The 144,179-nt window shown below is 39.1% G+C and overlaps 1 protein-coding gene across 1 annotated transcript; it reads left to right on the top strand.

Moving 5' to 3' along the window:
* The first annotated feature begins 27,177 nt into the window (after positions 1-27,177).
* Kif20b (kinesin family member 20B) lies at positions 27,178-99,888 on the top strand. Its single transcript, XM_028859106.2, is given in 33 exon segments — positions 27,178-27,251; positions 29,159-29,306; positions 37,408-37,494; positions 37,578-37,694; positions 38,473-38,611; positions 40,152-40,336; positions 47,859-47,895; positions 48,333-48,557; positions 49,280-49,391; positions 50,600-50,671; positions 50,760-50,906; positions 51,944-52,106; positions 52,973-53,257; positions 55,951-56,090; positions 56,270-56,408; positions 57,508-57,685; positions 57,688-57,735; positions 59,039-59,079; positions 61,442-61,583; positions 69,725-70,961; positions 71,482-71,620; positions 72,867-72,986; positions 74,451-74,511; positions 77,620-77,745; positions 79,248-79,375; positions 81,309-81,464; positions 86,502-86,678; positions 89,071-89,181; positions 91,638-91,835; positions 94,468-94,569; positions 95,231-95,381; positions 96,596-96,738; positions 99,637-99,888. Coding segments are annotated over 32 exon segments (5,331 nt in total). The 5' UTR covers positions 27,178-27,251; position 29,159; the 3' UTR covers positions 99,715-99,888.
* The last annotated feature ends 44,291 nt before the right edge of the window (positions 99,889-144,179 follow it).

The raw sequence follows: 144,179 nt of genomic DNA on the forward strand, positions 1-144,179 counted from the left end.
AATTAGCAGTAGTTACAATTATTGATTGAACAAGTATTTATTGGAACCTACTGATGACAGATGTTGGACTGCTAGAAATAATAACTTAAAGAGAACGTGATTCTGACTGTGGTAAGAATGATAAGAATAAAATATATGAGGGCCGGGCAGTGGTGGCTCACGCCTTTAATCCAGCACTTGGGAGGCAGAGGCAGGCGGATCTCTGTGAGTTCGAGGCCAGCCTGGGCTACCAAGTGAGTCCCAGGAAAGGCGCAAAGCTACACAGAGAAACCCTGTCTCGAAAAATAAATATATATATATATGGAAGTAGAAGTAGAATGAGGAGAAATTCACATTCATCTAGAACTGTAGAGTTTGGAGCATTTCCCTTCTTATGAGGAAGGCAAGAGATACTCCTTAAAGGAGGCAATATTTAATACCAAGAGTTAAAATAGTAAGTAAAGGGGCTGGAGAGATGACTCAGGGGTTAAGAGCACTGCCTGCTCTTGCAGAGGTTCTGAGTTCAATTCTCAGCAACCACATGGTGGCTCACAACCATCTATAGTGAGATCTGGTGCCCTCTTCTGGCATGCAGGCATTCCTGCATACAGAACACTGTATATGTGATAAATAAAAAAAAAAAAAAAAAAGAGTGAGTAGATATTTGCCACATATGTGGAAAAAAGGAGGAAAGTTATTCTGGATGGACATCTCTCTCTCTCTCTCTCTCTCTCTCTCTCTCTCTTCTCTCTCTCTCTCTCTCTCTCGCCCCCCCCCCCCGCTTTTCAAATGGAACCACATGAACTATAAACCAAAGGCTGAGGGACCCCCAACTGGATCAGGCCCTCTGAATAGATCTCTGAAGTATTCGAAGGCCACCTGGCCAAACACCCTAATAGTCGTGCTAGAAACCCCATCCAATGACTGAGGGAACCGGATGCAGAGATCCATGGTCAGGCCCCAGGTGGAGCTCCAGGAGTCCAATTGGTGAGAAAGAGGAGGGTTTGTATGAGCGAGAATTGTTGAGACCAAGGTTGGAAAAAGTACAGGGACAAATATACAAACGAAAGGAAACACATGAACTATGAACCAATAGCTGAGGAGCCCCCAACTGGATCAGGCCCTCCGGATAAATAAGACAGCTGATTAGCTTGATCTGCTTGGGAGGCATCCAGACAGTGGGACCGGGTCCTGTCCTCAGTGAATGAACTGGCAATTTGGAACCTGGGGCTTATACAGGGACACTTGGCTCAGCCTGGGAGGAAGGGACTGGACCTGCCTGGACTGAATCTACCAGGTTGAACTCAATCCTCGGGGGAGTCTTTGCCCTGGAGGAGATGGGAATGGGAGGTGGGCTGGGGGAAGAGGTGGGGGGAGCAGGGGGAGGGGGGGAGGACAAGGGAATCCGTTGCTGATATGTAAAATTAAATTTAATAAATAAATTTTAAAAAATGGAAAAAAAAGAAACATCGAAAACACAGTGCAGCAGGGTGGGGAGGATGCTGATGTAACTGAATATAATGTACAGTGTGTTTGTGTTGAGATGAGTATAAATCCTAAACAAGCACTGCAAAGATAATAGAGATTGAACCATGTTTGTTTCTGTGGCAGATGGTGATGGGAGTTATTTCCTGAGGAGAGAATGAGAGTTGTTTCTAAAGCAATGGCCCCTGCAACAAAGGAGGCATGGGTATTGTATTTCAGGAGCCTACACATATAGAATAGTGCAATTGGCTTCAATATAAAAAAGAAAATAGGCATATTTTGGGCCATGCATAGGTCAAACTATGGAGCATATTTAAAAGATTAATAGGTAGATATAAATGCCTATAGGCAAACTTTGGTTGTATCATAGTTTTAGCAGAATATATGTGGTAGTTTGAATGTAATTGACCCCCATAAGCTCACAGGGAGTGGCACTATTAGGAGGTGTGGCTCTGTTGGAGTAGGTGTGGTCCTGTTGGAGGAAGTATGTCATTGTGGAGGTGGACTTTAAGGTCTCATATATATTCAAGCCATGCCCAGTGTTTCAGACCACTTCCTGTTGCCTGCAGAATCAAGACGTAGCTCCTTCTCCATGCTCAGCTCCTTCTTCAGGACCATGTCTGCCTGCGTGTCATCATGTCCCACCATCATGATAATGGACTAAACTCTGACAATGTAAGTCACCCAATTAAATATCTTCCTTATAAGAGCTGCCATGCCATGGTTTCACAGCAATAGAAACCCTAAGACAATATAAAAGAAAGGATACTTCAAAAGATGTTTTTCAGATTTATTATATTTTAAGTGTATGAGTATTTTTCCTGCATATATAATGTGTGTGCCTAGTGCCCACAGAGGTCAGAAGAGAGCATCAGATCCCAGATGGTTGTGAGCCACCCTGTGGGTGCTGGGAAACAAACCTGGATCCTCTGGAAAACAGCCAGTTATCTTAACTGCTGAGTCCACTATCCAGCCCCAGGACATTGCTTTTTTTCAGAGAATGTATCAGTATGTAGCTAAGGCTCACCCTGAACATGTGGCAATTCTCCTGCCTCAGCCTCCAAGTGCTAGGATTATAGGCATGAGCCTCTCACTATGTCTCCTGACACTTTGTGTGCTTGCATGTGTGCATGTATGTACAGTGATATACGTGTATGTGGCAGGCAGAGGTCAAACTCTGGTGTCTTTTCTCAAAGCTGTCCACTTGGCTTAATCTGAGACAGGGTCTCTCATTGGGACCCAAGGTTAGCCAACTAGACTAGGCTGGCTGGCCAACAAGCCCCAGAAATCTGCCTGTTTCTTCCTACACAGCACTTGGATTATAAGTGTATACACCATGTGGACCCTGGAGGTTGAACTCTAATCCTCAAGCTTGTTTGGCAAGCACTTAATTGACTATACTATCACTCTAGTCCTTGCTTTGTTTTGTTTTTGAGGCAGAGTCTCATGTAGTCCAGGCTGGCCTTGAACTCCTTGTTTTCCTGACTAACTTTGAAAATTATTGCTGAGATTACAGGTGTGCTCCACATTTAATTTTATTTGGTGCTGAGGATCAAATCCAGGGTTTTATGAAAGTTGGGCAAGCACTGAGCTACATCCCCAGTCCCCAGTAACATTTCTGAATGTGCATTAATATAGATCTTTCCCTTAAAGTACCTGTCTTTAGAGTTAATAATAAGGCTGCCCACATCTGAATGTCTGTGTGGGTAATTAGATGTGGTTTGATCTCGAAAGGAGAGTTGATTGAAAATCCTTGAAGAAGCATGTTTGAGGCCTGACTCCTATGTGCTATATGACAGATTGATAGATGACCATCATTAACCAGAGTACCAGGTAGTAAATATTTGCAGCCATCTAGGCAAGAGGGCAGTAAAAGAAGAAATTTAGGTGTAGCCCAGGCTTTTGGCTGAGCAGGCCTGAGCAGATGAAGGAATAGGATCAGTTGGAGAGAATGCCATATGGTCTCTAATGTAATCATTACAAATGCCATATAGCACCATAGAAAAACATCCATGATCTTATATTCACTGACAAAGGCAGCCAATCATGTCTGTACCATTTATGACCAGATACCCACCCTGTGTTGTACATAATAAACAGATGAGGTCCTAGGTTGCTGCGTAGTTGGTGTACTCCATCAGCGTGTGCACAGTCCAGCTTGTCTGTGTGTCTGTGTACCTGTGTGTATCTGTCCTTTCTTAATTCCCTCACAGCCTCAGTTAGGTTTTTAGGACCAAAGCATGCTGGGCAAGGCAGGACAGTCTATGGTATTTAGAGAGACCATATCTCAAACCCAAATTAAAACCCTCCACACTAAAAGCACACACTAGCTTCTTTTATTAAATATCTCTCTATCTCTCTTTCTGTCTATCATCTATCTATCTATCTATCTATCTATCTATCTATCTATCTATCTATCTATCTATGTGCGCAGATGCGTGTGTGTGAATGTGTCAGGGCACAAGTGTGGAAGTCAGTGGACAGCCTGTGGAAGTTGGCTCTCTCCTGCCACCATGTGGGTTCAGGTGACTCATCTTGTCAGCCCTAGCTTCTTTTAATATTTCCAGAATCTCAGTGGCTTTATTCAAGAAGACTCTTCTTGTTGTTTTGTGTGGTCAAATGGGGGTTTTGCTAACTGAATCATTTTAGAACTCTTGAGTGTTTCACCTAATGAGTAGATAGATGATGGGTAAAAGAGCATCAAGGCTGGGCAGTGGTGGCGCATGCCTTTAATCCCAGCACTTGGGAGTCATAGCCAGGCAGATCTCTGTGAGTTCGAGGCCAACCTTGTCTACAGAGCAAGATCCAGGACAAGAACCAAAACTACACAGAGAAACTCTGTCTTGAAAAGCCAAAAAATAAAAAATAAAAAAGAGCATCAAGGATGGTATGGAATGTTTTCAGGATTGTATCTGTCTTGGTTACTGTTCTATTGCTATGAAGAGACACTATGACCAAGGCAACTCAATTGGTAGCTTGCTTACAGTATCAGAGGGTAAGTTCATAACTATTCTGGTGGAAAGCATGGCAGTAGGCAGGCAGGTACTTATCTCTGATTCACAAGCAGGAGGCAGAGACAGAGAGACAGAGACAGAGACACAGAGAGAGACTCTGCCTAGTATGGGCTTTTAAAGCCCCAAAGCTCCTCCAACAAGGTCACATGTACTCCATCAAGACCACACCTCCTAATCCTTCCCAAATAGTTCCACTAACTGGGTATCAAATATTCAAACATATGAGCCTATGGAGTCATTATCATTCAAACCATCAGAATATGACAACTGCCCAGGTTTAATTGGCTAGAACTAAACTACCTGGCACTTCATCCTCAGCTAATTGTAGCACAGGTAAGAAATGTTTAACTTAGTACCTTTGAGGAAAAATAAATGAATTTGGAAAGCCCGTGGCCATTCTTTGCCATTTTTTCCTTTCAGTCAATAATTTTCTATTTCCTTCTTCCCATACGTAGAATGCCTTTTCCCACCACGACTCTAAGTAAATTACTCAGACACTGTGTTCAACTAAAACCCCTGGTGATGCTAACATCTAACCAGCTCACGTACAATTCTTTGGCTGAGTGATTTAAAAAGCAGCTTTCTACTTCCTTTGCCTTCCTCATCTCCAAATACACAGCAGTATGGAGAGACAACTTCAATGTCCAACTTGGAAGACGTAAACTGTCACTGACCTAAAGAAGGTAAAAGATTGTTTCCTAGGTCAGAATGCACAGGGGAAGTTATTTTTTCAAAACAATGGCAGTGGGGAGCAGCTGGTGAGATGGCTCAATGGTTAGAAGCACTTGTTATCAAGCCAGACGACCTTACTTTGATCTCTGGGAGACACAAAGTATAATAGAAGAACTGATTTCTGTGAGTTCTGACCTCCATACACATAACATAGCATGAGTCCTCCCACTCCCAAATAAATAAATGTAAAAAAAAAAGTAATGCATATTCCTTACACAAAATAGTAAGTTTCAAGACTACAGTTTTGTTCATCTGTATGTACTTTGAACATATTCTTTCCAATTAACCCTTCTTTCCCCTTTCCCTCTCTCACTATTCTCCCTCTTCTTTCAAAATACTTTTACTTTCTATTAATTTTGAGTGTATGTATTTGTGTGTGTTCTATACGTGAGAGAAAACACATGATAATAGGATGGGGGGTCTGGCTTATTTCACTTCATATGCTGATCTCCAGTTATTTCTACTTTCCTGCCAATGTCATAATTTCATCTTTATGGTGGCATAAAACTCCATTGCATGTCTACGGCACCTGAGAAAACGGTTTCAATCATCTGTCTATACTAAAATTTGATTTTGTTCCCTGGGAATCCTCCTTGTTGTGTATTATCTTACATGGTGATTTTAAAGTTGGCAAATGGGAGTGGGCTTTCTTGGAGGTATATAGATTTTGGAGTCCATTCTCTTCTTGCAGGGATCTAAGAGCTGTTTTATTCCTTTACTAGTTTTTTTTTTTTTTTTTTTTTTTTTTTTTTGGTTTTTTGAGACAGGGTTTCTCTGTGTAGCTTTGTGCCTTTCCTGGAACTCACTTGGTAGCCCAGGCTGGCCTCGAACTCACAGAGATCCGCCTGGCTCTGCCTCCCGAGTGCTGGGATCAAAGGCATGCACCACCACCGCCCGGCTTCCTTTACTAGTTTTTATCCCAGAGTTTTGCTTTCTTTGGAAACACAATTTTCTTCGGAAATGTAAAACTTTGCATTGCTTTCCTCTGCAGTTCCTATGGCCTTATATACTTTCTTGATATACTCTCAGTCCTTGTGTCCTTTATTTTGTTTTATTCATTCTCTCTTGAATGCTGCAGCTTCATGTCCAGCCCTGTGATACAGTGAGGACTGATGGGAAGGCTACATGTCTAGTGTGCTCTTTGCCATAGAATAGTAAATTAACAGGCTTTTGTTGCTACTAGTTTTCTCAATATGATTTCCTATAATTTGAGATCTACAAGTAGTTTAGTTTAAGATTCCTTACATCATTTCTCATTTCCCTTTTTGCAAATTGCCAGTACTTGCTAGCCAGCAGTAGTCAATACACATGGACAGTTTGGCTCCCTGAAGCCGCTTCTCTTGGACCTGACAGATCAGTGAGCATATGGCTTGCCTTCTAAGTTATTATTACAAGGATTTTTGCCAAGTGCTTTGCTATTGCAGATCATAGCTTGCCAACTTTTCTGTCTCTGACATCAATTTTCTCTCTCCCTATAACTGGTAGTCAGTGTCACCTAGTTTACATTTTTGTTTTAGTAGCACTCTATTTCAAGGTCTCATTCCTGGTTTTATTTATGATACAAGTGTTGGTTGCATGAAAATGACTTTCAAATCTCAGTGGCTTAAGACACTAAACACACTATACCCACACTCATTCTGCAGTCCATTTGTAGCTTGGGCCGGCCTTTCAAACTCAGGGAAATCCTTCTGCCTCATCCTCCAGAGTGCTGGGATTACAGGTCTTTGTTGTTACCAGGCTGCAGTTTATTTTATTTTTTTTCTGATTTTACAAATTTTAATCAATAAAATACACATGATAATGAAGAACCCACTTATTTTACAATACTAAATGTGAGAAATGTCATGTAAACATTGTCTGACTATAAGAGAGATAGGTAACAATAACAAGGAAGCCATTTGGACATCGACTTACATATCTATGTGTAGGAATGAAAAAAACATGTAGGTCAAATGTTAACAGTGAGAGTCTAGAAGTCTTTTGGTGATGGATCTTCAAAATGATTTTCCTTTAGACTCCTAATTTTTTTTCATATTAAATATGTCTAAAGTATTTAATAGAAAATTAAACTGAGTAAACAAAATACTGCTGATCTGAAAGTCCTCACTTATGAAACCTTGAATTTTATAATTCTTTATTTTGCCTATTTAGAGGACTCACTCCACATCCACTAGCTCAGCTTCTTAAAAGTTTCAATGTGTTTTTAACAATTGAGGTCAATATAAAAATACTACTATAAACATGAAGTAAGTGGTTTGTTTTTTTTTTTTCCTGTAGCTTAATTCTTTATTTAAGATTGTATTTTTAAGTGATTAAATTCATACTGGTGTTGTAAAAAGATAAATTAATCTAGAACAAAAGAGAAGCATTTGGCCGGGCAGTGGTGGCGCACGCCTTTGATCCCAGCACTCGGGAGGCAGAGCCAGGTGGATCTCTGTGAGTTCAAGGCCAGCCTGGGCTACCAAGTGAGTCCCAGGAAAGGTGCAAAGCTACACAGAGAAACCTGTCTCGGAAAAAAAAAAAAAAAAGAGAGAGAGAGAGAGAAGCGTTTGGCTCTTCGATATAGGATTGAAGAAGGATGGCAAGATTGTTCAATGGATAAAAGCACTTGCTTACAACCCTGATGACCTAACTTCGATCCCTGTAAGCCACAGTGGATGGAGAGAATTCATTACTAACATACGTACACACAGATAACATTTTTTAAACAATTTAAAAAGATTTATTTCATTTCATGTGTACAGATGTTTTGCATGCATATATGTCTGCATATGCACCACATGCATGCCCAGTGCCTGCAGAGTTCAGAAGCTGCTGCCAGATCTCCTGGAGCTGGAGTTACGGATGTCTGTGAGCCACCGTGTGGGTGCTGGGAATTGAACCCAGGTACTCTGCAAGAGCAGGAAGTTCTCTTAACCACTGGGACATCACTTCAACTCCAATAAAAAAATTAAAATGGGATTAAAAGTCTTCTAAGTGGATATATGAAATCATTGCTTGAATGAATATAATTTTTAAATTCATGAAAAATAAATCTACATGAAAGTCACTCCATTTTACATCTTTCTTACACAATATATTGATTTCAATATGAGAAGGAATCCAGATTTGTTCCAGTTAAGTGTTCCTTAATAAAGTTGTCATTCTATTTCTGGCAAGCACAACTTCCCACAAGCTTAAGTCATGTGGACATTTCAAGATAAAAATAATTCAGATTCTGTTATTGGGATACACGGCATCTGCCTAGTGTATCTTGCTGGAAGGGAGACTGGACTGGGTTTGGATTTCAAACCCAGATAAGTCTCTGGATTCACCCACTTGTGATCTCAATCAGCGTGGCCACAGGGTATCTAGTTAGAGTCTGCAGCTGCTGCTCTTCCCAGTCTAGGAGCACCTGCCCTGAAACAATTGGAGCTCCATCTTTATGTGGATTTCTGTTTAGGTTTCAGTGAAGAGTGCTTTCACCTGCTGAAAAAGCTAAGCCATCTTGCCAGCCCTATTTTTAATGTTTGAAAAGATTTTCTCTAATATGAAATTGCCAAAAAATGACAGAAGCTAGTCTTAGTACCTAGGCGAGCCTAAGGTTAAGAGATAGTGTTTTAATAATAATAATAATAATGCTAGTTACTAATTATTTATTGTAAGTTGTAACTGTCTTGTGTGGAGAGATGGCTAAGTGACTAAGAGCACTCATTGATCTTACAGATGACCAGTGTTCAGTTCCAGCGTTCACACGGTGGCACATTCCATGACTCCACTTTTGGGAGATCCAGCATGCTCTTTGACTACTGTGTGTACACAGATATATATGCAGACAAAACACTCATACACATAAAAGAAGGAATTTTTAAAAAATAATCTATTAATTTCTGGAGATATAGCTCAGTGGTTGTGTTTTACCAGCATAGGCAAGATCCTGGGTTCAAACTACACACACACACACACACACACACACACACACACACACAGGAAAGTGAGGGGAAGGAATGGAGGGGCTAGTAGGGCCAGATATACCTGAACTGTAAATAACTCCAGTGATTTCTAAATGAATCTTCAGAGTTCTAAGAGTCCATGAAGGGCTTCAGTAGTGGTAAACGAAGAAGACATAGGGTAGTTCACGATTAAAGAAGGCTGTTGTCTCTTTTGCTCCAGCCCAATCATGTTGCTTTTATTTATTTACTGTTGTTATCCTCTGCTGTGGATATCGTTCTATATAAATAAAACACTGATGGCCAGTGACCAGGCAAGAAGTAGGTGACCAGGCAGGAAGTAGGTGGACAAGGAGAGAGGAGAATTCTGGGAAGCTGAAGGCTGAGGAGAGAGACACTGCAGCCACCACCAGGAGAAGCAGCATGTAAAGACTCTGGTAAGGCACCAGCCACGTGGCAAGGTATAGATTTATAAAAATGGGTTAATTTAAAGATAAAAGAACAGTTAGCAAGAAGCCTGTCACAGCCATACAGTTTATAAGTGATATAAGCATCTGAGTGATTATTTTATAAGTGGATTGTGGGACTGCGGGGCTTGGGGAACCTGGAGGGAAGCCTCAGCACATCCTCTTTGTTTTAAGAGTAGTATTTGTACTAAAAGGTTTTGAAAACTTCTGCAGAACCACAGATTCAGGAGCAGAGGCTGGCAGATCTCTGTAAGTTCAAGGCTAATTGGTCTACATAGTAAGTTCCAGGACCACCAAAACTGCATAGTGAGAACATGCCTCAAACAAAAACCAAACAAAATATAACAATATAAACATAATAATTCCTCTCACAATCCAATCCCTAACACTTACATGAAAAAGATCTCTCTCTCTCTCTCTCTCTCTCTCTCTCTCTCTCTCTCTCTCTCTCTCTCTCTCTCTCACACACACACACACACCACACACACACACACACACCATGGTGATTTATAAGACAGATGGCTCTAAAGGGCTCAGTATTGTGGAAAACAGAAAATGGAACTGGAATGACATTGCAGGAAGGAATCACTTCCCTAAACTCATGTAGATGACAGCATCTGTAAATTGTGAAAGGCTTCAGTCTTGCTCCAAGCTTGGGGAAAACGAATCTTGGGACTGTGAGGCACTCCCAGATCAAACAGTCAAGATGATTCTTGTAACATCATCATCATCATCATCAGCAGCAGCAGCAGCAGCAGGGACAACCAAGCAGTTCTTTCTGTCCTTTCATTGTTCTGTGTAGCAAACAGGAAAACAATTCCAGAACAGTAACACTTGGGCACCAGAAGCAGTGTAGTACCCTAGGAGTGCTGTGTCGCCTAAAGAAGCAAGAGATCCCGTGCCCAAATGTGCCACTGGCTCCATCCACCTAGGAGACCCTCCCCTCTCTCCTGGGTCCATCAGAAGGATGTAGAATGTGACAGAGATGCACACTCACACACAGACAGGAAGCTCAGCAGCTAAGTGAAAGTGCAAACACAAGGACAAAACCGTAACTCACCAAATACTTCCTGAAAATTGGAAGAGTTCTGGAAGAACAGCTTAGCGAAAATAATGAGGAATAAATATTCAAAGAAACAATAGAGCAAAATTTCTCAAAGAAAATGACAGACAGGAACATCAGTGGAAGGGCCTGTGACTGCTACTTAAAATGAGTAGGAAAACAAAATTTAAAACCTCGGCTTACACCTGGGCACTTACTGGCAAAATTTCAAAGTGAAGATAAAAGGAAAAAAACATACTTTTAGAACAAAGGAAAACAAAATCAGATTACTTAACAAAGTACGAAGGCTTTGAAGACAGTGCAATATTTTCAAAATAAAAGCATTAAATGAAGGTAATCCAGATGAGCCAAGATTTGTTAATTCTCACAAATACCTTATAAATGAAGGGAAATGGAATCTTCACAGTTTTAGGACTGTGATAGAAAAGTGTTGCATTAATGAGACCTGTATCCAGGTTAAATGCAGTAGTGACAACATTCAGAACAGTAAGAAAGCAATCCTTTTCTTGAGACTCTGAGAATGGATGGACTAAAATTACCCTTGAGCTGCTAAGGAGGGACCTAGAATAGATCACCTCTTTTTCAGCACGTTGATGAATTTTGTTTCTGCCATTTACAACTGGATCTTATGTAGTCCAGGTTGATCTTGAGGATGACCTTAAACTCCTGATCTTTCTGCCTTCACCCCACTCCCAAGTGATGGGGTCGTGTCTCCATAACCAGCTTTGTTCTTTACATGTGTTTTATTGTATTTATTTAGATATTTGATAGGGGAGGGAAGAGGCTATGAGCTATCATGGTGCACCTGTGGAGGTCAGAGAATAACTTATGGGAGTCACCTCTCTTCTTCTACCAAACTGAGTTCTACAGATCAAGCACAGGTCATCAAGCTTGATGTCAACTGCCTTTACCTGTTGTGCCATCTCCTGACCCCCAGATTATTTTTGAAACTGGATCTCAGTACATAATCCAGACTGGCCTTAAGCATGTTGAAGCATGCTGCTTCTCAGCCTCTCAATTGATAGAGTTGCAGGTATGTGCTGCTATGTTTGTCATGAAAGAGGATCTTTTTTTTTTTGGTTTTTCGAGACAGGGTTTCTCTGTGTAGCTTTGCGCCTTTCCTGAAGCTCACTTGGTAGCGCAGGCTGACCTCGAACTCACAGAGATCCGCCTGGCTCTGCCTCCCGAGTGCTGGGATCAAAGGCGTGCGCCACCACCGCCCGGCATGAATGAGGATCTTAAATAACAAAGAAAGGCAGTGAGTAGACAGGTAAAGAATTTTGCCACAGCTGCCTCAAGGCTTTTTACTTTTCTTTCCTTCTGTATATCTTACTTTCACTGCTTTTTGTGGTGATATTGTGTTCCCCAAAATATTGTGTACCTTAATAAACTTATCTGGGGTCAGAGAACAGAAAAGCCACTAGTTAGGCAGTGATAACACACGCCTTTAATCCCAGAAAGCCTTTAATCCTAGGGAGTGATGGTAGAAAGCAGAAAGGTATATAAGGCGTGAGGACCAGAAACTAGAAGCATTTGGCTGGTTAAGCATGTGGCTGGTTAAGCATGTAGCTGGTTAAGCATGTGGCTGGTTAAGCATGTGGCTGGTTAAGCATTCGGCTGGTTAAACTTTCAGGCTTTGAAGCAGCACAGTTCAGCTGGGATTCATTCTGGATGAGAAGAACTCAGAAGCTTCCAGTCTGAGGAAACAAGACTAGCTGAGAAGTTGACCAGGTGAGGTTAGCTGTAGCTTGTTCTCTGATCTTCCAGTTCACCCCAATACCTGGCTCCGGGTTTGATTTTATCGGTAAGAACTTTTAAGATTCCTGCTACAGCTTCTCATGTTTGACTGGCTGACCATGGCTGGCTGGCTTCTTGCCCAGGGCATCTCACTTGTTCTTTCCTCCTTATTCTTTCATCCCTCATTCTTGTGCCTAGATTTCTCCTCCTATTTATTCTCTCTGCCTGCTAGCCCCCACCTATCCTTTCTCTGCCGAGCTATTGTTTGTTCAGCTCTTTAATAGACCAATCAGATGCCTTAGGCAGGCAAGGTAAAACAGCAACACATCTTTACATAATTAAATACATATCCTTACAGCATTAAACAAATGCAGCATAAAGAAATGTAACACAGGCCGGGCGGTGGTGGCGCACGCCTTTAATCCCAGTACTCGGGAGGCAGAGGCAGGTGGATCTCTGTGAGTTCGAGGCCAGCCTGGGCTACCAAGTGAGTTCCAGGAAAGGCGCAAAGCTACACAGAGAAACCCTGTCTCGAAAAACCAAAAAAAAAAAAAAAAAAAAAAAAAAAGAAATGTAACACATATTTACATAGTTAAAGTAGTATTCTGCTGCTTAAGCAAATGTAACACATGTTTACATAGTTAAAATAATATTCCACAACAGGCTGTATCATAGATGTCATGTTGGGCAGAAAGTAAATGCTGAAAATATTACTTTCCATGGGAAGTTCTGGAGGAAGGTTGAAGGTTGCCTAGTAACAGTAGAATTTTGCAGATTCCTTCCAGTCCAGCCTGTGCACAGTGTTTGTGCTGCTGGCACAAAATGCTTATTGAACCAGTCAGAAAAGATTTTTCTTGTTACTGATACTTTCTTATTTGCATAGCAGTGCAATGGCAAACTGTCCACATCTTTTAAATAATTTTGGATGTGAACTTTGTCCAATCACTGCTAGTTTTATTTTGTGTTTGCCTGCAACATTAGCACACCCAAGAACAGTCAGCTTTTGCATGGCATCTCTGAAATTCACTGGTGCCTTTTCGTTGGCCATAGTTAAGGCTTTCCTAGGAACACAGCACCAATAAACAGCTGTTTTGTTAGCATTATAAATTTGTTCAGGGCTGAGGTTTTCTTTTTTGGTTTTTCGAGACAGGGTTTCTCTGTGTAGCTTTGCGCCTTTCCTGGAGCTCACTTGGTAGCCCAGGCTGGCCTCGAACTCACAGAGATCCACCTGGCTCTGCCTCCCGAGTGCTGGGATTAAAGGCGTGCGCCACCAACGCCCGGCTTAGGGCTGAGGTTTTCATCAGACATTATCTTAGCAAGTTCATCAATGTAATTTTTGACAGATTTCATGATGGGTAGATGCTTTCCTACCACATTTTAAGATATTTGATTCCATGATGCTTTTCTGCAGCCAATCTTCTGAGAATTCACATGCACTTTCAATGTTTAGTTATTCATGGTATACTCTAACTTCTTTCAACAAGCCCATCAGTGGTATATCTTTTTCATCTTTGTTGAATCAATACATGATCCAGATCTTCATTTTGGCTTTATTCAATGTTTTTCTGTTTTTCATTAGTTCTTGGTTATCACTGTCACTGTACAGTTTTAACAACTTGTCTTTCTGTTTCTTTAAGTCACATGTAGTGGTGGTTCCCACACCATACTCGTCAGTAAGATGTCTCACAGTCAAACCAGCATCAAGCTTCTGCAATAATTCTACTTTCTGAGCTATTGATAAAGATACATGCTTCCTCTCTTCTTCTCACCATTAAGAAGACCATGTGATGGATGGATGGATGGATAGAAGAGCTGGGAAATCAGAGGCTTCGTGTTTGCTCACTGTAGGTTTTGTTGTATTGAATTCCCCTCAGGTGCCTGCCTCCTCCTCCTTGGGAAGAGGCTACAAGCAGCGTGGGTTACTAATCCGAGGGATATCAAATGAATCTACTTACACAAAACTCTGGGGTCCATTTACTTTATTCTTCTGAGACAAAATTCTATCTTTCCAGCTTCAATTCTGCTCTCATACTTCTGTTCTCTCTGTTCCTTCTCCTCCTGTCCTCTCATGGTTCTATCTAAGTTCTTTCTATCCCATTCTCATCTGAGTCTTTGTTCCTATCTCTCTCCTCGTTCCTTCCTCTCCTCTCCCTGCAACCCAGGTCCATACACCTACCATCAGCAATACTCTGGCCCTGTCACTTTCTGGTCCAGTGGGGTAAGTCTGCTAGGACTTACCCTCATAGCTTGATGCACCTGTTATGTAAAACCCCTTTGTTCTAAGTAAGTTGCTGTGAGAGAAAGGAGGGGGGGGGGTCTGAGCTTAATATGCACAAGAAGCAAAGGTACCTAATGTCTGCCTGGCCTGGGCAGTATCTCTGTGTGGATATTTACCTACCAGGTGGCCTGAAGAGCTTATTTTGTCTGCCTTTTCTCCTTGGATGCTTTTGTCTGGAGCTGGCCCTGGCTTTGTGCGCTTACTAAAGGAGATAATTGCCCAAGGCAGACTTCTGAATTCTAATGCTAAAGAGAAGAAACAGAAAGCCTGGAAGCAGGAATCCTTGCCTGTGTGTCTGTATCCAAATACCTTAGTTGTACATGCCCAAGGAATGACCAATCTACACTGTTTAGAAGTTCTTAGGAGCTGGACAATGGTGGTGCACACCTTTAATCCCAGCACTCAGGAGGCAGAGGCAGGTTAATCTCTGTGAGTTCAAGGCCAGTTTGGTCTACAAAGTGAGTTCTAGGACAGGCTTCAAAAGCTACACAGAGAAACCTTGTCTTGAAACACACACACACACACACACACACACACACACACACACTAACACAAAAGAAGTTCTTAGGAAAAGAACCAATTGGGAAAGCTGCCATAACACACAAGAAAACATTGCAGGAACCAACTAATATATATATAAAAGCTAATATCACCAAGATTCCTTGAGACTTGGCTTTTTCCTCTGGAAGAACCCTGCTTCTTCCAGGTATTAGCCTTTGCTATAGTCAGCTGAATCCTGCTTCATATTTCTGTGGCCCACAGCATTGTTGCCCAATTGTCCTGCTGCCAAGTGTACTAAATACTTTTGGGTTTTAGACTGTTTTCTACTTCTGCCTTATTTTTCAGTTGCAGAATGGAGAGCAGACCTATATTAAAGATATCTATTTGATGATTGTTCTTACTATATACTGTAGCCAAATTTCTATGCGGTCTTATTAAATAAAAAAAAACCCACAGAGCCAAATATAGGGGTGAAAGCCTTAGAGATCAGGGAAATAGTGAGAGCCACCAACCACCTTACCTCACCAGCTCTGTTGCCTCCAAAATGCAACTACTTCCTGTCTAACCTGTACTTTTATTGCCTTGCTTTTCTGCCCTCTCATTGGCTCTTAGCCCAGCTACCTCATTTCCTTGTTACTGCCTGTCTGTACAGACCTCCAGGTCTCTATGGTTGGTACTGGGATAAAAGGCGTGTGTCACCACACTTGGCTGTTACCTAGTGTGTCCAAGTGATCGGACTAAGGGAATGTGCTACCACTGCCTGACTTTTGTTTACAGCTTGCTATTTTCTCTGATCTCCAGGCAAACTTTATTAACATACAAATAAAATATCACCACAAGTAAAATATCACCACAGTGTACAGTATCATTTGTTAAAGTTAATATCTTTCCTTTCCATTTAGGTAATATGTGATAATTGTTCTTATTGTATATAGTTTTACTACATTAGTGTTAAAACCCTTCCTTTTTATTTAGACAAAAAGGGGAGACTGTTGGAGGAGATATGCTTGTGTTGATTACTCCAAGACCACTAATAGGGTTTATCTTTGACTCAGAGAGTGGAATCCACATTCAGCTGGCCAAGTGGACCACAGTTTCACGGTGGACTCACACAGAGATAGAAGGACACACTTAGGAGGAAAAGACAATCCCAGAGGTTGCACTGTCCTTTTTGATCTGGGAAGTGGAGAGAGGTAAGATCATGTCTCGGTCGCTCTGTGGATCTCTCAGGGTTTGTTTTGTTTTTGTTTTGTTTTTTTAATAGAAAAGATCTCAGTGTGTAGTTCTTGCTGACTTGATATTTGCTACATAGTCCAGACTGGCCTCAAACTCCTGGGAATCCTCCTGCCTCTGCCTCCCAAATACTGAGATTACAGTGTATACTACTATGATGGTCATTCAATCAGTTTTTAACTGCTTCATAAATTGTGCATCCCAAATGTGACTCAGAGTAATTGTTTTCAAGTCTGAAACTGAAATACATTTTAGATATTCAACAACCAGATGCTTCAAGAACTCTCAGAATTCATCTTTTGTAGTCTGGTCCTTATTTCATGCACTACTTATGAATTTCTACTGAAAAGCAACTTTTCTTCCTCATTCCTATTATCTTCATATTTTTTGGATCTTTATCAAATGCTAATATTACTAAAGTCTGAAGACGGTTTATTTGCTCTCAAGTCTTTGGCTACTTTTTCTTTAGGTGCAATGGCAGGATTTGGGTTGGGAGGGTGATAAAAGAGTTAAGTTCATGTTGATGCTTCTAGAAGTGTGAAAAATACAAAAAATAAATACAAAAAATGTGTAAAATGCAGCAAGACTGGAAGAAATCACATCTCTGTGGTGAAGTGTGAACACATGCAGACTTTTTCCACAATGCCTTAGTTCTAAAGCAGCTCTTCACCCTGAACAGAAAGGTACAGGAAAATGGTAGAGATTGTTTTTATGGATTGGTTAATTATTTCAGAGAGTAGCCCTAAACTAATTGTTTATATTGCTCCTATGTTGAACAGCCAGATTTTAGTCCTTGGGATATTACACCACAAGAAGAGGCCAGCCTGGTCTACATAGAAAGTTCCAAGCCAGCCAGCCAGACACTGTGATACCCTATCTGGGGAAAAAAAAAAAAGCCTATAAAGGCCTTATTTGCATATGTCAAAAACTGTATCTTGGGACTGGAGAGATGGCTCAGCGGTTAAGAACACTGACTGCTCTTCCAGAGGTCACAAGTTCAATTCCCAGCACCCACATGGCAGCTAACAACTGTCTGTAACTACAAGATCTGACACCCTCACACAGACATGCATATAGGCAGAACACCAATGCACATAAAATAAAATAAATAAATTTTTTTAAAAAAATGTATCTTTTGAGATATTTACTGAAATTGGTCTGCTTTTGTTTGTTTTGTTTTGAGTCAGGGTCTTACTGTGTAACTCTGGCTATTCTGGAACTCACCATGTAGACCAGGCTAGCCTTGATCCCACAGAAATCCCCCTGCCTTTGCTTCTCAAGTGCTGGGACTAAAGATGAGAACTATTGTGCCTGCTTTTAGTGTGCTTATTCAGCAATTAATTATATTAATTCCGTGGCTTTTCTTAATTAATAATAAGCTACCTGTGACATCTTTTCCTTAGATAACTGAAAAATCAAAAGCATACAATAAAACATTTCTAAATTAAAAGGCATAGACCCCGCTGTCTCCAGAGGAAGCTAGAGTTTACCACCAGGTCTATGATAGTTGGTCAAGGACACTGTGTGGAGTCTATTAGCACCACCTTGTACTGTTTCCAACCCAACCCAACACATGATCTCTGTCAACATTGCCACTTGGATTTTAAGCAGTTTCATTTTGGTAATTTCAAATAGAACTTCCCATTGGTTGATATGGTTTCATGTATTTGCCAGATTATGAGCAGTGAGGGAAGGTCTTGAAATGTCAGTTGTAGATGTAACCACCAGTCTTATTAAATAAGAAACACAGAAGCAATGTAAAAGAGAAAGCCGAGAAGTCAGAGCTCAGAGCTTAAATCTCACCCTTCCTCCTGCGGTGGTCCTAGCTCTCCGAAAGAGACCTATTTCCTGTGTGTATGTCTTTTCATAGTCTTTTGTTCTACCTTCTCATTGGTTGTAAACCCAAACACGTGACTGCCTCGTCACTGTCTGTATGTACAGCCCTCTAGATCTTAAAGGGCTCCAATGCTGGTTGTATCCCTGAACACACAGAGATCTATGGGATTAAAGGCGTGTACCACCACCGCCACGCTCTGTCTATGGCTCTAATAGCTCTGACCCCCGGGCAACTTTATTTATTAACATACAATTAAAATCACATTTCAGTACAATTAGAATACCACCACATTTCCCCTTTTCTATTTTAATAAAAAGAAAAAAAAGCAAAAGGTTATAACTAACAAAAGAAAAACTATATACAAAAGTACAATAACTATATGCAATATATACAAGTAATAAATACCTAAACAATGTCTAGTCCATTTGTATTTGACAAATCAGAGAAAATAATTCCATTATCTATCCTATTTTGGTAAATCCAAAATGTATCTAATTCACTTTATATCCTAATTAATCTTCAACTATAACTAACTAATCTTCAACTCCCTCAGAGATCCAAGAGGGAAATAATGTTAGCTAACAAAAATAAAAACAGGAAGTGCATGTAAGCAACTTCCAAAAAATTTGTGAGTTATATATAAAGGATGACTCCTTTTCCAGATTGTATCTTGTAATTGAATAAATAGTGAAGTTAATTCTGAAGCATCAGGGATAAATTCTGCAGTCTTTTAAATCAATAACTATGAGAGGCCATCCTTTTGGTAACAGAGTAGGCAAAGGCATCCCAGATTGTAGAGAGCCCATTGGCTGAATTACTTTGTTAATTGCTCTAAGGTCTGTTACCATTCTCCATTTACCAGATTTCTTTTTAATAACAAATACAGGAGAATTCCAAGGGCTGGTTGATTCTTCAATATGCTGAGCATTTAACTGTTCTTCTACCAGCTCTTCTAAAGCCTGGAGTTTCTCTGTTGTTAAGGGCCATTGCTGAACCCATACAGGCTTGTCTGTTAACCATTTTAAAGCTAGAGCTGTTGGTGTCTTTGGGAGATCATCAGTTGTTGTGCCCTGTTCTTGTATAATATGGATGGCTGGTGACCACTCATTAGAACAATATCTTCTAATATATCTCTCAGAAACATGTGCTAGTTTATGATTTGTTTGAGATTGGAGGGATGTTGAGTATTCCATTGTTGCAACAAGTCTCGACCCCACAGGTTCATAGCTATGTTAGCCACATCTGGTTTTAATTTTCCTCTCTGTCCTTCTGGACCTATACATTACAGCCATCTTGAACTCTGTTTCACCTGAGATAATGTTCCAATTCCTAACAGTTGAACATTTACCTCCTGAAGAGGCCAAGTTGGATGCCAAAATTCTGGTGCAATTATGGTAATGTCCGCACCTGTGTCTACCAGACCAGACAACAAAACACCATTTATTTTTATCGTTAATATTTGGTCTTTGTTCATTAATAGAAGTTTGCCAAAAATTTTTCTTTATGTTTTCTCCTGAATTTTCTATTCTCTCTGTTTCATCATCCTGACTCAGATTTTTTCCTGGTTCCTCAACTCTGTCCCATGCATTCAAGGCTGCCATTCGACATAAAATTAGGGTTTGGACATCATATAAACATTGTGTTTGTACTGAAGCCTTCTCCAATAAGCTGATCCTGGCAAACTTGTATTCCTTTATCCCTCCATTGTTTTTCTATGTTTTTAGCTTCATCCTTGAACCAAGTTAGAAATTGAAGCCTCTGGCTGGGTTCCAGAACAGCTTGTGCCAGTTCCTGCCAGTCCTGTGGTACAATCCTATTATATGTTGACCAAGAGTTTAACATTTGCTTTACATATGGGGAATGCATGTCATAAGATACTATTGCCTCCTTAAACCTTTTTAAATCCAACATTTCAATTGGAGCCCAAATATTTTGTGTAATCATTTGATCAGGCATCTGCTGTACGGTTACAGGATAAATTACGGGTGACTGTGTGAAAACAGGCTTTCTTTCTGTAACCTTATGACCCAAACTTGAAACAACTTTGCTGTTAATTTCTTCTGTCTGAATTTTTACAGGTTTCCCATGCTGGATTACTTTGCCCAACCTTGGTACGGGGGAGGAGCTTGGTCCTACCTCAACTTGATGTGCCATGCTTTGTTCAAGCCCATGAGAGGCCTGCCCCTTTCTGAATGGAGAGGGAGGAGGAGTAGATGGGGCGGGGGGTGGGGGGTGGGGGTGGGTGAAGTGGTGGGGGGGGTAGATGGGAGTGTTTGGGGAGGGAACCGGAGAAGAGAAGGGAGGGAAAATTGTGGCCAGTACGTAAAATAAATGAAAAAAGTGTTTACCAAATAAAATAAATAAAAAATAATAAAACTGATTCAGTGTCATCTAATAGACACTCCATATTTAAAATTTCTCATATGTTTATGAAGTGTTGTTTAAAATTGCTTTATTTAAAAAGGAGAATTAGTTTTCTTTAAGGCTGTGGCCCTTGGTAGTGCTTACATGGTCCAGTGGGTGGTCACATACTCAAGTAAATAGACAGCACTAATTGATTGCTATGAGTTTAAAAAAGAAAGAAAGAATGAGAACACAATGATGGGTGGGTAGATAATTGGGGTGGGGGAATCTGAGGAAGAGATTCAGGAGGGAGATTAATATGATCAGAATTCAATGAATGCAATTCTCAAAAGAATAAAAAATATTTTTAAAAAAAATCTGTAAACAAATTAGGTCTTCTAAGTTTCACATTGTGTTCTTCCTCCTGATTACAGAACCTTCCACTTGTCCTGTTTTCCTGTTTGACAGTGACAATTCTGAAGGACTGATGAGTGTTACAGAATGCTCCACTTTTATTTATTTATTCTCTCTAGATTATTTCTTTTGAATTGGGCTCATGTCATACATTTTTAGTACAAGTATTTTCACTTGGTTAAGGTATGCTTAATAACTCTTTTCATCTTAAAAATCATCTTCTCCTTTACAATTATGAAATAATATGTAGAATGATTCTTTGAGATAATGTATTGCTCCTCAGCAAACTTTCAGCCAATTTCTTAAAAAAAACAACCCAAAACTTAGCCCATTTCTCCTACTATGTGCGCACAACACAGATCACTTCTGTGATCCTAAAATATGTGGGGATTTTTTTTTTTCTCTCGTTACTATCAGTGGACTTTTCTGAGTTACCTTAAAAAAATTATTTATTTATGTGGAGTGTTTTAACTGCATGTATGCATGTTTGCTATGTGCATGCCTGGTGCCTGAGGAGGCAAGGAGAGGGCACTGGATGCTTTGGAACTGTAATCTTGAACAGTTGTGAGCAGTCATGTGGTTGCAGGGAACTGAACAGGGTCCTCTGTAAAAGCACCCAGTGCTGAGCCATTTTTCTAACCATGGGTCATCCTTTAATTAAATTCCAAATTTCATTCCTAGAGGTAGCATAATATCCTTCAAGTTGCTCTCTCAATCCCACAAGTCTGTCCCAATCTAGCTGCAAGTAGGATCTCCAGACTTCTTAAAGATCAGCTACCACTGGGCTCTTAAAACTCCTTCAGGTTTGACTGATTACTAGTGCTACTCAAAGAATTCAAGGAATGTTGAGAGCTGTGGCTTTAGCAGAGGTCACAAGAACATACAGCGGATGGCAATTGATAGTTCAGGTGTCAACCCATCAGATGAATAATGAGGAACCCTGTCAAGCAAGGCTTATGGGACCACAGACTCTGAAAACCAGTTGCTTCTGTCTGTAATTTTTCTCAAGTGCCACTATGCTTCTTCCCTAAAAACAGCTATGGGTATTTTCCCCACTGCTTTGTGTATTTATCTCGTGAATATATTCTATCTACTGGGCACACATACAGCTGTGGATGGTCATGAAGATGATTTCTGCTTAAGCTGTATAATTTTGATGAATAGAAATAATACTGGGATGTTTTTCATGGCTCAGACTATCATAGTAATATAACAGTGTTCTCAGCTACAAAGGCAGCCTTTTACACATTTGGCTGATTTTAGACCTCAAAACAAATTCAAAATGGACTAGTTGCCCCTGCAAATAAAATGCTCAAGGGCAGATTCCCAGGTGTCTGTTTGTGGAACCAAGGCCAGACACAGAGCAACTTTGGTGCTAGTTCCATGCTTGCTAGGTCTGGCTGGTACAGACCTACTCCCTAAAAAAATTCCTCAGCAGCTTGTCTCACTTGACACTGTGCCCCCGCCTCAGGTTACAACCTGAACTTTGCAGCTGGGCATTGCCATGGTTACTCACTCCCTCAGATGTAACTTTTTTTACTTTCCATGGGATGGATTTAAGGGGAGATAGAACAAAGAGGGAGAAGAAAAAAAAAAAAACTTGAAAGAAAATAAAGCAAATGGTCTGGTCGTTATGTGCCTGAGTCTTATTCCTTTAGATAAATAAGAAATTTTCTTAAGTCCCACTACTCTGAAAAGCATTCTTTTTTTAAAAATTATTTTATTTTATAATTTAATTTAATTTTACTTATCAGCCACGGATTCCCTTGTCCTCCCTCCTCCCGGCCCCCCCCCCCCAGCCCACCCCCATTCCCATCTCCTCCAGAGCAACAACTCCCCTGGGGATTCAGCTCAGCCTGGTAAATTCAGTCCAGGCAGGTCCAGTCCCCTCCTCCCTTCACCCAGGCTGAGCAAAGTGTCCCTGCATAGGTCCCAGGCTCCAAACAGCCAGCTCTTTTCTACAACCCTGGGCAGTCCTGGGAGCTGGTCTCTCAGGCTGCACTAAAAGACATACTAACATTTTCTAACTTATCATAAAGGATATTTCTAAGGATACAAGTAAGCAGCCACATGGATTGAGATCTGGAGGGCTTCCCAAGCTCTTTTGCTTCTGTCCTTATGTAGATACACTACCCTTCTAGAATGTGGATGGGTTTATGTTCACCGTCCTGCATGCTTCCTTATATGGCATTCTAGGTCAGAAGACCCCTACCCTTTTAGGAACTTTCTTTCTTTCTTTCTTTCTTTTGGTTTTTTGAGACAGGGTTTCTCTGTGTAGCTTTGCGCCTTTCCTAGAACTCACTTGGTAGCCCAGGCTGGCCTCGAACTCACAGAGATCCGCCTAGCTCTGCCTCCTGAGTGCTGGGATTAAAGGCGTGCGCCACCACCGCCCGGCTGCCCTTTTAGGAACTTGTGGAGACTTCAGTGCATAGGCATGACTAGTGCATGGATAACTTGTGAAAATACAATTCCACAAAAAGGATATGATCCTGGATAATTGAAAGTTTAAAAAAATGAAACTTAATAAGTAGGATGACTGTATCTTACAAAGTAACATCATTCATATTTTAGGCTTAGTTTGGTAGCTCTATCTATGATGAATAATGTGGAGAAAGACAGGGAGACCAACAAGGGGTCTTGAGACTCTGGGCAAAAAAAGAGAGAAGGGAGGGCTGGAGAGATGACTCAGTGGTTATGAGTCATCTGAGTTCAGTCCCCAGTGTTCACATCGGACAGCTCACAGCCACTTGTAAGTCCAGCTCCAAGGGATGACACCTTTTGGCCTCTGTGGGTACCTGTATTTATGTGCACATACCTACGCATAGACACACATAAATAAAATAAAAGAAACGAAAAAGGGGAAAGGAATATTTATTTCACTTGAAAGTTGGTGGACTGGAGAGATGGCTCAGCAATTAAGGGCACTTGTTGCTCTTGCAGAGGATGCAGGTTTGGTTCTCAGCACCCATGAGGTCTCACAATTATCTGTAACTCCAGTTCCAGAGAGTCTGGGGCCCTCTTTTTGGCCTCCACCGGCACCAGGCATGCATTTGGTGCACATACATACATACATGCAGGCCAACACTCATACACATAAACAAATAAACAAAAATCTTAAAATTAAAAACCACTTCAAGGTGGTCAGTCTTGGTGGCTCATCCCTGTAATCCCAGCAGTGGAGAGGATGAGGCAGGACTGTTGGGATCCAGACTAGTCTGCATTACAGAGTGAGATATTTTCTCAAAAAACAAAACAGAACAACATGCCATGAGGTAGAATTGTTTTGTGCTGGGTGAGTGCTGAGGGAAAGGATATAATGATGACTCCCTGGTTTTCAGTGAAGTCATTTACAAGACTGAAGAAACCAAGGAGGAAAAGGATTAGGATTCCACAGTGAAAAATCCACAGTCTCACACTGATCATGTTATGTAGGAATCGGTCACATTTTATTAAGTGGATAGTAGACTATTTCCATGTAGTTAGATCCCTGATGTGAGGTCTGATAAATATTTCTCTCTCTCTCTCTCTCTCTCTCTCTCTCTCTCTCTCTCTCTCCTTCCTTCTTCCTTCCTTCCTTCCTTCCTTCCTTTCTTTCTCTTTCTTTCCTTCCTTCCTTCCTTTTTCTCCCTCCCTCCCTCCCTCCCTCCCTCCCTCCCTCCCTCCCTCTCTCTTTCTTTCCACTCAGAGAGATCTGCCTGCCTCTGCCTCCCAAGTGCTGGCACTAAAGGCGTGCACCACCACCACCTGGTTAAATACGTTGTTTATAAGAGCTGATGAACTTGTCAAGTAGAAAACTAGACAGGAGAGAAAGTAGTGGGTCTCGGGACTCAATGTTCCTTTAATTTAAAGCTTGAGTAAAAGAGGAGACTATGGCGATTGAGATCAGAAGATAAGGGAGAGTGCTGACCCAGTAGCCCGGGAAAGAATGTTTCAAGTGTAAAACATTTATAGACAGCTGGGAATAAGAATCAAATAAAAGAAGGTTCATTGGATTTTGTGTTCTCCCTGCCTCTTGTGCCTGGTATCATGTTTTCTTTGCTTGAAATGTTTATATCTCTTAACTAGTTAATTCCTAAAGATCCTGATGACACAGATCAAATATTTGCTCTGATTTTCCCATCACAATCTTATAGCTCTAAGACAATTCCCTTTAAACCACTCAGTACAGTTGTAATTTACTTATTTTTTGGCTTGACTGTTGCCACATCAGAATTTGTCCTTAGGAGTCATGGTCTTTGCGCTCACCCATCTCACCTACTGTCTCTGTCACCCTCAACCCCAGCATATTGCAATTTTTCAACAAATGTTTGCTAAACCAATACATAAAGGTGCCACAGGGAAGGCTGGAAATGATTGACAACAAGCAAAAGCAACTGTGAGCTATGGTAGAAAACTTGGACCAAGAGGGTAGGCTCATCTGAAGGAGCAATGGAAATCAGCGAAGTCCATTAAAGACTGACCTTCAGCTGGGCGAACGTACTGGTAAGCTTCTATAATTTCAGCATTGGAAAGAAGCTGAGGTAGAAAGGAGTTTGAGGCCAGTCAGAACTACATAAGACTTTTCGTTTTTTTTAAAAAAAGGACTGGGTGGTGGTGGCAAACACTTTTAATTATAGCATTCGGGAGGCTGAGGCAGGTAGATCTCTGTGAGTTTGAGGCCAGCCTGGTCTACAGGGAGAGTTCCAGGACAGTCAGAGCTGTTACACGGAGAAACCCTGTCTACAAACAAACAAACAAACAAACCCCCCAAAAAAACTCAAAACAAAAAAACAAGAAAAAAAAAAAAAAAAAAAAGCTGGGTGGTGGTGGTGCACGCCTTTAATCCCAGCACTCAGGAGGCAGAGCCAGGCAGATCTCTGTGAGTTCAAGGCCAGCCTGGTCTATAGAGCGAGATCCAGGACATGTACCAAAACTACACAGAGAAACCCTGTCTCAAAAACCAAAAATAAACAAAAGACTTTAATTCCAGCCTGGCAAGGAAAAGTTTCTATCTTGATCTTTCCTCCTTTTATACTTCTTTGTTCATTTTCCCTTCTGGCCTTGTAGCCACTTCTCTATTCCAAACTAGTTCCTCTTAAATTTTATTTTTTGTGAGGGTGGGCAAACTGAATGAGACAGTGAGAAGTCAGTGGGAGATGCAAATATTGTATTAAGGGTGGAAAACACTAAATTTTGTCAAACAAGTGTACCAAAAACGCTTCCAAGCAAGTCAATAGCTGAAAATATGATCAGAGGAAAGCAGGGTCACAAAACTCTTCAGCTAAATTTAAATTTCAGTTTCATTTGCCTTTGTGCCCATTACTTATTTTAGAATGTATAAAATGGGATGATAGCAAGACCTACCTTAAAGGGTTGTTCTCTGGACCAGACAATCCATTCTATAAACTTAGTGCCAGTGGAGGCATAAGGTAAATGCATAAGGTAAATAAATGCTCAGTTTACGTTAGCATTGTTTTTTATTAAAAGTGAAGCCTAGCCCCAGTAGTTAATCCCGGTCATAGGAATGTTTTAGTAAATTAAGTACCTCACTCAGAAAAGGATCACTTTAGAGAAGCAGAGAAACTGCAAAGACCTTGCCTAAGATAAAACTGTCAAAACACAACGCCTCGCGGCGGTAGCTGGTTTATACTTTCAGAGAAGCCAAACGGAAAAAGAAAAAAGATGAAGGAAATACTTCTAAAATGTGTTTTGAGGATAAATCTGTCTCATCCAGGAGGGCCGCTGTCGACAGCAGGTAGGATCACTCAGCGAGGGAAGTGACCGGGTCCCAGGTCGTAAGTCCTTTCTGGCCCAGGAATGACAGGACTCCGCGATGACTAGTCCGCCGTCATTCCTCCCCGCCTGGGAGCTTCGCGGGGCTAAGCGTGGCGGCAGGGGCCTCAGCTCGGAGCCGTCATCTCCTTAGTCTTAAGGACAGACTCTGCGACCTGCGTCTGGAATGACGGGTCACACCTTTGGCGGCTGGGAGAAACCCAGAGAAGAACCCCGAGCCAGGCGCCCGCGAGCCTGCCACTGCCCATTGGTCGTCCAAAGCACCAAGTCCCGCCCCCAGATTTGAATGACTTCTCCACTCCCCCCCACCCCCCACCCCGCTCCGGAACCGCTGGCAAAAGTCCCCGGCGCGCTTGCCCAGTTCCTAGGGCTCTCCGGAAGCCCCGCCCACTCCCAGGGTTCAGTGCGGTGCGGGCCGCCATTGTTTGAATTTGAAAACGGAGAGGCAGGGACCGGCGGTGCTGCAGGTAAGGAACTGACGCTTCTGAGGGTGCGGAGGGTGGCTGCTTGCACATAGCTCCCGAGGCTGCTGCGACCCCGCGGCAGTGTCAGCGTCGACGGGGCTCGTGACGCCCGAGGTCGAGGAGCGGGGCTGCTGGAGGTGGGGCTGAGCCGCACCTTGCAGGTAGTTGAGACACGCAAGACTTGAATCTCTCTGGGCCTTGGTTTCCTGATCTGTTAAAGGAGGTGCAAGCTCGATTGAAGACTTTTGTCACATCTGGCTGCCTGAATCCTGGAGGGGAGCAGTTTCGGCACGTGACTAAGTCTCTTTCTGGGCAGAGGCCAGTGTTTTATGTCACACCACTTTGTGGCTAGAAAATACGCTTATTCTTGTTTTATGTGTATATAAAGAAAGTGGAAGTGGACCAGTTTTAGTTGGCATGTTGGCATGCAGTTTGAGCCTAGTGTACAGTAAACAAATGTAGATGGATGACATTTGTTTACTTAAATTGGGAATCTCCGTGTAAATGTTTTAGGTTGTTAATTTGTTTCTTTGAAAAAACAAAACAAAACAGGAGAGAGGCATCCAGGCGTCCTCTTCCCCTCTGTTATTGTGCATCTGGTAGATTTTTGTTTTGTTTTGTTTTTGTTTTTTGAGATAGGGTTTCTCTGTAGCCTTGGCTGCCCTGGAACTCACTCTGTAGACCAAGCTAGCTTCAGTCTCTCGAGTGTTGGGATTAAAGGCGTGAGGTCACCACTGCCTGTGGCATCTAGTTGATTCTTAAAAATACTTTTTTTTTTTTGGTCAGGTTTGCCTTGTAATGATGCTCAATTTAGATTTCAGATTTAATAGTTCAGTGATGGCTTTATTCCATATTCAGTTTAAGACTTGTGTCTGTCAGTTACTGATTTTTTTCCCTGTAGTTTATTTTGGGGGTGGCTTGCCCTGGCCATTGACTCCAAGAGCTTCAGGTACCAAGAACTGCACTGTTAATTAGGACCCAGTCCTTTCTTTTAAATGTAAAGTTTATATGCATTATTTCACATTTTACTTAAAGTTGCAAGAATCAAATTGAAAGACATTTTGCAGATAGCCGAGTTTCAGTCCTAAGTGTTAAAATTTGATTTGGAACACTCTTCAGAAGATACTAAGTAATGAAAATAATACAAAGTCTCCTTCACCCCATGGTCTCTTTGCAATTTGATTTCTGAGATGAGGCTTTCAGGCGGAGTGAACATTTCATATTCTCTTCATTACATGCATTTGTTCATGGCATGCCTTTGGATGAATCTACCTAAGAATTGGATTATATGAATAGTTGTAGGTAGTGTTCAATATTAGTATATTCAGAATCTGTAAATAGAATTTGGCCTTTTGTCTTTTCACAGGTTGTTGTACTGTAAATGAAGCAGTCTAATGTTTTCTTTCTCTGAAATCCTTTTTTTTTTTTTTTTGGGTGGGAAGTAGTAGGTTAAACTGTAGGTTTTATTTTTTTATATTAATTAATCAGTTAATTTGAGACAGGGCCTCACTCTATGCATCAGGCTGGCTTCACACTCAAAGATCCACCTGCTTTTTCCCTGGAATGGTTAGGGAACTGGACTTACACCATCATGCCCAAACTATTTTTATTTATTTTTTTGTTCTTTGAGAAAAGGTCTTTGGCGTAGCCTATACTGGCCTTGGATCCCCTTTGAAGCTAAGATAACCGGGAACTTCAGATTTCCTGCTCCACTTCTCTAGTTCTGGGATAATAGGCCCATTCCACTATACCCTGTTTATGCCTGGGATGGAACCCAGGGCTTTGTGCATGCTAGCAAGTAGTCTAACTGAACTATATCCAAGTTTCTTGGAGTGTAGACTTCAAATTGTGGGTGGCTTATATGCTGATTTATTACAGTTGTCTAAAGAGGTTACTGCTCTTCTTTGTAGAATGGAATCTCACTTGAATCAAGATGGATTGCCCAGACCATCTTATGTTTTTAGTGCTGACCCAATTGCAAGACCTTCAGAAATAAATTTTGATGGCATTAAGCTTGATCTCTCTCATGAGTTTTCCTTAGTTGCTGCAAACCCTGGGGTAAGTACAATGTAAGAAAAACACTATGCTGGTTACTGTGTTCCAGGGAAAACTTACTCAAGTCACAAACAGTTTCCATAAACTTTCTAGATTTAAAGCAGACTTTTATCCTGGCTTTTCAGTGGAGCCCTAGGCCAAAAGAAATATATAATAGTTCATTTTCAAACAATGGGCCTAAACAACTTAATGTGTGTATCTGTGTCATAACCTGAGAGCCGTCCAAAAAAAATTTTCAGGTTTTATTCTTTGGTAGTTAAGCAAACTGGTAGAATATTCATGTGGCCTGCTTTATTGTGATATTTACTTTATTGAACCTGCAATATCTCCATTGTTGGGGTGCACCATGTAGCGCAGGTTGGTTGAAGAAAGAAGGCATCCCAAGATGAAATTTTAAGGCCTATGTGACAGTAGGAAGGTCTAGCCTCTCTGATGGAGAGGCTAGACCTTGCAAAGGCATATTTATTGATTGTTATGCAAGGTGTTTCCTCATACCAAGGTCCCTAATCTAATCTACATGCCTTACCTGCCTGCTGTAGAATATCTTCCCCTAAAATTCTTTGGGAGCTGATGCTTCTCAGGTTCCTTGTCTAGAGATGCCAGCTGTCACTTCAGACCTGGGAGCTGTTCTAATTTGGTGCTGACAGGTTTGGAGGCAGGATTACCCCTATTCTGTAAATATGTTTCAAGCGATAGTGTTCTAAAAATGTGTGCCTTTGTTTATCACCTTTAGTTTTATAAAGACAGAATGTACCTGGCTAGGTATTTGGCCAGGCTAACTAAATGAAAAGTGTTGTTTTGGGTTTAAAGATATTTTGATGTAAAAATTGGGGGGAGAAACCTGTGTTTGACATACTTGTTTTTAGTGGAGGTTAATGTTGAAGGATGGGAAAAACTTGTTTGTTAATATGGGAAAACATGCTTGTTTTTGATGTAAAAAGATGGCTGGAGCTCTTCCAGGCCAGCCACTCCTGTGAAACTCATCTGGTGGTCAGACACTTCATTTCTTTGAGATGGTGCTTCTTCCCCATCTCAGGACCTGAACCCAGGCGGACCGTGGCAATATAGGCTATCGAGGTTAGGAAAAGGGGGCTCCAGCTACATGGTTATGGGAAGCCATCATCTAGACTATGTAGACTTTCCAATACAGCAGCTCTCAGGATGCTCCTGCCAGTCAGTCCTGAATTCTCCTGGGTAAGCTCTGTGGCCAAGCCTTATAAATGCATCAGTCCCCCAGGGTGTGCTTGGTGAGATCCCTCTTACCTCGTTTATCCTGAAGATTGAACCCAACAGCTTCAGACTAAGGTTGGCTCACTGCTTTTGTCCCCTTACCATAATGCCTGTTGCATAGTGTGTACCACGAAGAAAGGGCTCCTTGACTGAATGGTACTTTATGGTTATCACCATTCTAACTTTTTTTTTGATGGTGTTGGTGATCAAACCCAGGGTCTCAGCTTGACATGGTGACTCACACTTGAAATCTAAGCATGAGGCAAGACAGTTGGGGTGAATTTGAGGCTTAACTAAGCTACATAGAATTCCAGGCCAACCTGGGCTCCAGAGCAAAACTGTGTCTCAAAAAAAAAAAAAAAAAAAAAAAGAATAAAAACCAGTGAACCTGGTGCTAAAGAAATAGTACAGTGCTTAAGAGCACTTGCTGCTCTTGTAGAGGACCCAGATTGGGTCCCAGCACCCACATGGATGCTCACAGCCATCCCTAACTCCAGTTCTCAGGGTATCTGGCCTAGACTGGGAAGGAATGACAGCTTGTAGAGTTGGCATCTACAGACAAGTTGATGAATGTGACAGTGCTGATCTTGTCCCTGCTGATACGCAACTATAGTTATGCCCCTTCATTTGTATTTAGTTTTAAATCAGTGATTTTTTTTTTCCTTTTGTTATCCTTTGATTAGAACTAAATCTGTGAGGCTATTGAAGAGATCATGCTTTACCATAGCTGCTTCCCATCTCATGTTTTTGAATTGACAAGCACTAGCTAGAAGACTGCCAGCCATGTTTAGTTTAGCCTTGGCAGTTCTTTACCAGCAACAGAAATTATCTACTTAATACATGGCAGTTAGAGGCTCAGTGGCTTAAGAAAGGTGCTTGCCACCAAGTATGACCACCTGAGTTTGATCCCTGGGACCCACAAGGTGGGAGGAGAGAACAGACTCACTAAAACTGTCCTCTATCTTCTATATGTAACACCCTGGCACATGTGTACCACACTCACCTGCTACTGTGTAGAGTAAACAAATGTAGATGGATGACCATTTCCTAAATTGGGAATCTTCATGTAGATGTGTTGGATTGTTAATTTGTTTCTTTGAGAAAACAAAACTGGAGGGAGGTGTCCTTTTCCTCTCTGGTATTGTGCACCTGGTAGATCTGTTTTTTTTTTTTTTTTTTTGAGACAGGGTTTCTCTGTGTAGCATTGGCTGCCATGGAACTTACTCTGTAGACAAGGCTGGCCTCAGACTTTCAGGTATAGGGATTAAAGGCATGAGGTACCACTTCTGGGCACATCTGGTTGGTTCTTAAAAATCACATGCCCCCATGACTCTAGTCTTTTATTATGTATCGTTTGCAATACACAATAATACAAGCACCTCTGGTGTGTCTGAGGCTTCCTGTGACTAAAGTCATGGGATGGCTGCAATGCCCCTTCAGCAGAACAATTCTAAAAATCATGGAAAACAATCACTGTTATCCACAAGGATTCTTCAAAGGCAATGTACTTCTAAAAAACAGCTATTCATTTCTGTTTTTTTTTTTTTTTTTTTTGAGACAGGGTTTCTCTGTGTAGTTTTGGTGCCTGTCCTGGATCTTACTCTGTAGACCAGGCTGGCCTCAAACTCACAGAGATCTGCCTGCCTCTGCCTCAAAGGCGTGCGCCACCACTGCCCAGCTAGCTATTCATTTCTAATGTCCACCCCGCTTACAATGACTCTGCTAAATTCCTACAACATCCATTGTCATTCAAATGTTCCAAAATGTTTCCAAAATAAGTAAATAGCTGATATGATCATTGAAAAGCAGGGTCACAGAAATCTTCAGCTGTACCACCGGTAGATCTCTCTGACAGTAGGAAACTTTGAGTTTGTGAAACATGAACAATAAATGTTGAAGTCAGGTAGTGTCAATGCTCCAACTTTTCTGAGTTGTTTAACAGTTCTATGTAATTTATACTTTACCTTTCTAAATGAGTTTTAAAATCAGTTTGTCAGCAGGGTGGTGGTGGTGCACACCTTTAATCCCAGTACTTGGAGGCAGAGGCAGGCAGATCTCTGTGAATTCGAGGCCAGTCTAGTCTACAGAGTGAGTTCCAGGAAAGGTGCAAAGCTACAGAGAAACCCTGTCTTGAAAAACAAACAACCAAAATCAGTTTGTCAATTTCTTCATAAAAGCTTCCTGGAAAAAAATGCTGAATTGAGAATGCATTGAATCTGTGTGTCAGTTTGGGAAACATCATAACAGGATTGAGTCCTGTAGCTGGAGGGCTTCTCTCCAGGTTCCCCAAGCCCCGCAGTCCCACAATCCACTTATAAAATAATCACTCAGACGCTTATATCACTTATAAACTGTATGGCCGTGGCAGGCTTCTTGCTAACTGCTCTTTTATCTTAAATTAACCCATTTCTATAAATCTATAGCTTGCCACGTGGCTGGTGGCTTACCGGCGTCTCTACATGCTCTTCTCCTGGCGGTGGCTGCAGTCTCTCTCCCAGCCTTCCGCTTCCCAGAATTCTCCTCTCTCCTTGTCCCACCTACCTCCTGCCTGGTCATTGGCCATCAGTGTTTTATTTACATAGAGTGATATCCACAGCACTTCCCCTTTCTTCTTTTTTTAAAAAGGAAGGTTTTAACTTTAACATGGTAAAATTACATATAACAAAACAATTACCGAGCAAGAATTATAGTTACAATATTAAAGAAGATGTCCTATCTATCTTATATTTGTGAGTTTAAGGTTTTATAGCTAACTTATCTTTTATCATAACTGAGGAAATTACGACTATCTAGCCTTCAACCACATCAAAGACCTGAGAAGGAACATAATGGTACCTGAGAAATGGTAGACAGATGCAAGCAACTTCGGGAATCTTGCAAGAGTAGACCAAGACAGCTGGCAGCCTGGACAGTCACCTGATGTTTCTCAGCATTGTTGGTGCATTCAAATTGGCTACAGGCCTAGAGTATCTGACAGACCATTTTCAGAAGCAGGATTTCTGAAAGACCATCTTACCCTGTCTTGGCAGAGTACAGTGGTCGCTTTCCTTGTGTCCCGCTTGTCCAGAAAGGAGAGCATTGCATTTGTACTGTCAGCCATCAAGGCAAGGGCAGTTCTTTGCCCAGTAGGCCATTTTGTGCCAAAAGACAAACTTCCAAATGGAAATGTCTTAGAAGCCCAACATTCTCTCGGGATCTATTGGTGCAGCCAGGAGCAATTGTGTCTCACGTCAACAGAATTCTAAGTTATTTAAATGCCATATTCTCCAGGTCTATGAAGTGTTTGAAGATTACCTGTCTATCTGAAATATATCTATGTATACCTAGAAGACTTAACTAACATGGCTACAGATATGATTATCATAGATGACTAATTATTAATCTATTTTTTAATTATCCATTACAATTTTAAATGAGTTATATAAACACAACACCTCAAACAAGAATAGAAATATATACATATATAGAGAGTATAACAAAATTAACTTCAAGTTTGTATCAATGAACCAAAATTATACCAATGTAAAACATTTTAAACATAAACTAAAATCTATACCAATGTAAAACATTTTAAACAAGTTATTCTTTAAAAGTAGGTTCATTAATCTACGTTTTATCTTATCATCTCCATATCCTCCTATATATCATATCCCCTTTTCTTTTTTAGAAAGAGATCACATTTATAATCAACCTGTTTTAAATAAAATATTGGTTTTTCTCTGTCCCACACCAGAGGGCTCTTCTGATTTGGGACACAAGAATCCCTTAACCATTTTTTTTTTTTTTTTTTTAAAGCAATATGTCTGGGTTTAGAGGGGGAGTGAACCAATTCCACCTCTAAAGCCAGCTTGGTATATTTGGGAATTTGGGCGTAGCATCTCTTACTACTTCCTGTTGGAGGGGGGCGCTGTATCTTATGGGGACGCAAAGAAAATTTTAGACCTATGGGGTAGTCCGTGAGGCTGTATTGTGTGAACCAGTTGCCTTGAAACCGATCTGGATGTTGGATCATCTGGATCATCATGGTGTCATCGGAGTCCTTTCAGGGGGTCTTGGCTGGTGAAACCTGATGTATCTTAATCTGGAACAAGTCCATAGCCTCTGGCTTTCTGTGGAAACAAAAGCAGAACCTCTTTTCCAAAGTAACATATCCTTATATCCAAATTTTGAAGTCAAGGTACCTTTAAAATATACATTTTGACATAACTCAACAGCTTTTGTAATCAAATATTTTTCTTTAGTTATGAATATCAAAGAGAACATAATCCAGATTTTCTGTGTGGTAGCCATCTTTATGTGGCTTATGTTTTATATTACTTGAGCCTTGAGCCTATTGCTTTAAACTGCACCATTGTAAGCCTGAAACGGCGCTGTGGCTGCTGGCTCCGCCCATTTTAGCTTCCCAACATGGCAGTGGTACGTTTTCCGCCAGCTCTGGGAGTCATCAAGTCTCAGAAATAGTGGGTCTAAGCTTTTATCAAAGCAGCGTGTAGCCAGAAACCTCTTTTTTTTTTTTTTTTTTTTTAAATACTAGTAAAGACTAAATCTACCACACAGCTTAATGTGCCGCTGGCAGACACCTCATTTCCGCCATACTGCCGGTCAAACGCACCCGCCAGGAACCCGCCAGTGTCCAAACTTGCGTTTTGCCGCATCTAGCTGCCGGTATGAGACAAGAAGCAGGAACCTGGTTTTGGCTCTGTTTAGAATTGGTTATTAAATATTCTCAGGTTTAAGGTGGAAACTCGAGCCGTTGGGCGCCATTTGTAGCTGGAGGGCTTCTCTCCAGGTTCCCCAAGCCCCGCAGTCCCACAATCCACTTATAAAATAATCACTCAGACGCTTATATCACTTATAAACTGTATGGCCGTGGCAGGCTTCTTGCTAACTGCTCTTTTATCTTAAATTAACCCATTTCTATAAATCTATAGCTTGCCACGTGGCTGGTGGCTTACCGGCGTCTCTACATGCTCTTCTCCTGGCGGTGGCTGCAGTCTCTCTCCCAGCCTTCCGCTTCCCAGAATTCTCCTCTCTCCTTGTCCCACCTACCTCCTGCCTGGTCATTGGCCATCAGTGTTTTATTTACATAGAGTGATATCCACAGCAGAGTCCTCCAAATAGTGAGCAAGCTGTGTCTTCATTAGCGCTGGTTCTGTTATTTCTCTCAGCAGTGTTTTGTAGCATCAGTCTATAGGTCTTTTCTCTGACCTATTACTATTTCAGAACTTTTTATGTTCTTGTGAATGGTGTTGCTTTTTAAAATAAATCTAACTGTTCCCATTGCAGATAGAACGATAATTGATTTTGCATATTTGTGTCATGCTACATTGTTGAACTCTAATGGTTTTAGTAACTGTCAGATTTTGTAGATAGATGTTCATGTCTGTGAGAAGGCATCTTCATTCCTAATTTTGATGTGTTTTATTATCTGTCTTTTTACAGATTATACTTGGTAGAACTATTTCTAGTGCAAGTGTTGAATAGAATTGTTAAAAAGAAATCCATTTTATTCATTCTTTCATGATTATTTTTGTAAATGCCTTTTATCAAGTTAATGAATTATGTGAACTTTTTTTTTTTACTTTTTTGTTTTTTATTTAAATAAAATACTTTATTTTAATTAATTTACAAATAGAACATCACAGAGCTGGTTTAAAGAAGCTACTCAAACATCCCAAATTCTACATCTCTGTGTACTTTATAGAGTTAAGATAAGGTTTTTTGGTTTTTGGAGGCAGGGTCTCTCTCTTTGTAGCTTTCCCTCATCCCACCCTCTGGTCTGCATCTCGAGTCCTGGGATTGCAAGTATGCAGTGCAACCCTGAACTTGCTTTGTTGTTTTTGAGACAGGGTGTATCTCTTAGCCTAGGCTGGTCTGGAACTTGTATGTGGCTGAGAATGACCTTGAATTCCTGAACCTTCTAAAATTACAGACCTGAGTTATAACATCTGAATTTCCCCCTTCCTTCCCCTACCTATAGAGATAAAAACTTCCCTATTTATCTGTTTTTTTTTTTTTTTTTTTTAAAATCCAAATTGTCTTGATAAAGTCCATGGACTATATATGCCAGGCAGTCACTCTACCACTGAACTGTATCCCTAAGCTCTTTTAAGTTGCCCAGATCTTCCTGCCTTCAGAGTAACTGGAATTTTAGGTGTGTAACACCATACCTGGACCACCAAGAATTCCTTTTTTTAAGATTTATTCATTTCATGTATATGGGCATTTTGCCTGAATGTATGTATGTACACTATGATTGTCTGGTGCCCTAGGAGGTCATAATGTATCATATCCTGTAACTAGAGATACAGATGGTAGTGAGCTGTCTGATGTGGATACTGGAAATTGATCTCAGGTCCTCTATAAGAGCACTATACACTCATTCCCCCCGCCCCTCTTGATAGGGTTTCTCTGTGTAGTTTTTGGTTCTTGTCCTGGAATCTCGCTCTGTACCAGGCTGGCCTCGAACTCAGAGAAATCCACCTGGCTCTGCCTCCTAAGTGCTGGGATTAAAGGCGTGCGGGACACCCCCCCCCCCTTCGCATTACACACTCTTAATCCCTAAGGATTAAGGAGAGGACCAACACTTGAAAGTTGTCCTCTGAACGTCACATGTTAGCCACAGCATGTTCCTCCCTCCCCAAGCAAAACAAACAAAACAAAAAACCAACAACAAGAAAAATTGTTACTCTGGCTAACTTCAGCTATGTAGCATGGCCTTGGTTGTAGAAACACTAAGAAACAAACTCAATATAGGCTAGTGACTGAATAAAAATTCTGTAGACAGTTATATAATCAACCAACCATATGAAGACAGTTAATCTCTGAAAAGCCATATTCTGTATTTTTTAATTTTAATCTTTTTTTTTTTTAGGCAAACAATTTGGGATCTAAAAATTACCTCCAAGTTTGTCTTCGAATAAGACCATTCACACAGTCAGAAAAAGAACACGAGGCTGAGGTTTGTGTTGAATTTAATTAGATCTTAATGTTTTGTTTTCATTCAGTGAATGCTACTCTTATTATTGTGGGCCTGTTTTCTAGGGCTGTGTACAAGTTCTGGATTCTCAGACTGTTTTGTTGAAAGATCCCCAAAGCATCCTTGGCCAGCTAAGTGAGAAGAGCTCTGGACAGGTAGCACAGAAATTCAGTTTTTCTAAGGTAAGTAAGAAACCTGGGACACAGGGATGTGTGATCTTGCACACATGCCTGCGTGCGTGTATGGTGTGAGGGAGCTGTGTAGTGGATTGAATGAGAGCCTTGCACATGTAAAGCACATACTCTGTCATTAAAGTACACTCCAACTCCCCCTCTGTGCTCTGTTTCAAAGTCATAGCTTCTTTTTTCTTTTTTCTTTTTTTTTAGTAGGGCAAGACTTGACTTGGGCTCAGTTGTTGTATAATTGTGTACAGTGAAGCGATACTTTGTGCTCATAGAACTTCACTCTTTGGTGCTGGTGTGTGTGTGTGTGTGTGTGTGTGTGTGTGTGTGTGTGTGTGTGTATTTCTGAAACTAAGACTGAGGTCTATAAATTTATGATTTGAAGTAAGTCGCTGCATTGACCTTTTTATTCTAATTAAAAATATTTTTTAAAACTCATGAAAAATTGATTGGCTGGGTGTGTGAAATTTCTTAGTCATTTTTTAGTTAGATTTTCCTTATTGGTGTGTGTCTGCCATGGTGTGCATATGGAGGACCTTGCAGGACTCTTCACTCTCCTTTCACCAGGTGCTGCTCAGCGAGTTAACTCAGATACTTTACCCACTGAGCCATCTTGCCAGCCTTGAAGGTTCTGTCCTAAAAATTTATAAATACCTGTCAGTGTACTTTCGGTGGTAGAGATATGATACCTGTTTTGAATAAATATTTAAAAGCAAATGTTTAATAATTTTGGAACATAAATTTTCTTAAAAGTCATATCTTGAAAATACTCTCTTAGGTTTTTGGACCTGAAACTTCACAGAAAGATTTCTTTCTGGGTTGCATTATGCAGCCAGTAAAAGACCTCTTGAAAGGACACAGTCGGCTGATCTTTACATACGGGCTGACCAATTCTGGAAAAACATATACATTTCAAGGTAAATAGTGTTTATTTTGACTAGAAAAGAAAAAGAATCGTTAGTATTCATTCAGTATTTTCATAATTCCATGAAGTTATATTTCCATCATCTAGTCCATATTTTTTATTTTTACTATTTTTTCTATAAAAAAATAAAATCATATCATTTCTTTCTCTTCCATCTCCTTTTATATCACCTCCACTGTTCCTTCTCGAATTCACAACCTCCTTTTCTTTATTATTGTTATATATATGTGAGTAAATACATAAACAACCTGCTGAGTCTGTTAATTATTGCTTGTATATGTCTTTAAGGCTATTAAAAATTAATATTACAAAGTATTGGAGCTGGAGATGTTGGTGTAGTCCTTTAGTCCCAGCATTTAGGAGGTAGAGGCAGAGTGCTCTTTGAGTTCCAGGACAGCCTGGTTTATGTAGTGAATTCCCAGAGCTACATAATGATACCTTATCTCAGAAAACAAAAACAAAATCAAAGTATTAGTTTCATTATGACATGTTTGTACATATATGTCATATTTGTTCTTTTTATTTTCCTTTGTTTCATTCCCACAGTCCACCATGCCTTCCTCTTCTGGTCCCCTTCCTCCTCTTTAAATAGTCTTTCCTTCTGCTTGTTACGTCTGTCTGTCTATCTATCTAACATATATATAAAACACACATATATATTTCATAGCCTGCTCTTTTTGCCTTCTCTTCCCTTAACATTTTTCTTCCCGCTCATAGTTCTTTTCCTACTTTAGTGATATTCTCTCTCTCTCTTACTCAGTTTAAATCTAGATTTTGCATTTGAGAGGGAATACACACACTGATATCCAGGTCTGTTCACTTTGTTGCTGGGCAAGCACTTTACAAATTGTACTACCTCCCCAAACTGTATTATATTCTTTCCTTGTCCTAACTCTCCTCCTCAACTTGATTGCACAGAGAAAACTTCTGTCTAGTTATCTTACCTGGATATCCCCTCAACTTTTTAAAACATGTTATATATATATTGCTGATCTATCTATCTATCTATCTATCTATCTATCTATAGTTTTTTTGAGACAAGGTTTTTCTGTGTATAGTTTTGGAGCCTTTCTTGGAACTCTCTCTGTAGCCCAGGCTGGCCTCAAACTCACAGAGATTTGCCTGCTTCTGTCTCCCAAGTGCTGGGATTAAAGGCTGTGCCTCCACCACCCAGCACTGATATATTTTTAATTTACATATATATATGTAAAATTACTTTATAAATGATAGAGAGGAAAATACCATAAAGAATTAAGATACGCTCTAAAGAATTAAGCATGGAATAAAGAAGTAACTATTTCATTTTGTAATCATGGATGATAGGAAATCATAATATTAGGGCAAGATCTGAATGTAAAATTTCATACTGTTGAATCAGATCATGTTGACAATACAGTAAATACTAAAATGATAGAAAATGGAATAATTCCTTAACTTCTTGGCGTTTTTCCTTTTTTAAACTCTAGCTTATTGGTAGTATAAAAGGAGCTTTGTTAATCCAAAAACATTGCCTTTTTCCTATCCTTTTATAGGCACAGAAGAAAATATTGGCATTCTGCCTAGAACACTGAATGTATTGTTTGATAGTCTTCAGGAAAGATTATATACGAAGATGAACTTCAAACCACATAGATGTAGAGAATACTTACGGTTATCATCTGACCAAGAGAAAGAGGAAGGTGCTAACAAAAGTGCATTATTGCGGCAAATTAAAGAGGTATGCTAGTTTGTTTAGTACATAAAATATCAAAATCATGGAAATTTTTTGAAAACTTTCATGATAATTTTAGCCTGTATTTTAATCTGTTTTTGGTCATGGTGATGTTTTGTTTTTGAAAAAAAAAATTTAAGGCAGCAAATGGCAATACTAAACAGAAATGTAAATAATGCTGGTCCTTTTTGTTATAGGATTAGTATTATACTTTTAAAATATTTATGAAATATTTGAAAATAATAAAAGCAAAATATTTAGAAGAATGTAGGAAACGAAAGTGACTATTTGGACAGTTTCATTTCTTGAGAGGCTCCCTGTTTAGCTGAGTTGACCTCAGCTTTGCAGTTCTCCTGCCTTTGCCTCCTGACTGACTTGGTGCACCGCATACCTGCCTCATGCAGAGAGCTTTCTGTCTCGGAATGGATATGCACAGTCACATGCAGGTACTTCCGCACTTCATTTTCTGATAACTAGTTAGATCCAGGGCCTCCTGTGTGCTAGGTAAGCACTCTTAACATTGAGATACATTCTCACTCCCTCTTTGTTATATGTAGAATACAGTTTTTTCTTTTAAACAGTAGTAATATCTTATTCTTTTTAAAATAACCTAGTTTGGGTTGGGGATTTAGCTCAGTGGTAGAGCAAGGCCTAAAAAACCAAAAACAAAACATAAAATAATCTAGTTTCTCACTAGACATCAAAATACCAATTAATCCAATTAAAAATGGGGTACAGATCTAAACAATTTTTAATGGAAGAATCTCAAATGGCTGAAATACACTTAAAGGAAAAGAATTGTTCAACATTCTCAGTCATCAGGAAATGCAAATCAAAACGACTCTGAGATACCATTTTAGACGTGTCAGAATGACTAATATCAGAAACACTGATGACAGCTTATATTAGAGAGGATGTGGGGGAACACTCCTCCATTGCAGGTGGGAGTACAAACTTGTACAGCTACTTTTGAAATTAATATAGCTGTTTCTCAGGAAACTGAGACTCAATCTACCTCAAGACCCAGTTGTACCAATCTTGGGCATATACCCAAAGGATGCTCAATCATACTCAACTCTGTTCATAGCAGCATTATTAATAATAATCAGGCCGGGCGGTGGTGGTGCACGCCTTTAATCCCAGCACTTGGGAGGCAGAGGCAGGCAGATCTCTTTGAGTTTGAGGCCAGCCTGGTCTACAAAGCGAGTTCCAGGAAAGGTACAAAGCTATACAGAGAAACCCTGTCTCGAAAAACCAAAAATAAATAAATAAATAAATAAATAAATAAATAAATAAATATAAAAATTAAAATCAGAACCTGGAAACAACCTAGATGCCCCTCAGCTGAAGAATGGATAAGGAAAATGTACATTTACGTAATGGAGTATTACTCAATTGTAAACAAACAATGACCTCGTGAAATTTGCAGGCAAATGGATGGAACTAGAAAAAAATCATTCTGAGTGAGGTAAACCAGACCTAGAAAGACAAACATGGTATGTACTCACTCATAAGTGGATATTAGGAGTAAAGTGTCTGCTCACTACCCTTCAGACTCCCCATTCTTCCTCCCAGCATTCTCAGTTTGGCTCTCTCACATAACCTTATCCTGTTCAACTATTGGCCAGTCAGATTTATTAAAACATATATTCACAGTGTCTTACTGAAAAGGAAGGTTTTTAACTTTAACATAGTAAAATTATATAAAACAAAACAGTTACCAAGTAAGAATTACAGTTACTATATCCAGTTCATTTGTATTTGGCAAATTTAGAGAAAATATTATTTGTCTTTGTGACTCTAAAGTTTTATACCTAGCTTATCTTTTATCATAACTAAGGAAAATTTTAACTATGACTCTCTAGTCTTCAACTCTGTCAAAGACCCCAGAAGACAAGGACATCTGGCTGCTTGGACAATCACTCTAGGTTCTTCTGTAACGTCAGGGCATCCAACCTTGGCCTACAGGCCTAGTATATCTACAGATATTCCTTAGAAGCAAAGAATTTTGAAGGACTGTCTTACCTTGTCTTGGCAAAGTTTGGCAGTTGCTTTTTTTGCATACTGCTAGTCCAGTTTGGACAGTATACTGTCAGCAATTGAGGCAAGGGCAGTTTCTTTGCCCAAATGACTAGCTTTTGCCATAAAGAAAATAAACTCCATGTGGAGATTCTTCCCCATTTCCCATCATCTTTTGAAGTAAATTGGTGCTGTCAGCAGCAGATGTGTCTCACTGTCAAGAAAAGCCTTAGGTTATTAAACATTTTAAATGCCATATTCTGTAGGTCTTTGAAGGGTTTGAAGACCATCTATCTATCAAAATACATCTGTGTGTGACCTTGAAAACACATCTAACATGACTATAAGTTTGACTATTATAGATAACTATTTACCTGTATTTCTTAGTTATACTTAATTATACATTATATATTACATTTTTTAATTTTAATTGTTTATTTTTGTATATTGGTGTTTTTCTATGGGTGTCAGGTCCCCTGGAACTGGAATTACAGACATTTGTGAGCTGCTATGTGGGTGCTGGGAATTGAACTCTGGTCTTCTGAAAGAGAAGTCAGTGCTTTTAACCACTGAGCCATCTCTAGACCCTATACAATACATTTTTAAATGAGCTAAAAAGCACAAAAACCAAGCAATGGTAGAAACATACATAGAGTATAACAGAAATAACTCTTAATTTGTATCAGTAAACTAAAATCAATACCAATATAAAATATTTTGAGATTAATAGTTGTTTTTTGGATTAAAGTTGATTCAATAATTACCTTTTTTTTTTTTTTTTTTTTAATGGTTTTTCAAGACAAGGTTTCTCTGTATAGCTTTGGAGCCTGTCCTGGAACTTGCTCTGTAGACCAGGCTGGCCTCAATCTCACAGAGATCCATCTGCCTCTGCTTCCCGAATGCTGAGATTAAAGGTGCGTGCTACCACTGCCCGGCTTGAATTTAACTCTTGTTTATCTTTTTTTCTGACTATGATCGATAACAACTTGTAACCATTTTCCCTTAAATGATAACAAACATCCATAACCAATATTTTGGAAAATGTGGGCATAGTTTTCCAGACTACTTCCTGTTGTCTGTGGTGTTGGTATTTTTGGGGGAACACTGAGAAAATTGGGACAATGAAGTCCTGGCTGAAGTAGGCTGTCATCTCAGCTAGCGTCCTTGAAGTTGTTTTGGATGCAGAGTTTTGAGGAGACTAACAGAGGCAAAAATGTTGGGTGATCTGGGCCGTCAGTTTTCATTGATACTTGGTCCCCTTTTTCTGAAAATACATAAACTTATAAAGGTAACGTACATTACAGGTATGGAATATGAGGTGTGTACAAGTCAGTTAAAGATGATTTCTTTTTTTTTTTAATGTTTGAGCGTGTATAATATATATTATGTGTCTTGTTTTTTTAGGTTTAATTTCTTTTATGTCTTTGGCCAGGATTTCAGGGGGGTCTTCCCTGAACAAACCTGATCATCTTTAACCTGGAATGAATCCACAGCCTCTCATTTCCTGTGGAAATAAAAGCATAACCTCTGTCCCAAAGCAGCATACCTTTTGACTTTGATTTTTAAGTCAAGATAATTGGTTTAATCTATCCGTTTTCATAATCCAGTGGTTTTTAGCAATTATATCTCATTCATTAGCAGTTAAAAAACTTAAAGACAACACAATAACATACAGGATCCAGATTTTCTGTGTATTTCTCAAATTTATGTAGCTCATTGTATGTATTTTTTTTTTTTTTTTTTTTTTTTTTTTTTTTTTTTCGAGACAGGGTTTTCTGTGTAGTTTGCACTTTCTGGAACTCACTTGTAGCCAGGCTGCCTCGAACTCACAGAGATCCGCTGCTCTGCTCTGAGTGCTGGGATTAAAGGCGTGCGCCACCACCGCCCGGCTGTATGTATTTTTTATCTATTGCTTTTTTAAGAGTTTTATTATTTTTAAACTATTTCTTAATCTGTGACTGACTCTATCCCTTTTCTTTTCTCTCCTAGGCCTTTGTACATTTTTAAACACACTGTAACCTGTTTAGAGTTTTTTTTTTCCATCTGAATCTGTCTTTACTGTGTATCTGTAAATGCTTTTTGATCGCATGAGACAAATCTCAAACTGCTATGTCAGCTACTACAGGTGTAGCTTAGCTTAGTGCATGGCAGTAGTTCTTGGTGGCTGGCAGCTGGCTCTTCCACAGGCAGCTGCTGGGAGATGTGACTCGGTACTGCAGCCTGGCATGAGACACACTAGACTAGGAAACCAAATTTGACTGTTTCTGTGCATTTAGAAACTTTATGAAGCTTTCTCAGGCTTTATGTGGATCTATGTGGCCCTGGACGTTGGGCGCCATTTGTGGGAGGACTTTTCTTTCCCTCCCTCCAGTTCCCACATAATAGACATGGAGTCTTAATATTAATTATAAATGCCCAGCCAATAGCTCAGGCTTGTTACCAGCTAACTCTTACATTTTTCCATTAACCCATATTTTTATCTGTTTTTTGCCACGTGGCTTGGTATCTTTTCTCAGTACAGCAGCATGTCCATCTTGATTTTCTCTGAGTCTGCTGCTACTCTTCAGATTCCCTCTTCCCAACATTCTCAATTTGGCTCTCTTACCTAACCTTATTCTGTTAAGCTGTTGGCCAGCCAGCTTCTTTATTAAACCAATCACAGCGACATATATTCACACAGTGTAAAGGAATATTCCACAGTCTTAGTGTTCTAAATTGGTGTCTGTTAGCAGTCAGATTTGTGTACTTAACTTACTTCCTTTAGAAAAATCAGCTTAAAAATACTAATTTCATATTGATGAACTTCAGCAAGGGGATATTCTATTTCAAATATATTTCCTTTGCTTCTCCAAACTGAGTTTAACAGTGAGCACTTTCTTTTCCTTCTGTGGACACAATTTTACTATGTAGCCTTGGCTTGCTCTCAACTCTCAGTCTTCCTGCCTTAGCTTCGTGTTGCTGGAATTACAAGCATGTGCCCTAACACTTGGCTGGAGAGCTATTTACTAGTCTGCAGGTGGTCACTTGAACAATGGTCTCAGCTCAGCCTTAGTTTATGTTTCTTTATAAATAGGTGATTAGGTAATCTTAGGATTTTTCCTGTGAATTTTCAGGTGTTCTTTGCCTTTTGATTTATTCTTTTTATTTTTAAGAACTCATTTGTTAAAATAAGTCATAAGGGAGATTTAGTGTGATGGTAGAATGCTAGCATAGTATATATGAAACAGCTATCAAGCAAAACACAAAAAAGCTAAATGCATTATTAACGGCTTATACAGTTTCCAAACTGCTGTTGACTTTCTTGTGTATTTTTCTTTTCTTTAAACACACACACACACACACACACACACACACACACACACACACACACAATTTTTTTTTATGTGTTTGATGCTTATGTGAGAATGCAGGTGCACAGGTGCCAGGGTAAAGGGGTGGAGGTCAGAGGACAACTTGGGAAAGTTGGGTATATCCTTCTGCTGTTGGTTTTGGGGATCAAAATCAGGTTATCAGGTTTATGTGGTAAGTGCTGTACCTGCTGAGCCATCTTGCTGGCCTTTATTTGTTTTTCAATATTCATTTAGTATGTAAATTTTTATTGATTCAGTGTGATTTAGCAATGTTTCAGATGTTTAGGTCATATGGTATTGCCACTGTGGAGACTGTTATAAATGTTATAACTAAATAGTTCTTGGTAGTGTATAAAGTTATAATAGTCCATTGTAGATGTAACCAACCGTCTTATTAAATAAGAAACACAGAAACAATGTAAAAGAGAAAGCCAAGAGGTCAGAGCTCAGAGCTAAAATCTCACCCTTCTTCCTGCGGTGTCCCCGCTTCCTGAAAGAGAGCTATATCCTGTCTGTCCGTCTTTTTATAGTATTTTGTTCTGCCTTCTCATTGGTTATAAACCCAAACACGTGACTGCCTCGTCACTGTCTGTATGTACAGCCCCCCAGGTCTTAAAGGCATATGTCTCCAATGCTGGCTGTATCCCTGAACACACAGGGATCTATGGGATTAAAGGTGTGTGCCACCACCGCCACACTCTTGCTATGGCTCTAATAGCTCTGACCCTCGGGTAACTTTATTTATTAACATACAATCAAAATCACATTTCAGTACAATTAGAATACCACCATAGTCCATAGTAGTGCATCTAGAAATTTTTTTAAAAGTTAAATATGTGTGTGTATGTTTGTGTATGTGTGCGTGTGTGTGCGTGTGTGTGTGTAATTATGTGTGTGTGTGTGTGTGTGTGTGTGTGTGTCGAGGTTGTAGGAAAACTTAAGTCTCTTTTCTTCATTTTGTGGGTCGTGAGGATCTAGGTTAGGGTCCCAGGCTTAGCAACAAGTGCCTGTACTGTCTGAACCATTTCACTGACCCTGGAGACAGGAAGTTCTAAGAGCCTACTTCTTGATGGGGACTTAGTACAGAGTCTCAAGGTGACCCAGGGCATCACATGGCAGGAGGGGTGTATCCAAGGAACAGAGCCAAACAGGCTTTCTTATAGCACACCAACTTCTGAGATAACCTGTTAATCCACTGATTAATGAGTAGATTAATCCATGAGGTCAGAGCCCTTGTGCTCTGGTCACCCCATTTTCCCCCGCTCTAAATTGTGACAAGAGTTCTCACTACAGCTCTGGCCTGGAACTTGCTGCGTAGACCAGACAGAATTGTCTTGAATTCATAAAGATCTGCCTCTAACTGCCAGTATTGAAATTAAAGGAGTCAGCCATTCTGCCTGGTCTGTCACCCTTTATTAATTCACAATAGGGATTATTTTTCAACATAAACTTTAGTGGGAACATTCAAACCATAATACACACTGACAAATAAAAAAACACAGAGTATGCTATGGAGGGATGATATGTAAGATAAATACCTTATTAGTTTTAAAGAATTTTAAAATGAGTTTATCTTTTGTCTTTCTGGGTTTTATGTTTTCAGATATTTTTACTGTTAAAGATAAAAAAGCTATTGATTTGTTTTAATTATTACTTTCAGAACATTAACGATTTTCTTCCTTAAGACTTTGAGAAGAGTAGTCATGTGATGGGTCTGGTAGCATGTGCTCTAGTTCCAAGATTCTCCAGATCCTGAAGCAGGTGGATATGTTAAGTCCAGGTATTTGGTGCCAGCCTGAAAAACATTGAGATCCTTCGCCTTCATCTTTTTAAAGACTATTTTTTACTTTATGTATGAGTAACCTTTATGCATAGAAGCAGCTTACAATATTAATTAAATGTAGGAAAAATAATTAAGTGAGCATATTTATGTATTTTTGCAGTTATTTCTGGTTGGCAGATATAAAACAAGGTATTTGATACTTTGCCAAACTTCTTATGAGATGCTTTTGTTTAGCTCGGAAGTAAGCTATAAGCAGGAATCACTGAATTAAGTAGTTGAAAGATTATAAATTAGATGGTGGCTTAGTTGAATAAGTAATTAATATCTTAGTTATTTAACAAAACTGTTTTTAAACTTTACTCTTTTTCTTTTCTAGGTTACCATACATAATGACAGTTATGACATTCTTTGTGGTAAGGATTCTTTTCTCACCTATGTTAATTTGCTCATCATGAAATATATTTGAAAGGTTTTAATTTCAAAATCACTACTAGTGTTTTTTGATGATTTAGTTCCTACAAAATTTTACAAGGCTATATGAACTGTGAGTAGCTGTAAAGTTTCATTTAGGTTCTCAATCACAGGTGTATTTTCTCTGACTCTAATATTTAGTTCGAGAATTGTTCTTATTTTTCTTTGTCTTTTGTATTAATTTGTATTTGATTCCTTCTTCAAAAAGAAATAAAATTAAAAGAAACTAAGCTTTGATTACCACAAATAGTTGTTCTTTTGCTCCCTAAAATATTTTAATGTAGATGGTAAAGAGATTAAAGATTCTAGGAGTCGTGTTCTATATTTCATTTCTTTAGTCAAGGTTTTAATTTTATGCTTTTTTTTGTTGTTGTTATAGGAAGCTTAACAAACTCTTTGACTATCCCAGAATTTGAAGAATCCATGAACAATTGTGACCAGTCTAGCCTGAATGTGGATAATATAAAATATTCTGTGTGGGTTTCTTTCTTTGAGATTTACAATGAAAGTATTTACGATTTGCTTGTTCCTGTATCATCTAAGTTCCAAAAGAGAAAGATGCTACGCCTTTCCCAAGATGTAAAGGGCTATTCTTTTATAAAAGGTACGTCAGCAAACATTGCTTTAATTTTATTGTTTTAAAGTTCATTTCTAGATTTTGTGATAGCTATAGGCAACAAAAAGGAAGTTTTTTTTTCTTTTCTTTTTTTAAAATTTATTTATTTATTATGTATACAGTGCACATATCCCTGCAGGCCAGAAGAGGGCACCAGATCTCATTACAGATGGTTGTGAGCCACCATGTGGTTGCTGGGAATTGAACTCAGGACCTTTGGAAGAGCAAGCAGTGCTCTTAATCTCTGAGCCATCTCTCCAGCCCCCTGAAGTTTTTTTTCTTTAAATTAATATTTTTTATCCATTATTAGCATCAAGAAAATGAGTTTGTGCTTTGGAAATATTTTTTGTTATGTTTATATAATTGAGTATAAGGAGGTTCTAGCTTGATACTGTGTTTGCTTGAATGTTAATTATATACTTGGTGATAAAATGCAAGGTGTTCCAATAATTATTATTTTACTTTGTAGTTGGAACTGTAAATTGTTACTAGTCTTCCATGTGAGCTTGCATAACTTAAATACTAAATGTCGTTATAGCCTCTTCTTTACATGTCTTGTGGAGTAAGGAGTAGCTTAGTGGACTCTCTAGGATTTATGACCAATCTAGGAAAGATTTTATATGGTACAGGCAATTACTTTGCAAAGATTATACTGTCGCACAGATGTTAGATTTTTATAAACTAGTGCATATCTTCTTTATTTGTTAAAGATCTGCAGTGGATCCAGGTATCTGATTCTAAAGAAGCATACAGGCTTTTAAAGCTAGGAGTGAAGCATCAGAGTGTTGCCTTTACAAAACTGAACAATGCTTCTAGTAGAAGGTAAGTAGTGAACCCTTGGGTACAATCCCTAAGACAACTGCAGTCTTCTGTGCACATGGAAGTAGCTAATTGAGATGGATGTGACCAGTAGGTTCTCTGAGATGTACTGTGAATTCGTAGGCATGATAGCCTTCTGTACCTAAAAAGTACTAGACAGTTATTTGTCTGGACATTACGTTTCCTAATTTGCAGGATATTTTTGAGGTATTTTTATTCTTCCTTTATGTTAGCATCCTGGATTATTTTCCCAGTTGCTTAAAGTGGTAGTCTTTTCTCTCTGTATGTATATATATATATACTATTTGAAAAATGATTCAGGTCATACTTTCAAAGGGTTAAAGAATGTTTGTGATGAGTGGGATTATATGGGAGGAGGCAAAATAAGCTTTAGCAGGGAGATACTTAAAATACTTTCTCTTGAGGAAAAGCCCTATCTACAGTGAGATGGGCATGAGGGGGTAATATGATCCACAGCAGCCTATGTATAGGCAGAATTATACTTTGCTTTTATATTTTCTAAGAATGTATCTGTACACCACAGCATTCTCACTAATAGTATGATCTCTGCATGGAAATTCTTATTTTCCCCCATAGTCCTGGAGATTGACCCCAGAGTCTCATGTATGCTAGACAGGCACTCTACTACTGACCTACATCCATCTCCAGCCATCTTTTTTTGTTTTGTTTTGTTTTGTTTTTTCGAGACAGGGTTTCTCTGTGTAGCTTTGCACCTTTCCTGGAACTCACTCTGTAGCCCAGGCTGGCCTCGAACTCACAGAGATCCGCCTGCCTCTGCCTCCCGAGTGCTGGGATTAAAGGCGTGCGCCACCACTGCCCGGCTCCAGCCATCTTTTTACTTTTTATTTTTAAACAGGCTAGCCTTGAACTTTAGATCTTTTTGCTTTCTCCTTACGAGTAGCTGCATATTGAGTCTTTATTCACATGCTTTTATTAATAGAAATTGGAGTGCTAAGAGGGGAAGGTTTAAGGGATTTGGGGTTTGGCAAGTGATAAGGTGACGCTAGACAGTTGGGCAAGTGTAGGTGACAGTGGAGTAGGGGGTTGGCATATCTGGCAGCTAGTTGCAAAATGTATCCTTGGTAGAAGATACATTAAATTGTGTAAAGAAGTTCATTTAGTTGCTTGTCTCCTGTAGAATGCATGCATTGAAATGGAATGATAATACTTGATCTTGTTCCTTCTTTTAGTCACAGCATATTCACTATTAGAATATTACAGATAGAAGATTCTGAAATGCCTCGTGTAACTCGAGTTAGTGAGTAAGTTGAATATTCTTTAAATTGTAGTTATTTTGAGATATTTTGAAAAATTTTACAGTAACCTTTTTTTGGTGGGGGGTTGATTTAGATTGTCTTTATGTGATCTTGCTGGTTCAGAACGAAGCATGAAGACACAAAATGAAGGTGAACGATTAAGAGAGGCTGGGAATATCAACACTTCTTTATTGACTCTGGGAAAGTGTATCAATGTTTTGAAGAACAGTGAGAAGTCTAAGTAAGTGTCATTAGTATAAATATCAAAATCTTTAAATTTTTAACTTTGTTTTCTTTAGAAAATACTTTTTGAAAACCTGTCTCTTACACAAAGATTGTAGTGATTATTTTCCATAGCAGATATAAACTGATGCTGTAGAAAGCACGTCTCTGTGATGCTGATTTAGTGTTTCAAACTTCTTGGTGTCTGTGTTTTTTTTTTTTTTAAAGATTTATTTATTTATTATGTATACAGTGTTCTGTCTGCCTGTATACCTGCAGGCCAGAAGAGGGCACCAGATCTCATTACGGATGGTTGTGAGCCCCATGTGGTTCCTGGGAATTGAACTCAGGACCTCTGGAAGAGCAGCCAGTGCTCTTAACCACTGAGCCATCTCTCCAGCCCCGGTGTCTGTGTTTTTGAGACATGGTCTCACATATCCAGGCTAGCCTTGAACTCAGTGTGTACTGAGAATGACCCTGAACATGTGATCCTCCTGCTTCCTCTTCCCAAGTGGGATTACAGATATGCACCTCTTCATGTGATGCTGTAGAGCGAACTCAAGGCCTTGTGTGTATGCTAGGTAACCACTCTGTCAGCTGAGCTACACCCTAGCCCTGTAACTACTTTATTCTTTAGTAATATATTGTGTGCATTCTTGTAGATGTGACAGTCTACTGCATTTGTTATCTTTTTAAGCTGATTAAATGATAGATTAATTAGCCTTCACAACTTTAGTTATTTTATGATATGTGCCATAGAAGTACTATATTATGGGTGATAGAGTTCAGTTAAATGTGATTTTTTTTTTTAAACATTTTGTCTAGTAGATTATTGTATTATTCTTAGCAGTATTTCTTAAAACAGAGAAAGACTATTACAAGGGAAAGTATTCAAACAAATTTTATTAGCAATCCAACTAAAGTATTTGTTCCTTTAGTACTGGTAGTCTGTTTTGGGGCCTGGCACATTCTAGGCAAGAGCTCTAATACTGAGCCATATTCCTAACCTTACATGAAATTTATTTTAACTCGCTGTGTTTTTAAATTTTCCTGTAGGTTTCAACAGCATGTGCCTTTCCGGGAAAGTAAACTGACTCACTATTTCCAAAGTTTTTTCAATGGCAAAGGGAAAATATGTATGATCATCAATATTAGTCAGTGTTGTTCTGCCTATGACGAAACACTTAATGTATTGAAGTTCTCAACCATTGCACAAAAGGTAAATGTATTTGGATTGCTGCTAAACTTATGAACATCTCAGAATATTCACCATTTTTCCTTGAAAGAGCACATGTTTGGGTTTTGTTTTGTTTGCTTTACCTTTTATTTTTTGAGATAGGCTCTCTGTAGTCTAGCCTGGCCTTGCGATTGCAGCATCCCCCTGCCTTTGCTTCTTCAGTGTGAAATTATAAGTTTGTGTTTCTGTGCCTGGGCAACGGTTCTGTGAAATAAGTAATATTTTGTGTCTGCTACTCTAAACCTAGGAGATATTTGAAGATAAAATTGTAATTGTTTAACTAACTAGAATGACATAGAAAAAATTGAATGTTGTTACCAAAAGGAGTAAAATGATATTTAATGCTAAATATTAATTATAAACTTAGATTATAGATTCATGGTAATTTTGGAATGAATTGTTCACTCTGCTATTCATCTGGCTTATGAGTGATGATACAAAGAATGCAAGGAGGCATGTTGATTTGTAGATTGCATGCAAAGTAGACTTTTCTTCCTGGAAAGTTCATTTAGCAATGCTAATTTCTTTTTTTAAATGTCTTTTTGCATAGAAAGAGAGGTCACTGCTTCTGTGATCATTCACGTTCTTACCCCAATATCTGACTCCCAAGTTTTTATTGATAAAGGGTAATTAGATAAACGCTACAATTTGACTAATTTTCAAAGTTGTTTTTGTTAGGTTCGGTGAGGTGGTACCTTTGACCCCAGCACTTGGGTGGCAGAGGCAGGTGGCCTCTGAGTTCCAGGCAGGCTGGAGCTACACAGTGAGAACTTGTCTCAAAAAAATTACTTCCAGTTAAAAAATTCTTGCCTTTCCCTTTGTAAAAGCCACATTGGATATTTTCACAGGTGTATGTTCCAGATACTTTAAGTTCTTCTCAGGAGAAATCTTTTGGGTCCATCAAATCTTCTCAAGATGTATCATTAGACAATAATTTGGATGGTAAAATACTAAATGTAAAAAGAGCCACTGTTTCATGGGAAAATAGTCTAGAAGATGTGGTTGAAAATGAAGATTTGGTTGAGGATTTAGAAAAAACCGAAGAAACACAAAACATGGAAACTGAACTTACTGATGAAGACATAGATAAAACGTTAGAGGAATGCAGAGTCTTCAGCAGTCACAAGAACAAGGTATGCCTTAAAAACTGCTTGGCTTAGTTCTCTGAAGTTAGGCTTCGTCCCTCTCCTCTTTGTATGTGTTCGTGATCGTGTGAGTGTGTGTATGCAGAGGTCAGAGATCATTATCAGATGTGGTGTGGGGGTGGTCAGAGAACGTTGTGGCCTAGATTCTTCACTTCCAGGGATCTCTTGGCTTCTCATTTGGGTGCCTGGGAATTTTAATTCAAAATGAGTATATGATGATATTTTACAAATAAGTATTTTAGTCCCCCCCTCTGATTTGGATTTTGAGATAGGGTCTTGCTATGGTGCCCTGGCTGGCTTAGAGCATGCATGATTGACCACTCTGCCCTTAGAATTGCCATCATCCTCTTGCTTCTGTCTCCCATATGAAGATGTTACAGGTGCACTCAGCCACACACAGTTTTTCTTTCTAAGCTAGTGCTGGCAAATGAATTCAAGGTTTTATATGTGCTCAACATGTAGTTTGTAAGAACAGGGAAAGATTTTCTTTGTGATCACATAACCATTTTGCAGCATTGACTTCCAAAAGAGTACAGGTAACTTGTCTTGTAGAATACCTCTACTCTAGATTTATCTGGATTCTCCTCTTGTTTAAACCTGTGGTAAGTATATCTCACAGGTGAAGTTATGAATTCCCCATTACTTCATTTGAGGAAGTATGTTATATCTGGTTTCTCCATTTTTGAAAATGGCTTGCTTATTTGGTTAAGGCATAGTATCCAGATCTCTTCTTATTCTAAAAATGTATTAATTACTGGGGTCATACCTTTAAACTATGTAAGTGTCTTGTGCCTTAATATCTTTTCATCACATGATTTTAGTATATTCTGCCAGAGTTAGTTTGCAATCTTAAGTATTAGTATTTAAAACATCTACCTTGTACTAGAGGTTCTGTTTCTTTAAAAATGATTTTTATTTTGTGTGTGTGCATGCATGCATGTGTGTTGGTTAGGAAAAGTGGGTATGTGTCACCACATGTGTAAGTCAGAAGACAACTCGTGACAGTCAGCCCTTTTCTTCCAGCATGTGGGTTCTGGAGGATGAACTCAGGCTGTCAGGCTGGTCATCAAGCAAATTTACCTGCTGAGCCATCTCCAGAAGCCATTAAAAAAGAAAAGAAAGCCTAGCATGGTGGTACATTTTGTAATCCCAGTTCTGGGGAGGAGAAGACAGATGGATCTGTGGGTTTGTTGGGTTGCCAGCTTAACCTAGTAAATGAGCCCCAGGCCAATGAAAAGACCATGTATCACAAAGCAGAGTGGATAACATTTTAGCAGAAATGATACCTGTGTTGTCCAGTCATGTTCATATGCACACACATACATATGCACAACATGCTTGTGCTCACATGCAAGTGTATATACATATAAACCCACTTCTCAAAGGTATTACATTTATGCAGAATTCTATGTCTACAATATTTCTCCATCATTAGTTACTATTTGATGTTTGTTCTATGAAAGTAACATAATTGACGCAACCCCTTGAATTGGCTTTTGGTTTTTTATGGTTCCTTACTACTGCCACAAAAATATACAAGGTAATTAGCATTCTTCCAGCCAGAAACCTGGGCTATGGTAAATAATTATTTTCTCACAGTTAGTTCTTGATAGAATTCATTTTCAAACATAAAGCTGAGAAAATCAAGAATCGATTAATTTTGAGAGTTTAATTGTTGTTGAGAACATAAATCTCAAACCTTTAAGAATACCAGGGTGTTTTTTCTTAATGCTGCAACTTATTTTCTTGTGAATTTGTACCTGATATGTTAATAAACAACTGCTATAGATCATATTATCATATATGTTTTCAATCTTTTTCTTTTTACTATACATGTACACATATGTGTATGTATGTGCATGTGTATATATGTGTGTGTGTGTGTGTGTGTGTGTGTGTGTGTGTGTATGTATAGTAAAAAGTCTAAGAAGATAAAATTATTCAATATGTGTCTTAGAAATTTTGGAAAATAGACATTTGTAGCAGTTTCTCTGCTCCGTACCATATTAGGGCTTCAGATTTTGACAACACTCTGTAGAGTATGTGTCATTATGAGTGTGTATGCATGTGTTGTGTGTTTGTAATATGTGTGAGTGTGAGCTTGTGCCATGGTGAGTCATATCCCTTTCCCTAATAGGACACTTTTTCTGTTTTTATATACAGTCTCACTGTATCCTAGTCTGGCCTGGAATTTACAGAGATATGCCTACTGCTCTCTTTTGAGTACTGGGATTAAAGTTATGGATTATTACCATGCCCAGTGGATAGGACACTAACCCAGCTTTTAGCATTTCCTATAGATTGGTCCTTATGTTCCCTGCTTATGAAATGTGGTACTATCGAGCTCATGGAGTTGTGTAGATAAAGTAAAATAAAACGTAACTCTACTATAAACAGTTTTTAGTGGATAATAAATATCCAAATTTTTATAGTACATGGTTAGTTAACTAGACAGAGCTCTCTTTAAGATTTTTTTGTATAGGTTTGTTTCTAAAAGGTGGAGAGGCACACTTGATTTTCCAAGTTAAGGAATCTCTGTAGTCGTGTGATTTTCAGTAAGACTATTAGCATCATTAAAAAGGGCAGGTTTATAACTGACTGAACTATAATAGCTATCGTTAGACAGTCTCTATTTCTCTTGGACTTTACTTTTTCCAATGAAGTATGTGTGCTTATTTTAGAAACTGTTGGATTTAATAGAAGACTTGAAAAAAAGACTAATAAATGAAAAGAAGGAAAAGTTAACATTGGAATTTAAAATCCGAGAAGAAGTTACTCAGGAGTTTACTCAGTATTGGACTCAACGGGAAGCCGATTTTAAGTAAGTTACTTTTTCATGACCCGGTAAGAATTGAGATTTATCTTTTTGTCTGTTTGTTTGTTTTATAGCCATTTCTTAAGTTATATTTTGTGACTTCTGAATGTGATGACTTCTTTAGAAAGATATTACACATGATTATTTAAATTGCTCTCTTAATAGAATTAATTTATGTTTTAAAGGGAGACACTTCTTCAGGAACGAGAGGCATTAGAAGAAAATGCTGAACGTCGCCTGGCAATCTTCAAAGATTTGGTTGGAAAATGTGACACCCAAGATGAACCAACAAATAGAATTTGTGCCATGAAAGTTGAAACTGAAGTATGTTAATGAAAATATTAAAAATAACCAGTGAAGTTTTTGGTACAAGGATTTAATATCCACATCAATTATGAGAAGTTTTAATGTTATGAAATAATAATGTTTAAAATTAAAACAGTACTAGTGGTTTTATTGTAATGAGGCATGTATTATTGGAAATTCATAGATAAATAGGTGGTGTTTTTGGGTTGTATTTCTGAGACAGGTCCTCACTATTTAGTCCAAGCTGGTTTGGAGCTCCAATCTTCCTGCCTTGGCTTCCTGAATTCTGAGATGACAAGTGTGTGCCACCTTGTTAGACACAAACAGTTTAAAAGAGACTTTCGTTTTTGGAAAAGGTTTTTTTTTGGCGTTTGTTTCCATTTCAGTTTTTCTTGAATTGTTGTATTGCTTGTAGGCAGAGGCAGTCATTTTTGTTTGTTGGATTACAGAATACTATTTTCAGAAATGTCTTACAATTTATCAAGAAAAATTAAAAATGTAAAGGAGCCCTTAAAGGGTTACTTACTTAATTATTCTAATCAAAACAGAAAGATTTATTTCTATATAAAAAGGTTTGCCTTTGTTATAAAGGACTGTTGTTTACCTCAAGGAAATTGATTGCTGCTCCCACTGAAGCTGATGAGGCTTTCTGGAGGGTTTGTTTTGGCGTTCTTTGGGTATGTGCCTTGTTTCTGAGCCACTGGATTCAGTGGTCTGGGAGAAAGATCTCCAGGCTCTCACTGTCATCCTGTTGTGTTGTGACATGTGCATGGTTTCTAATGTGGACTTCAGCGTGAGAATGGAGGCTACTTTCTTGGGTCACTGTAAAATGCCACGTAAGAGTCAAGTGTGAGTCAAGGTAGACTTGAACTAGGTAATCAGAATTGTTCTGTAATAACTTACTAAGATTTATGATATATTCCTGAGGAAACAACCTTCATGTTTTATATTTTAGAAATTGAATACTGAAACACAAATTTCGTATAATTGGGAGGGTTTCATGTAATTTAAAGAATATTAAGTTGTGAATTTTTACTGTTTTTAAACTGTTTAAAGTATTACCACATGTAATGAAGTCCACTGTTAATGTTAGACATGTGGTTTTTGCTATTTTTAGGGAGCTCGTAATTATGTAGGAGTTGAAGATATTATTGATTCTCTTCAAGATGATGTCACTGATATTAAGAAACAGGCTGAACTTGCTCATTTATATATTACATCTCTTGCTGATCCCCAGGAAGCTATTGCTTGTTTGCAGCTAAAGTTTAATCAAGTTAAAGCGGAGTTAGCTCAAACTAAGAAGAATTAATTAAAGCCCAGGAAGAGCTAAAAAATGGAGAGAGTGGTGAGTGCATGATTTTACCCTTATTTGGATTTCGTAGACACAGAAAAATTGGAGTATAGAGATGTATGCAACTTTTCTACCTTAGTGACTAGAAAATGTTTTAAGCTATGTAACAAATCTTAACATTTTTACCATTTGTATTGTGGTTTACTACAAAAAAATACATATTTGTGTATGTGTGTGTGTACCAGGCTAGCCTCAAAATCACAGAGATCTGCCCGTCTCTGCTTCCTGAGAGTTGGGATTAAAGGTGTGTGTCACCACATCTGGCCTACAAATATTTTTTTAGGGCTGGCAGATGGGTCAGTAAAGTTGGTGCCTTGTAGTAAGTAAGCATAAAGACCTGAGTTTGATTCCCAGGCCCTGTAGAGACAGGCTTGGTGTGGTGGCATGTGTTTGTAATCCTAGTGCTGGGGATGTGCACAGAGACAGGTCCTTGGGCCTTGTGACTAACCAGCCCAGCTTAACTGACGCAAGTCTCAGATAGAGACTGTGTCAAAAAGAACAAGGTGGACAATAACTATGGATGGACACTTGAGGCTGACTTCTGTCCTCTTCAGGTATACAGGTGTACATGGCCCACATGTGCATGTGGGTGCATGCGTGAGCATACACATGAAATAAAAACAACTAAATAGTTTTTAAACGTTTCTGTGCTTTTAGGTCAGTATATTACAGGAAACTTTTCAAAATGATAACAAACAAACAGAAAACCAACCCAGAACTAAGAGTCTTAACTTTATAAGAAATCTTAAAGATAATTGTAAAGGAGTTAAATTTGTTCTTTTATTTTTTTCATGGAATCTTTACATAGAATAATAGTTGGGGGTGGGATAATGTTTGTTGAATGGTTTAAAATAGTCTTTGGAACCAATATTTCATTTGATCCCCAAAGGGGATCGAACACACACACACACACACACACACACACACACACACACACACACACACACACACACACACACACACACACACACACACACACACACACACGTTTGCAGCATCTATGTTTTAAGAGAGGTGAAGTGCTCTACTCTTTACTGTGTGAAAGAACAGAGGTAAAAAATAGCAAGTCAGTGATGTCTTATGGAGTGGACCAGCTAGGCACTACCTAATTGTATATGACACTACTGTGTTTCTACTGTTTAGCCTATACCCATCAGTTTGCTCAAAGGTTTGAAAGTGGCTGTTCCTGAAACGTGATCTTGTAATTTAATATTAATACTGTCAACATTCTTTTCCTGAATTTAATGTAATTTCATAGCCTATGTTTCATTCAATGCTCTTTTTATTATCTTCACAGAATCAGACTCTTTGGTTCAAGTGCTCAAGACATCAAGTAAGGTAATGTAAGCTTTACTTTTTCTTGGTTCGAATTCAATGAGTAATGAAGGGGCATACATTATGGCTATCTGCTTATTTAAAAAAGATTTTAAATGAAGGTGGTGCAAAGAATGCAGATGTTGGGGCTGGAGAGATAGGCCAGTAGTTCAGAATGAACTATGTTCATTTGCCAGCACCCACATCAGATGGCCCACCACTGCTTTCGGCTCAAGTTCCAGAGGACTCAAAGCCTCTGGAAAATAGTACAATTTTCAAAGGATTAAAGGGTAAATAAATGTATCATCTTCACCTGAACCAATTGAATATGAAATTGTATTTATGAGATGCTAAAAATCCTCAGAGATGCTAAAGATCATAGTATATAACTTCTGAAAGAAAACATCCTTGTATTAAACATATGAACAATAGCAGTACATACATAATAAAAGCAAGTGCTTGAGGAAAAGAAACTAATTTTGTTTAATTTCATGTTTTGTTCCTGTGACTCAGTACCATCCAGCATTATCAATTAGCAACTTAACATATGCTGGAATCATTTCTGAAGAGGAAGCTCAGTTGAGAAAATATCCCCACTAGATTAGTCTGTGAGCAAACCTGTGAGGCATTTCTTTGATTAATGATTAGTGTGGAAGGACCCATCCCATAGCAGGTAATGCCACCCCTTGGCAGGTGGTCCTAGGTTGTATAAGAAATCAGGCTGAGCAAGCTATCAAGGAGCAAGCCAATAAGCAACAGTCCTGTCTTGTGTGTTTGTGTACATACTTGGGTGCACCTGTGTGTGCTAAGGTATAAATACAGAGGTCAGAGGACAACATGCAGCAGGAGTCAGTTCTACCACTCTACCATGGGTCTCAGAGAGCGAACTCAGAATGTTAGGCTTGGTGGCAAGAGCTTGCTGAACTATCTTGCTGGCCCTAAATCTTTTAATTTTTTTTACTTTTTAATTAAAACCTCTTTAAATTATTTTCTATTATAGGAGTGTTAAGACAGGATAGTACCATAACATGTAGAGTAAACTAATAGCCAAGACTGTCTGCTTTCTTTAAAATGGTTTTCTAGGGGACAGAAAAGTTGGCTTAGTGGTAAAGAGTACTTGTTGCTCTCAGAGGGCTTTGGCTTGGTGCCCCACACCCGCACGGCAGCTCACAACCATCCATAACTCCAGTTTCGGGAGATCTGATGCTTTCTGCTGACCTTTGCCAGCATCAGTCACTCATGTGATGTACAGATGTACATGTAGTCAAAACACCTATACATACATACATACACACACACACACACACACACACACACACACACACACATATATGTTTTCAATGATCATAACATGCAAGAATGACATCGCAAGGTGACTGGTCAGACTTCTTTGTATCTTGACAGAAAGGTATATTCAGTGCTTGTCACCATTCCCTGGATTTTCTGAACATGAGGTGTTACTTTATTTTTAAGGATGGAACCAAGAACATCACACATGTTAGGCACACATTCTACCACTGAGGCACACTCCAGGCTGGGTGGCCTTTAATATTTTGATATATGGGCAAGGGTGCCTCACTCTGTATTATACCTTGTAGTTGTCTATTCTTTAAGTATTTAATATGTTACTCTGTTTTTCTGACTTTTGAGCCTGTCCTGAGGGAAATAACCCCTTTTAATAAGGTGGAAGCATAAGGATGAGAAACCCAAACTGATTTCCTTCAGGCAAAAACCACTATCTACCATCTACCAATTACCATGCTAGGTTATTGGCAATAGATTAATAAAAGTATATGTGTGTAATATTCTGTTAATATTTCATTTCAGAGCACACTTTGCTCTTTAGGTTTTGTGTGTTTGTTTTATTTATTTAAAGACAAGGTCTCACTGTGTTGACCAACTGGTCTTGAACTTGTGTACTGGAGCAGTCCTCCCACTTTCCCCTAAGTAGCTGGCAATATGAGCTTTTTCCATTGCATCCGAAGCACATAATATTTTGAGTGTGACTTAAGTGATATTTATTTCTAAGTGCTTTCTGTTGCCAGAGTCCTTAGTTATTTTAGGGTGAAACTTAAACAATTTGCAAAGTGTTTCATCAAGTTTGAGAACAGACCAATGATGAGAATAGACCAATGAGAGGTAATATGAGCCGGGTGGTGGTGGTGCACGCCTTTAATCCCAGCACTCGGGAGGCAGAGGCAGGCGGATCTCTGTGAGTTCGAGGCCAGCCTGGGCTACAGAGTGAGTTCCAGGAAAGGTTCCAAAGCTACACAGAGAAACCCTGTCTCAGAAAAACCACACACACAAAAAAAGAGAGGTAATATGAGTAGTTCTGGTGTTTGTTGTAGCTTTTTCTTTAGAACTGATTTTAATTATTTTGTTTTAGGTTGATACATCTTTAACCAGCAATAAATCAACTTGTAATGAAGCAGTTACAATGCCCAAGAACAACAGAACTCAGACACATTCAGAAAGGAAAAGATTAAATGAAGATGTTCTTCAGCAAGATGAACCACCAGCAAAGAAAGGTATTGGCACTTCTGCTCCCTGCAGGGGGCTTCACAAGCAGGGAATGACCTGACAAGAAAAGGCTTTGGGAAAACCTAGATACCAACCATGATTTAATCTGTTCGTTTTTTACTCTTTTATTCTTTTGGGGGCCCGACACCCAGCTCTCAAATAAATACACAGAATCTTGTTCTTATTTATGAATGCCCAGCTTTAGTTTGGCTTATTTCTAGCCAGCTTTTCTTAAATTATCCTGTCTATATTTTGCCGTTAGGCTTTATCTTTCTCTATTTCTGTATATCTTTCTTTACTTCTTACTCGGTGGCTTGCTGTGTAGCTGGTGGTTGGCCCCTGGAGTCCTCTTCTCCTTTTCTTGATCATCGGTCCCTCCTCCTAGATTTCTTATTTATCCTCTCTGCCTGCCAGCCCTGCCTATCCTTTCTCCTATCTCGCTATTGCCTGTTCAACCTTTATTAGACCAATCAGGTGTTTTAGACAAGCGAATAACACAGCTTGACAAAATTAAACAAATGCAATATAAAAGAATGCACCATATCTTTGCATCGTTAAAACAAATGTTCTACAGCATAAACAAATGTAACACATCTTAAAATAATATTCCACAACACTAATCTATCAGGGAATATGTGTATGTAAAATTGTCTTTTCTTTAATCAATAAAGTTTTAGATACTGAGCTTTTATCATTCTCTGATACTTAATTCTGTCCTGTTAATTAGGTAAAAGACACAGTCATAAAAAGTTTGTGTTGTTTTTTCCAAAAACCTTTACTCGCTCTTCCTCACTTTACTTTTATTTTTGGTTTTTCAAGACAGGGTTTCTCTCTGTAGTTTTGATGCCTGTCCTACATCTCGCTCTGTAGACCATGCTTGCCTTGACCTCACAGAGATCTGCTTGAGTGCTGGAGTGCTGGGATTAAAGGCGTGCACCACCACCACGCAGCTACTTTACATTTTTTTATTCATTTGGACAAAAAGAGGATGCTTGACAGACTTTGAGCCAAATATTACTAACAAAACTGTACTTGAGTTGTATTTTAAAATGCTAGAAGAAAAGTCTGTTGAAAAATATTGTAAATGAAACCTTTTTGTTTTGAAATACTTAAAAATGGTCAAATTTGTTTTAAAAAAAGTGTATGGGGACAAATCCCAAGATTGTAGGGTTGCTAGGTTCTTTAGAGTAAACTGATTCTCTGAGAAATAATTAAGAAAGTATCAATTGCAATTGAAAGTATCAGTTGCAATCAATTGCAAACATAGGAAAAACTTTGAAAATAGGTTCACTGGCTTTTAAGAAAGTGGGATTAGCAGCTGGATATTGTGGTGTGTTGCTGTGATACTAGACCCGGGATGCTCAAGCCTAGGTGTGTGAACTTGAGGCCTTCCTGGGCCACATATTAAGACTGTCAGCAAAACAGCAAAGCTAAACCAAAAAGATACAGAGAGGCTGTACAGCAGGCAATACCAAAATTTTACCTCTTTTAAGTTAGAAAGAGAATGTAAGTTACAAATATTTCTACTTTATTATTATTTTTAAGATTTATTTATTTTTATGTGTATGAATATTCTTCCTGCACATATGCATGTGTCTCACGTGTATGCCTGGTGCCTTTAGTGGTAAGAGGGCAATGGGTCCCCTGAAACTGCAGTTACAGGTGGTCTTGAGTCACCATTTGGGTGCTGGGAACTGAATCTGGCTCTCCCTGTAGAACCATCTACCCAGCCCCAAAAATTACAAACTTAAGATTATATAAATAATGAAAACTGTATCCCATGAGCTTTTAAATTAGACCATGTTAAATGAAATAGATCTTGGTCTAATGTAATGGTATAAGAGCATATTGACCCATATTAGTTACTTACTGCTGTGACAAGTGCCTAACTACACAGTTGCAGCCACCAGAGTTTTGACAGAGATGATAAAAAATATTCATTGGAGAAAAGACAGCTTAATTAACAAATGGTGCTGGGGAAATTGTCTTTGTTCATGCATAGAATGAAGGTAGATCTCTCACTTTGCACAAAAAGCAACTCCAAATGAATAGAAAACCTTAACATCAGACCTGAAATTGAACTCTTTCTTCTGCCTTCCCAGTGGTTGGATTGCAAGAACAAGTTGCCAGGCCTGACTTTTTATGTGAGTGCTCTGGATCAAATTCTGATCCTCATGCTTGCCTGACACAAGCAGTTTGTAGATTGAGTTACCTCTTTAGCTCTGTATCATATTGACTGATACAAGATCTCTCACTGGACCCTGTAGCTCATTGTGTAGGTTCACTTTTTAGTTGGGACTGCCATCCAGCTTTGTTCTGTCAGCCAGCTCCCAAATAACCACATAGAGACTTAATATTATTTATAAATGCTCAGCCAATAGCTTAGGCTTGCTACTAACTAGCTCTTACAACTTAAATTAACCCATTTCTGTTCATTTATGTGCTACCCCTGGTCTCGTGTACCTTATCTATGAACTATGTTGCTTCTTCTGTGTCTAGCTTGAAACTCCTCAGACTGACCTTCTTCTCAACATTCTCTCTGCCCTGAAAATCCTGCCTAGCTATCTGCCAATCAGCTTTTTATTAACAATGAGAGTAGCACATCAGAGGGATTATTCTACAACATCATTGATTATGGTAGACTAACTAGTCAGTGAGACAGATACTCACTTTTCTAAGCCTTCCCGATGCTGTGTTTTCATACGTGTGTCATCAAGCCCAGCTTTTTCCCCTTGGTTCTGGGGATTGATCTTGGACCCTCTTCCTTACATGGCAAACACTTGACCAACTGAGTCTCTCATTTGAGCCTGTTAGATACTAGTCTTAGAGTAAGGGCCAGCAGAGTTATCCTTACCTAGAAATGTAGACAATGAGCCTGCAAACACACCTCGCATTCATATTTAATTAGTTGAACCCTCTGCATTTTTCCAGATTCTATTAGTACCTGCCTTATCATTACTCATGAGTTAGCAGTTTACTCATGAGTTAGTGAAAGGTGAGGCCATATGTCCTAATTTATGGTGTTATGTGACTTCTGAGAATTTTAACCTCCTCCTATTTTTATCTATGAAAAAATTTAATAAGTTGCTCAATTTGTAAATCACTAACATAGTAACTTGTGGTGATGTTTTATTTGTTCTGAAATGTGGTGATACTTTATTTGTATGTTAATAAATAAAGCGTGCCTGGAGATCAAGGGGAAAAAGGCCAGCCATTTTTAAGTAAACATAGAAGTCAGGCTGTGGTAGCACATGCCTTTAATCCAATCATGTGGCAGGCAGGGTCTCTGTGTTTTCAAGGGCACTAGGGAACAGCAAGCTTGGTGATACATACCTTTAATTTCAGTACCAACCATAGAGACCAGGAGGTCTGTACAGACAGGCAGTGACAAGGAAGGAGGTAGCTAGGCTAAGAGCCAATGAGAGGGCAGAACAGCAAGGCAATAAAGGCATGGGTAGACAGAAAGTAACTCACCTTTTGATAGCTGCAGAACTGGAGAGGTAAGGTTGGTGGCTATCACTATTTCCCTGATCGCTAGGGCTTTCACCCCTATATTTGGCTTTATGTTTCTTATTTAATAAGACCGTTTAGAAATTTAGCTACATTTGGCATCCAACTGTGGGGCAGGAATTCATAAAAAAGTCACTTGGCTGTGGCCTTGCGGGCTCCAGTTCGACTGGAGCACTCAGCCAGAGCTTCACTCGGCTGGAGCTGCAAGTGGCCGGACTGCTTGTGGGGATACAAAGCATCTGGCTCAGGCCCCATATGGCTCAGGCCAGAAAATGTGGCTAGCAGGGTCTCTCTCTCTCTCTCTGTCTCTCTCTCTCTCTCTGCATTTCCATTTCAGACTGCCACCACACTAGGTAGCTGCAATTCCCTTGAACTTCTACTGTTCTACACAGACTTGGTAAGTCAATTAGGATATCAGATATCTTGAAGGGAGAAACTAGTTAAAAGGAAAAATTTTTTTCATATTAAAAAATGAAAAAAATATTGGTCTTTGTTTAATAACACATTAGACAGTCTAAAAATAAAACAATTAAATGAGAGGATAATTAATGTTGATGGGATGTATGTAACATTAATTATAAATATTATTTGTTTAATTATCCTTATTTTAGTATTAAAAAATTTGGTCAATTTAAGTGCCAAGATAAAAGCTTTAAAAACCTGTTAAAATAAATTGTAAAAAATTTCAAGTTAGGTGGTGGTGGCATACCCCTTTAATCCCAGCCATCGGGAGGCAGAGCCAGGTGGATCTGTGTGAGTTCGAGGCCAGCGTGGTATACAGGGTGAGATCCAGTACAGGCACCTAAACTACACAGAGAAACCCTGTCTTGAAAAACAAAAACAAAACAAAACAAAAAACAAAACAAAACAAAAAAACAAAAAAAACAAAAAAAAATTCAGATTCTAACAAAAAAATTTAAAGGTAAAATTATTTCAAGATTAAATTATATGGTTTCAGAGAGACAGCCTATTTTCAAACAATCAAACTTAATTTATCTGGTAGCCTTACAAGAACTCCATGCTCAAGGGCGTGTACAAGCTAATTGGACTCCAGTGAAAATATTAGATTTAAGGAGATTTGAGAAAACTATAGTATCATATGACATACATTATCCATTTGTAAAGAAAATGTTAAACTTGTGGTCAACTTGTAATAGGATTATTCCTCAGGACTAAAAATGTTGGTAACAGCTGTCCTAGAATCCAGAGCAGTCTCTTTCTTAAGTCACTTTAATTGTGCTCTGGATTCTAGGACAGCTGTTACCAACATTTTTGTGACTTAAGAAAGAGACTAAGATAATAAAAAAACAATATAGAACTAGATATGTAAAAATTTCCCAGGATCAACTTTTTGGAGAAGGCAAATACTCTGATATACAAAGACAATGTTTATATGATAATCAAACCTTAATTCTATGAAACATGGCAGCCACAAATGCATGGGACAAAATTGGGGGAAAAAATAAGATTAAATCATTCACAAAAGTTATAGGGCCCCAGAAAATCCTTCACGGATTTCTTACAAAGGCTGTGTTCAACAGTAAATAAAATGATACCAAATTCAAAAGCTAGACAGATAATAATTCAATCTTTGGCTTTTAAAAATGCAAATACAACATACAAAAATATAATCAGGCCATTAAAGACAAGACTGGCACCCTTAGAGGATTAGATCAGGGACACAATTAATATTAAGTCTCATGACCAAGATGCTATATGGGTAAAAAAAGTAATTTCAAAAGCTTTGAGAAAAAAATGTCAGATGTTTGGTTGTGACAAACAAGGTCATTTAAAAAGAATGTAACATGGTGTTTCTACAAAAAAAAAAAAAAGTTTATTCAAGGAACAATGACAACAGAATGCTCCTCCCTTCTGGATTATACAAAAAGTATGATTAGGGTAAACATTGGACCAACAAATGTAGATCAACAAGGGACAGACAAGGTAATCCTTTGCCTTTATCCTCAAAAAACTCCCAGAGGGGCCTCATGCAGGCTCCCACAGCAAATTCAGTTCAGACCTTTCCTGTAATCATAAAAAAAAAAAACTTCTCAGAACAATTAAATAACCAAATGCCTATTAAAATAAGCCAGGCTGCTTGGGATGATAAAACAGCTGTAACAGAGCAAACAAAAAATTCAAGAAAAACCATAAAAGAGTTTTTTTGGACAAACTTCTATAAATAAAGACCAAAATTAGAAATTCAAATAAGGGGATGGCTCAGAGGTTAAGAGCAGTGGCTGTTCTTCCAGAGGTCCTGAGTTAAATTCCCAGCAACTACATGATGGCTCACAACCATCTAGAATGAGATCTGGTGCCCTCTTCTGGTGTGCAGACTTACATACAGGCAGAACATTGTATACATAATAAATAAATAAATAAATCTTTAAAAAAATACAAATAAATGATGTTTTCTTGAAAGGTTTAGTAGACACAGATGCAGATGTGACAATAATTGCATCAAAATTTTGACATCCAAATTGGCCTCTTCAGGAAATAAATGTTCAGCTGTTAGGAATTAAAACATTATCTCAAGTGAAACAGAATACATGGTGGCTCAAATGTATAGGTCCAGAAGGACAGAGAGGAAAATTAAAGCCTTATGTGACTAATATAGCTATAAACTTATGGGGCCATGATCTATTACAACAATAAAATGCTCAGATTAACATTCCTATAACCTCAAAAACAAATCACAAACTGACACGTTCCTGAGAAAAATATTAGGTGATATTATTCTAAAGAACAACCACCAGCCATCCAGATAAAACAGGGCACAACAACTGCTGATCTTCCAAAGACACCAATAGCTCTACCTTTAAAATGGTTAACAGACAACCCTCTATGGGTTCAACAATGGCTTTTAACAACAGAAAAACTATAGGCTTTAAAAAAACTGATACAAGAACACTGAATACTCAACATATTAAAGAATCAACCAGCCCTTAAAATTATCTTGTATTTGTTATTTAAAAAAATTTTAGTAAGTTAAAAGTTGTAACAGACCTAAGAACAATAAACAAAATAATTCAGCCAGTGGGCTCTCTACAATCTAAAATTCCTTTGCCTACTTTGTTACCTAAAGGATGTCCTCTTATAGTTTTTGATATAAAAGACTGTTTCTGTTCAATACCCTAGGAAAAAAAAAGAAAAAAAGATTTTCATTCAAGGTGCCTATTTATAATAATTCTCAACCAGTTAAGAGATATCAATGGAGGCTTTTCCCACAGGGAATGTTGAATAGCCCAGCCCTGTGCAAATATTTTGTACAACAGCCTTTGGAAGTAAAATCATTTCTTAAATCTATAATTTATCATTACATGGACAATATTTTACTAGCTAACTCAAATACAGATACATAAAAAGAATTTAAAAAGATAAAAAAAATTTTGCCTTGTTGGGGCTTACAAATTGCTCCTAAAAAGATATAAAAAAGAGATTCTATTAATTATTTTGGATATAAAATAGGTCTACAAAAAATTGGACCCCAAAAGGTACAAATTAAAAGAGATCAGTTAATGACTTAATGACTTTCAAAGGTTATTCAAAAACATTTCCCTTCTACAAACTGTTATTGGGGTAAAAAATGATAAACTAAATAATTTGTTCCAAACCTTATAAGGTGACAAAAACTTAAATAGTACAAAAAAAAATTATCACCTAAAACTAAAAAAAAAAAAAAAGGCAGGCCTTGGTTTAAAAAAAAAAAGTACAAAAAAGACATGTAGATCATGTAAATCCAAAGCTCGATTACACTTTGGTTATCTTATCCTCTAGACATTCTTCTACAGAAATTTTAATACAAAAAAAAGATATATTAAAATCAGTATTTTTACCAAATAAACAGAATAAAAAGTTAAAAACTTACGTATAAAAGATCTAACTTGATTTAAAAAAAAAATTCAAACTTCGTCAATTGACAAAAATTGACCCAACAAAAATTGTCATGCCTTTAACTAAGGAGGACATTGACAAATTATGGACAAAAAGTAAACCTTGATAAAGAGCTTACAATAATTTTTTGGGAAAGATTAACACCAACAAAAAAAAGATTTACCCAAAAGTGATAAAATTAAACTTATAAAGAAAACTGATTAGATTTTGCATCACATTGTACAAAGAACACTCATATCTAGAACTCATACATTTTATACAAATACAAACAACAGCAGCAACAACAAAAACAGGTTAAAAATCAAAACATTTAAGTAAAATGGTTCAAAGCCTTATAATCCGGTTCAAAAATCAAAATTGTATGCTATTCTGTTGATATTAATAGATAATTTGAAACTGTCCTTTAGGAAATAGTTGGTTGCTAGAATGTCACTAATTCCCTCTCCTCTGTCCTGTCTCATAATGTTAGATAAAGGTCTGTGGAATAAAGTTAAGTAATAAATACTAGAAGTGGTAAAGTAATTACTCAGAAGTAACAACCATTATTTTGTTCGACCTCTTGTCAACTCAGACCTGGAGCTACACTTTTTATATAAATAGATTAAGTTCTGCATATTTTCTTTTAAAAGTTCTTTTCAGTTTTTCTTTAGAAGTTTGATGTTTCTAGTGTTGCAAATGCTGGTTTGTATGTAACTGTTGCTTTGTTATGTTTTGCAATAAAAATAGTACCAATGTTCTCTTAAAGGACTTATGCTTGCCAGTCCACCCATCACTGAAGAACAAGAGAAAGGTGAAGAAATGCAGCAATCTATTTCAGAAGGTGGGGAAGGCATTAGAGTTTTACAAGAAAAGAACGAAGAACTAAAAAGGCTTTTAATTATTGGCGAGAATGAACTCAAAAGTGAAAAGGTGGAAAAAGCAGAATTAAATGAACAGCTTGTGAGTTTGCAGCAGCAGCTTTGTGTCGCTGAAGAAAAGAACTTGTCTCTGAGGACAAAGGTGGAGCAAATCCAGGCCAGTTATGACAGTGCAGTTGCTGAGTTACATATGCAGAAAGCTGTGAACCAAGAGCAGGAGGAGAGGATCCTGAAATTGTCACAGGAGTTGGAAACTGCTACAAGAAGCATCACAAGCAATGTTTCACAGATAAAACTAATGCAAACAAAAATAGATGAACTGCGGTCACTTGATTCACCTTCTCATATTTCAAAAATAGATTTACTTAATCTCCAGGATCTGTCACATGGTCCTAAAGGGGATAATTTGCTGAACACATCACTACAGCTTCCAGATAATGACATGTCAAGCAAATGGGTTAAGGAATATCATATTCAAGAGCACAATAGGGAAATTTCCTTCCACTCTGTTATTGAAACCATCTGGGGAGTATGTAAAGAGATTGTGAAGACCTCTTCTGAAAAGTCTCATCAGATTCAGGGCCTGGAAGAGCAAATTGAAAAATTACAGGTGGAAGTAAAAGGCTACAGGGATGAGAACAATGAACTACGAGCAAAGGAGAGTGAGGGTAAGCATCAAGATCACCAACTGAAAGAAAAAGAAAGTCTTATACAGCAACTCAGAGAAGAACTGCAAGAAAAGAGTGTTAGTCTTGGGGTTCAAGTACAGCTTGTGGCCAAAAGAGAGCAAGCTCTTTCAGAGCTTACCCAGGATGTTGCGTGCTATAAGGCAAAAATAAAGGAACTTGAAATGATGGTAGAGACCAAAAAGGATGAGTGTAGGCGCTTAGCTGAATTAGAGCAAGTCATTTTAGAGAAGGAATCTGCCATCTTAAATCTAGAAGCAAGTGTGAAGGAATTTGAAGCAAATCACCAGGATCACATCAAAAACACCAGAGATTTAAATGAAAAGGAAACTAAGTTGGAAGAAGAAATCTCACAGTTGACAAATAACTTGCATAATATGAAACAGTCACTTCAGTTAAAGGAAGAAGAAAGAGAAGCTAGCAGACGAGAAACAGAAAAGTGAGCTAAGTTTTATTTAAACTATCTCAACTATGTAAAATACTTCACATTTTGTGGTTAGTGTGTGTGTGTCTGTTGCATGTGCACATGTTTGCAGAGGTCAAAGAACAACTGTGGAAGATAGTCCCTTCCTGTAACATGTGGGCCCCAGAAATTGAACTGAGGTCATGAGGCTTGGCAATAAGTGCCTCTATTCACTAAGTCATCTTGTAGGTTCCAGGCATTCATTTTTCTACATAATTTTGAACAGTTAGCTGGACATTATTTAATTTGGTAGAATATAGTATATATGATGAGTGAAGCTTCATAAACCTTTAGAAACTAAAGTTGTATGTAAAAAATGATACTCCTAAGAGCCCCTCCACCCCCATGACGCCCTCTGGAGCACTCATTGCTAGTTTACACATTCTATGTTGTGAAAAGATGTAGTTCTGTAACACTTGTTACCATTTCACACAGTGATCCTAAGCAGCTAGTGGTGCCACAACGCAGATATTTTGTGATCCATTTTTCTTTTCAGATTGAAAGAGGAGCTTGCTGCTAACTCTGTTCTTACTCAGAAGCTCCAAGCAGATCTTCAGAGGAAGGAAGAAGATTATGCTGAGCTGAAAGAGAAACTCACTGATGCCAAAAAGCAGATTGAGCAGGTACAGAAGGAGGTAGGTTATATGGAAGCCCTGTGGGCAGTTTGATGTGGTAGAGATTTTTTTCTCTTAGGTTTCAAGTTTAGATGTAGATTTTAGGATTAAACTGAAATCTGTGAACTTGAATTTTTCTTAAAATGATGAACGCCATTAATTTACAAAAGAAAATGCAGCTAACAAATAAACCGAAGGTTAATAATGAAGAAAATATGTGGATATCATGGCTTTTGACATGATCCTCGCCTGCTGCAGATAATAAACCTTTCTCCACTCAAAGGTTTGCGTGCATGTGTGTAAAATATATATGCTTTAGATACAAGAATAGAATCTTTTCTTTAAAAAGCATAAAATTCATGTTTCTCTAAAAAATAATTTTGTTTGTACGTAATATTTAGGGTATACAGAGTGACTTATAACAAATTTTCACTATAAATTAATTTAAATGGAATTTGGCACCTTCAATGTGTTATGGTAATAGACTAACATATTTTCAAAATAGGGAATTTAGTTACCCAGTTCAAAGGTGTAACATACAAAAAGATAATTAGGGAGGGAGAAACCCATTCCATTTCTCCTAGCCATTTTCCTTGAAGGTAGTACATGTATCTAGTTATCTTCTTACCATCTAATTTTCCTTTGCTCTGTATTTTTCCCCCTGTATCTTCTATGGAAATTGAAAATATTTTGCTGGGTATGGTGACATGTACATGCCTTTAATCCCAGCACTTGGGAGACAGAGGCAGGTGGATCTCTGAGTTCAAGGCCAGCCTGGTCTGCAGAGTGAATTCCATGACAGCACAGAGGAACACTGTTTTGAAGAAAAAAAAAAAGGAGAAAGAAACTTGAAAACATCTTAAGAACCTTCTCCCCTCCCCTTCCTTCTCCTCCCTTTTGCTTCCCTCTCCTTTCCTCAGCAGGCAAGCTGCACATCTTGACAGTTAGCTTTAGAGAAGAGAAGAGAGGAAAAAATAATACTACTTGAGTTATGCCTGCAAGGAGGAGGAAGCCACTTGCTGGGTACAAGGGACTCTAAAGAAACAGTAAGTAAGGAAGAGCAAAGTGTTAGGGAAAGCATGCTTAGAATAGAAATAGAAAAAAAAGGTGCTGAACTTTTCCACTTAGTAATGTATTTACCTTTAGCAGTATCTGTACTTTTCTGTTGTGATTAAAGGGCATGTTACCTGAAGATATGGCCATAAATTTTAAACAACAACAAAAAGTTTAAAAATGTTCAATTTGCTTCATGAATTTTGCTTTGTAGGTATCTGTAATGCGTGATGAAGAGAAATTATTGAGGATTAAAATTAATGAGCTGGAGAAAAAGAAAAACCAGTATTCTCAGGAAATAGAGATGAAACAGCGGACCATCCAGCAGCTCAAGGTAGTATTTATGTTGTTAATGGTGCTTGAAGTCCATTCTGCTGGTAGATTTTATTGCCTGATAAAATGTGTGTCTTTATTTTTTACGGTACCAACATTTTGTCTTGTTTTGTTGCTTTGAGATAGGGTGTCACTTTGTACCTAGATAGACCATGACTCATCACAAGTTAATCCATCATCACTTCTCAAGTGTCAGGATTATAGGCACAAGCCACCAGACCCTACTACCATATGATTGTTTGTTTTGTTTAGATTCAGACAGGCTAGCCTGGTCTGTAATGATCCATCCTAAAATAGATTGTAGAGACTGTGATGAGCTGATGGGAGATTGGAGAGTGTAGTCTTGGTGACCTGACAGGTTAAAGTTAGAATTGTAATTGAGCTTTTCCCCTTAAGTCTCCTGATAGTTCTCAGACCTTGCAACTGCTTTTTAGATAGAGGACTTTTATATTTTCTACATTTTGTGTTTCATAATGGGGACCTTAACATTTTTTCCTGTAATTAGTATAGATTATACTTTCATTGTCCCTTGTTTTTTGCATCTTATGATATGTGAGAACACGTTTCTGTAAAATACTCAGTAGGTATAACATATTAAAAGTTATAACAATCATAACTGATATTAAAAGTATAAGATTATTGTCTATATTTTTAATCAAAACAATTTACACTTGTTTATTTGTGTGTGCACGTGTTTATATGACTAAACGTATGGTTGCACATGTGCCATGGCACTTGTATACCCCACTGCATATGTGGAGGTCAGAGGACAGCTTGTGAGACTTTTCTTTCATTCTGTGGGTGTTAGGGCTAGAAGTCAGGCTCCCTGGGCTTGGCAAGCACCCTACTCACTGACCCATCTTACTAGTTTTGTTTATTTATTTATTTATTTTTCTCAGACAGGGCCTCACTATGTCTCACTATATGGCCTTGGCTGGCTGGCCTTGAACTCACAGAGATTAAATACATGTCCCACCACACCTAGGTCTTATTAATACCTACTTGTTCACTGCTCTAGAAGCTATGGTTCCTGGAAGAATGGAGCCAATGAATGAGGTGGACCAAAGTCTCATGCATTAGTCAACTTTATTCAGAGCCTCAGACACATGAGAAAATTCTCATGAGTTCAAGCCACAAGGACAAGCCACATTTGGCAAAACCATGTTTTTTTTTCCCATGGAGATATATAAAGGATAATTTAAACATTTAATTAAATAACAACAGAAGGCAATAATGAGTAATCTGAAGTAAACCCACCTGCAAGGTGCAAAAAAACATTCCAAGAACAATTATGTGTTTTGAAGAAACAGGTCTCAAGATTCTTGTCTTGTTTTCTTGGACTGTTTTCATAAGCACTTGACATTCTCCTCACAGGACTCCATTTCTGGACCGTGTTCCAACACCCACTATTAACTATTAAGTATTGATTTATATGTGCCTTTAATTGTATTCTTTAAATTTTTAGGAGCAGTTAAATAATCACAAAATGGAAGAAGCTGTACAACAGTATGAGAGAGTATGCAAAGGTCAGAACCAAGTTCCTCTTTCTAGAATAAAATTGACTGGTAAATAGTTGCAATAACAGTTAATATTTTTCTTTAAAAATGTAGAAATGATGGTAGCCAAAGATATGTTATCAAAAATAAAAGGCATTAATTTTGCTAAATAACTTTTAAACTTAAAATTGATTATTAGAAAAGCAATAGGTAATATTCATTCAGTGCAACACTGATTTCTTGGTTATGGCCAGTACTTTTTAAAAATATTTTTATTGGTTCTTTGAGAATTTCATACCATATGTTTTGATCGTGTTCACCGTTCTCCCAATTCTCAGATCCACTCCATCCTACCTTTCCTGTTCCTCCCAACTGTAACACAAATTACTAAATGATCTTATTAATAGAAAACACGGAACCAGGTATTGGGGTAAAAGCTGAAACATCAGAGAAAGAGAATAAGCCAGCCTTGTCCTTACCTCTGTGAAATCTTCAGCCTCGAGAGAGATCCTGTTTACTCACACCTTAGATACCTTTCTATGCCCTGCCATCTTACTTACTTCCTAGTGCTGGGATTAAAGGTGTGTGCCATGCCTGGCTCTGTTTCCAGTGTGGCCTTGAACTCACAGAGATATGGATGGATCTCTGCCTCCTGAGTGCTGGGATTAAAGGATTTTGCTACCACTGCCTGACCTCTATGTTTAACTAGGGTATACAATATATCAACACATTTTCTTTTTTTTATTTAAAATAATAAAAGAAGGTTATAACTAATATAAGAAAAACTATATACAATAAGTACAATAACTCTATGTAATATATACAGGCAATACATATATCAATAATGTCTAGTCCATTTGCATTTGACAAATTCAGTGAAAATACTTCATTATCTATCCTATTTTGGTGAGTCCAAAATGTATCTAATTCACTTTCTTTCTTAACTTGTATTACCAATCAAAAACTTATCTTTTGATGTCTTTCAAACATATACATTTTATACCTCTTTAGTGAGTTTCTGTTCAGAATTTGTCAACAAGGAAAACTATAACTATCTAATCTTCAACTCCCTTAGAGACCCGAGAAGGAAATAATATTAAGTGAGTAAGGAAGAAATGCAAACAAGCGACTTCCAAAAAATGTGAGAATTGGTAGAAACAGCTGGCTGCCTGGATATTCCTAACCCAAGGTTCCTCTGCAACATTGGGGCATCCATCTTCAGCCTACAGGCCTAGCATATCTGACAGACTCATCTGTGAAGCAGGATTTTTTAAAGAGCCTTCCTGCCTTGTCTTGGCAAGGATCAGAAGTCCTTTCTTTTGTGTTCTGCTTGTCAATTTTGGACAGCATACTGTCAGCAGTTTAGGCAAGGGCACTTTCTTGCCCAGTGACTAACTTTTGCTACAAAGAAAGTAAACTCCATATGGAGTTCCTTCGGTGCCCATTATCTTCTCTGAAGTAGATTGGTGCTGTTAGGAGCAGACATAACTGATAGTCATTAAAAAAAAAAAAGAAATAAAATCTGTGTTATTAAAACATGGTAAGTGCCATCTTCTATAGATCTCTGAAGTGTTTGAAGATGACCTGTCAATCTAAAATGTATTTCTGTTTAGCCTTAGAAACATACCTAGTATGACTACAAGTTTGATTGCAATGACTATTAACTTGTATTTCTTATATCCTAATTAGTTGGTAATAATAACTTTCAAGGACTAGCAATTTACACTATATTGTTAAATGAACTGTATAGGTACAATACCTTGAACAAGATTAGAAATATGTGTACAGTGTTTTCTAACAAAATCAATCTCAACTTTGTATCAATATACATAATTTGTATATAATATACAAAAATCCAATCCAGTATAACATATTTAAAACTAGTAGTTGCCTTTAAAAGTAGATTCAATAATCTACTTTTTAAATCTTATATCTATATCCCTTCTTTTTTCTTTTCAGACTAGATTCTATAATCTACCCTTTATCCATTATTTCTCTTTTTTTTTTTCCAGAGTAGATTCAATAATCTACCTATCTATATCCTCTTTTTATTCTTCTTTCTTTTTTTTTTTTTCAAGACAGGGTTTCTCTGTGTAGCTTTGGAGCCTGTCCTGGAACTCAACTCTCTCTGTAGACCAGGCTGGCCTTGACCTCTCAGAGATCTGCCTGTCTCTGCCTCTTGAGTGCTGGGATTAAAGGCGTGTGCTACTGCTGCATGACCTCTATGTTTATATAGTGCTAGCTTTGTCTTCTGATCCCTAGGCAAGCTTTATTGGGGTACACAATATATCACCACACCCAACTTTGTGTGTGTCTCTGTCTCTAAGGTCATTTTGTGCTACCATTTTATGTTTGGATGTGTGGCTTTCCACTGCAGCAGGGCCTACTTACCAGGGCCTATACTCACTTACTAGGGGCTGTCCTGACCTTTCCTTTCCCAGCAGTTAACAGTTGCCAATAGCTTGTCAGCCGTGGGTGGGACTCTGTGCCCAGTTTCCCTCTCTGCGCTGGGATTTGGTCTGACTTGGTTTTGTACAGGTCTTTTACATAATGTCACTCGGCTGCTTCTGCAGTGATCCCTGAACTTTCGGGGGGGGGGGGGGTTGGGAGAGGTTCAGTATGCTTCCTGTTCTTACCTTACATTATCTTTGTCCCTTTGTTGAAAAATAAATTAGCTATAAATGTGATAATTTATTTTCTGGTCTTTCATTTCTAATTTTTGATCTATTTGTCTTCATGCTAGCATGTCACTATTATGGAAACATTGTGATGTGTTTTAAGATTGGGAAGTGTGAGTACACCCATTTTTGTTTCATTTGTAAAAATTTTTTGCCTCTTTTAGGTGCTGTGCATTGCCACGTGAATTTTAGGACTAGTCTGTTCACTTCTACATAAAAGACATATGTAATTCTAGTAGTAGTGATTGTATTAAATCTGTTCTAATTGGGAAGATTGCTGTTCAACAAAATCTTTCATTAATGCTGGATATACCTTTGTATTTATTTAGGTCTTAAGTTTCAGTGGTTATTTCCGTATTTTCAGTTATACATTTTCTGAATTTTTTTATTATTAAAATTATGTGAGTTCTTTGTATATTTTGAATTGAACTATTAACAACAGTTTTTCTCACACATTTAGATCTAAGTGTTAAAGAGAAGGTGATTGAAGACATGAGATTGACACTAGAAGAGCAAGAACAAACTCAGGTAGAACAAGACCAAGTGCTTGAGGCCAAGCTAGAGGAAGCTGATTGGCTAGCCAGAGGTAAAGTGAAACTGCATCTCAAAACTTACTTTTTTTGCTTTAATTTTCCTTTTCAAAATGGTATAGAGTTTATAATAATTCATAATTTTTGACTGCCTTGACACTTGTCTTTTCCACTGTGAAGAAAATGATTGTTTTCTGAGTAAAGTTGTGTATCATAAAGAAAGAAGAATGCTCCATGATGGAGCTAGAGAGAAGACTCAGTGATTAAGAGCACTTGTAGCTCTTTCAGGGAATCTAGGTCCAGTTCCCTATACCGACATGGTGGCTTACAACCAACCATCTATATCTTCTAGTCCAGGAGATCCAGTACCTCTTGATCTCAGCAGATACCAGGCATGTACACGGAGCGCATACACACATGTAGACAAAACACTCATCCACATAAAATAAGAAATCTATGAAGAAAAAGCAATTTGATTGATTTGTGTCTGCAAGCATTTAGCATTAATTTGTTCATCTCACTAAGTTCTGATTCCATTGCTGTCAGCATCATCCATTTTTCTAGCATGTAGAGAAAATTACAACACTTACTATTCATTAAACTAATTATAGTCTGGTACAAAAGGAAAGAAATGTATGTACTTATTTTTATGACTTTTTTTAACATGTAATTTTGTACATTTGCTGTGTTAGCCTATTATCTGCATCTGTGAAGTGTGCTTGGTGATGACTTATGGCATGTGGCACATTTGTGATCGCACATTAGTGTTGTGATAATATGAGAGTACTCAGTAAACCCTTGAACTGTGTATTGGAGGATGATGTTCTTTATTTTTTCATAGCCATTTTCATAGACTTTTTTCTTTCTTGAGCACTTCAATAATTGTATCGTGTAATTTCAGATTAAAATACATTTTTACTCAGTACTTGGAACATTTATCTTTGAGCACATGAGAAGTCCCTGTAGTTTCTCTTCACTAGGATTTGGTGAGGGTGGCTGCAGAGATGTCTCAGAGATTAAGAGCAGTTTTTGACCTTGTAGAGGACCGGGGTTTGGTTCGCAGCACCCCTGTGGTGGCTCACAACCATCAGTAACTCTAGGTCCAGGGGATCTGATACCCTCTTCTGACTTCCTTGTGTATATGTGTGATACACATACGTACATTCATATGTACAAACAAACAAACAAAGTGATCTGAAAGAATTTGTTGAGACTCCTTAAAGATCAGCTGTTAGAAAAATTTACACACACACACAAACCTTTGTACATATATACGTATAAACAAACAAATAAGGTAATCTGAAAGAATTTGGTGAGTGCTTAAAGTTCAGCTGCTAGGATAATTTTAGTCCCATTTTGGTGTATATTTTAAGCTCTGCTAATTTTTTTCTTCTCAATCTTTCCTTCCTTCCTTCCTTCCTTCCTTCCTTCCTTCCTTCCTTCCTTCCTTCCTTCCTTCCTTGTTTCCTTGTTTCCTTCCTTTCTTTCCTTATTTATTTATTTATGGCCAGCCAAACATATTGCTGCATGTCATAACATTATTTGTACTTTAAATTAGAATTGGATAAATGGAAAGAAAAGTTCAAAGATCTGGAAGCTAGAAGTAATCAACAGTCAAATAAAGAACCCATGGATGACACAGACGTATTAAGAAAGAAGCTCAGTAATCTTCAGGATGAGCTGCAGGTATCATTTCTCTCTCTCCCTCCTTTCTGTCCATTGGGTTTCTGAGAATAGAACTCAGCATTTTGTATTTTATAGCTAGTTTTGTGGGTGAAATAATGCATAGTGATTAATATAGAGAAGAAACTTTCAACACATTTTGAAAATATCCTGGGGAAAATTCCCAAGACATAATTTATTATGAGCCAATGAAATCACAGTGATTGTGTCCTCAACTTTATGTTTTATATGTGTAATTAACTTTTTTTTGGTGTGTGTGTGTGTGTGTGTGTGTGTGTGTGTGTGTGTGTGTGCGCGCGCGCGCACCACAGCATACGTGGAAGTCAGTGGACAACTTTTAGTTGTTGAGGCAGAATTTCTTTTTTCTGTTGCTAAGCAGCATCTTCAGGCTAGCTGGTTCATTCACTTCTGGTAATTCTTCCATCTCTGCCTCCCATTTTGCTGTAGGAGTGCTGGTGTTGCAGATGGACACCACCATGTATATTTTAAAGCATGGGTTCTAGGTCTAGCTTTGAGCGACAGGCTTTTGCAGCCAGTACGTTTACCTGCTAAGCCCACCTGACCCATGTATATGTAATATTTAAATTACTGCTTTTGTTGTCTTTGTATCTATTTTTCTACTCCATTTTTTACCTAGCAAATATTGCTCTGGAGAAGACAGTCATTGGGAGACTTATTTTGATTATTGGTAACTTTTTCCATGTTTGATTATCGTTTGGAATAGAGTTGTATATCTGAACATTGAAACATTAACATATACTACATAAAGGAAATCTTATTTTATATTTATATACATTCTTGTTCAGGTTTAATGTACTGTATGTAGGGTATATAGAACACAGTATTGGGGGAAATAAATACTTTTTCCATTGGATTTAGCACCTCCTAGAGACTAGCATGAAACTCAATATATATTTGAGGGTGAGCTTGAACTTTCCTCCTGCCTCTCCCCCAAGATGATGAAATTATGGAAGTGTATGTACCCCGTGCCTAGTTCTTCATCTGATTTTTTTTTTTTTTTTTGCTCTGTTTTGTTTTTTATTTTTTGTCTTTGAAATGTTCTCACTATGTAGCCTGGCTGTCCTGGAACTAACTATATAGACCAGGCTGGTCTTGAACTCATAGAGATCATACCTGCCTCTGCCTTCTAAGTGCTGGGATTAAAGGCATGTGTCCTGAGTTATTTATGTGTCCTGAAAATAACAGGAAAAATTACTTTTTCTTTGTAATGACTAATTATAGATTTTAGAGTGTGTCCTTTCCATTTAAAAAATGCACAAGCAGCCAGAACAAATGATCCATTTGTTGTGACAAACAGTAATACATCTGCCATATTAAGATTGTTGTTGTGTTTGCATTTCTCCGAGATATTGTAATCTCCTGTCTTGCAAACTTTATTTCTGATATTGAGTGCTGCTGTTTTGGTTTTAGAGTTTTCTTTGGATTTTCAATGTCTGAAATTAGATGGCTGTGAGTATAAATATCTCTGGAATTCAGTTTGAAAATCACTTATCTCTATTCTCTGACCATTTCTCCTGAATGATTCTTTAATAAATTATACAGGTTTTTTTCTTTTTTTTTTTGACATTCTGTGTTTTATTTTTTTATTTTTGGAGCTATACAATTTCAAGTGACTGTTACAGACCAGGTGTCAGCAACCGCCCCCCCCCCCTTAGGTATAGTTATTGGAGTCACTGTAACACTTGCAGAAATGTCAATTGTTTAGTTTATCTTAAGCTCATTGATGAAGGAACTTCATAGGAAAATATTGTTTATAAGCAATGCAAGCCAGTTAATGTTCTTGTTTAAAATATGAAATAAATTGAGTTTGTCATTATTTAACAAAAAACATTTGTTTGATGTTTTTTGAAAAGGTAAAAATGGTTGGATTGCATGAAAATATTATTGAGACTTACTACTTTTATTATCTGCTCAGGAATCTGAAGAGAAATATAAAGCTGATAGAAAAAGATGGTTAGAGGAAAAGGCAGCCCTTACCACTCAAGCAAAAGAAGCTGAGAATCTACGGAACAAAGAGATGAAAAAATATGCTGAAGACAGGGAGCGCTGTTTAAAGCTACAGAACAAAGTGGTTGGTAGCAGTGGTTCTTCAATATATTTCACCTTTCCCTTTGCTTTGTTAAAGTTATTCCAGTTCTTGTGAGCAGGTTGTCTTTTTGTAAGATAATCCCCCATTTGACCATGACATTCAGTCTTGTGTTTTCTTAGCTTTTCTCACTTCATTTAGACACTTGGAAAATGCCTGATTGTATTTCCATGATCGTTAAGGATATTTAACAATTGTCATATTTACTGCCCATCTGTATTTCATCTTTAGTGAACTGTGTGTTCTCATGAGCCCAAATGGGGTTTGTTTAATGTTTTTGGTGTTTAATATTTTGAGGTTTGTTTTTATTTATTTTTTTTAATATCTAGATAGTAATCCTCTTGTCAGGAGCATGTATAGCTAGCAAAGATTCTATAGGTTCTCTTCACTTCATTATTTCCTTTACCGTGTAGAAGCTTTTGACTTTTTTGTAATCCCTTTTGTCAGTTTTAGAGATTATTTTCTGAGCTAATAGAGAAATGCTTTGCCAATGCTTGTGTCTCAGAGTGTTTTCCTCCAACAGTTTCAGAGCTTCTAGCCTTTTGGCCCACTTTGAATTTATTTTTGTGCAGGGTGAGAGAGATAGGATCTTAGTATTTTTATTCTGCATTTTGCTGTCCAGATTTGCCAGCACCATGTTCTAAAGGGGCTTTGTCCATTGTGTTTTGGTATCTTTGCCAAAAATTAAGGTGTTTGTAGCTGTGTGAGTTTCAGCCCGTGTCTTCTTTTCTGTTCCCTGTGGAAACACATCTGTTGCTATGCTAGTGTCATGCTGGTTTGTTATGGTGGCTTTGAAGTATGACCTGAGATTGTGATGTCTCCAGTATTCCAGTATTGTTCTTTTTGCTTAGGATTGCTTTGGTTATCTGGAATCTTTTGTAGTTCAAAGTGAATTTTTGGATTGATTTTTTTTTCCCTTGTTTGTGAAGATTGTCATTAGAATTTGAAACTGTAGATTATTTTTGGTGATGTGGGCATTTTACTATATTAATCCTGCCAATACTTGAACACAGAAGTCTTTGTGTTCTAGTGTCTTCTTCAGTTTCTTTGGTATTTTAAAATTTTCACTGCAGAGGGCTCTCACTTCTTGCTTTGGTTTATTTTTAGGTATTTTGTTTTTCATTAAAGCCATTGGGAATGGAATTGTTTTTTCTGGTTTCTCTTTTTGGTATGTTTATCATTGGTGTATGCAGAAGCTACTGAATTCTGTTCATTTTGTATGCTGCTACTTTGCTTAAGATGTTGATCAGTCCTAAGATTTTTCTGTATAGTTTCTATATACAGAATCATGTTGTTTGTTAATAGGAATAGTTTGACGTTTTCCTTTCCTATTTTTATCTTATTATCTTGGCTTATTGCACCACAATGTCTAGTTTTATATTGAATAAGAGTGGAAAGGTGGATACCATTGTCTCTTTCTTTGTTGTATCAGAAATGTTTTGCCTTTCCTCCATTTAGTATAGTGTTGGCTATAGGTTAATCATGTGACTTGTTATGTTGAGGTATGAACCTTTTATCCCTGGCTTTTATCATGAAGGGTTGAACTTTGTCAGAAGTTTTTTTTTTTTTTTTTTTTTTTTTTCCTGAATCTGTTGAGATAGTCATGTGATCTCTGAGTTTGTTAGTGTGATTTATTATATTTTTTGATTTTTGTATGATAACCTACTCATATCCCTGGAATTGATCCTATTTGGTAATGGTGAACCATCTTTGATGTGTAGTAGAATTTGGAATATAAAAAATTTACTTAGAATTTCTGCATCTGTGTTCACCAGGAATATTGTGCTATAATTTTGTTTCATGCACTTGTTTCCTGTGAGTGTAATGCTGGCTTTGTAAAATGAGCTTGACAGCATTCTTCTTCTTTCTGTTCTATGGATAGTTTAAGGAGCATTAGTACATACATATGGTCTGTCTGTCTGCCCGTCTCTCTTTCTGGCTTTCTTTATAGGTTTATGAAGGCTAGAGAGATGGCTTAGCAATTAGGGCACATAGTGCTCTTGCCGAGGATGTGAGTTCAAGTCCTAGTATCCACATGGCAGCTCAAAATTCCCTCCTGTAACTCGTTCCAAGGGTATCTGATGCCTCTGATGTCTCCTCATGTACCTGTACACATACATACATGTAATTAAAAAAATATTATTTTTCTTTTATGTGTGTATGTGTGTTTTACTTGCATTTCTATATGTGCTCAAAACAGGTGCCCTAGAATTACAGTCAGTGATAGTAGTGAACCCTAGTGAACCACCATGTCGGTCCTGGGAATGAAATCTGGGTCCTCTGCAAGATCTGCAAGTGTCTTAACTACTGAGCGTCTCTCCAGTCCCTTAATGCAAGTTCTCATTTAAAGGTCTGGTAGAATTCAGTTGTGAGTCCATCTGGGCTTAGGATGTTTTCAGTTGGGAAACTTTTATTATTGCTTAACTCTTATTTCTTATTATGTATTTCTTATGTTTATTTTATCTGAATTGTTTATATTCTCTATTTCATTGATGTCTGTTGTATTGTCTACCTTTTCATCTTAATTTTCTCTTGAATTTGTGTTCTTTCCTCTGTTTTGGTTAGTTAGCTAAGGGTTTGTCAGTCTTGTTTATGTTGTCTACTTAGGTTGGATTTGGCACCCCTTCCCTCCCTCTTTTCTCCTCCTCTTCCTTCCTTCCTTCCTTCCTTCCTTCCTTCCTTCCTTCCTTCCTTCCTTCCTTCCTTCCTTCCTTCCTTCCTTCTACCTTTCTTTCCAACTAGCAAATGACTTCCTTTATTTTTAAATTATATTTTATTTATTTAGTGAATGTGCACTTGCATGCTCTCTGTGTGTGTGTGTGTGTGTGTGTGTGTGTGTGTGTGTGTGTGTACATGCACATATACATATGCCATAGCTCCTGTGTGCAAGTCAGAACATCTTGAGGGTGTCAGCTCCCTATTTCTGTGATGTAGTTTCTGGAGTTTGAACTCAGCTTGGTAGACCTGCTGATTCATCTCATGGCCTTAGTTTTTGAAGACTTCAAGGTGTATCATTGAGTTTGGAGATTTCTCTCATTTATTTGTCTATTTTTGTACTGGTAATTGACCATAGGACCTTACATATGCCATTCTGACTAGGATAAGATAAAGTCTCAAAGTAGTTTAATTTGCATTTCCTCAAGTGCCTGATACTAATTCTAGTCTGAACTGTATGTATTCCTTCCCTGGCTTGCAGATGACAGTTTTACTGCTGAGCTGTCTTTCACAGACTGCAGCAGATCCTGTTCATGCCTCTAGGTGATCTTTTATTAGCCTCCTTGATGATCCTTCACTGGCCAAGTTCCTAATCTCCTCCTACCTTTAGATAAGCCCCTCACTGGTAGTGTTGGTTGATACTGGTCACACTCCCGAGCGGTCTTTGATGGTTGGAGTCCCCTGGACCACTGTCCGTATTCAAGGGCAGATGATAGTTCAGATGGCATTTCTATCTTGCTGAATATTGTGTTTTTCTGATTTGAAGTTTCTTTTTTTTTTCCTTTAAATTTTTATATTTTTATTTATTTATTTATTTATGTTTGATTTAAAGTTTCTTCTGGCTCACGGTATACTTGTAAGCCATGTTCAGTGTATAGAGTGTGTAGCTTTTGACACTTGCTCTGGGTTCCCAGAGTAGTTTAGAGAGGGCCTAGAGTGGCCAAGCTGTGCACTTCACAGGGCTTTTAAAACTGGTTTTTTGTTACTGCTCTGGTGGTGTGCCAAGAGGAAAAAGTTCACCACTGCTTCCTTTCCTTTGCCGATTTCACTGATGTACTTCGTAAGACTTTGACTCCTTTTTCTCTTCTGTGAAGTGCTTGTCACAGAAAGTATAGTGCAAAGTTTTTGAGGTTGTTTTAAGCTGGGACTCTGGCCCTCTGCCTGCATTCCCTCTCATTGGAAGGAAAGACCTTGTAATGGGCTCTGGACCTTGTTCTGTTCTGCAAAGATTTCTCCTTCCTTTACAACTGAAACTAGAAACATTCAGTGTTAACTCACCTCCTAATGGTAACTCACCTGCTTCCATCTGTTTTCAGGTTAATCCTTGGAGGTGCTAGCAGTTTCCATGTTTAAATTTTCTATGTTTTCTTTAATTTGACACAATATTTCACGCTTGTTTGAACCCACTAGAAATGACTGTTAAATATTCATTTTTCTTATAATTAAATGTTTTTTTGTTATTTTCATTTTATGAGTATGGGTGTTCTTCTTGTATGTCTGTGTACTCTGTGTACTCTGTGTACTCTGTGTGTGTGTGTGTGTGTGTGTGTGTGTGTGTGTGTGTGTGTGTGTATGTGTATCTGGTACCTGCAGCGGCCAGAGAATATGTTGGATACCCTGGAACTAGAGTTACCCTGTGAGTGCTGGAAATTGAACCCATGTCCTCTAGAAGAGCACCCAGTGCTCTTAACTGCTGAGCTGTCAGCTCCCTTATATCATTTTTCTATGTTTAGTAACTATGAGATGTATCATTTGTTGTACTGTAATTTTATTCTTTTATTATTTGAATATTGTTGGAAATAATGTTATATAAAATGCTATAGCTATAATTATTTATTGAAAGAAATTACCAATAATCTGGTTCTTTTGAAAGTGGACTAAGGACAAATAAGACATGTGGATATTCATTTATTTTGAGTCAGGGTCTCATGTAGCCTTGGCTAGCCTAGAACTCACTGTATACACCAGGCTAGCCAGGGATTCACAGAGATCCACCTGCTTATGCCTCCTGAGTGTTAGGATTAAAGGTGTGGGCCACCACTCCTGGCATGAGTATTTAATATATAATAAGTGGGTTTTTTGTATTTTATAAGCATTTCATCCACACATGAATGAATAGTATGTTCTGTATTATATTCATCATGTTATATTTAATAAAAATTTAAAAACATTCTTAGATTCATTATAATGATTTATGTTAAATTTTTAAATTAATTTTTTAAGTTAGGAAACAAGGTGATGGGTTCCGTTTTGGCATATTTATACCTGTGTCATTATGCTTCGGTGACTTTGGCGCTTGTTGACTAGGAAACACTAACAGCACAGCTGGCAGAGAAAACTGCTGACCTTCAGAAGTGGAGAGAGGAGCGGGACCAGCTGGTCACCGCTTTAGAGGTGCAGATGAAGGCGCTGCTCTCCAGCATCGAGCACAAGGAGGAGGAAGTCCAGCAACTGAAAAGGGCTGCAGCAGAAAGCGCGGGGCCGGTCAGTGCACTCCCACTTCCTGTACCTTCCTGTTGAGCACAGACTGCTTCCAAATTACTTCCCAACTGCAGTTACTCAGGACATCAGAAAAGAAGCAAAAGCTTGAACATTTTGGATAATTTTCATGGTTTTTGAATTTTCATAGTTTATTATTATAGTCGATTTGTCAATGGCCAAAACGTAACACTTCCTCTTAGTAGCTTGTTCATACTTCCCAGATTAAAGTAATTAGAAAGTCTACAATTTAGGATTATCTTAATCTACTTGGAATTGTAAAAATGTGTTTTAGCTTGAGGTTTTGGTGGCACTTGAATAATTGGATCCACCCTTAATTAAATTTAATTAATTGATTAAAAAAAATTGAGGTGGTCTCATTTTAGCTCTACTTGTCCTGGAACTCATAGAGATATACCTGTCCCTGCTGGGATTAAAGGCATGCACCACCAATGCACCCATTCTAGCCTACTCTTAATTTTAGTATGTGAAGATACAAAATATTTTTAAAGTAAGTATACTGATGGAGAGGCATCATGAGTTGGATTGAAAATCTTAAATGGGGAGCTTATTTTTTGTGGATAGCGACATCCTGGTAAACAGAGTCAGGGCATATTTGAAGCTAGACTTTCTGGAATGAATAATCAGTCTGTCCTTAAAAGTTGACTGCTCTAAGGCTGGGGGATGTGTAGCTCAGTGGTGGAAGGCTTGACTGGTATGTGCAAAATTCTAGATTCAGTCCATAGTAGCACAAACCATACAAATGTGCTGCTCTAGTCAAGCATGGGCACGCATAGCTAGAGTCAGTCCTCGGCATTTTAGAACCTGAGCATTTTAGAAACTGAGGTGGAAGGATTGTAAGAGCAAGGCCAGCCTGGTTATAGAACCAGATTCTGTGCATGCAGTGTGTGTGTTTATGTGTGTCACACATTAGAACACTTACTGCTCTTAGGTAAGAACACCTTCCTATAGAGACTGTATACTTGTATGCTGTATAAATAACAAAGAACAGGAAGTTAGAAAAACTAGGTGTTGACTGCAGTCACTATGATTACAGGATCCTTGTGGGAAATACTGAGCATTTCTAAACTATCTAAAATAGGTAACATGCCAGGTATGGTGAACATGTATTTTCATCCTGGAGCTTGGGGGATAGGGAGAGGGGGGTTTGTGTGAGTTTGAGGCTGGCCTGGTCTACATAGCAAGTTCCAGGCCTGGTGGGGCTGCATAGTGATACTTTGTCTCAAAATAAATGAACTAATCAATAAAATAGGGAATACTGTCTTCTTAGCATTATAAAGTTAGTACAGTTCTTAGCCCAGGGAAAGCCAGTGCTGCAAGCTGCTTCCCCATTATGAATGCAGTAGAGTCTGTGACTTACCAGTGCTAAAGAGGTGACATGGGTACATTTTGGTGATGGCTGTGCTCAGATAAACATTGGAATTTAAGTTAAAACATGTAATATTTCTTTGAGTCACATAAATAAGGTTTGGGAACATGTCCTATCTTAAAGGAAAATAGCATGAAGAGTAGGTTGTAAGAATGATTTAGTTACTATTTTCTCTTTCAATTCTTAAGGCCGTGTTTGCATTACTGAGCAGCCTCTAGGTTTCTTACTTTTTTTGTTTTACATATATTTATTGTGTATGTGTGTGTACGTACATACAAGACCACAGCATGACTGTGGAGGTCAGAGGTTAACCATAGGGAATGGTGGTCATTTGCCCTCTACTATGTAGGTTATGGGATCCAACTCAATGTCAGTCTGCTGTGGCTTGGTGGCATGAGTCTTCACTAGCTAAGCCATCCTGCTAACCCACCTATAGTCTTTCAAGAATTATTTTATCAAAATTGAGATTCGAGTTTTAGCTAAGTTCTGACTCTGCCATTTAACATAGCTAGGTGTGTCACTCTGTTTAGAAAATAGAGGACATGCAGCCATGTCCACACTCACTGCACAGGTCAGAAGATATCCTTGGGGTCTCAGATCTTTCCTTCCATCATGACTTCCAAAGATTGAGTTCAGGCTGTGTGACTTGAGATGCAGTAGTTTTTACCTGCTGAACCACCCTGCCAGTGGTCCTCCTGCCCCAGCCTCCTGAAAGCTGATAATAACCATTCACCACTATGCCCAGCTAAAAGTGATTCTTTCACACTCAGCTAGACAATTATAACAAAATGGCAAGTGGGTTCAGACTTTCAGATCTCATCTGTGTCTGATTCACAAGAATTTGGTAAATTGCCCAGCATTTTCCTAGTCTAAAGATGAAAATGTTGAAGGAATGAAAAGTGGTTTATTAAAGTCTGCATTTCTAATAATTAGTCTGTGCAAGTCGTAATTTTTAAAATTCTATGTTAAGTGTTTATTTTCAGATTACAAATGATTTTCTTATTTCAGGAAAACCAAACCATGAATCTCAAGCCTGAACATAGTGCTTCACTTGATGTTGGTGGAGTTGAAACTGAACCTCAGTCAACAAGTTTTGAAATTTCTAGGGATACAACAGAGGTTGGTATTCAGTAATACAACTAGTCCTTTGCTCTCTTCACATGCTGTTAATCATCAGCACTTGCAAGTGTGATGTAATCGAGTTTTACAGGGCCTTGCTACATAATTAGCTGTGTATACTCAGATATGTGAAGGAAATTTAGAGACTTGAGAAATTAGACCCCCACATTACATTTATCTTAGTTACTTAATTCATTTTGGTTTAGTTTCTTAAAGTCTGTTTTGGGGTGGGTAGTATGCTCGCCACACAGCACACGTGGAGGTCAGAGAACAACTTGGTGAAGTTGATTCTCTTCTGCCACCTTTATATAGGCCATGGTGACCAAGCTCAGATCATCTCACTGGCTTCTACTTCCTCTTTAAAGTGTTATTGATAGTCATAAATAGAATATCCCATAAAAGATAAAATAAAGGTCAATATTTGTTTTTATAGTACTTTCTTTTGAAATTGTATCTATTATAATATGAGCTCACTACATTTGTATTAGATTTAGGTTTTTTTTTTTTTTTTTTTTTTTGGTTTTTTGAGACAGGGTTTCTCTGTGTAGCTTTGTGCCTTTCCTGGATCTCTCTCTCTAGACCAGGCTGGCCTTGAACTCACAAAGATCCGCCTGCCCCTGTCTCTGCCTCTTGAGTGCTGGGATTAAAGGCGTGCGCCGCCGCCGCCGCCGCCGCCGCCGCGCCGCCGCCGCCGCCGCCCCGCCCCGCCGCCGCCACCACCACCACCACCACCACCACCACCACCACCACCACCACCCGGCGGGTTTAGGATTTTGTGTTTAAGACAGAATTCCTCAGATAGGATTACTCAATGCTTAAATATTTTAATTATCTCGAAATTTCTTTTTTAAAACATTTATTGTGGTTACTTAGCATTGGGAAGTTTGCAAAAACACAAAGGGCACAAACATAATGAGGCATGATTGCCATCTTCATGGAGTTAGGAATATTGGAGACAAGTCCCTATTTTAGAGCAATGTTACTCTTGAGGAGAGCCTTAGAAGGAACCCCAAGATACATTGTGTTTTGCCTGGGGTGTTGTAGGGGTGGATTAACGAATATGATATCATGCTGTGCGTACAGGTGAACAGAAACATAGTAAGTAAAGAATAGGAGAGAAAGGCACTTGAATTCTAGGAAAAACAACATGAGCTGTTTTTCTTTTGTATTCTAGTCTTGATTTTAGTGACTAATACAAATAATAGTTTGTCTAACAGTTTAAACTTGATCCATACAGAAAGGTTTTTTTTTTAGATTGTTTTTTATTTTATGTGTATGACTGTTTTGTCTGCACATATATCTGTGTACCATGTGCAGGCCTGGTACCCACAGAGGTTAGAAGATCCCCTGGCATGATAGTTAGAGTTGTGAGGCACCATGTGGGTGCTGGAGATCAAACCCAAGCCCTCTGAAAGAACAAGTGCCCTTAACCGCTGAGCCACCTACCCAGCCCCATACAGAAAGTTTTCATTTTTTTTTTTTTTTAAAAAAACTTGTTTTTGTGGTGGCATTTCTATACAGACATCATTATTCTTTGTTCTTACTCACCCTCTCTTACAACTTTCTTCCCTTCCTCCTGTTCTTTTTCTGGTCATACATGATAGAACGTTACTTTCCCCAAAAATTTGTCTTAAAATCTCTTGGTTCCTGTTCCTATTGACAATTCTAGTAGTTATTGTTTATTTCGTGGTTTTGGAGGAATCAAATTTGGCTTTCTTTTTGGTGTATTTTTACTGTTTGTGTGAAATCTACATCATCAATGAGGCTGAAAGGCCGAGTGACTCATTTTGCATAGTGACCTCTGCCTGTGGCCTAAGCTTCTCACAGAGTAGTGGCTGGATTTGGGTTTGGGCATTTTCAATAGGGAAAGTATCCTGAAAGCTTCCCAAGAGGGAAGGGAGCAGGATGTCAGTGGCAGTGCTTCCTGTGATTGCACTTGAGAACCATGGTGTTCTCCTGTCATCTCTAGTAGCCATGGCAACCATCAAAGGGAAGGAGAGTGAAAGACTCATTTCCTAAAGGGAAAGCGTCACAGAGAAACTGTTGGTAGAGTTAAATCTGTTGTAATTGGGGTGCTTGTTTAAAATACCAAATTCTTCCTTGGAGGTTTCTGACTTGGCACATTTTGTGATGGGGTCCAGTCATCCTTTAAATGTAAAGCTCTTAGGATCATAAAAATCTGGGTCATACTGATCTCTTAAGTTGCCTCCATCCTATTTGTTGGTACTAAGGAGTGAACCTAGGTCCTTGGTCTATACCCTGACCCTATTTTTCCCTATTTTAATACACCATGTATAACCTAGAGAGTGTAGATATGTCAGTCTTCTGTCCTTGCTCAGTCCTTTATCTTTCTCAAGTCATTGTCTTGAACAGCATTTGAGAAAATCAATTCTTTGACATTTATAAATCTATGTTACAAAAATAAATGACTCTTTCTTCCATTTTTATTTTTGTAGGATGGATCTGTAGTTCTCGACTCTTGTGAAGTGTCAACAGAAAATGTACAAAGCACTCGATTTCCAAAACCTGAATTGGAGATTCAGTTTACACCTTTGCAGCCAAACAAAATGGCAGTGAAGCACCCTGGTTGTGCTACCCCGGTCACAATTAAGATTCCCAAGGCACGGAAGAGGAAGAGTAATGAAATGGAGGAGGTATAGTTACCTGATGAATAAACTTAGCAAGTAGATACTGTTATTAGGTTCAGTTGTAGTTTAGTTAAGTCTGCTGCACTGTTCTGTTCAGAAGAACTCATTCTAGAGACCCAGTATCACAACTTAATGGAATGATACAGGAGCTTCATAGTCCTCAGAAAGCTTTGCTTATTGAAGTTCATTCGTTACTTCATTTCATCTGTAGTAGGTCAGATAAAGGTGAATTTTACTAGATACTTATTTTAGTATCCCAGTTTGTACCAAGCTAGCTCCATCACCCCCAGCGGGATGGGGAATGTTTGATAAAGAAATCAGAGAAATTGAAATGGCAAACATGCTTGGTCAGTGTCTTTGTCATTTAACTAAAATCTTAAGTCTCTATGATCATGGGAAGTTTTGGAAAATAAATTCTTTTTCTGTCAGCCGATATTAGGACTTGGACCTTCCATGTAGTGGTAGGTAGAAGCTTTTATCACTTGGTAGTATAGCTTCTTGGTGGTAGGGCTGCCGGACTTTGACTGCACCTGAGCCACATTGATTGGTGAGTCACAGTAGCCTTCTGAACCTTAGTTCTCTCTGAAGTAGTATATTAAAGTTTTTCTCTCTTTCTGTGGGAGGTATGTAATAGTTGATAATATTTGCTTTTAAAATTACTTGTTTTAAGCCTAAAATATTTGGCAAAAGAAAGTTCTCCAACTTCCCTTTACTTCTTTAAAGAGTAGTGTATTTTCAAGCTGGTGGAAGAACAAAAATAGTAGTCACCGTACCTGGCCGTCAGGAATACATTCCCCAAGTGGGCATTAGTGGGCATAGCTTCTCTGCGGTCCATGCAGTGCCTTGAGTCTTAGTGGTTAGATCTTCAAAGTCATTTATTTATTTGTAGGCACATTTTAAATATGCCTAAAATATTTGAATTTCATCATCTTCTAAGCTACATTCATTTTTTTTCCTTGTTATATTTCCCCCCTAGTATTAAGAAGGAAAAGTTGAAATACAATTTATTTTCCTGGTATATTTTTTTCATATGCACCTCAGAAAAGATTTTCTGATTGTTGTAGTTTTATAAAGTTGAAATGTAAAATTTTATCAGATTTTGTCACACCTCCATTGTAATAAAATCAGCCCTTTGGCACTTGTGAAAATCTGTTCAGCAGTGCTATACAGTGCTCTATTCTGTTCCAGTAAATATTCCCAGAAGCTCTTGATTGAGCACTCCAAATGAGCTGGTCCAGCCTTGCCGTCTTTCTTCATTTGCTTGCCATGATTACTCTTTAACTGCCTTAACTTTCCATGCAGTCCGCTTGTGACCCTGGGCCTTCTCTTCTGTAACTTGGATTCTGATGTTTGGCCATGATGTCTCCTATGCTTCTCTACTTGTACTTTGCTCACTTCTTGTATACTTGTATTCTTTTGTTAACCGCTAAGATTATAATTGTTAAATTCAGTAAATGTACCTCACAAAAGGCTTCATCCTCTGTAAGGTTATGTGGAAAAGTGAAAAATAAGATGCTATACACATTTAGGAAAGATGAAATATTGTAAGATTTTTTTTTCTTTTAAAAAAGATCTATTTATTCTCACTTTATGTGGATGGGTGTTTTGCCTGCATGTTTGTGCACCACATGCATTTAGTACCTAGGGAAGCCAGAAGAGGGTATTGGGTCTCCTGGAACTAGAGTTGTAGACGGTTAGAGCTACCATGTGGGTGCTGGGATTTGAACCTGGATCCTTTGCAAAAGTAGCTAGTGTTGTTTGTTTGTTTATTTATGGAGACAGGGGTCTCCACATATCCTTGGCTGTTGGAATTCAATGTGTAGGTCAGGCTGGCCTTGATCTTACAGAGATCGCCTGCCTCTGTCTTCTAAGTGCTAGAATTAAAGGTGCACACCACACTCAGCTATAGAACAATTAGGGCCATTTTTTTTTTTAATTTTTTGTTTGTTTTGCATCCTAGCTACAGTCCTGCCCCCCCCCCCCCGCCCCAATCCACTCCTCTGTTTCTGTTCAGAAAGGAGCAGGCCTCTCATGGGTATCAATAAAGCATGTTCCCTTGTATTTAGGCTGGGCAAAGCAGTCTAGTATGAGGAATAGCTTCCCAAAAGCTAACCAAAGTGTTAGGGACAGTCCCTGATCCCATTGTTCTTAACTGCTGAGATTAACTGGGATTGAACCATTTCTTATTTCCCCATTTTACCTTTGTGATGTTTTATTTTCCTTTTGATGCTGCCAGATTTTAATGATAGATCTTAGGCATATATGTTTTTGGAGATGGGAAATGATTATGTAGGACTGCACTTAGGTAAAGTTCAGATGAAACATGTTCTTGTAGGTTCTCCATTGAGCTCAGGCCATCCCATTGCTAAGTTCACACTTTGACCTATGGTTTCTCAACCTTAGCACAATTGTGTTCCAAGCTGGAGGCCTCATTGTCATGAGGCCTTGTGATTTATAGTTTGGGCTTTTATATCTCTGGCAAAAGCAACCAGATATCTTCAACATTGCTATTGATTTTTGATCTCAAGCTACCTCTGTTTACTAATTAGGATAGTTGTTCTTAGCATTTACAGATATTTTTGAGTCTAAAGAAATTATCATCAAGAAAGTAACCAGTGCTATAATTTATTACTTCTAGGACTTGGTGAAATGTGAAAATAAGAAGAATTCTACACCCAGAAATAATGTGCAGTTTCCTGCTTTGGAACATAGACATTCCTCTGTCAAAAAGGATCAAAAGGTTTGTCCTTGCTCTAGATGACTGTTTCTGTAGTTTACATGATAAAGTGGGAGCTTAGTTGTAAGATTGTAGCTAGAGTTTTTCTGCCTGGCCCACAGTCAGGACAATTCTCTCTTACCTGCCAGTCTTACAGCAGCTCAGACCCAACCAAGTAAGCACACAGAGACTTGTATTGCTTATAAACTGTATGGCCATGGAAGGCTTCTTCTTTTCTAGTTCTTCTATCTTAACTAGATAAGGCTGCCAGTGTCTCTCTCACTCCGCCTTCCTGTTCCCAGAATTCTCTTCTCTGCTTGTCCCGCCTATACTTCCTGCCTGGCTACTGGCCATTCAGCATTTTATTTACACAGAGCGATATCCACAGCATAAGATACCAAATTTTGAGTAGTAGTTTTCTAAAATTTAGTCGTGTCCAATTAAAACTCAATTTATCCTCCATTCCTACACATGTAGTTCATATTTGAATATACCTTTAGCATTTGCCCAGGCATTTCTTCATGTGTTCACTCTTCCTTACACTAGCTGTGAGACTCAGTATGCCTTGTTTAGCCCTGTGATCTTAATACACAAACTTAATTCCAATCTCCTTCAATTAACTGTGGCCATAACTATTTCCATGTAACATTTTTATTATTAGTGACAGAGAGTGTTTGTTTCTTAGGTTTCCTTATGTCCATCATCTAAGAAAACATACTCTTTACGGAGCCAGGCATCTACAGTTAGTGCAAACATAGCCTCTAAAAAAAGAGAGGGAACACTACAGAAATTTGGAGACTTCTTGCACCATTCTCCAACAATTCTTCAATCAAAAGGTTTGTGGAAAAGTTAAATGACTTTTTTAATACATGTAGAGTGCTTTCTATTGCCTAGTTGCATATACATTTAACAGTTTACTAAATCTATTGCCTGGAGTGGGCAGTCTTTGTCTTATCCTAGATAGTATTTAGGATACTGTGGGAAAAATCAGATGAAAAGATGATGTTCCTAGATGTTCACTATGTATTAGAGTAGAAGGGCTCACATTTAAGTAATTATTTAGATAGAGCAGGCTGTTTAATGTAGTAGAGGTAAAATAAAGTTTTTGGATACTATTAGGGGAGAGAGAAAGCCAATCATAATAATGAGGGAACTTTGGGAAACATTTTAGGAAGGAAATAGGATGTGGGCATAGAAATGTGGGATTGTGCTCTTTGACCTGTTGGAGGTAATCACTGTTAGTATTGTGTGTCTTTGCAATGGTTTTGTTTTTGTCTTACGTATCTGTAAATATTAACTATATATATATATATCATACCAACTTGGGGGAGGAAAAGGTTTGTTGACTTAAAATTTCACATCACAGTCCATCATTGAAGGATGTTAGGGCAGGAACTCATGCAGAGACCGTAGAGGAACAGTGACCTATAATGTGGACATGTTCTATAATACGTCTTTGTTAAAATATGTATTCTGTATATCTATATACATACATATGTGTATATTCACTGCAGGGAATAGTCTCAATGCTGGTAGACTATAGAACAGTATAAAATGTACATGTAACTCGAGGTAGGGAGAGCGTGTGAAGAGGTTTTGTGGGATTATCTGAGTGGGAGCAGTGAGATAAACTGAGAGTAGAAGTGGGGGAGATGGGGAAGGAAAAACTGGAGTCAGAGTTGAATCGAAACAGAAAGGGCTTTGTGAAGGTTGACTGCAAGTTGTCAGTGTCTGAGCGGGAGATTTAAAATGTCTAGTTTACTTCTTAGAATCTGTCTACTGTTAACAATTTGTGTGTGCACGCATGCGCGTGTGCACGTATAAAGGGTTGTTTACATTGTTATTGAATATTCATTATGGCATCCTGATATATGCATATCAAAGTAAATACACCACTACATTTCTTTATTCATTTATTTGGTTTACTTTGTGTTTTGGATATTTGAGACACTGTCTTCCCATATAGCACAGGCTAACCTGAAACTCTAAGAATTTCAAACCTTTGCAGTTAGAAAATTAACACAAGAATTAACATTTTTTTACTTTACAGCAAAAAAGATAATTGAAACAATGAGTTCTCCAAAGTTTTCAACTGTAGAAGTAAGTAAAGAAAATGTGTCTCAGCCAAAAAAAGCCAAACGAAAATTATACAGAAATGAAATTTCATCTCCCATCAACATATCTGGCCAAGTGGTAAGCTAATGTTTTAGTCTTCACCAGTTTAAAACTATACATTTTCTTTTTACTTCTGAAATATTTGTAACAATTTGAATTTTATGATTTCAATTTCTTTTTAAAAATCATTTTATTCTTAACATGTATGGGTGTTTTGGTTATAATATATATATGCACCACATGCATGCCTGGCACTGGATCCTGTGAAACTGGAGTTACAGATGTTTGTGAGCTGCCATGTGTGTGCTGGGAATTGAACCCAGGTCCTGTGAAAGAGCAACAAGTGCTTTTCATCTCTGAGCCATCTTTCCAACTGCCAGGAGCCAGCCCCAGCAGTGGGCAGGTTCCGAGAGGATGTAAGGTTTTGGCAAGGGAAGAAGTGAGTCAGACATGGTGGTCAGGAGAATCTTGCTGCCTGACTGACTTGACTAGCAGCCAGAGTGTTTCTTTACACAGAATTCAGTAAGCAAGGATAGATTCATGATGCTCCAAAACATGGATCATATCATTTTTGTTTTTGGTCATGTGTTTCATTTCCTTTTGCATCTATTTTAGTCATTATTGATAAATTATGACAGAGTTATCTTGATAAACAGTTATAACTACTTTGATTCATTAACTCCATAACCTGATTTTTAAAAATCTGGAGGCACATGACAGCCTATTCTCAGGCTAGTAGCTTTTGTGGCTGCAAGGACGCTAGACCAAAACAAAATCCCCAAGCTAGTCCATGCAGATTGCAATGTCCCAAGCAGTGTATTATTAACACTTAATGGCCAGAGTAACCAAGAAAAATCCTCAGGCCAATACTGCTGCAGTTATTATCCAAATTCTGGCATAATACAGTGCTTACATTTTATATCTTTATAGAATTTGTTTATATGTCCAATCCTGGCATTCTGTTGTTCTTTGGTCATATGACATCACAGTGGCTTTGCATGAGCTAACTTTTCTAAGAAAGGGAGATCCCAACATCTCATTCTTTTATCATCATTCTTTGCCCATCAGTATAAGTCTCTGTGTAGGGCAAAGGTAACTTCAGCTAATCTAACTTTGTTGCTCTCTATATATGCCACATGAATGCCTGAGTATATAGTGGGAAGAGGCCTGCAATCTGATCTGTGGCCTACCAAATCTTGTTGACCTTTTAAAGTTTATTTTGGTTATCTTGTTCCTGAGTAAGTACAAGAACAGATGTTTCAAGATTGTCTCACAGCCTCATAAAGAGACCTCTGGCTTCTTTGTGTCACAACCTCCAAGGTATAAGGAAGACCTTCAAGTAGATGATATCTTCCTAAAAGTGGGAGGGGTATTATGCTCAGGACTGTCCTGGGGAAGTTTAGAAGCAGCAATCCTGGGAGAAGGCATAAATGATTCATAAGAAAATTTCCATCAATCCAATATCCCCCAATTGTACAAATATTAAAAGTCCTGGAAGTGTGCAACAGGTGATCAAAGCCAAAAGTGGCACACTGGTCATCACGTGGCTCAGCTTTTCTGGGTCTTTGTCAAGCAGCTGTGCTGGCTTTATGACTTTTGCCATTCCCTTAGACATGGCTGTGCCATCCAGCTCTTAGGATTTTAATTTCTTTTCTTTAGCTCTCTTAAGACAGATGTATACTTTGATCTCAGGTATATATTAGCCTTATAGTAATTTAATATAAATATTATAATAATATACACACACATATCATGCAGTAGCATTTGAAGTTTCAGCAGAGTAATATATTTCTATCAATAGATCTACCACAGTTAATAATTTATTTACTTCTATGAGCTATTCTTCTTTGTGTTATCATTATTATTACAAGAGTTGTATAAATCTCGGTCCATGTACCTATGAGAAATAAAAAAAAATTGGTATTTCACCATTTTTCTCTCACCTTTCCTCTATGAGCCTTCCAGGCCTTTGTTTTCTTCTTATTTAAAATTTATTTTATATGTATGAGTATTTTGTCTGTCTGTCTGTATGGATATGTACCATGTCTGCAGTACCCTTGTATACCAGAAGAGAGCACTGGAACCCCTGGAATTGGAGGGTAGTGAGTCACCATATGGTTGTTAGAAACTGAACCTAAGTCTGCAAGAGCAGCTCCTGTCCTTAACTCTGAGCCTGTTCTCTAGTCCTGTTGGTGCCTTTGAGAAGGATTCTCACTATGCAGTCCGTGATGGCCTCAAACCTGTAGTGTTCCTTCTACCTTGGCCTCCCTGTTGCTGGGCTTATTGGTGTGTGCTCACACGCCTGGCTTCCTCTGGGCCTTTATAAGAAAAGGAGATTGTTATCACTCTGATTCATTGTCCTCATGAGAGCTGTTACAGGAAGTTCTCATTGGCTGAGTGGATGAACATGTAAGTAGAAACATAATTAAAGGATTTCAACAGGAAGTGGCTAAGAAAAATAAGAGATACTGGTTTTTGTAATAGTAGCTAACAAATATGATATCAAAGGCAGCTGGAAAGAATTCGTGTCAGAACATGCTATTTCATGTACTGTTGTATTAGTCACATTTTGCCATCTGATAGTGCACGATTTCTCCTCTTGGCTGAAGAAAGATAGCTACATCTACAGATTGTTTTTGCTGAGTTAGAGCATAGTGATGCTTCCCCATCATGTTAGACCCTCATTGCTGTGAATGGTAATTTCCTAAATTGCTTTGAGGCATTTTGTGTCCAAATATTTTAGTAATTATTTCAAGCTTAGATCTATCTGTCTTGGAGTCAGTAGACTATAGGTTTTAATTCTTGAATTAGGTAATGATGAATGAATCTTTACAAAATCTGTGTTCTTTCACATGTACTTGTTTAGAAGGTGAAAAATGAAATTCTAATGCAATACTACAGTCAGTGATGAAGCAAAAAAGACATCATTCATAAGGATATTATTTTTAACTATATTTGAAAAACTTTTAATTTCAGATTTTAATGGAACAGAAAGTAAAAGAAAGTGATCATCAGATTCTCAAACGACGGCTTCGAACAAGAACAGCCAAATAAATCACTTTGGGAAACTGTTTCAATGTCAATTTTATATTCACAATCATTGTAAATTGTAAGTTTTAAAAGTTAACTGTATATATTATGCATCAAATGCCTCTGTATAGATTGGTGTTTTATATGTAATTGTAACTCAATAAATATATCAACAGTACACTTGTGTACTTTATAAGGCTCTTAAAATTTTCTTTATTGTGTGTGTGCTTGCTTGGCTTGTGTGCTTGCCACAGTAGAGGTCAGAGGTCAACCAGTAGGGATCTAGATAGAAGTTGATTCTCTCCTGCCCTGTGGGTCCTGGGGATTGAGTTCCACTTGGTGGCAGGTAGAATACACACACACACACACACACACACACACACACACACACACACACGTCTAAGATAATCTCTTTAATTAGATGTTTATGTCATGTTAATCTGTGGGGTGAGAAGTCCTCTCCTTACTCCCTGTTCCAGGTACTCTCTTCATGTCTGGCTGTCAGTGAGGGGTTGGAGTAAGAGCAAAGCCATGGCCTAGAACTCTTCAGGGCAGGGCCCCTGCTTATGGTTGTATTTGCATTGCTTCAGGGCCTCAATGAAGCCCTTGTATGGGGATAGGTCTCTCTGAGTGATAGAGCCTGCTTGATGTCATAGGAGCAGGGCCCCATCTGTCGGGTATGATGTGAGGCAGATAGGAGCCTGCTAGACAGCAGACTGGGCAGACTCTGAGGCATACCCTCCCCTCGTGACCAGCAGGTCAGGGTGTACCCCAAAACCGAGTCCTCTACTAGCGTTTGGCTGTGGACTCCAGGCCTAGCAGGGAAATGGGAACTGGAGGAGCCTAGTAAGAAGGAGCGACCATAGCAACCACTCGGTGCCAGAAAGGAATCTGATTATACTTTTTGATTCGGGGAAATAAACATTCTGAAGCAAACAAAAGCAGCATTCCCCTTTAAATTTAAATGCTACTTCTAAGAATGCTGCCACCGGCATTAGGAAGGGTGTCCAAGGCAGAGCCAAAGTAGAGGAGAGATGAACCATCAGTGCTGAGACTAGTTAGTCTCAGATGAGTAACTGAAAATTTGAAATAGCATGAGAAGTGTTTTTAAGTCATTTTTACATTTTCTATTACTGGAAGAGAAATGACGAAGAAGACAACTCATAAATGGAAGTTTTTAAATGCATACTGGCTTTCAGTTTCCGAGTGTTAGTCCCTGATTGTCACAGTTGGGAGCATGGCAGCAGACAGGCATGGCGCTGGAGCAGTAGCTGAGAACTTAAATCCTGATCCACAAGCAGGATGCAGAGATGGGGCCTGGGTTGAAGAGCATATTGTGAGTGCTATTTGATATAAACTTGTAGACTTACATAAATTTAGAATACCAGGACATACAGAGGACAAAAAATTAATAATAATCCTGGGAAAGAGTATTAGACATAATTAGGCAGAGAAGTTTTTTCTTGCAGTAGATGGTAATTGACACAGATCCACAACTGGACAATGTGTGTGAGAAACTTTGGAGCACTCAGCCTTAATGGGATGTCTTTATGAAACCCCTCCCCTCCAGGCTCAAGGACCCATGTGGATGACTCTAAAGAAAGCAGCTTTCAGACACAGCGGGACTGATAGAGACAGACAGCATGCACAGGACCTGCACAGGTTCAAACCAGACAAAACCCCAGCACTGAGAAGGGGAGGTGGACATAAAGTCCCACCCGCAACCAAGAAGCTGTTTGCAATTAATACCTGCTGGGAAATGGAAAATCAATTTCAACCACACCCTACAGAAGGCCCCAGGAACTCCCCCATGAAAAACATGAATTTCATATATTTTTTCTTTGTATGTGTGTGCACTTTTTTTTTTTTATCTTAAGTTATGTTTTTTTTTTTAATTTGGTAGGTAGATAGATGGGGAGGATCTGGGAGGAGTTAGGGAGGGAAAACAGTATGATCAAAATTTATTGTATTAGAAAGTTTTTTAAATGAAAAACTGGTGATATTGTGTTCCCCCAAATATTGTGTACCCTAATAAACTTACCTGGGGTCAGAGAACAGAACAGCCACTAGATATAGAGGCCAGAAAATGGTGGCACACAAGCCTTTAGTCCTAGTATTCCAGAGGCAGAGATTATCTGGATTTCTGAGTTCAAAGCCACACTGGAAACAGCCAGGCATGGTAACAAGAGCCTTTTTTTTTTTTTTTTTTTTTTTTTTGTTTTTTGTTTTTCGAGACAGGGTTTCTCTGTGTAGCTTTGCACCTTTCCTGGGACTCACTTGGTAGCCCAGGCTGCCCTTGAACTCGCAGAGATCCGCCTGGCTCTGCCTCCCGAGTGCTGGGATTAAAGGCGTGCGCCGCCGCCGCCGCCACCACCACCCGGCCTACAAGAAAGAGCCTTTAATCCCAGGAAGTGAGCCTTTAATCCCAGGAAGTGATGGCAGAAAGCAGAAAGGTATACAAGGCGTGAGGACCAGGAACTAGAGCTGGTTAAGCTTTTAGGCTTTTGAGCGACAGTTCAGCTGAGATTCATTCTGGATGAGGACTCAGAGGCTTCCAGTCTGAGGAAACAGAATCAGCTGAGGAAATGGCAAGGTGAGGTGGCTGTGGCTTGTTCTGCTTCTCTGATCTTCCAGCATTCACCCCAATACCTGGCTTCAGGTTTGATTTTATTAATAAGACCCGTTAAGATTCATGCTAAAAAACAAAACAAAACAAACAAACAAACAAACAAAAAATAGAAATAGTAGTTGAGGGTGTTTGTTTCTCAGAAGTATAATACTTTTATGTACAAGGCTCTGTTCTATCCTTAGCAAATATACACACATGGACACAAAGGGAAAAAAAAGAAAATTAGCTACTTTTTTTTTTCTATACGTGTGTTTGGTTGTTTATAACGTGAATTTAAAAATCCACATAAAAAATTTTTATAAGCTGGGCTGTGGTGGTGCATGCCTTTAATCCCACCACTTGGGAGCAGAGACAGGTGGATCTCTGTGAGTTTGAGTCCAGCCTGATCTACAGAGCTAGTACAGGATAGCAAGGACTGTTACACAAAGAAACTGTCTCAAAAAACAAACAAAAATGTGTGTAGATTTTTTTTGCCTGCATACATGTCTGTACCATGTGTGTGCCCTCTGAGGCCAAAAAAGTGGTATCCGATTCTCTGGAACTGGAGACGTGAGACACCATGTGGGTGCCGGGAAAGAGGAGCAAATGCTCTTAACCTCTGCGCCACCTCTACAGCCCTAGCCTTGTATCATTTTTACTGTGTTGTGAGGTACTAATTTTACACGTTTGCTTCACCTGTAGCTAGGATTTGGGGAGTAGGCATGCACAGATGCTTTATTTGCTGAATCGTGTGCTCACATTGTTTAGAAAAGATCCTTGGACTTAAATTAGAGTAGCTTTATATTTCTTATAATGTAAGAATTGGATTTTTTTTTCTTGGAATAGAAAATATCAGAAGTAGGAAATTGTAAGAGAACATCTAGAAGTCCAAACTTGCTTTTTAAAAATTTGGACCTAGAAATAACATTTTCTTCATTTTACAAATGAGAAGATGAAAATCTGTCACATTTCCTTGTGATGTAGCTAATGTGTATTAAGCTAATAGCTATATAAATGCACAGAAGCCTTAAAAATTGTTGCCTACTGGGGCTTTTTAAATGTAAAAATACATTTAAACATCTGAAATCTTAAAGATTTCTTTGTTTTTTTTAGTGTTGCTTAATTAATTGTTTCAACCATGCCAATAAGAAAACATATTTTTGGTGTTTTATTTAGGAGAGATACTATCTTTAGGCATGATTTCCACCAAAATAGTTATATTCAAAGCCTAAATGCTGTTAGCATTAAAGTATGTTCATTCTTCTTTCTAAAAAAAATGGTTGCTGCTCCTTATTCACAGACTCCAGGCTTGCAAATCTGCTTACTTGATAAGGCCTGTTTATGTATCCTAAATGAATACTGCACACTTGTCATTCTTAGAAAAGAGCAGAGTGGCCAGAAAGTCACTCCATGCTTGGAGCTGAAGTTGAACAAGTACTCTTGTGAATTTGAAAACAGAAAGGTAAAATAAATGAGATAAAGAATCTAACACATTTAACAGCCCAAGGAAAAGAACATATTGCATCCCAGATGCTAACTGGAAGGACTTATTTACAATGCATTAATTAGATAAAGGACTTGTAAGTTGTGTCCTTTGATTGAATCCATTCAGAGAAATGCATCATTATGATGCTTGTCATTGGATGCAGTGGTAAGGTTTTATGAGAAGATAATCAAGGTCATTATCATGGAAAGCAATGTCACAGGGAAAAGTAAAGTAAGGAGAGGTAAGATGGAAAATGTCAATGGTTTAGAGCAGTGGTTCTCAACTGTCCTCATGCTGCAACCCTTTAAACCGTTCCTCATGTTGTGGTGACACCCAACCATAAAGTTATTTTTGTTGGTATTTCCTAACTATAATTTTGCTACTGTTATTAATCATAATGTAAATGTCTGTATTTTCCAATGGTCTTAGGTGACTCCTTTGTGCAAGGGTCCTTTGACCTCCAAAGGAGTCAGCCCCACAGGTTGAGAACCACTGGAGGGTGGGAGTTGAAAATGGGGTTGATGGACTTGAAGAAAATAGGAAGATGTGTTCTCTATCCTGATTATTGTATATTCTGTATGCAATTGGAAAGAATTATCAACTTAAATGTATGAATTTACCTTAGAAAGCTGGAAAAAGGTATTGCATTGCAAGTGTGTGCACATGGAGACACACACACACAAACACACACAAGCAGATCATGAGATCAGAACAGCTAAAATTATAACTGACAATATCATGTGAAAGCTTATAGCATTTAGTGTCTTTTAATGCATTCTTTTTCTTCCTCTCCACCTAAGTGTACCCACTCGATTGTAACATTTTGTGAAAAAAAAAAAGGTAGGTATCTTTTTGTTGGAACAGCTAAATTGTAATTAAGTGAAAACTAAGTTTTAAACGTTACTTTTCAATTTTCAGATAGGTTGGAAACATAGTTCCTCTTTAACCCTTTCTCGGTATCCCTTCTTGTAACATCTTGCACTACTGAGGTCCATCTGAGATACCTAAAAGTTCCACATTGGTTAGGATTTCATTAACTTCCACATGCCTTCTTCCTCTGTTTCAGGCTCCCATCCAGGATATCCTGTTGTAACTAGTCATGCTGTTGATTTTGTTGTCTCTGGTTTGTGAGAGTTTCTCAGATTTCTTTATTTCTCCTGATGTGACAGTTTTTTTCCCCCCTGGGTGCTAGGAAGGCCATTTAGATGATGTCTTTCATTTGGGGTTTGGCTTGGGATTATAGACTGTAAGGAACAATGGCAGGCAAACGTTGTAATGTTTTCCTCCCATACATAGCATTACAGGATTATGAGTTATAAGTTGTGCCACCTGGTCAAGGCAATGTTTACAGTGTTTCTCCACTGCCACCGATAACACTTTCCTGCTGTGGGATGTTCTGTATGTCCTGTGGGAGCCTGTTCTCGGCTTCCTCGTGGCTTTACCCAGCAGGTCCGCATAGAGGATGATTAGGACCACGGGCCTGAGTGCAGGTGTCTGAGATGGTCTGCACTTGGTTGAGCTGTGGGATGGTCTGTATGTCAAGTTGCTCTGATTGGTCAATAAATAAAACACTGATTGGTCCTTGGCTAGGCAGGAAGTATAGGCAGGACTAACAGAGGAGAAAAGAAAGAACAGGAAGGCAGAAGGAGTCACTGCCAGCCGCCACCCTGACAAGCAGCATGAAAAGATGCCGGTAAGCCACAAGCTACGTGGCAAGGTATAGATTTGTAGCAATGGATTAATTTAAGATATAAGAACAGTTAGCAAAAAGCCTGCCATGGCCATACAGTTTGTAAGCAATGTAAGTCTCTGTGTTTACTTGGTTGGGTCTGAGCGGCTGTGGGACTGGCGGGTAAGAGAGATTTGTCTTGACTGTGGGCCAGTCAGGAAAACTCTAGCTACACTTTCCCTCTTCTTCTCCTCTATTCTGTGGAAGCAGCCAAAACTCAGCAGTGAGGGAACCAGGTAAAACATGTTTGTAAGTGCATAACTCATTTAGCTCCATACTTTGAGAGGAAATGGTGATTCTATGATTCCACGCAGCTCTTCGTATTTCTTTTTTCTGTTTGAATCTGTGTGTGATGTGATTCACATCAAACACATTTTGAAAAGCATCTTTTGGTGTTTCTGTAAGGTACACTGAATTAGTACAATAGAATTTGAAGCATTTGATTAAAATACTTTATTATATTTTTATGTTTTATTATTTTATGTGTATGGGGGTTTTGCCTGCATGTGTATATGACACACCACGTGCCCCTGGTGCCCAAGGAGGCTAGAAGATGGCATCTGATCCCCTGGCACCAGAATTAAAGACAGTTGTTAAGTCTCTGTGGGGGTTCTGGAAGAGCAGCCAGTGCTCTTAACTACTGAGTCATCTTTCCATCCCCTTCCCTACTTTATTATTTTTATAATGAACATGAATTTATTTGTATGTTGCCCATATAGGTCTTGAACCCCTGGAAGTGTTATGTTTCTGCCTCAGCCTCCTGAATAGCTGCTACCATGTCCAGTTAAAACTCAGCTTAGGCACAACTATTTATTCTACTTGATGAACTGGTTGGTAGGAAGAGATTTTGGAGGCAGTTTAAAGTTCTAAGGATGAGGACTGGTGTGGTGTGGTACATCCCCTTAGTCCCAGCATTGGGAGGTAGGAGGATCTCTGTAGTTGGAGGCCAGCCTGGTCTACATAGGGAATTCCAGATCAGCTAGTGCTAAATAGTGAGACCCTGTTTCGAAATAAATAGCAACAATGAAATTTTATGAATGGTCTCAAAAGAAAGTTACACCTGTTTATGATAGAACATTTAGTAAACACATATCAACCTAGTAAGACAGACATAGGGACACATACCTATAATTATAGCTACTTAGGAGGCTGAAACAGGTGGATTGTGATTTTGAGGCCAGCCTGGACAATATAATGAGACTCTCAAATACTTTTCTTTTTTCTTTTTTCACACATACTAAAATCTCTAGTTTTTCAAAATATACAACTCATTAAAGAAATTTAGATAGCCAGGTAAGTTAAGCTTTCATGAGTGTGAGCTTTCATTGTGGGTTTCTGAATCTGAGGCTAAGCTAGCATAGCTAATTTTGTATGTATAATAAAGTAGTATAACCAATAAATGGGTTGCTTTTGGGTTATAGTTAGCTGAAATTTTATCTTTATTATTATTTTTTGAGACAGTGTCTCTCTACATAGACCTGTCTGTCCTTGAACTCACTATGTAGACCAGGCTGGCCCCCAACTCAGAGATCCACCAGCCTCTGCCTCCTGATGAGATTAAAGGCATGCACCATTATACCTGGCTATGTTTTAATTTTTTAATTCTAAAGCACATTCTGCAGGTTTTGGTCATACTTTCTGTGCATATCAAAAATATAAATCCATGTAAAATACATGCATTTTGTGGCACAGATTCAGCATGATTAAATTCTATGTGGAATTTAAATTCATGTACATAATTTCTGTGCTAGTTTGGCAATGTGATGATTGATGGTTGCTAATCCTGTGAAATGATAGGGTAGATAGGCCAACACCCCAGTAGTATGTGGCTAAAGAATGCAAATTATACACTAAGATGCTCCCTGTGTTGTCACTTCATATATCATTTATTTTAGAATTCTCATCCATTGATCACCATTTATGAAATTATTTGAAAGTGAATAACCATGAAGACACCAAAAAAGTCATTTATGAAATTATTTGACAGTGAATAACTGTGAAGACATAAAAAAAGTCATTGTTGAGGTACAACTTAATCTCATTTTTCCCCATCCCTGTTCCTTTGATTTCCCCTTTCCACTCAACTCTATTCTCCCCCATTCTCATTTCCTCTCCTTTTCTTTTCTTGAGGCAGCATCTCAGTATGTAGCCTAGCCAGTGTAGATTGGAACACACCATCCTCCTGCCTGTCTTGTCTCAGCTTCCCAAAGGATGTAATTATAGACTTGTATCACTATACCTGGCTAGGACAGTTTCTTAAAACTACATGGAAAATTTCAGACAAATTACATGTTGTTAACCGATGATATATAGTAGACTAGGGGATCTATTAGGCCCCCTTCTAGGCCCAGTCATTTACATGCTGTCTGTAGTAGCTGTTGTGTTATACTGGCAGAACTGAGTAGTGATGATAGAAAACCTATGGTCTGCAAGGCTTAAAATATTTACCATCTGGCCCTATGGAGAAAGGTTGCCAGCCCCTGCAATTGACAATCCAGCAGAGATGCCAGTTGCTAAGTGCTGCTTATCCAGGACAGTGCCAAACATCTTGTGTTCATTACCAAGCTGTCTTTCCTGCCATATTTTGACATTGCCTTCTGAATTAAGCAGTATTGACTGTATACTTATATAGCTTGTATACTGTATATTTACTATTTATTTTATTAAACATACGTGTTTGGTACTTATATTTAAGAGTGAATTCTCACAAAGCAAGGGAAAGGTCCCAACAGTATTTTTTAAACTAAAATATTCAACTTTTAATGGCCATTAGTAATACTTGGTAATTTGCAAAACCGTACTTTTCATAAAACATTGTTGAAAAGCTCTGCCCTAGGGCTTTGGTACTCAAGTTGTGGTGATGGACCAACATCAGCATCACCTTGCAGTGTGTGTGTGTGTGTGTGTGTGTGTGTGTATGGCATGTCTGTGAGTGTAGATGTATATGTCCTCTGAGGAGAGCTCTAGGGAGTTGCTTGCAGTTTCTCTCCTTGTAGGATATAGAGCTGAGAGTCAGGTCATCAGGCTTGGGACCTAGTGGCTCTTCTGGGCTGAGCCATCTCAATGACCCATCTTGGAGTTTTCAAGAAATACAGAATTGTGTATCTTCTCTTAGACTACTTGATAAAAATCTGCTTCTTAACTAGATCCTTTAGTGAGTGACAGGTACAGTTTGGAGGTGCATAGTTCAAGGATTAATGCTGCCCTACCTAAGGTGAAAATGCGAAGAATACTGTTTTTTATTATAAATCTCTCTATCATGTTGGTTTAAAAAGTACAATGTACAAAATTACAAAATACAAATTTCTTGCCCCTGCCCAACTCTCCCTCATTCCCTCCTTCCCTTCCTCCCTCCTTCTCCCCTCTCTTCTAAAGATAAATCACTATCTTGACTTCTGACACCATGAACGCCTACAATGGTTTGCATTCACTGTTAGATTTTGTGTAAAACTACATTTGTGAGGTTTACTACTGTTCTGAGGAGCTATACCTTTTGTTGTTCCATTACAGCATTATATCATATGAACTTATAGCATGATTTATCCATCTTACCATGAACAGGCATTTAGGTATCCAGTTTTGATTATTTATAAACAATGCTGTCAAATAAACACTCTTTGCATATCTATAAAAGTTGAAATTGCTAAGTTGTAACATTGCTCAAATTTAAAAAATACCACTAAGTACTTTCCCAGGATGATTGTACCGAATTTCATATTCACCAGTGGAATATAAGTGTTGCAGGATGTTTGATCACACTGTGAACCCCAAGATTGTATTATTTACTAGAAAACCTGTTTCTAGTTTTGGTGTGGCTCAGCTTTAGCACACACCTTTAATCCAAGAGCTTTCTGCTTGACTATTGTAAACAGGACTAAATAAAGTCAACCATAGTTCAAGAGGTGGAGCAAGCAACCAGCTGACAGGAAGTGAACATAGGATTATTAAGAAAAAAATCATAGAGAGTAAGAGGGAGTCAGGAGGATGGATAGAGAGATGAACAGAAAGGAGAAGGGAGGGACATTGAGTTTGGTTTTTGTTGTTAGAGACAGCATGGGAAAAGGGACTTCTAGAACCATTGCTGAGGAGGAAGGTCAGCTGGGTGCTTTCTCTTTCTCTCTGAGCTAGCAGGCTTTGACCCCAGCATCTGGCTCCTGAGTCTTTATTGAAAAAAAAAATTGAATAATTGAGGTTTTTGTTAAAAACAACATATGGGAATGGCATTTGCTCAGCGTGGGTTAGTATTGTCCTTTTGGTTTTATATATTCTGGAAGATGTTTTGAATGTATACATTGTGGTTTTTTTGTTTTTGTTTTTTTTAAAATATTTATTTATTTATTATATATACAGTGTTCTGCCTGCAGGCCAGAAGAGAGCACCAGATCTCATTATAGATGGTTGTGAGCCACCATGTGGTTGCTGGGAATTGAACTCAGAACATTTGGAAGAGCAGCCAGTGCTCTTAACCTCTGAGCCATCTCTCCAGCTCCCTACATTGTGGTTTTGATTTGTAGTGCTTTGATTACTGATACAACTGATGGCATTTAATTTGTGTGTGTGTGTGTGTGTGTGTGTGTGAGAGAGAGAGATATGTGTGTGTGTGAGAGAGGCATGTGTGCCATGGCCCACATGTGGAGGTGAGAGGATGATTTTGTGAAGTCAGTTTTCTCCTTCCATGTTTACATGGTTAGGGTGCCAGGCTTGCCTGGCAAGTGCTCTTACACACTGACCCATCTTGCCAGCCCCATGACAGGCAGCCTTTAGAAACTCTTACTAGCTTAAAAAATTAGTATTTATTGTTATGTGTCTGGATATTTTTCCTGTATGTCTGTCTGTGTTACCACATGTGTGCAGTGCCCATAGGGGCTAGAAGAGATTGTCTGATCCTCTGGGAATAGAGTTACAGACAGTTGTTAATTGTCATCTGTGTGCTGGGAATCAAACCCTGGTCCCTTGGAAGAGAGGTCAGTGCCCTTAACTGCTGAGCCATCTCTCCAGCCCCCTTACTATCTATTTGTATCTCCTGTTCCCTGCATTCTGGATATGAGTTCTCTAGCATTTAGGTATGTTGTAAATACCAATCAGATCTAATTTAATGGTATATGTTGAATTTTTTCAGGTCCTCAGAGGATTCAGAAGTATCTAATAATGCCAGAAGTAAAAACTTTGATACCTTTTTAAAATATAAAATCATATATATGGTTACATATAAACTTTATATCAGTAATGCATATGTCATGATGAAGATAGTCACTATTGATCAAAATTGTTTTGATGATAGTGACTAGTTTGAATGTAGCTTCATTTGAAATGTCTTCTCGAATATAAAAAAGAATAGGATGAATGCTCACACTACATAAACAATATTGGTTTACGTATCTTGGATGTATTTTTATCATCTGTGTGTCTGACACACCAATATAAAATATATCAACTGGCAAAAAGCAGGGTGAGGAAGAAGCAGGTTACATAAACCGAGTATAAGAACTGTTTTATTACTGTGTGTGTATGTGTGTGAGTACACGGGTCAGAGAGACTTCTGAGAGTTGATGCTTTCCCTTCCCTGTGGGATCTGGATATAAAACCCACCTTGTCAGGCCTCTGCAGTAGGATTTTTATTCATTGAGCCATCTTGTTGACCCCAGAAAGCAGGTTTTAATAAACTATAGGATAGAGGGAAAAGCAGGGTCTGAATGGCATGTGTACAACTCCAGGGTTTCATACCCAAGGGAACGTGGGCACTTACAGAAAGAAAGAACACTCACCTTGACAAGAGCCTAAGACGTCTATGGAAAATACTATCAGTTGTTTCTGAGCATGTGAGAAACAAAATCAGATCGAAACTGCTTGTGATTTTTGCTCATGAGATTTTTGCTCATGGGCAAGTCTGTGTATTTGCATCTTTGTGTTGCCCCATCGAAGGGGCAACGGATCAGACTTCTTGTGTTGCTAGCCACAGCTTGATGATTTTAACTCCGTGTATAATGGGGCCTCTAGGAGATTGTGTAAGTTATCTATATTAGACCACTTTCTACCTTGTGGTTATTTCACAGGGGGAGTGGGTACTTAAGAGTTCCTAAATGACTGAGTTTCTTCTATCCCATTGGTGAATCTTAGAGAGAGAGAGAAAGAGAGGGGAAAGAAACAGAAAAAAGAAAGGAAAAGAAGGAATAAAACGATAGACAATCTAGCCATGGGTTCTGTCTTAGCCCTTCTCATTGAGTGGGCCTGGGAGGAGCAAGCTGTTTGTTGTCATTGTAACATTAGCATCATCCACCAGATGGAGACAAAGCACTTTTTGTATTGGAATAGTTTCTACAGCCCTTATTTTCTGACTCGCTATCTGTACCAATTCTAATTTATGTAACATACCAAATAGGGCAAAAATATGGGAAGGTAGGTGAGATTATATCTTCAATATTGTTTCTTTCCATCCAGGGTAATTTTTGTCACTACTGAGGACTATTCCAGGAATTAATTTTTAAAATAGTGTGGCTAAAATAAGTTTTACTCGATTATCTGGACTGGAATCTAGAAACAATCAAGTTTCTTTTTAGCTAATTTTAATAAAATAGAGCATATAAGAATGAAAAATAATATTGTTCATGTATTGTTCAATGGAAAATTTGGAAATATGATCACTTCAAGAATTCTGAAGTTAGCATCCAGCATTAGTACAAGTAAATGACTGCTCCTTACAAATATAAGAAGCATGCAGGGCTAAAAATGTGGGTCAGTTTTGATCTGAAGTACCTGATTGTAATAGGCAATTTCCCGTCTCTCTTGCCTAACTCTAGCATAAATGTAAAAGCCACAAACCCAAGGCCTGCCCCCTTTTGTAAGGAGAGATGGCTAACACTATGTGGGTGAAAAACAAATCATCGTATAAAATGGCAAAGCTTTCACAGCAGAACCTTTTCTACCTTGCCTCCCTGCCCTTCCCTCTTGCCCCATCCTCCTGGGAGCACGAACCTTGGAGGTGCGGTAGGCACCATTGTCCCTGAGGTGACAAGTGTGGGGACAAAGGCCACTGTAACTAAGGATTGCAGAGAGGACAGGCAGGAAGTACAGGGGTCACTTCTTTGTGAGCACTCTGAGCAGTGAGAGACTGTCTAGGTCTGAACTTGTGAAGCAAGAAAGCCACTGTTAATTAGTCTTGTTGTTTGGGGACAAATTAATTCCTAGTCAATCCATCATTGGAGAGTTACTGCTGTGGCATACAGACTGTAAATGTGTTTGTAATGTTGAATTTCTATGCTGGCCTCTCCAGCCAAGCATGCCTCTCAGGGTTTAGATTAAGCTTAGACCTTAGAGGCTGAAGATCCTTGTTTATTGTTGTTGCTATTCCTAAAAAAAGCATGATTTAAATGCCTGATTGTGAATACGAGGCCATCTGCCAAATGCTTCTGCCCTATTGACACTCCTGGGCCAAAGTGTACATTTTGACATTTCACCCTATTATAGGGAGAATTTTTGTTGTTGTTTTAACAGAATTGCACTTGAAAATTCAAGCTGTCCCATTGCTGCACTTGACACAGCCTGGGATTCTTCATGGTGGACAAGTCAAGGCTCACAGATGGCTGCTGTTGTCAAATGCACAGACAATGGAGTAAAACCAGGTGACACAGCAACAGGTAGAGCAGTGTTGACAACCAGAGGGGCTCAGTTCAAAAAAAAGGTTCAGCATGAAAGATCCAACTCGGCCCTGGGGCCAGGGTTCCACCAGTGAGCTATATCCCCAGCCCTTTTAAAATTTTCATTTCGAGACAGGGTCTTGCTAAATCATCTAGGTTGGCTTCAAATTTGAGACCCTCATACCTCAGCTTCCTGAGTACTGGGATTATGGGCATGGGCCCTGGCACACAGACAGATTTTCATACTTTGATTAAGCAGAGTGGTATTTTCTATCCAATGAACAGAATGGTTAGGATAATAGCTGCTCCCTGGTCCGCCTCAGGAGTATTTCACCAAGTTCATGGACTGCTCAGAGAACTGGGGAAAACTAAGTTTCTCAATGGGAGAGGGAGAAAGTTAGCATATGATGTCACCTTGAAAAGCCATGAAGGAAAAGGTGGGATCTCTCTGGAATAAAATATAGAAATGTATCCCCTGGGGCTCTATGAGATGCTAGCCCTACGAGTGACCAAGGGGATGGTGCTGACATACTTAGAGAAGGCCAAAGAAGCTTATGTATTTCATACTTTGCTTTCTGAATGTGGGTATTTCAGGAAGGGAGCTTTGCTTTGTGCATTTCAATGTACAGAAATGTGCTTTGTAAATGGAATTTGTAACAGCTCATTATTGAATGTAAATGGAAGTGAAGAGTATTCCTGGAAAGTAAAGCAGTTTGATGCCCAAGTCAAGGAAGATTGATCAAGGCTTTGACTATCCAATTGGCCCCAAGTGTCAATAACACAAATGTTATGACTCCCTAAGAGATGCATAATCTCATCAGCTCTAAATGGGCATATCTCCTTAGTCTACTAAATTGTCAACATATGCAGGGACTTATGTGTGAAGGAACACTGCAGGTCTGTCTTCTTCAGGAAGAAGTCCTCATTGTACCCTACTGCGTGCTTAGGGTTGTTATGACAATGGCTGTCCGAGATTGGATCAACCTAGGACAGCTTGCTGCAGAATATGATTTATGGGCTGGCCTGTTAAGTTCACTCTAGCATTCAAGGCATGCTCTCTTAGAGTCAGACATGGAAATCATAGGCACAGCAAATTCTAGGAGGCTTTATAGACCCAGCTATTTAGACAATTGAACAAGCACAGTTGTATTTGAGATACATCTAATCATTTTTCATTGCTTATCTGAAACTGAAATTCAACTGGACATTCAGTCAGTGTTTTTAACTGGAAAATGCACATGGGAGTGATGAAAAAAACATACCCCATATTAGGAGCTTTGAACCAGTCTTTCTTTGGACTGCAAGCTCCTGAATAATGGCACAGAGACTTTTTATTAATTATGAAAGCTTGGCCTTAGCTTCTGTCTTAAAACTTAATCGAACCTGTTTATATTAATCTGCATTTTGCCACATGGCTTGTTATCCCTCCTCAGTACCATATGTCTGACTTCCTCCATATCTGACTGGCTAATACCCCGTGCCCCTGATTTTTTTTCCCCAGAGTTCCTGTCTCTCCTTGGAAGTTCTACCCATCCTATCCCGCCTTGCTATTGGCTGTTCAGCTCTTTATTAAACCAATCAGAAGGTGTGCTTAGACCTGTGAGGTTAAACAGACACATTTTCACACAGTGTACAAAAAGATTATCCCAACAGGAGCTGATTGATGTATTGGGAAGATCTTTGGGGAAAATGTCATAAAAGCTGTTTCATCTTTCATCCTGCCTTGTCTCTCTTAGGTACTGTCTCCTTATTTCTGTAATGAAAGCCCAATATGTAAAACAAGCAAGAACTATTCTTCAGACTGAGGAGATTGCTCAGTGGGCAGAGTACTTGTCTCCTAAGCATGAGCATTGGACCTTGGATCCCCAGCACCCAGGAAATGCAGGGTGAGTTGGTGGCCCACCTGGAATTCCAGGGCCTGGGATGTAGAGATGGGATCCTGAAGCAAGCTGGCCAGCTAGACTAGGTGGATTGGTAAGCTCTGGGTTCAAGTAAGAGACCCTATCTCGTTATATAAGGTAGTGATCAAAAGGTACCTGATGTCAACCTCTGGACTCTACATGTGGACCTGCACAAACATGCTTACACATATGAACCTACATGCACATACACCACACACACATACACATGATAATCAGGTTACTCTGATTGACCCTGAGCATATCACTCCCTGCACCAAGACTGAAGACTGTAGCACTGTTTGGAAACAACTACAATTGGTGATTTCTAAAGTTTCTTCTTTGCAAGGTGATCTGTGAGTCAAAATGATAAATCATAAAGTCCGTGGTTAATCACAATGTGTCTTTCCTCTTTTGCATCAGAAAAAGCTTAAAAGAGAAGAAATAAATTATTTGTGATATTTAAGGACAAAATAGAAGTGTTAAGTATCTTCATTTATTTGCTTGACACACATTTTTTTTTTCTGGGATTATTTAAAATTATTTATTTATTTATTTATTTTTAAAATTACACTCATGATATTAATCACATTTGTAGTATTCATATTACATTCGCAGTATTCATTCAATTATATATATTTAATTTTAAATGTCGAATGTCATTTCTTGAAGGGGGTAGGAGGTCTTAATTACAGGCTTACAGCACAATGGGAGGACCCCGGAGGGCAGAAGTTCGCTACCGATATTTTACAATCTTGCATCTAAGCTGTTAACACCCATTTTTCAGGATACACAGACAAGGAACTTCCCTTAAGCATTCAGGAGGGTGGAACCTGGCAGGGAAGACACACATTTTTTGAGTGCTTATTGTAAGTAGAACTACACTACACAATTTGAAGGGGGTTGGTTACTAAGAAACAATTGTACAAACACCTCTAAACTTGGTAGGTGAGTTGTTATGGAATAAACTTTTTGTACACTGTGAAGATGTGTCATTCTGATTGGTTTAATAAAAAACTTACCGGCCAATAGATAGGCATGATTTCCAGGCACAGAGGACCCTGGGAACTTCTTCAAGGTGAAATTGCCAGCCAGGTGGAGAGGAAGCAACACGGGCAGTAAAGATAACTGAGCCAGGTAAAGGAATGTAGATTAAAAGGTATGGGTTCATTTAAGTTATAAGAGCTAGTTAGAAATGACCCTAAGCTATTGGCAAAGATTCATAATTAATAATAAGTCTCTATGTCATTATTGGGGAGCTTACAGTCCCAAAGAAAAAGTCCAATTACAGTGAGCTAACTTTTGTGTGGAGGCAATTACATCTACTATTTGTTTAGATTTACTTTGTATTAGAATTTTACTGCCTACAGCTTACAAATAGTTGTGTGAGCACTGGACCAACTCATAATTTTTGTTCCTTTGCACAAAACCATGTTTTCTTTAAAATTTCTTTTCTAACATTTATCAGCAGATAATTCCTTTGTATTGGTGGAAGTATTATGGCAACTCTACGTAGTTAAAAGGGAGGTTTATTTTGTGGGGTAACTTACAAGAGAAGGGATAGGTTACAGGATCCAGGAGAGGTGAAGTGCAGTCCAGGGGTGTTCTCTGGAGAACTCTGCTCGGTCTACCTCCAGCGTTCAGGATCCAGGAACCAAGAGAGCTGGCACATCTGGATCTCGGGTCTTCAGCGTCCTCTCTCAGCCCTGCCTTGTAGGTGTGACAGTTACTGGAAGCCTCAATGGGGGTCGTACTTCCAGGTCAAATCTGGAGCAGCTACCCACTACACCTTTGCTTATTTTAAATCTGTGTTTTTATGTGGTTGGTTAAAAATGTTGGGTTTGTTTTTCTATAAAAATACCCCACCTTTGCTCAACTTTGGGATGATTAACTCAGTAAATGTTTGTCCCAAGAAGGAATTCTTTGGGGCTGGGAAGATGACTTGGTGGCTAAGAGCACTTTCTGTACAATCACGAGGACCAGAGTTTGGAGCCCAGCACTCAGGTAAAAAGGTAGATATGGTCCTGTGAAGACCTGTAACCCTAGCTATGGGGAGGCATAGATAGTAGGATTGCTGGGCCATGATAGCTTCCAGCATCCCTGAAAAACCACAAACTCAGGTGGAGGGAGAGACACTGCCTCACGGGAATAGGTAGAGAGTGGTAGAAGAGGACACTGGACACCTCCTTTTGGCCTCTGTGAATGCACAGACCCCATCCCTTCCCACCTCACATACACATGCCGGCACTCACTCTGTCAAGCCTTCTTTCAAAAACAGCATTGTTAAGGTCAAACTTCTACCAGTGTGATGTGTTCGTAGGTCTAAAGTCCACATGTCACTTTGGTCATTACTCTTATTTACCCATCAAAATCTTGCCATTTCTTATTCTATGGGATTCTCCTAATTATTCTTCCTTCTCTTCTTCTCTTGGTCTTTCCCTCTTTTGGTCCTTCTTTCCTTCCCTCCTTCCCTCTCTTCCTCATCTTCTCTCTTCTTCCTCCTGCCCTCCCTCCCTCCCTCCCTCCCTCCCTCCCTCCCTCCCTCCCTCCCTCCCTCCCCTACTTACCACTCCAGGCCATCCAAGCATCATCTTACAGCCCCTCCATCGCTATCTTCTTTTATCAAGCCCATTTCCCTCTTCCCTTAATATTTTGAAAGACTCAGCAAAAGTTCCTTTTAGACACCCTGGACTCATGACAAACCTTTTTACAACTTGTCACATTTTCCTTGTGTTTCAGACACTGACAATTCCCAGGTAACCACTTGGGGGGTGGGGTGGGGGGAGCCAACATTGACCACTTACAATGGCCAGTCCTTTTTCATTATTATTATTATTTTTTGGTGGTTGTTGTTATTGTGGCAGTAAGATGGCAGTGTTGGAAGACCAACCTCTCATTTGTCCATAATACAAGGATCATGCCAGGTTTGGTGGCTCATGAATGTATTCCTAGTACTCAGAAGACTAAGGCGGAAAGATTGCCATGAGTTCAAAGTCAGTCTGGGCCACATAGGGTACATATATTGGGTACCAGACCATCCTACTTAACAGAGTAAGACCTTGTCTCAAAAAATGAAAAAGTCAAATAATGATATTAGCACAAATACATCTTGAAAAGGAATTGAGAATTCAGCTAAGAAGTAGAGCCACCCTAGAAAGGAATAGACCAGAAACAGCTGTGGAAAAGAACACTTTATATTACCAACATTAATTACTTTCCCACCTGGCTTAGCTCTGTACTGAGATGACCTCAGCCTGTGACTCTTGTGAGTTATTGGGTGGTCTGGGAGGTGAGAGAGTGCACATGGCAGCATAGCATGCATGCTTTGGTATGCATGGCATGCTTTGGTATGCATGGTATGCATGCTTTGGTATGCATGGTATGTTTTGGTATGCATGGTATGCATACTTTGGTATGCATGATATGCATGTTTTGGTATGCATGGCATGCTTTGGTATGCTTTGCGGCATGAACTTCTATCTTGCCTGAATGCCTGGAGAACCTGCTCCTCTGGGACAGCTAGGAGTAAAGGGAAGAGAAGAGCGAGCCCTGTACAGCTGGTGTCACTGTAGATTGAGAACAACGAGAAAACTAACATTGCTCTTCCACAGGGGACGGAAGAAATTATAAGGTGTTTTGCTGTGCACATTTCAGGGTGTCTGTGTGAACTGGTTTCTGTTTTACCTCATGATAAGCCTGGAATAATCAAGAAAAGAGGTTGCCATTTTGTCCCCTCACAGCCAGACTAGCCTTGCACAACTGAGAAAAGACAGACTTGAGTCCTTTTCTGCAGGAGGATGAGAAGGAGTGGATGTGCCCTGCTCTAGTCACATGGTGGACTTCCTGATGGTTAGTTGCCATCTTATCTCGCTGCATTTAAATGTTTCCCCAGAGCTTGTGTATTGAAGGCCCAGTCCCTAACATAGCCATGATCAGAGACAGATGCCTTTTGGAGATTACTACATCATGATGGCTCAGAACTCGGAACTCGGAACTCACGAGCAGCCTGGTCCATTTATGGGCTGATAACTTAATGGACTGTCAGGAAGTCATGTAGACTTAAGAGTTGCGGCCTTGTAGGATGAAATGGGCTCAAGTGTTGTCCTGGCTCTTGCCCCTTCTCTGCTTGATCCTGCCAGGAGTTGGTCATGCTTTCTCCTCTACTTGCTATCATGATTTCCTACTTCACAGGGCAGGATAATTTATTAAAAAGTTGAAAAAAACCTCTCAAGAAACAAAAGGTTAAAAACTTCCCTAGGCAAAGTTTGAGAAGTTTTTTTTAAAATCATCACTAGACACATCTTACAAAAAATACTAAAGGGATCCCTCCTTTCAGATGACAGTACGTGAGTTGGTGGTAGGAAAACACACAAGGATATGAAAATCACGGACAGAGGTAAGGATGTAGTAATGTGCACAGTATCCTGATACTGCAGTTCTTTAGACTCTACCACTAAAGTCAAAAGACAAAAGTGTTCAAAGTAACCACAGTACTTGAAGTGTACTTTAGTCCATATACACTTAAGAGACACACACGGAACAGTCTGTCCAGTAGAATGCACACTCTTCTCAGGCACACGCAGAATATCCTCCAGAACCTATCATATGTTACATTGTAAAACAAGTTTTAACCAACTTGAGGAAAGTAAAATATTACAGACATCTTTTCCTGTCACAAAAGCAGATACCCAGAACTTAGTAACAGGGAGGAAGTGAAAAATTTGCAAATATATGGAAGTAAGTAATATATGCCTGAATGATTAAAGTTAGAAGAGAAACTTAAAAATTCTAAAGACAAAAATTAATACACAGAAGACCATAATGGATAGTACTGACAGAAATAGTTCTGAGAGGGAATTTTACTAAAATATAAAAAACACCCTAACTTTACAACTCAAGGGAAAAAAGGGCAAAAGGAGTCCAAAACTAACAGAAGGAAGGGAACAGTAAAGTTTAGAGAAGAAAGAAATGAAACAGACCAGAAAAACAATAGAAAAAAATTACAGACCAATATCCTTGAAAAACCACAGAAACAAAAATCTTCAACAAAATACCAGAAACCCTTGTTTTTTTCCTGCTTCTTTCTCCTCTTAGACAAATATAGAAACCAGAACTGGATTGTCATAAAACCTACAGCTGTTACCCTAACCTCCCCCACTTATCTGTTACAAATAAATTCTCTGAGCTAATTTGTCTGACTCGTAGGTCACAAGTCCCACATTCCAGAAGGGATCCTGGGCACCGGGAGGAAGGAATGACACACAGGTCAAAGGGAAGCTGGCAGGCGCCCTTCTGATGCCTCCTTCTGCTGCCCCCTTCCAGTCTATTGCATAAGGTCATGTGTTTCTGTACAACCACATTGCTACATTGGCTGTTTGTTCTTTAAATCAAAGCATAACGGGCTGGAGAGATGGCTCAGCGGTTAAGAGCACTGATTGTTCTTCAGAGTCTGAGTTCAATCCCAGCACCACATGTGCTCACAGCCATCTGTAATAGATCTATGTCTTCTGGACAATCATATGCTGTATACATAATAAATAAATAAATAAATCTTTAAAAAAAAAAAAATCAAAGCATAACAATGGTTTTCTGTGGGTCACTGGGCTTCAGTGTCAAATAATACATTGAATAAAAAATGTATAATGCTTTTCTCTTTTCCACCTGCCTTCCACTATGGGTGTGTTATCTGTGACACTTATGATAGACAATGAACGGCATCATTTCTTTCTACCATCTACATGAGATATGACTAATTCTTGCTTCTGCTCTGGAATCTTTGTGTGCTAGGTGTAGAGAGCTGCAGCTGAGAGAACATGGAAAAGACAAAATGCGACAGCTGTACTCCCTTGTATCTCAGAAGAGACACTTGGAGATGACATTTTAAGCCTGAAATGACAGAGGGACTAGATTGGGTCAAGTTTTCTGGACTGATTCCTATTTAGTTGAGTCATTGCTGAGAACAAATGAGCACACATAAAAGAAACACTGAAATACTCATAAAAATAAGGAGAATTTCATGCTTGCACGCTATTTATGACTGTCTCTAGTCATATCTGCTATTTTATTTTCAGGTGATAAATGAAGCACAGAGAAAGGAAGTGGTTTATTTATTCAAGGACTTAGTGTTACTGAGTGGAAGAGCAGGTTCTGGGGCCCATTTACTCATTCACTCTGCTAGTGCCTTTATGGGACAGACACCAAGGGCACAGTTATTCCCAAACTGAAGTGAGGAAGAGAATGGATACCATGGTGAAATGTAGGGAGGAGAGGAAGTGTGTCTCAGAAAGAGTGTCTTGCAGAATTTGGGCTTGTAGTAGGTACTGTGGCAGCGAGTTCAAAGAAGTTTTCCATTGTTTTTTTAAAAAAATTTTTATTAATAGATTTTCTATTCATTTTATATATCAACCACAGATTCCCCTGTCCTCCCTCCTTTCACCCCTCAGCCTTCTCCACAACCCACCCCTCTTCCCACCTCCTCCAAGGCAAGGTCTCCCATGCTCCTGGAGTACAATCGACGAGAAAGAGGAGGGATTCTATGAGCAAGAGATATCGAAACCATGATTGGAAAAAGTACAGAGACAACTAGCCAAACTAGTAGAAACACACGAACTGTAGACCAATAGTTTTCCATTGTTTTGAGGAGAAAGGCTGGATTGCTTTTGGAAAGTTTGACCCATGTGAGTTAAGAAAGTATGTTTGACATCGTGACTCTAATCTTAATATATCATCACAGAAAACTAGATAAACTACGCTTTCTTTGCTTTTACTCTCCATGTTTCTCAAACCGCAAGAGCCTGAAAAATCTGTTATCTATTTGTGGGTTATATAAAACCCACCACTTAACCTGGGGAGCACTGGCATTATGGAAATAGTGGGCTTGTGTACATACTTTTGTGATGATCATGGTTATAAGCATAATTAACACTTGATGTTCTTGCTTTGCAGGTGCTGTTCAGAGGAAGTGAGACCCTTGGGAGTTCCAATTACTGACTTGTGTGTTTTAGAGAGCCTTTCCTTGCCCACACCACATCAATTAAATCTAAGCTGAGAAAGGTGAAGGGGTCCTGTGGGAAGACAGTATGTGTGGTAAGAACAGTGAATTTCACAGATCAACATGTTGCAGTTAAGGTCTAGTTCTGATGGTTGGATCTCTGCTTTTTACCTTTTGTCTGTATTACCTTGGTTATGCATATCACCCTTTTCTGTATACACCTGTTGGGAAGAGGCTACCTTTTCTCATTTCCCTTTGAAGTTTTTGAAGCTGAAGAGTTTCTCTCCATCTCCCACCAAACCCCCGCAGTCCTGCAGCCCACTTATAAAATAAACACACACTTATATTATTTATACTGTTTGGCCTAATGGCTCAGGCTCCTTGCTAACTATTCTTATATCTTAAATTAACCAATTTCTATAAATCTATACCTTGCCACATGGCTCATGGCTTACCAGTATCTTACATGTTGGTACTCATGGCGGTGGCTGTTAGCGTCTCTCTGACTCAGCCTTCCACTTTTCAGAATTCTCCTCTCTCCTTGTCCGGCCTATACTTCCTGCCTGGCTACTGGCCAATCAGTGTTTTATTTATTAACCAATCAGAGCAACACATTTAACATACAGAACATCCCACAGTAAGTTTTGATAATTTTAGTCTATGAAAGAAATTTAAAATAGCCAGATTAACAGGCAAAAAAATAACAGATTTCATTATGTGCCCAAACATAGGAACCATTCATATTAAACCAGGCTTTAATAGCATTTTGGGTTACACAAAGAAATTAGGGGATTATGACTGTTCACAGGGTAGGTGGCGTCAAGCTGTGGCAGGTTGATGAGAGTTGGAAGGTAAACAAAAGTTGTCCTCCTGTGAAGATCAAGTTTCCTAGGTAACAGTCATTGGGTCAGCTGTGGTCACCTCTGTCTGGACCAGGTGACAGACATTTGGTCAGCTGTGGCTGTCTCTGTCTGGACCAGGCGACAGGTGTGGAATTCTAATCTGTCAGCTGTGGAATAATCTTTGTACACTATAAATATGTATTACTCTCATTGGTTAATAAAGAGTTGAGCTGGCCAGCCCTTAGCTGGGCAGGAAGATATTGGGTGGGAGAGCCAGACTGGGAAGAAGGGCAGAGTCTCAGGAGATGCAAGCAGATGCAGAGGGAGCAGGATGTGTAGAAAACAAGGTAACAATCCATTCCACATGGCAGAGGGTAGATAAGAAATATAGGTTAATTTAAAATGTAAGAGGTAACTAGTAACAAGCCTGAGCTATCAGCCAAGCATTTACAATTAATATTACATAGGTTATTATAATCTGTGTAGGTTATTTGGGAACTGCCAGGCAGGAAAGAAAGGTCTGCCTACATCTGTCTTTTGAAAAAATCTTTCCTAAGTAGATAAGGGGATGACAGATAAGAAAAACCTCTCCCACATTTGCTGTTTAGTAATGGAAATAGATGGAGACTGAGTTTTACAAATTGACAGTATTTAGAGTAGTACATTACTTTCAGAGGTCTGTGTTCCTTGGAACTTTCCTTTTCTACCAGTCTATAGAAAAACATTTTGTCTATTTTGTCCATCTTTGTACTTGTAGCAATGTAGTGCTTGACCTGCAGTAAATGCTCAGTAGAATAAATACTGCTCTGAGTTGAAAGTTAGACTCCTCCTTCTTAAGAAGGAGAAATAGGCAAGATGATGGTGGCAGTGGCTCACACCTTTAATCCCAGCACTTGGGAAGCAGAGGCAGGAGGATTTTTGAGTTCGAGGTCAGCCTGCTCTACAGAGAGTTCCAGGACACCAGGGCTACACAGAAAAACTCTGTCTTGAAAAAACAAGAAAAAAAAAAGAGAGAGAAATAGTTTGTCCCATGTAACAGTGCTAGTTAATGCTAACATTGCTTGTCTAAACTGCTTCATGTTGCCATGGAAACTAGCAGTTCATGTGGGCACCTCTACCTGACACTGCCAGGTACCCAAAGAGAGTTAAAAACCCATTTGCTGGTCTCCAGCTGGTCTTCTTCGTAGTGGCAGAGCTCCTGCTGCAGGAGAAAGGATCCTCCGTGGGAAAGAGCAGCAGGAGTCTGCACTAAGAGCCTTTCTCTCTGGACAAGTAAGGCAGATGGGGGTGGAGCAGCTCCCCTGTTCAGACAATATAGCCCTTCGGTGGCATGCTCAAGGGGAGCCTCTTTGGACAAGGAGGCAAGAGAACAAATCCACTACACTTTTTTAGGGGGTCTTTGTGTTGAGTTCCATTGGTTACTAACACCAATTATGCCAACACTGCTTAATAGAACCTTTGAAATGGGGATTGCTGACTTTGGAAAAATTTGGCCAGTTTCCATATCTGCTACTGATAGAAACAATCAACATCAAAATGAAGACTGAAAGATGTGGAGGTCTTTCATTATTATGCAACTGTTTCTAGGCTTGGGAAGGAACCTTTGCACATGGATTAGCTGAATTGTAGATCTGTGGAATGTGGAATGTTGCAGTTGCGGAGATCCTTAAGACTGTTTGAATCCTAAATGGAATGCCTAGGAGAGCTGCTGTGAAGGGATTCAAATTAATTTGCTCAAGCACAGCCATTAAGGTCTTGTGGCTAAATGTCAGTGGCTGATTAGGGTTAGAAGCCGGTGAGGGTTGTAGAGATCCTGCTCACACTTGCCTAGTACATTATTGTGGTAGGTTTCTGACCAAACTCTGCCACATACTGACAGGTGGTAAGATGGCTCCCAAATAGTCAGATCTTTGGTTTCAAGTCTCTAATCAAACTTGATATAGAAGGTCATGTGGAAAAAAATATGTGATAACCTGGAAGCTAGATTCATCATGCACTATTTCTAAAATATTTATTTTATTCATATTTCACTTGTAATTCTGAAAAATGTAGATGATACTGTATAGTATATTTATTTATATTATTAGTGTGTGTGGGTATGATGTGTGAATGTATTTATGTGTGTGATGCATGTGTCATGGGGCATATGTGGAGGTCAGACGACAACTTTGTGGAATTGGGTCTCTCCTTCCTTTACATGAATTCTGAAAGTCAAACACAGGTCACTAGAGATGGGAGGTCTTTGCCCAGAGTCATCTTTCTGTGCCTATGTAGCATACTAAAACATATGTACACTGTGAAATTGCTGAAGGAATTCAATTAACATATTTGACTACCTCATAGATTAGTCATTTTTAAATAGTGAGAATACCTAAACCTAATCAGCAATTTCAGACTATAACACACTGCTAGCTATAATCTCCATGTCATCCAACATGTCTATTGAAATTGTTCTTCCTATGGCACTGAAAATTTATGTCCTCTGGCCATTATTTACCCAGACAACACTCCACTTAACAACTCTTAGGATCCAGCATTGTATGCCCTGCTTCTATGGATTTGCCTTTGAAATACTCCACATGTAAGTGAGATCAGGTAGTGCTTGTTTTTCTATGCCTGGATTATTTTACTAAGTAGGATGGTGTCCTCTAATCTCATAAGTATTGTCACACCTAAAAGGCAGACTAGCATTCCATTACATTCCATCACACACACACACACACACACACACACACACACACACACACACACACACACACTTCTTTTTATAGCCATTTGTCTGTAGATAGATCCTTATGTTGATTTTTTTTATTTTGGCTATTGTGAATAGTAGTGGTGATGTGGTGACAATTGGAGAGCAGATTTTGTCACTGGTGGAATCACAGACTATGGAAGACTTGACCTCAGGGAGTCCCAACAAATTAAGTCCAGCCTCTTGGCCCAGAAATCAAATGGAAAAAGTAATGGAGAATGGCAGGAAACAGATTTGAAATAAATTTGTACTGGGGAGACACTAGGGACTGAGTGTTTTAGCCCTAGTGTCGCACTCCAAGATTATATATAAGAGGGAGGAAGGCCAGAAGTATGCACAGTCAAGCAGTCTAGGTCAGATTATGGGAGGGTTGGCCTTTGTCTCAGTTCTGGCCGCATAGAGTCTAATGTAAAGGACCTTGCTGCATCTGGGAGTGTGGATGGTAATCTCACTCTGCTTCATAAGACATTTATCTAAGAGGCCTGTGATCCAGGGCATCAGGGAGATACTCACTACCATGACACAGTTACTTCTGCTCTGAGGGGGGCAGTGTCATCACAAGGGAAGTGATGGTCTGTTTGCAAGGCTTTGTCTGATGTTCCTGTAAGGTTTTGGGCCGTGTTGGAAGACTTCTAAGATATAACCCTGGGATCGGGAGTAGGACATTGTAAAAGTTGACATTTGGGAATTTGCCAACAATGCCTTGGTCACTCTTTTTCGATGCTGTTAGTCTTATGGGAAGAAGATAACCAACTTAATGTTAATGTACCTTAAATGATTAGTATGATTATGTGCACAGATCAGCAGGGTTCTGAAACTTCAGGTAAAGGAGACAGATACAAACCGAAGGCAGGAATGACAAAGTTTTATTCAGTTTTTAGTTATCTGCCCGGCTCTCTGCAGGGAAGCATTAGTGCTTCCAGAAAGACCAGCTTCTTAGTCCTTTCACAATTCAACACATGGATGCTATCTCCTTTGGATATGTATCCAGTGAGAGATTGCTGATCACATTGTGTTCTAGAATGCAAGATTTCCCTTTCCCTGCACTCTTTTTCAAAGCTGTCTGGCAGGTATAAGGTGATATCTCAGTGTGGCTCTGGCGACCAGTGATGCTGAGAGCCTTTTTAAACTCTTGTTGGCCATTCGTATGCATTCTGTGGGGGAAATGCCTAATCAGGTTCATAGCCCATTTCTAAGCTGGATTATTTCTTTTCTTGCTATTGTTTTATTTCCCCGTGTGTTTTGGATACTAATCCTTTATCAGATACACGATTTTCAGTGATGTCTTCCCACTCTGTAGTATCCAAACTTCTGACTCTGTAGTAGGTGTGAGCCACCACCGTCTGGCCTATTCCTCCTTTTTAAGAAAGAGGAGTCTACACTGAAGAAAAAGGGGAAGATATAAAAATGACAAAAAGTAGACTACTGAATGTATTATGAAAAGGAAAAAGAGAATATGGATATAATAAGATAAAAAGGGAGATTATGGAATCTACTTTTAAAAGGGAACTACTTGTTTTAAATAAGATAAGTAATGAAATTTTTTTGGTCTGAGTTTATCAGATGTTACTGGACTGGACATTGTTAATATATATAATGGAGTTTTTATCTGAATCTGTCAAATGTTAATGGACTAGACATCATTAATGTAATTTTTGGCTGTATATATTGTATATACTTATTGGATAGTTTTTCTTGTATTAGTTATAAGCTTTCTTTAATTTTAGACAAAAAGAGAGGAAATGTGATATTGTGTTCCCCAAAATATTGTGTACCATAACAAACTTATTTTAACTCAGAGCAGTATTTATTTTACTGAGCATTTACTGTAGGCCAATCATTACATTGCTACAAGTACAAAGATGGATAAAATATACAAATACCAGTCTATAGAAACTACCGGGTTTATAGAAAGTATAGAAACCACCAGTTTTTCTATAGACTGGTAGTATCCATGCTTCTGACTCTTTCCTTGTCTGTGCATAAGCTTTTTAGTTTATCATAATCTCGTATTTCTATTTTTGTTTCTTATGCTTTTGAAACACATCTCCAAATGCATTGTTTATACCAGAGTCACAGAGCTTTGCCCCTGTATTTCTTAGGTCTCATGTTTAAGCCCTTAATCCATTTAGAGTTGATTTGGGCAGAATATACAGCATCAGGGTTTATTTTCATTCTTCTACATGTGATATCCAGTTGTCCCAATATCACTTATTGAATAGATAACCTTCATTGTATATTCCTGGCACCTTTACCAAATATCAATTTACTGTAAATGTTTGGGTTCAACTAACTTTAGAGGCAGATACACAAGGCAAGAGTCTCCTGAATCAGGATTTTTTTTTTCCTGTCCAGAATGAAACCTGGGGTATATCCCAAAGAACACAGAGTGCTGCTCTCGCTCGGTCTTCTAGTTCACTGTGCAAACACAAAGAGTCTTTTCAGTGTTTTTATCTAATGTATATGTCCAGAAGCCGTTCATTCCACTAGTGGGAAAGACAGTGTTAACAGCCTTTTTATTATCACTTCCTGGGCTTGATGAGTGGAGACAGTTGTTCGAGTCACCTCTGGGGCTTGAATTTTAGTCATGCCTGTAGAGTGGGATTCTTAGGGCAGCAGAGCACTCTAGGAGAGCAGATGAGCTAGCAGCCCGTCAGTATTAAAACATTTGATGTAGTGACAGAAAACAGAGGTGTGGTGCTTAGGATTTTTTACATTTAAATTTTTTTCCCTTAGGATTACTAAATTAAAAAATATAATTTATTTATTGATTCTTTGGGAATTTCACATCATGCACCTCAATTCCAGTCACCTCCCAATCTCCCCATATGCTTCCCCCACCCCTGCAGCATCTCCCTAAAAGAAAATAAAAAAATCAAAACATAGCAAGCAAGCAAACAAAAACAAGAATAAAGCAAAACAAAACAACCCCCCCAATCTTTTCGCTTCTCCATCTTTCCCACCTCCCCAACACCGCTTCATTCATCCTGGTGGCATTGGGAACAGTATGTCACATAGTATACCCTTTTGTCCATTCAACGTTGCTAGCAAATGTTCATTGCGATGAGTTTTTTTTTTTTGTTTTGTTTTGTTTTTGTTTTTGTTTTTTCGAGACAGGGTTTCTCTGTGTAGCTTTGCGCCTTTCCTGGAACTCACTTGGTAGCCCAGGCTGGTCTCGAACTCACAGCGATCCGCCTGCCTCTGCCTTCGGAGTATGGTTCAGGCCTCTGCTTTCTGGTACACCATCATCACTGGATTCTCACCAAAACTACTCTGGGATATTCCCTGGCCACCTTGAGTCATGGAGATTCTGTGGTTATCTTTCTATAGGACCAATCCCTTCACGAGCTCCAGCAGGTCCTAGATGGGGTAGATATTAGGGTGGGCCAAGCCAAGGCCCTGCTGTGGGCCTGGGCGGTAGATGAGCTGGTCATTCCAGGCCACTGGGACTGCCTGCCTCATGCGAGGGGGTGGAGCTAGCTCCCCTAAGCCCTTGCTTGCCATTAGGGTCAGTTTTCCCTTGCCTGTGGTGATGGGCATCTCTCCTGAGGGCAGGGGTCAGCTCTTCTAGGAGGGCGGGACGGCTCAACATGGCCGTTTCATCACGTGTAGTTCCCATGGCCCCCTGAAGTGACACAGGCCACAGACATGACATAGACCCCAGCTGCAGCTGGACCGTGTAACGAGACATGATGGCCCTTGGGTAGCAGCTGGGCCTGGACGACATCCTGGCTCCAGGTGGAAGCACTGGTCACTCAGATAAGATGCCTCTGTCAGCAGCATGGCCCCTGGACACCAACAAGGCCACAGTTTGCAGCCCCAACCCCGGGCTTCTGTGTGACCTTTGGTGGCAACACGAGCCTCTGACTTCAACACAGAGCCCAGCTGCGGTAGGACCATGGACCCAGACCCAGTTCTCAGCAGCAGCTGGGTCTGGATGTCACCATTGACCCATATGGCAGTGCAGTCCACTCAGATCAGCTCTGCTCCAGTGGCATCATGGCCCTCAGAAACTAATACAGCCCCAGATCTTGGGTATTCGCGTGGCCATCGACGGTAACAGGAGCCTCGGACATCAATACAGGCCCTGGCTGCAGTAGGTCCACGAGGATTATTTAATTTATTTATTTACTATTTATTTATTTGTTTGTTTAGTGTGTGTGTGTGTGTGTGTGTGTGTGTGTGTGTGTGTGTGTGTGTGTGTTGAGATCAGAGGTCAACCTTGGTTGTGGTTCCTTTGGAGTCTTTTTTTTTTTTTTAAATTGATACAGAACCGCTCACTGGGACCTGCGGCTCACCATGTAGGCTAGGCTGGGTGGTCAGTAAGCTCCACCTGTCTCTACCTCCCTAGTCCTTGTTACAAGTGTGCACCATCATACCCTTTTTATGTGGGCTGAGGATCCAACTCAGGTTCTCTTATTTGTACCACAAACACTTTACTGGATGAACTGTATCCCTCATCCCTGTTCGCTCCTCTTTTCAGATGGGATCTTGCTATATATCCTAGACTGGCTTCAAACTCATTCTCTTTTTACCTCTGCTTCTCGAGTGCTGGAATCACCAGCACGTGTCAGCCAGCACACTGATCTAAGCATGTTTCTAATGTGTAGCATACCTCATATCTGACCTTCTCTTTGCCCCTTTTAGAATAATCCTCATGGCTGGTCTGAAGTCCCAAACCAAATTTCACCTCTTCTTGTCTCGAAATCTGGGCTCTCCGGCTGCCTTCTCATAACTGTCCTTTCTTGCACAACATAACACAAATTAGTGAGGGGGTGAGCCCTGCAGGAATTCTAGTGGAGGAGCCAGCACTGTACATACTGCAGGGGGGAGAGTAGGGTTTGGGGTGTTGCTCTCTTTTGTTTGTTACTTAAGTCAGGAAAACTCCAAGTTTAAGACATGAGTATATATTTAGGTATATCATTAAAATGATTCATTTCCAATTTTTTTATTTCTCTTAATCAGTTCTCCTATACTATATATCATCCCACTACAGTTAAAAATATTTTTGTTTTAGAGTTACTATAGCAATAACGTACATGCCAGTGGGATTATTACAAATGTTAGTTACTAATGGGATCATGTATTTTCCCTTATGCTTGCAAACTGTTGCAATAAAGTGTGTCGTCTGTAACTCTACATCTGCAAAGTTTAAACACAGAAAATGATCAATATAGCAACAGGGGACCCATAATTGTGTAAATATCCTCCTCAGAGAAGCTTGGCTTTGGCCCATCTCATAGTGGGAGTCAGTTTAATTTAACCTGGCAATTAGTGAGATACAAGAATAAGAGATGGAAAAGCTGTGTTCTCATGCCACATCTTCATTACTCTGTTAGAGAGACATGCTCAGAGCAAGGTAATAGCTTTCCTAATACTAAGCAGGTTAATGGTTCAGCCAGGACGAGAACCTCTCTTTCTAAGGCAGAAATTATTTATTTTGACCAGGCTATCAGAACTCAGGAATGGAATTGTTTGTGTACATACAGTGAATTTAACTCTGGGTAAGGAGAATTTTAGATAAAAAGAAATAAGAGTGCACCTTTGTGTGGCAGAATGTAATTTTTATCTGTTCTCCAGTTTGTCTGCTCATGAAAAAGGAATTCAAGTACTTTGCTCAGGCTGATAGTTAAGTTGCACAATAGAAGCTGGGAAATGTGGCCCAGACTGAAACATCTCTTGGCCTGCTAAACACAGGCGGGGCATTGTCCAGAGTCTCAAGAAGAGGAGGCCTATGATGAAGGGGTATCAAAAAAGTGTACTCTGGGTAGACTTAAACACGTGTAAAAGAAATACACCTGAGACCAAGGGGTCTTTAGATAAAAGGATTTATTGAACTATTCTAGATGCAAGCCAGAAAAAGGACCAGATTTCATGATAAGTTTCTTTAACTTGTAGTAGCAAAGCTATTCTAGCAGTTAGAAAAACATCTGCTAGGTCCTAAGCTAAGCACATCCTTTTTGTTTGTTTGAGATAGGGTTTCCTTGTGTAGCTCTGGAGCCTGTCCTGAACTCACTCTGTAGACCAGGCCTCGAACTCACAGAGATCTGCCTGCCTCTGCCTCCCGAGTGCGGGGATTAAAGGCATGCACCACCACTCCCAGCAAGCATATCTTTTATAATAAAAATTTGATGGAGAAAAACATGAAGCTATTTGTCTTGAGCCGGCATTGGCTACAGAGGAGGATGAGCAGAGTAACATTATTAGGTACAGGTTTGGGGCAGAAGGAAAGTTCATTCGAGAAATAGTTACTGCTGTTCCATTGACTGAAGTTGTAAGTAGGATACACTGACCTCTAGATAGTTATTATGGAATTTAAACTAAGGTTTTAACATATATTCAGGAAAGTAAAATAGGTGTTCATGTATTAAACTCTCCATATCTCCTTATCCCTTGACAAGGAAGACTTTGACTTAAGGTTGTTTTAACCAGAGTCCAGGGTAGCGCAATAAGGCAGAAAGATTGTATCAGCTCCACTAAAACAGAAGGCAAGAAGGTGTTGAATGCTGCAGCACACTGGCCCCTGAGCAAGTGTTGGAGGGTTTCAGAAGGGAGTTTCATCCATGTGGTTACATCATTTGTGTTTGTCTAAGTGAGGGTTCTACTTTTCCCAGAGACTGGGAGATGATTTTTGATTATTTTGTTTCAGAGAGCTGGCTCTGAAGTTCTTGAGTTGGGACAAGAAGGAAACGAACAGCAGATCTAAGATAAATCCTCTAAGAATAGGTAGGTTGGGGTATATAGACAGAAAGAGGTCTATCTAGTCTTTAGTCCAGTTTCAGAAGGGCATCGGACTATGTTGGTGTGGGATGGAGGACTAGGGTTAGTGAAGACGTGTTAAATGAGATTACCTGAGTTCTGCCAGACCAGTCCCTGTTCAATAGTTCCCTACCGCATAAAAGGCGCTAGCACTAGCAGTTCTCAAAAGTGACCCCCCCCCTTTTTTTCTGGAAGTAGTTTTACTAACCCAGGGCAGTCTACCTTTAAAACAAAGCAGTGAATTACCCCAAGGTGAGGTGGAGAGTCAGCCCCCCAAAACTGGCTGCATCAGGGAAGCTGGAAGGGAAATGTTTGAAGAGGGTAAGGGAAGATAATTTCAAACATTGTATGTGCCTGTGTGTGTGACTTATACATGTGTTTGTGTGCTAGCACTTGCCTATGTGTTCACATGCAGAGGCCAGAGGAACACCTTTCTCAATCATTCTCTACCTTATTGTTTTTGAGATAAGGACTCTTAATGAAGCCAGAGCTCACTATTTTGGCTAGGCTGGCTGGCCAGTGTGTTCTCAAACTTCCCACCTCCACCCTCCCAGTTCTGGAGTCTCAAGCACAGCTGGCTTATGCCCAGCTTATACAGGTTGTTGGGAATCTAAATGCAGGCCCCTTTGCATTTATAGCAAGTGTTTTTATCCACTGATCCATCTCCCCAGTAACCTCAAACATTTTTTAAAATACCACCTTATTGAAAGCTTACCTTTAACTTAGAAAAAACCTAGCACATTCCACATTTGCACCCCTATATGCTTGTCAAACATATGCCTTAATCTTTCCTATAGGTGACACCTTTGTCCCCAGAGTCTTTGTGCTGCTCTAAACACTCAACAGTGGAGTCAGTACCTGCCCAGGGCCTAGCTCAAGATCCCCGGGCTTATTGTTCAACAAATTAAAGAGTCTGAGTTTCACCTTATCTATTTTATTTCTTTAATAAAGTGTCACTTTCTCAATGAGGCTTTCTTGAGAAATTTAATTATTTAATTATTAATTGAATATTGAATTGAACTATTTAATATTGCAAAGGGTCGCCTCACTTCACCCTTACTTTTCCTTAATGTCTTTTCTGTTCTTATGGAGTACCTAAAGCTTCCTTATGCTCATGGTTTGTCTTCCCCTCCCCATCATGGCAGTTTACTGAAGGCAGGTATCTTTGTGTCTTTTGTTTATGGATGTCTCCCAGGGGTTCTGACCCACAGTGAATATTCAATAGTTGTTCACTGAATGAATGGAAGCACATGGACTAAACTTCTCTGAAAGTGAGAGCTCTCCTTTGGATTGAGCAGGGCCTTAGGAGAAAGGACAAAGTCATGTTAGAGCCTAGACATGGAGGCTGCAGGTGGGGTGCAGAATAATGTAATAACTGGAATATGCACCCTCAGATTTACACATGGAAGCCCTTACCCCAGTGTTGACCCATTGGTGATGGACCATTTAAAGAGGTCATGAGGGTCAACTGGGGTCATCAGGATGGAACTCTAATCCATTAGGACTGAAGTCTTTTGAAAGAAGAAGGAAACTACCAGAGATGTGAAGGCACAGTGAGAAGGCAGCCATCTGTGAGCCAACGAGCAACACCTCAGGGCCGACCAGGCCTACTAGCTTCCTTGCTCTTGGTCTTCCAGCCCCCCAAACCTGCAAGAAACAAGCATCTGTTTGTCTGAGCCATGCAGCAGCCAATGGTGCTTTTCTTGCTCTTGGTCTTCCAGCCCCCCAAACCTGCAAGAAACAAGTATCTGTTTGTTTGAGCCATGCAGCAGCCTATGGTGCTTTGCTACTGAAGACCAGGGAGATTAACACAGATTTGACATGAGAGCCCTTGCTCTTGTCCTGGGCAGTGATGTCAGGACCACTGATGTGGGTCAGAGAAATGGAGTTGGAAGCTTACTACTAAATGAGTGTAACTATGTGCTTTTGCCTAGGTGTATGCTCTTGACACTCTCAAGTTGAAACACAAAGGCAGCTTGCCTCAACTTGCCTTTCTTCTTTTTTCAAGTGTAATAGTGACCTATGTATAGGGAAAAGTGCTGTGTGATTGTTTCTTCATGCATGTGTTCATTCATTCATTTATTCACCCACCCACTCACTCACTCATTTATGTAGTGTGTGTCTGTTATAACTCAGGCTCTAAAGATCTAGAGATGGATTCAACACTTTCCTTGCCACAGTTAGGCTCATAGATTCTGGCTGGAGGGAATTACATAGGCAAGCAATTACATCACAGTGAGAGAAGCTTAATGACTAAGAGGTGTTTCAGTAGAGCCCTGGATACCAGAGAAGCCTGTGTATTAAGTAGCTGTTGAATAATCATTAGTAAATAGTGAAGAACTAATATAGGCCAAATTCATCTCAGAGGCAAATTAAGCCATAGTTGACTCATGCAAATAAAGAACTTAAAGTTTGCATAAAATCTTCCAAAATTCCTATAAAACAACGACCCAAGCAGTACTCAGAAGGAAGTACCATTCCTAAGTGGATACATTTTCAAATCAAAATAATTGTAACTCTGAAACCTCTTCTACTAGACTAAAGGCTAACATTACTTGACACATTTTTCTTGGTGAGATTTGGGTTCCAAGTATTCTATTGCACCCCAATCTGCTGCCCATCTGTTGTGCTTGAATGTCTGTGGGGACAATATTTAACCTTTGGGTTAAATGGTTCTTAAATGTCACAGCGAGGAGGATGGTGTCCCATCGGCACACTATGAATTACCCTGTCCCCCAGTGGCATTTTGTGCTTTATAAAACCTCCAAAGTACAGCTTAATGGGAGCTGTTGTCACCGTAGGATGGGTATGAATATTTTGTCACAGATGTGGAATTGGCTTAGAGACAGGAAGCAAAATGAGTGGAAATGCACATTTGTTAGGAAGGAAAAGGGTAAACACTGTTAGGTCCTCAGGGATTTGCCCTTGCCAATCTTATTTAATACCTTATAAATGATTCAGGGAAAGGATTGCCCAGTGAAGTCTCCCACACCTGCAGCTAATGCTGAGCTATTATAGAGAAGGTAAATTGATGAGTACCAACTGCTGGGAAAATTTAGAAGCTGTGCTAATGGATTCCAATGATAGGTGAATCTCTAAATGTAGACAGGTACAATGCATTACATAGACAAAAATTGGAAAGAGTGTGAAAGGATGATTGTAAAGCATGAAAAAGGAAAAAGACACTAGACTGCCAGCAAATCTGTGGAGACCCACAAGGGCCTGACATACCAGACCAGAAGTGTTGATGGCAATAGGTGTGACAGGAAATTAGTACTGATTGCAACCACGTAGGATTGTCTTTGGTCTCATTCTAAATGGCGATTTTGTCCCTTAAGGGTTCCTACTATGAGCTGTTAATCTTTGTGTTAACTGCTCTGCATACTTTATTGGAATGTTGAACTTTATCTCAAAAGCCTTGTTCCCAGAAAGGAGGAGTGATATAAAACTGCTCTTACTGCTTTATATTCTGGGAAATGGCTCACCATAAAGGAACACTCTGCCCTCACATATTCCCAGCCAAGATTCATCACTACCATTTCTCATGACTCCCAGAAGACACAAGGATGATTTCTTTGCCTACCCAGCTACACAGAAACCAAGACCCTCTTTCATTTCCTTTACTGATAGAACACCCCACCCCATTATAGTAGCCTAAATAAAACCACCTGCTTAATCATCTGCTTCATTTTGTCTTTCACAATTTCAAGTGGTCAACTATAATCAGGTTTTTTTTTTTTTTTTTTTTTGATGATGAACTCTGTACTGGAATTTTGCTCACCAGGCACTGTGTTGGCCTCAAGGTGGACAGCTGCAAGCAAGGCAGACATAGCTTTCTTTTAAAATCCCAACCCAAAGCCTTGTAGGAGGAGCATTAGACTATTGCCACTCTGGATTTTAGGATTCTTTTGCTTCCAAGGTTGGTGCTTGGTAACATTTTGACCCCCAACTTATGGCAGCAGTGAATACAAGCAGCAGTTAGAGGAGCCTTCTCTATATATCTTTATATATCATATAAAGCTGGGTATGGTGGCTCATGCTTTTAACCTCTGAGGCAGGTGGATCTCTGTGAATTAGAAGTCAGTCTGGTCTGCATAGTGAGCTCCAGGCCATCTGAGGCTACATAATAAGACCCTATCTCAAAAAAAAAAAAAAAAAAAACATAAGCAAAACAGAGGTGGGTGTTGTGCAGTAGCTCTTGTGCATACCAAGTGAGTTAGTGTTTTCTAGCTTTGGACAAATGCTAATATTACAGCCTTTCAGTCTAGGTACCAGAATTCCCTGACTTTGAAGAGAATCTAGTGCTAAAACTTTTGGGCCTATATATTTAAATTCTAATTTTTAAATGGTTATAAAGTTTATTATTATTATTCTGTGTGTGCACACACACATACATACCACAGAATGCTTGTATGGAAGGCAGAAGATAACTGGAGTCAGCTCTCTCCTGTTTTTATATGGGTTCTGGGGAACAAACCCTGGTTATCAGACTTGTATCAGGCTTGCACAGCAAGTGCCTGTATCCACGGAGTTATCTCGCCTGCCCCAGGATTCTCCAACTCTTGATGGCATCGGCATAAAAGCTTTCAGCCCTTGTTTTCCGAGTTCCTTTGTCCTCGATAGCAGCTAGTGTGTTAGCTTCACAACATAAGGTGTCTGAGACTCTGGGTCCTTAAGGTCTGTCAGCTCTCTGAGCTCTTTTGGCAACAGTTCAGTTGTCCTGCATCACTGTTGCCATGGTCACTGCTACTGCTGCCGGGTGGGCTGCTGCTACTGTTACTGTATTCTCTGCCACTGTTGTTGCCGGATGTCTGTTGCTGCTGCCAGCACTGTTGCTTTCTCCCCTGCTCCTTCCTTACAGAATGCTGCCACCCTAGCCTGCTTTCCTCAGGCTGAAGAACAAACGTCGGCAAAGTCAACAATGAAAACCTAAACAAAATCCCAAGAGAAGTCTTTTATGAGGCCTAATGTTGCAACCCCAGTAAGCAAATACAAGAGAATGTCTTTTGGCCAACCCACAAAATGAGCTAAATAGCCTGCTTCTATGCCCAGGATGTTTGTTCCAATCACGGTAGAACTTCAATGAAGGACTGTGTTCATACCCATCATAGCCTTCCCTTTGTACCAGTCACAATAGTCCCTGTGCTGGGCCACCAAGGGAAGTGCTTTTCTTCTGGTTTGGGTAGAAGTCATCACAGTATCATTCTAATTTCACCAAGACTTGTGATAACAAAAAGTCTGGTGCAGGTTGGTTGAAATAGTCACCGCTGGGGTTATGGCTTTAGAGCTGGAGTTACTCTTCAGAAGCAAGCAACTGTGATCACTATGAGGCTTTGTCAAAGCATCAGTGAATTGTTTAGAGCAGCCAGTCCTTGTTTGAATGAAACCTAGTTGGCTTTTTGGCTGGTTGTCCTTTACCCAGGCAGCCAGGCACCACTGAGGGTGTAACAATTGCCAGTTAGGGAGTCAAATCACCCACACCCTGATAGCTTAGCTCTTTTTTTTAATGGGAAAAATAAACACAAAGTGCCATTCAATCAGGATACATATTAACATTAATGAGTTTTAGCAATGCTTAGCAGTACTTTAACACTGATCAATGTTGTTCAGTGTCCTGAGAAAGTGGGTCTCCTGATCTGTCCCAGATGATCAGATGAATAATTAGAATACATGGATTGAGTGTTGAATAGGTGAGGGTGAATGATTAATTCTGAAGCAGACAAGTGTTCAACCCGGTTCTGAAAATGCAACTTTATGCTCTGGTTAAAAATTTCTTTAACTTACACATCAACATGTTGAAATTGCTTTTGTTGAACAGTGTGACTAATCACATAGACCTGATATGAGTACATAGAAACCTGGCAATGCTTCTCTTCAGGCTGTCCTGGGTGCTCCTTGAATGCCTAGACAATGTCATAGTGTTTCTCTTTATTTCTTCATGCTACAGAGGGCTTTGCTCTTCAAAGGAAACCCACCGCTCTCAGTCTTATGTGGCCCTCAGCCCCAGGCTTGAAAACAGAAATGAGGAACAAAGTATATTTTCTTTGGGGAGCTGGTCTGAATTTCCAGTGGTGACACAGAGTTCCAGGAAGCTGATAACAGTCCATTTCTGGTACAAAGATGACTAAAAAACTCTGAGCAACTGAGCATCAGAGAGACTTCCTTTGGCCCTGTTTTGTTTGGTATGTTACCATAGCAGGGGGGTATTGGGAAGAGGCAATTCTTTTACTTCTTTTTGTATATAAAAACCATTCAGAACTGGTACCTAGGGCTTTAGTTGACTTCTATGAAAGTGTGAGAAACTTTGAGTTTTAAATATAGTGCCTAAAGTTTGGGTATCTAAACACTTTCTAAATTTTAAACTTACCCCAAGACTTTGAAATGGTTAGTGGCAAATATATTTATACATTATATATATATATATATATATATATATATATATATGTATATATATATATATGATTGCTATGACAAATTTTAAATAAATTTACTCAAATAATAAACTTTAATAATACATATGACTGTATATTATGACAGAAAGTAATCACAATTAAAGTGATCAGTTGTAAAAATTCAGAGACATTATTAAGAATAAGGTACTATTTATCAGTTTCTGTTCTCCTAAATATAATTGTCATTACCTTTATTTTGCATATGAATAATTTTTTAACGTTAAACACCCAAATCTGCTGGCTGCAAATTTGACAACCAGAACCAGTATGTTATATTGTCTCTAAATCTTAACATTACCATATAAATGCTATAATCATCACCTTTAAATTTACTACTATAAAAGAGAGGGGAATGCTTTTTATATAATATATTTTGTCATCCTCATTAAAATACTTGAGCAATTTTCTGGTAAACATTAATGAACAAAGCTTTATTCTTGAAATGACTCATTTACTTACCTTGTTGATGGGCACTAAGCAACCTAATAACTTTTAGTTATTGTTTTTCTCTCTCTTTTAAAAAAATCCCATCAAATGTTCCTACAAGGAATGGGTTTTTGAGTGGTTTGTGCTCTTGAGGAAGATTGCAATGAACCTAACTGACATGGGCAGTACTCAAAACTGAACAGTTGGACACGTCTCCTGAATATTCCAGATGTTACCTCTGCTGTAGAATACAGCTTCATTATAAATCCATAGGCTGTGCATCCCCTCAGTTACATACCCCTTAGCAAGCCACTTCCATCTTCTCCTCTCTTCCTTTCACCCCTCAGTGATGGGTGTTTCTGACTGATCTGGACTGAGATGCTGAGATAGTCTAGTGCTACCTACTGGAGGCCTATTTTGGGTGATAATGAACACAGTTTTATAGGATGTCATGGGAGGGATTCCTCATGAGGATAGGCTAATTGGCTTAACTGTCCAAGATTTAGCCTGGGAAAAAGAGGGATGCATAGGGAGATAAATGCTCAATTAATCTAAAAGGCCACTGTTGGTCTTATTTGGATACCAAGGGATACTGTTTCGCCAAATCCTGAAATAACAACGAGAGAGCAGACTCCTTGGCAGTTTAAGTAAAGAATGCTCAGGATAAGGACCAGAGCAAACAGTGTGCTCTGGACACAACAGGAGTGCTGAACCCGAAGACTCACAGCATCTGCATTCATAAACTGCATAGGATATGTCTAGATCAAGCCAGTCAATATTCCAACATGGAGGGGGAAGGGGCTTATGAGCCCCAGCTCATCACTTTGGAGTTAAGATTAGTTGATGGATTCTGGGTGAGGAAGAGGCAGTTTTCTTTAAGGATGTGGCTTCTGATTAGTCAACCATGCACTGGTGGATGGGCTCACACCTAGAAGCACATAGGCAACACAAATTCAAGTTGATGGATTATTGAATAATTATAAAATGCTTGGGACAAATAAGAAACACAACTTCCTCTAATGAACAGTAAGTCAAAGACTATTTGGGTTTGAAAATGCTTTTGTATTTATGGATGAAAGAGCCCCTGACATGCTTGGGGAAGTGCTTATTAAGACTGTATAATAAGGGGCAAATTAGACCCCATGTGGATTGCTGAAGAGCCTATTGGGATGAATGAACCACTGACCCAACCCAGAAAAGTTATTTCATTTTTGTTTTGGCTGGAGCATTTTGGTTTTTAGTCTTTTGATAACAGTCACTGAGGGGGGGGGAAATCATTATTTAGCATTCTAAGAAATTTAAATTTAAATTTCTGGAGAAATTATAAATTTCATTATGGTGAAGGGAAGTGAACTCGTTATGAAGTGGGTTCAAACAGCACTGTAGTCCATGTTAAGGAAGTTGAAAAGTCCAAGGCCAAGGAGCCAATAATGTTGGTTTCTGGTGAGGACCCTTTTTCTAGCTTGAAGATGGCTGCCTTCTCACCATGTCCTTATAAGGTAGAAAGAAGGATAATGTCCTCTGTTACCTCCTTCTGACACAGGTAATCAGAGCAGGGCCTGACTCTTATGAGCCCATTTAATCTTATGCCCTCAAGGTCCTATATTTCCTGTTGTACTGTAAGGGTTAGGACTTAACACGAACTTGGGGAGACACAGTTCAGTCTACAGCAGTTTTTTTATTTGATAGGATGTTACTATGAAGATAATAGCATTCATCTCACAGTAACATAGGGATTAGCCTGAGAATTGAGCAATTTAAAATCTGGATAACTGTGTATTTTGTAGAAATAACCATGTGTTTAACTATACCCTAACACTTCTCAGTACACAAACCCATTATTTTCCTCTTATATAAAAGACATTTTGGAGACTACTTCTCATTTGCAACCAAACATTTCTTTTTTTCTTTTATTAAAAATGGACTCCCCCCCACTACAATATATTTTGATTATGGTTTCCTTTCACTCTACTCTTTCCAGTTCCTCCCCAACTCCCCTCCCATCTGGATCCATCCTTTTCTGTTTCCCATTAGAAAAAAAAGCTAGTATCTAAGGGATAATAATAAAATAAAATAAGATGAAACAAAAACAAATAAATGGAATAGGACAAAACAAACAGAAGGAAAAGAGCTCGAGAAAAAGCACAAGAAACAGAGACTCATTCATTCATATACTTAGGAATCCCATAAAAACTCAAGACTGGGAGCCATAATATATACCTAAAATTACAGGGGGGAGAAGCCCTGATATGACATTATGAGACAAGGAACCTCCAAAGATGCAGATGACATTGAGTCATATTCTGTTGACCGTCTACTACTGGGCATGCAGCTTACCCTTAAGAGTAGTTTGTTTCCCCCATGAGACTCCCTTAGGGAAAACTAAATTTCCATTTGCAAGTGGTTATCAACTGGAGATAGCTTCTGGGGTAGGGATAGGGGCAGGTGTCCACTTCTCAGTTCAGTTATAGGGCCCCATCTGGTGTAGACTTATGTAGATACTGTGCATGCTGCCTCAGTCTCTGTGAACACATATGTGTGCCAGTCCTGTGTGTTCAGAAGACCTTGTTTCCTTGGTGTCCTCCATCTCTCTGGCTCCTGCACTCTTTTTGCCTCCTGGAGTAGAATATTTTAAGGTGTGTTACTTTTGTTCATGTTACATTTGTCTAACTCTGTGAAGCTGTGTTACTGTGCCTATATAAAATACCTGACGGTCTAATAAAGAACTGGCCAATAGCAAGGCAGGAGAAAGGATGGGCAGGGCTGGCAGGCAGAGAGAATATATAGAAGGAGAAAAGTTGGGGGAGATGGAAGATCTAGTAGCCGGAGGAGGAGGATGACTCCAGGGGTCAGCCACCCAGCTACACAGCAAGCCACAGAGTAAAAGTAAGATCTACAGAAGTTAGAGAAAAGGAAAAGCCCATAAACGGTAATTGGGATAATTAAAGTTAAGGAACGCTGGCTAGAAACTAAGCCAAGATAAGGTCGGGTATTCATAAGTAAGAATAAGCCTCCGTGAATAATTTATTTGGGAGCTGGGTGGTGGGCCCCCAAAAGACCAAAGACCAACTGATGACAATAGCCTCCTCTTTTGCAGGGTTCCGAGTCCTGAGGGCAGGGATTTGGTGGAGACATCCTGTTAAGGGCTGAGTGTTCAGCAGTCTCTCACTCTGGTATTGTCGGTCTGAAGTTTTCTGTATTTGTTCCTGTCTGATGCAGGAGGAAGGTTTTCTAGAGAAGGCTGAGCAAGGTGCTGGTTTGCTTCCCTGGCCGCCTGGCCACCAGGTTCCCAGGGAATCACTGAACATTTCTTGTGATGAAGTGTGTTGAGAAGATAAAGTGAGATTCCACATATAAAATCCTTGACACAGCACCTGGGGGGTGGTGCAAGTACCCCATAAGTAATAGCAGCTTGGAGTATTATCTGTGCTTGCATCAATGATGGACTCCAATGGTTTTAGGTTTTCTGAGATACTTAGTGGGAACACAGAGCAACTCGTCACCTGAAAGTCATTGTGAGGGTAATTTAGAGAATTCTGAGTTTTTGAGAACTCAGTTTTGAAGGGCATTTGGCTGTTCAACAGATTGCTCTCAGTGAAACCATAACAGTCACAGCAGCAGGTAATATATGGCTTTTAGCTGAGGTGATTTGTCTTTCCAAGGAGCTGAGGGAAAGGCAGGCTGAGATAGTTTTAAATGGAGAGCTGGAGTTGCAGGGGTTATTCCTCTAACTCTGCACATCAATGCAACAGAGAGATGATAGAAAAAAGGGAAAATATATAATGTCACACCAAGCCATTTAGCCATTTTAACAAGCTTTGGTTTTCAAACTTGCTGGGATACTATGCTGATCAGAAAAAAAAAAAAAATACACATTATCCATGACATCAGCTTTCAAATTTGTGATTGATTATTCCTAATATTAATGGATGCATTGTTTCAATGGTATCAAACAAAATTTCTCTAAAAAATGTGTGTGTGTGTGTGTGTGTGTGTGTGTGTGTATGTGTATGTATGTGTGTGTTCATGAAGGGTAGGTGGGAGTTCTTGGACAAGGAACACATTTGCTTTCAGGATTTATTTGGATTCTTTTCCCAGTGAACATCAATGGTAAGCAAGCTATTCTTAGTCATAACTAATGAGGCTAGCCTTGAGCAGAGAGTAAATGTAATCAGAGAGCTCTGAGGTCTATGGAACGGAACATGAGTATATAGCACTCTACTTGGAAATGCATTGACACTGGCTCTCTCTGTAAAGGATTTCAATGCAATTTACAAAACAAAACAAAATGCGGTTTCCCCAGTTGTTTCCATTTATTGACTGATATCAGTCAGAGTACTGGGACCAGCATTTTAACACATTTATCATTTATGAACCTATGAGAACTACGGCCAATTAAAAGGGCCTTTAGGCTGCAGTTGGCCTAATGCCCTCTGTGAATTTGACAGTTGTAATATAGTGGGTATAAAAACCAACTTCTTACTTCGCTTTCTAAACAGTACACACTACATAATTCAGATAATTTTGACTGTGTGAAAAGCAAGAAATCTTCTGGTATACAAAGCTCCTAGTATTTCTTCAGTGTAAACAGTGGGTGAGCCATTCTCATAAAACTGTTGATACCTTCTAGCCAGAGACTACTGGGGAGGTCTGGTTGAGTAAGGAGTTTTATTACTCATTGTGGAGAGGAAGGCATGCCATAATGAACTACTCTGCTTTGGGTACTGAATGTGTAACAGGCCTGCAAGTGTAACAGGCCTGCTTTTCAGGGAGGGGCAGTAGACATTAAGGAGTGGGACACAGGAGAAGGTCTTTACCTCCCCTGCTCTCAAAGGGGACTGTGAGACACTTCCTGTCTTTGCTTCCTGAGTCACAAGGAGAGCGATCTTTGTCTGCCAAGTGTTCCTATTAT

The sequence above is a fragment of the Peromyscus leucopus genome, chromosome 1, assembly GCF_004664715.2.
Source record: "Peromyscus leucopus breed LL Stock chromosome 1, UCI_PerLeu_2.1, whole genome shotgun sequence".
In the NCBI taxonomy this organism is placed as follows: Eukaryota; Metazoa; Chordata; class Mammalia; order Rodentia; family Cricetidae; genus Peromyscus; species Peromyscus leucopus.